The following is a 141892-nucleotide window of genomic DNA, read 5'->3' on the forward strand; positions in this document are numbered from 1 at the left end:
TATCACTGAGATATTTTTGTTCAGTTTTAAATACTATTCAATTTCACATCAAGAGTCTACAGGATCAATCTTCTAGTTGCAATTTTTTCCAGAACAAAGCTGCATCCAAGTTTCCAAATACTTGTCCCATATCTTCACAGGTAAAGAACTTTCAGAACAAATAAACATGAAGGTTTTCTGGCACACGTTTGCAAAAATGTTTCAGAATGCCAAACTTGACCTCTGTGTGGCTGTACACTGAGATTTTGCTTCAACCCAAGAATTTATTAAGACTTGCATGAAAATATTCCATCTTAACATAGTACACATCAGTAGCATTTGAATACATATTTACAGATTTATTTGAACTTTTCTGAACTGCAATTCTACAACCAAGCAACATATCCTTAAGTGTTTCATAAACTTTCAAACACTTACATATTTATACATATAGTTTTTGCATATATATATATAAAAAAATATTTTTGAGACTCAAGGACTGAGAATAGTCAAAAGGACATTATTGCTACATTTCCATATTTACAAAAACAATGCATAAACCCATTCAAAACATCAAGCCATTGCAAAATAAGTTTCAAAAATCCCCCAAATTATAAAAATATAAAATTTCAAGAAAGAAAAACCCCAACCTCTTTCAGCTAAGTGTCCATAAAGTACCGAGACATCTATAATTATAACAACCAGTTTGTCTACAGTTGCTCTGAAAGCCAACAAGTTACAAAAGAGCTTTTATAGCATTAAACTGAAAATGCTCAACAACAACTATGCATTACGAGTGCCTCCAAACAACTGGCTAACTTTGGAAAGGTGCAACAGCCTAAGTAAGTTCAGTGCAAATGGCTAATTTTTGACTTAACTCTGAAAGACAGATTCCTGCAACAATAAACCAAATGCACAGTCATAGAAGGAGCATGGTACTCAACATAACCCAAAATATACCACTAGTGTGTGTATTTACAATTGCCTTGCATTTGGGCAGTTAGTTACACATTTAAATTGCATGTAAACTCAACCAAAATCCTGGTAAAGTATAACTTACAGAGTGCTTAAGTGCATTTTAAATAAATAGGTACTCAGCTAGTACTCTGCTTCTGACAAATGCTTCTCCAATGCCTTTACTAATTTCTAGGGGACAGAAACAAAGGAAGAAAAGAACCAGCAGTGTTTCCAATGGGAAGAAACGGGGTTAGAAGATACTTGAGCACAACCCTGGGCTCAATAGATACTGACACCCCCCCCCCCCCCGCCCAAAGCCTCACGTCTGTCAAACAAGACTGAAGGGATTCTTTCTTTTATCCCATTTACAAATTCAGCGCTTCCCAGTTAAGATTATCTTCGTTATGATCTCTGGACTACTATAGAAAAACAAAACAACTTGAGGTGGGGGAAAACAGCTCTTTCCAGTTAGCACTAACCAAGCCTGCCTATGGAAGAGATTCACCTGAGCAGGACAAGATAAAGAAGGGGCCCCCCAAGAGAGAAATTTTTGCCTCTGCTCTTGCTTAGATAAGATGACTCGTTAAACAGCCTTTCCTCCAGACACACAGTTTGCTGGAAGCAGCCCTCCTCCCCTGTTTTGACCAACTTGGCAGGGCCCACCTATCTTTGGTGAACACTTTTGGACACAACTATTAGCAAAACAAGCATCAAAGCCCTTGGCCTCCCAAGGCAGGAGGGCACAGGAGCAGTTCAGGCTCCATGGTAGGGTGAGACCCAACGATGGGAAGCTCCATCCCTGGTAGGGAACAGGCCAGTGGGCAGTAGTACATATATCCATGGAAACCTCATGACTGGTCTGCAAGGCTGACAGCACAGCTGGGAAATAAAGATGAAGATCCACGCTCTTCTCCCCTCCTCTGCTTCAAACCCCAGAGCTCCCCAGAGGGTTTGCTGCTGTGCAGACCAACTTTGAAAGGGTCTCAGTCCCTTCACCTCTCTAGCCCACGTACATACAGCACCCTTGCTGGCCTCCAACCTACAGTATCTGCCTGGGAAAGCTTTTCTCAGGCTTGGCTGGATGTGGAAAGGTGTTTGCAAAGCCGTTAGCTTCATACATGTTTATTTCTTAAATTCAGCAAAACAAGATTAAGTAGGAAATGACTGTATGCCTTCCAGGCACAGATCCAGAGAAGGATCACTGAAGATTTGGTTTCATCCGCAGTCATCTCATTCCACACCCCAGCTCAGGATTTCTTTTGTTGTTGTTTGTTTGTTTTTTTTTCCTTCAGATCTGGCTCTCTACTGCAAATACACACAATATAGCAAAATATATACAGCTTCAGTTAACATTGCAATGATGCCTGTAACCGTGCTCAGCAGATTAAGTTTATGTGTAACAGTGTGTGGTAAAGGACAGTATTACGACAATGTTTTAACTACACAGTGGTAGTAGTAAGTAAAAGTAAGAGAAATTATTGAAGTTGTCCCTCTCACCCCCTGCACAATACAAACAGCTAATACATCTGGGCTCCTCTTCTTCCAGATGCCACTCAAACATCTTCGCGTACCAGGAGAGGCTGAGTAGATGAAGTACTGCTACCCACCGAGTTAATCCTCACAGAGTGATCTGGAGCATTCCCTTGACTGGAAGGTGGAGTTGAGAAGTTCGCATAAACCTGCAGAAGCCGAAGACCAGTGTCAGTACTCTGCAGACTGCTCCCTTCATGCATACTTGGAGAGCTCTCCTTTCCTAGCCTTTTCCCACTGTGAACTACCTACTGACATGGAAGGGTTCCAGCCCAGGTGTTTCTTTGCAAATCTGAAGAGAGTTTCCAAAGGTCTTGGGCTTAAGCTGCCCATTTAAAGAATCAAGAACCTCAATCTCAGTTATTAACAACAGCACAGCTTCCAACTGCACGCCAAATTTCAACTGAGCTTGAAAAAAATGCAGCTCAGGTTACTACTGAACTCCCCCAGAAATCTCACTAATACTTCCTTCGCATTCTTGCTTTTGTTTTAGTAATGCCTGCACCTGCCAAAAATATGCTACAGGATGCAATCGAACACCAGCAGCTTTCAGTTTCCTCTTTTCTCAAATTGTCAGGAAGCCATGTACTCTGTGCCCAAACAAGGCATCCAGAAGGTAAAAAGGAAGCTTTATTTTTAAACTAGGTTTTAAACTTACTTTTTTAAACCCCAGTAACACAATGTTATTGCAAGAGAAAATCCAAGTTTCAGATGTGTCTCCAAATTTTTCTTTGGACTGTTTTGTTCAGTGACCCTCTCAGAAAAAGCATTTACTAAGGAATAGTTGAAAAAGCAGTGAATACAGTTTGTCACAACATATCTCCAAGGTTATATAAATAGAGCTAGGGCAAGCAAGTGAGAAGAGGTAGAAGAGCATCAAAAGCTCAAGCCCTTCACCCAGAAAGCTTTTCTAATAAAAGTGAAATACACTTCACTTCTGAGGTGTTTTCCAGATTAACAATTTTTTCATAGTTTAAGATAAGATGTATTTATGCAGTACCATTGCATTTTTTAACATCAAAACTGTTGTGCCAGGTCTATCTTGCATGAGAAGCATCAACCATACAAAGTCTTCTCCAGGTGGTATGTTTTGGGTATGGGCTTAGATGGCTACTATCTAATAGCACAACTAAGCAGAAGCAAGTAGCCCAGACATCATTCCTACCACCCAACCTGACAGTGCAAAGCTACATAAGTAATACTGGGAAAATAATGAAGTGCCCAGGGTTTTTGCTCCTCACAGCTCTAGTCTAATGTTTTGCTTCAAACTGCTTCTGACTCCAAAAAACTGATGATCCGTAACTTACCCGGGGGGGCACTATCCGAAAGCTGCTGCTCTATCAGCTGTACAATTTGTTTAAATGTGGGCCTCTGTAAAGGATCAGCATCCCAGCAACTCTTCATTATGTCATACCTGCAAACATACTGAAATTAAGTACTGCTCGGGAAGAAACCCTTAGAGCTCCTCCATCATCATCTGAAAGAAAAGTGACCCAGCCCCACAGTTTACTTCTTTAAGCGATCTTTAAGAATAGAAACAGTGCTGCTAACACTTGTGCTTGTGAAAACAAAGGACTCAATACTAATGAAAGTCTCTGGACAGTTTTCTTCGATAGCTTGCTAAGTGCTAATCCATTTACAAAACAGTGAATCGGGGATGGCTCATAAAGAAGATCAGTAGTGAGTCCTCTTGCTGCGGGGAAGTACAGTACAAATGCAGATGCTGAACAATCTGGTGATACATCTCATTGACTGCTTTATCTAAATTAAAAATGTTTAATTATGTCCTGTGACCTGTCAATAATTTATTGACACAGAGCAGATACCATGATAAAGTGATCAGATGGTACAAGGCATGAGTGTATTTCATTGCTTGCAACAACACATGCATGTATTCTGCTCGTTAGAGTACATGAATTATTTAAAATGTGAAAAGAACTTAAAAATAAAACAATGGGGCAGTGCAATGAGCCTTAATGCAAGAATAGAAGCTTCCCTTCCTTTGCATCATTGCTGACGTTTGGTAATTAATGCTGGTTGCTTGCTTACATTTCAGGGGGTGCACATGCAGGGCTGAACATCCTGTATCCCTCCTTGATCATTTTGTAGAACTTGGAGTCCACCGGCATCCCTGGATATGGGCTGCTTCCTGTTGAGAGAGCACATGAACATGATTTCTACATCTGCGGTAAAACCAAGATGAAACAGAAATCCCCTGAAGTACTGATTTTGAAGGAGTTTACCTAAAGAAAAGAGCTCCCAAAGCAATATCCCGTAAGACCAGACATCACTCTCAAAGGTGTAGACACAATTGAAAATACTTTCAGGTGCCATCCACTTCACAGGAAGACGAGCCTTTCCAGGGAAAAAATTAAAGACAGTGGTCATAAAGCATACAAAATTTACAAGATAAAATTCACTTTTTCTACTTATGTGCTTTAAAAACTCATTAAATCAAGAAAGAGAAGTATGCAACTAAAACAGAAATTTCAGCATTTTAGGGTCTCCAAGTGCTGCATGGTTACTGATCCATCTTTGTGTGGCTCTACCAAACTCGTGTGGTTTCTTGCACTGATTTTCTGTATACTGGTGAGATTCCTTCTGTCTTGTTTATAAGGGACGACAGGAAGTCAGAGCAAAGTAATATATACAACCATGGCATGGTTCCTTACGCAAGGATACAAATCTACTCCCATGGACTGGCTACCATAGGCAGACAAATGAGATTCACACAGTCAAGATGTTTCAAGTCTTCAATCAGCAGTTAAGACACCTGCTTTCACTCCTCAGTGTATCAGAAAAGAAATGAAAGTTCACAAGAAGTAAATATATATCAACATATATTTGGGGGGCGGGGGGGGGGGGTGGGGGGTAGGGAATGTTGATCTGCTGGAGGGCAGGAGGGCTCTGCAGAGGGATCAGGACAGGCTGGACCGATGGGCCAAGGCCAGTGTATGAGGTTCAACAAGGCTCAGTGCTGGGTCCTGCACTTGGGTCACAACAACCCCACGCAATGCTACAGGTTTGGGGAAAAGTGGCTGGAAAGCTGCCTGGAGGGAAAGGACCTGGGGGTGCTGGCTGACAGCCAGCTGAACATGAGCCAGCAGTGTGCCCAGAGGGCCAAGAAAGCCAAGAGCACCCTGGCTCAGCATTGGTGAGGCCGCACCTTGAGCACTGTGTTTGGTTTTGGGCCCCTCACTTCAAGAGGGATGTTAAAGGTGCTGGAGCGTGTCCAGAGATGGGCAACAAAGCTGGGGAATGGTCTGGAGCACAAGTCTTACGAGGAGCAGCTGAGGGAAGTGGGGGTGTTTAGCCTGGAGAAGAGGAGGCTGAGGGGAGACGTTATTGGTCTCCTCAGCTCCCTGAAAGGAGGTTGTACCGAGGTGGGGGTCAGTCCCTTCTCCCAGGTACCAACAGAACAAGAAGAAACAGCCTCAAGTTGCACCAGGGGTGATTTAGATTGGATAGTAGGGGAAAATTTCTTCATGAAAGGGTTGTCAAGCACTGGGACAGGCTGCTCAAGGAAGTGGTTGAGTCACCATCCCTGAAGGTGTGTAAAAGACATGTAGACGTGGTGCTTTGGGACATGGTTTAGTGATAGACTTGGCAGTGTTAGGTTATTGGTTGGACTAGATCTTAAAGGTCTTTTCAAACAAACAATCCTATGATTCTATGATTTTTCATAAGTTTGTGTGGGGACAGACATCCCTTGGGAATGCTGACTGGAGCAGAGGAAAGGACACCAAAAGCATTTGGATTTGCTTTCACCTTCCCCTCCCTGCTTTGCTCTTTCCTTGTCTTGCTGTAGGAGCCAGCCAGGCTTCTCTCCTAAGCGGCATTTGTCCCGCTGTGGGAGCAACCAGACCTCTTCCTTTTAAATGGTCTTGTGACGATGTGTCCAAAGATATATTTCAACCATACTACAGAGAAGAGCCTTGATGTCTTATAAGGAAAGGAGACCCTAACAGAAAAGGAGGTAAATGGAAAAGAGGTGGAGGAAAGGCAGTGTTTGCCACTGGTGGGCTCACCAGAGAGGCAACCCAAGTTGTTTATTTCCTGAACAACACAGCGAACACCCTTCCTGGCCAAGCCCCATCTGCTGTCAGCAGCACTGCCTCCCAGCAGTGTCCACGGCTAGAAATGCCCCAGCGCTCCTGATCTGCTTTAAGATCAGGCCAGATGCAACTAGATGCCTCCTGCAGCTACTGCTGCTTCTCTCCCCAGGCAGATGCAGCCTATCGTCCTCTAACCCCTTCAGGCTACGTGAAATCCTATTCTCGGGCAACTCAGGAAACCTGAAGGGCAACCTCGACAAGAAAACTTGATTACTTACTGCCCACTTCCCTCTCAAGCTGGTGGTCTACACTTCCCACTCCCAGGAGCCTTGATTGATCAAACAGCTCCTGACCTGACCCTGAGCCCAAGAGCAGCCGCCTACTACTAAATTCCACTTAATATTTTGCCACAACAGCCATTCCCGAATCACTTCAGTGCTCTGACTGTTCCCTATCTTCAACTTCTAGGCACCCAGTGGCTGGTACCAACATTGTTTTTGAGGACAATCAATAAGCCTGTCTCTCCCATAGCCTAAAACAGGTATGTTGTAGGTACCTGGGACATCAGGGACTGCAGCGTGACAGCAGAGAGCTAAGATACGTGAGGTGCCATGACCTGACTGAGGTTAACTGAGCATGGCAAGCCACTTCAGTGAGAGATGCCCAGCTGTGGGATTTTCTCTCTTCATCAGCTTGCCCAATGCTAGGATAGGCAAGCTTCAGTTTGCGTGTTGCCAAGTCCCTAACTAATGACCAGCCCCCAGCTGTGAAGCACTCAGCTGGGCTGGGCAAGAGGGCTGTCTTATTGAACATAGATCTTCTCTCCTTTGAAAAATGGTGCAAGTGAAAGCACGTGTACTCTGAAGGCAGTGGCTGGCTGCAATTATCTGCTACAGACTTAAAACACTAATCCATGCAGTGCAAATCAGTTTGAGATGCAAAATACCTATATGTCGTAGCACTCTTCTCCAGCTTAAACACAGACAAGTTTGATTTGTAGTAGGGCTCCTTTTTACTGCAGTAGCACTTTAAAGGGGACTTTGAGTGCTGCCAAGGGAATCTGCATCACTTCAAAGTGTCGTTGTACCCCTCCAGAGGTCTAGTAGGTACTAGTGTGATTGGTACTCTTCTACATGGGAGGTTTTAAACTTTTCTCATCAAAATACACTGTCTTGTTCCAACCCTGTTACAGGCTTTGAATTATAGCTGCAAATTAAAGCTGTATTTGTTACACTTATGAGGTTAAAATCTGTATATGGAATCAGAGAAACCCAAGGCTATTTTGCCTTGCACTATGCCTTAATCAGTAAATTCACACTTTGGAATCCAGTTTCCACTGAGTGATGCTTTACAATAAAGAACAGGATGCAACCCCCTGATTATTGAGATATTTTAAAAATAAACTATTTCAGTAATGCACAAATAGCAATGCCCAGAGGAAAAGTTTCAAAATAATTATATTTAGGATTGGGCTTACCAGAATATTCCAATGGCAAAACTTGCAATTACCCACAGAGCTGTAACTCTTGGTATGTTCAGATATAATGGGAAGACTGAGCATCACATTGATGTAGCAAAAACATCTCCTCCCCTACAACATACATTCAGATACCAGCAAGTTTTTTCCAATATAACACCATGTACATACCAAGCGTTTTGTCAGTAGACACATCTACATAAGGAATTGCCCCTCCTAACTAGCACAGATATATACTAGAATTGAGAAATCTAGATTTCTGTCTAATTAAGACTTTTCTTCACACATCAACAGGAATTCCCCTAACTTAACACAGTATGAAGTATCATATATACTTACGTTTCCTTTGACCACATAATTTGAATCGTTCCTTATATCTCTTGCCAGGCCAAAGTCACAGATTTTTGTTATTCGACCATGAGTTAGAAGAATATTTCTTGCAGCCAGATCCCTATGAATGCACTAAATAACAAACAGACAAATAAACAAAGCTATTTCATGACATCCTTAACAGGTTGTTGCTTGGTTACATGTTTACTTAGCTGTATAACTTACTGCATTATGCATTTTAGGGCAAGTGGGAAGTCATAATGAAGCCATGGGCTAATAAGCTTACTCTGATAATTAAACATTCTGGTGTAGCTTCTTTACTATCATGACATTGATCCACATGGTTAAGGTTGTTTATGCATTTATTCTTTAAAAGACCACTTGCAGTCGCTTTGATTTTTCTAGTGTTTCACATTTGCAGCTAAAGTTTAATGTGCTTTTTCTCTGACTTCTTACCAAAAAAATCACTGGCTTGTTTCCTAACACAGGACAAATAAGGGGAAAATGTGGTTTGTTTCTAAAATAATTCCAGTCTTCTATTAAATAACTGTTGTAATTGAGGGAAAAGTACTGAAAAACTGAAAATAGGGAAAATTATGATAACCACTTCAAAGCACACAAGTATGGAAACTGAATCCCATTTCAGAAATACTCCTCTGGAAGACCTGAATCATTAAGAACCTAGAGAGCTCTGTAAGCAGACCTAAGTATTTGAAAATACTGGAAATTTGTACATGCCTGTATCTTTCAATGAACAGTCATGAGTTCAGTGACCTAGGCAGCTTATATTCCAGTTTTTACTTTAGAAGTCTGCACATATTTGTAACTGCAGCTCCGAAAGTGTGCCCAAGTTTCCCAGCAGTTGTTTCTTTGTATGTAACTGTGGAGGCCATGAAAGTTTGTTAGAGAACAGAGGTGATTCTCTAACAAAATGATCTCTTTTTCCATCTGGAAAGTGTTAAGCTCCTGCTTTACTGGTGGTATATAGTACACACAGGCCACAGCTGTCTAAAGTAGCTGAAGATGGTTCAATTTTTTTTTTCCTCGAAATACAAACTTTAGGAATTCCCTACAAAAAAATAATGTAAAATATCAAGAGTTATGCAAATCAAATTCAGAAAATAACTGTGGGCTACATAAGCAACTTAACCTCTGTCCTTTTTGCATGTTTAGACAAGGAATTATTTTAATGACAATTACTGTCCCAGGGGACTCTCCTTTGCCTCCCAGTTCAACATATTCTGCACTTTGCGTATGTAAAGCTGAGAGCATAATTGCTCTAAAGCAGTAAAGGAATGGCCAAGCATCCAGCATGTCTTTGCCTTCTTCCTCCAAAATCAGTGCAGTTTGCATTGAATAAAGACTTGCCCATGGAAGGAAGCCCTGTCTTGTGATTAAGGCACCATGTGCTTAATAAGGGAATTATCCCCCCAGGACGGGCTCCTATCCTGACTCCAGCACAGAGGCACTTTTATGCCTCTGAGCCTTGACATACCAGCAAGTTGCAGAAGAGCAGCTGGGTACTCTGTGCTGCTGGTCTGTGTGGACCCTCATTCCCAAGGGTGTGAGGCAATCTGATCAGCCCACACTACTCTGCATTTCCTAGCTGGAGCTAAGAGCATGTATGTACACAACAACCAAAGAGGACCAAGCACAGTAAGGTGTTAGAGCAGTGCAATTTTTTTCTGTAATAAAGCCGTTAATTCTGCACTGCCGAAGTGATACTACGTATTACTTCCTAACCTCACTATGAGGTGGTATTGCATTCATCATTGCCTTTGCTACTCAATGCCACAGTGTCTGTCTGTATCAATGGAAAGACTATAAAGAAAACTGTTACCAGGAATGATGTATAGTGAATCCTGGGACTATTCTATAGGATAAGAAGAAGAAATAAAGAATATGTGTGCTAAGGACTGGATGTCCTGAATAGTGAAAGATGCAGGAGCCTGGTGAAAACCACTAAAATCTGTAATACAAGGCTGTCAGGCCTGCTTTGGAGCTGTTGATAGATGAAAAATAAACTAGACTGTTTGGAAGGAGGAACAGCAAGGGAAGAACAAGTATAAAAGCAAGTTTTAATGTGGACATCCTTTGGAGCAGAATTAGAGCTGCATTTCCCACTAAAACAGGATCCCAGGATTACCTTATTTTTCTTAAACTGTTTAATTTTAGTTTTGCACTTTATCCAAGGTGCACCGGTACTATCCTGTGTCTATAATAGTTACATTTGCATTTTAAATGGCATTTTTCCAATAAAATGTAAGAATAACCATAGGAAGGAAGATCATAACTATGCTGTACTTAAGACTTGTGTTCTTTATAATCCCTTTCTGTTATGTAATACCTCTCCTATGAAACCCAAAGAAATGTCTATTATGCTCAGAGTAGCCAGTGAAGATTCTTTGTGGGTCTCTAGGCTGACTCTATCTTTCCAGAAAATCAAAAACCAAGACATACCCTGTGCATTAAGCCACACTACAAAAAAAAAAAAGGCACACAATGTGATAGCTCCCGTTTAAAGGCAGTATTCTGCATGAGAGAAGTAGCAAGTGCAGCATGGTTTAAAACATGCAAAGAGATAACTTTGCAGCTGTCTTCATACTGTTCTTTAGTTTGTAAACTCTTCATCAGTGTCACAGAGAATAAACCTTAAACTCTTGAGATTTAACTGTTTTTGAAGGTATCCACACATTGGGTTTCCAGTTCTTTCCTGAATACCATTTAATTTCCATATACCAAAGAGTCAAGAAGTAGTTTCTCAGGTTTCCTGTGGGTTTCACTGCCTCCAAAGCCATCAGGAGTTCTCATGAAAAATTACCTGTGTGCTCCAGGAAACACAGGTCAGGCTGAAGATCAAACCCATAAGAGGCACCACCCAAGCTAGGCAGGGTTCAGCAGCACCAGCTGTCTCCCAACACATGACACTATTAATCAGTGGAGCTTCAGGGTGCAGCAAACCTACTTCGCTGGAATTCCTCTCCTCTGTCTCTTCTCTTGACATTTATGAGACTAGTTTCTGTTCTTTTGGAAGGCCACTGACTCTACTAGCCTGAATTGCGGATATGCAATAGCGCCGCTTCACATTGACTACTGTGCACCCTATATTCTGTTCTATGGGATATAAACCACCACTTTTGGCCAATGAGCACAGTACAGAACTCCAACATTAACAAAAGCTTCAGGTACAAGAAAGAGCACATCAGTTTGCAGCGCTTGTTGAAAAGAACAGAGAAATAGCCAGCATTTAAACAGTAAAATACTGAAAATGATGCTAAAGGAAAACTGAAATCTACTTGATTCTGTCCAGCTCTGAAAAATTCTTAACTTACATTTTTGGAGGCAAGGAAGCTCATGCCCTTTGCCACCTGGTAAGAAAAGCTTAGTAGATCTTCAACATCTAGAGCAAGTTCATCATCTTCTGACATGGAAAGGGCAACATCCTGATCAGTATAAGATCCTACGCAATGTAAACAACAACAGCTTTTGAGTGGAGCAAGAGTAATCATTTAGAAACAGAGTTGTCTTAATGTTAAACCGAAACAGTGATCTGAGTAAGTACCAGACTAGAGTCATCTAAATAGCCCATCACAAAAAAGCAAAAAATAATCCTGACACTCCATTTAAGTGTGGAGAAATCCAAGACACTGTAATTTAGCATGTTGTTCTTTCTCAAGCCTTCTCATATCAATTAATGACTTTTAACTGTCCACGTCCATGAGAGAAAAGTATGATAAAACTGAAAAAATCCACGAAGTTGCTCTCTCTGCACTCCCACCAGCAAACAGAATTCCTTGTCACTGTACTCACCAGGCTTCACTGGTCGTTTTTTATCAGCTTTTGGTGGGACTGCATATGACACTCCCGGTTTCATGTCCATATACTCATTGGCAACATCACTGCAGAGGCAGCAGATGAAATGAAACATAGTTTAGTGAAAAAGGTCTCAAAAAAAGCCAAGGTTACACCCACCTTCTGAACATGCTTTACAAATTATCAGCAGATTGGAAACTCAAAAGTGTGTAAAAAAATATGAGGAAAGGCCTGTACAGAAAGAGAAAGATTGTCAGTACAGCTAACGATACACCTCAAAGTCTGGAGTCTGGCTCATGTGGCAAACAAAACCTTTCACATGTATATTGTTTATACAGACTTCACTCTCTATAATTTAACATCCAGATGTTTCACAGGATCTGCTAGTGCTTCCTTCTTCTGTTTAGGGCAACTTCAACCAGAATATTTCAGCAACTCAAGTAGCAATTGAAATGCAGAAGACAAATGGTAAGAAACGTTACATTCAGAGAATCCCAAGTTCCATAGGGGATTTGTTTGTATTTGGAAGAATCAGCTGAGGTTTGGGACAGCCATCTGGTACATTTTTTAAGTTTTCTTACTGCTATATAGAATTCAAACGTACAGATTTTCATACTATATGGTTTATAAATACACAGTTAGGCACCTTTAGAAATGATGGATGTACTTTGGCATTTTTCACTTCATTGCCATTAGAATTCATATACACAGCTCTTCCTTAGCCTGAACTATGTTTAGTTTATGAACAATAAATGCTGCCACAGAGCTAACATGGCAAGGAGTAATGAGATCACCAATAGCTTTAGTCATCACCAAACCCACATCTGACGCATTTAGCAGCTGCAGCTTTACAGTATATACTAACACAAGAATATGGTAAATACTCTGCTGTGAATACCTCTATTTACTAAATGTGCTCAGACAGTGAGATTCCTTCACTGAGAAGAGGGCACACCTCCAACGTCAAATCACAGCCTTGTGTTCATCACCTCAGTGCTCCCAGCCTCCCTGGGGCATCACCAGTTATCCATATATTACCACAGCACAAACAGCTTCACCAGTGCTATGTCCCAGAGAGACAAAGGACATTACCACCTCCTAAGGGTCTGTCTGGTCCTTTTGTGCCTGCCAACATAGAGTAATGGGCCCACCGGGGCAATAAACAGACTAAAAATAAAAATGGACAGGTATTGTAACAGCCCCTAGGTTTTGGTAAGTTATACTTTGCAGAGAGAAGGAGTGAGCAGGAAATCTGCTTGGAAATGTACTCGGAAAGTACACTGGTGGGCTGGTACCTAAAGGAGAGTGGTTAAAAATATACAGATGAAAAAAGTTAAAGTACAAGAGCAATCTCAGAATCGTGACACGGGGTCATATCACAAAATCCAGCGAGCTAACGGTGGGAGTTTGCCTCATACTGTAAGGCTCTGGTTTGATTTTCTAAGAACTCATTTCTGAAAGCAGGAACTTAGGAAAGCTCAACAGTACTAACCCCCTGACATTGGGGGAATTGTCATTCAAGCTGCTAAATCAGCACTGCCAATGTTTAACAGGAACGATAAACACAAATACTCAGGAAGACTGAAGCCAAGGAGTTGCATGAACTAACTAAAGGAAATTTGATAAAAAGAGTAAAACAGAGACCATATACAATAAATTGTGCTCTGTTCAATAAACCACCCACTGTACAAATCATCTCTTTAATTAAATTGTTTCCTTGCACAGCAAAGAATTTTCAAAACCTGCTGCCTGAAAGGTTTCTCCACATCTCTTACCCCTAATAAACTTCGATATCTCCTCCTTCCCAATCTTCTAAAAACGTAAGTACATTACAGCAGGTCATACTTACGCTGCAGGCTCTGCCTGATGCAAAAGGTTCTCATAAACTGCTGTTTCTGCATGTTCTTCATGTTTTGGACAAATAAAGGAATCACGTTTCCGTCTTAGAAAATTTAAAAGATCACCATAGCAGCAATATTCTGTAATGACCAGAGTGGGACCTGTAGATGTACGTGAAGTTTAGAAAGCAGGTGAGTATTGTTTTTAAAGCAGAAAACTACACAGAGATAGCATTCAGCCAAGCACACAGGCTGGTCTATTAAAAAAATCACACTGCTTACCACTGTTTAGACTTGAAAAGTTATAGAAAAGTAACCCAGCATCTTCCCTTTCACAGAACAGCAACTATGGTCCAGCTAAAGCAGCGTTGCTCCCAATTAATTTCCCGGTCCCCTCAATAGCATTGCATTGTACAAAAATTAAACAAATAAGTCTTTTTCTCTTTTGCCATGTGATAATGTTTCTGGCCAGACACATCTGTTTGATTTTGCTCACTTCCTGAGGAAGTTAATTTGTTCCAAACGTTAGAGTAATTCAAGCTTCCAACATTAATCCTTTTGATTCACTTCTGTTTACAGTAGAGCTTCACACTCCTTCAGTAATGTTTTGGAAATGATGTAGTGTGTTATATTCTGCAGTATAATAGGAAAAATCATTCAAACAGAACAGCCCGCTCCGACAGAAAACTACATTGCACAAGGTCTTAGAATATTAAAATGAAATCGGAAAGGAGAATCAAGTCATCTCCAGCACGGAGGTTTATATATCAAATATATGTTTTCTGAGTGAATGACTCCAGCTATGGCCCTTGAATATGTAATTGCACTGTGTGTTATTTCATCTGTAAGGTTATTCATTACCACCATTTCTAACCTCACTAGTTTATTTCCATTTTTCTGCAGTTAAAAATTACAGCTTTTGTAATAGCAAAAGTTGTGTTTGTGGTGGGATTTTCTTACAGATGCCACATTTTTTCAGCTGAGACAGACATGCACTCAGGCCAGTAAGTCTGCTTTGTTGACTGCTTAAACAAAACTGTTTCATTTTATTTTTAAATCATTTAATGTGAAAGTAAGAAATGGTTTGCCTCTGTCTAAAACTATGAGTTTTTACAGCTCCTTTTCTTTGACAAATGAGGCAAAAACTGGAAGAGCAAATATTTGTGTAAGAAGCAACACCATTTTTCACATTAAAATGAACATAAATTAAAAATACAGGACTGTATCACTCATAATTGACAATTCAGCTGTTTTGTAACTCTTAACTATGTACGAAATCAAACTTAGAAATACTAAAATGTGAAACATTTGGGTTGTGCAATAGTTTATTTGGAAAATTCTTTTTCTCAACTTTCTGCTGCTTAGAACGTGTAACTTCAGTGGTGCCTAAACAGACACATTTACAGTTTAAACAGAAGGTTGGAAGACTATACAAGACAGGCCTGTTGACTTCCACCTTGGATACCAACAAGGAACCAGTTCACTTATCTTTTCTCATTCATGAGAAACAGCGTGGTGGAGGAAAAAACTTATGGCATGTATTTTGTCATCTCTCATGAAGCAAGGGCACAATGGCTCACATGAAAGAGAACAACAGCAACCTTCCTGTTCAGCTGCAGATAGAGTGGTCTCATTACTTGCTTTTAGGGTGAGCCTAAAATCTAAATTCAGTAATTCCCAGGTGATAGTGACAATGATCTGCAACCTGCCTACACAAGTAACGTATTTAAGATTTCTACACTTAGCAGCACAGCACTCTTCTTAAGGTTCCTCCTTCTAGCAATAAAAAAGGAACAGAAATAATCAATAATCTGTTGATAACCCCACCTCCAATAGTGCAAGCTCCAAGCAGATTCACGATATTAATGTGGTTTCCAAGGTAACTCAGCACTTTAAGCTCTGACATCAAGGCTTCTCTTTCCGTTAAATGGGCACTCGCTGCAAGGCAAAGCACAAAGTTCAATATGTAACACACCAACCAGAAGTGAGAAAAAATTGTTCAGTATATTACAGCAACTTACTTTTCAACATCTTTACTGCTACTGTCATTGCAGCATCAGATTTAAATAGACCATAAGCAGTGGCTTCAACAACTTTTCCAAAAGCTCCAGCACCAAGGGTTTTACCTAATAAAGCAAACCAAAATACTCTGTAATGACTTGGAGCACTTCTTCCTGAAGGGTTCAACATTTTGTTTTATGATATCAAGGAAGCTATTGCAGATATGCCTGCTTGCTTTTTGTCCCAAGGTAAGTATGAACAATTATCACTGTTTGCATTATTAAAGTCTTTTTGACAAAACCCTCCTGTGTTTGACCAAAGTCTCATATGAGACCTAGAGGTTTCATCTTGTAGATGAAGTTAAATAAATCTAAAACTAACCAAAACTCAACCGGTTTCTAGGAAATTCCCATTTGTGATCATAAGGAAGTTGTGTTGGGTCTATGTAAACATAGTTGTTTCCATTTATTTCTTCAACAACTTTCCACTGAACTTCGTATTTGGGTTTCTGGAAAAAAAAAAAAAAAAGAAAAGAAAAGAGAACAGCTGTCACTACTGAAGGCTCCACAGGCAGTTCACACACTTTCCTAACTCAGGCAGAAGGGCTTCTGATTTTACCTGTAAGTATATGTACACCACGATCATGACTATGATGCACATCAGTCCTGCAGCAGCTCCAAACGCAATTAGTAAAGGGGTGAAAAGGGTATGGGTACGGATTTGTTCTGGAAAGAAGCAGAGAAAATTCTGCTTAAATACTGAACAAGAAAAACTATCTTAAAAAGATGCAGGTGAAAACTTTTCCTTGGTCCTTCCTTGTGAAAAACAGTTTGGGGTTTTGACTTTCCCAGATGTGCTCCAAGTATTAGAATGGTTTTCCTGAACAAGCTGTGGGGGACAGAGCTGGCACAGAAGCCATCCACTTTGTTGCCTTGGGAGTCTCAGCTTCAGCAGTTCAGGAGGCATGACACCGAGATCAATTAATGCAAGGGGTTTGCATGATCTCAGTTAGGTTAAAGAACCTTTGTTCTGAAGTCCTAATTTCTTCTATTTTTCCCCCCCAAGGTTGATCTCTACAGCACAGTCTTTACAAGTAGAGGTTGTGCCGAGTAGCAAAGGAATACCACTCCAATAAAACCCATCTGCCCCAAATCTGGCTTATTTGTTTATATCTGGGTGTAACAGAAAAAAGGAAGCAGCAGAACATTTGATTTTGCAGAGAAGAGCACAGATTTACAAACACATTTCAAGCCATCTATGTTCTAGTGTTCCCCGCCCCCCCCCCCCCCCCAACCCACAAATACTTCTACAAAACTCATAAGCACTTTTGCAGTATGTTGTCGTTACTTTGTTTACAACAGGAGGGACTTTAGGCTCCAGGCAAGTTCAGGACCGCATTTTTCCTCAGACATTGTAAAAAAAAAAAAAAAAAAAAAAAAAAAAAAAAAAAAAAACCCACAAAACAAAAAAAATGCAGTATTTCCTTAAAAAAAAAAAGTGATGGCCTAAATAGTTAAAAAGGACAATGACAGGAAAAGAAAAGTGAGAGAGAGGGAAAGCCAGTGTAATACTGCAGGTGGTTTGTCCCTGTGCTGCACAGACAGAAGAAAACCAGCTACTTACTACGCTGCAGATCTGTAGCCGTAAAAAGACAACACCACAATATTCATTGAAAAATTAAAGCAATGCTTTGACAGGCAGAACACACAGCATAATACGTTATCATACACTCAACCCAACCACAGTACCATAAACTTTCTTATGGCAATGGTAAACCATTTAAAATCCTCTTAGAGAGAGCTGAACGGCACCCACGTTTTATGGTCTCACTCGCTCCAGCCATTACCTTTAATAGCAAAGTTGAAGAAAGCAGAGGTCCTGTCCCCATTGCTGGAGGCCTCGCAGCACACTGTGCCAGTGCTCCTGAACATACTGGCGTTAATGGTGCTTTCAACCAGGATTCGCTCAAATGACGGCACTGATGAATTTGTGTAACTGATTTTGACATCCATGGGGGATATTGTCGGTGAATCAAAACACCTGGGAGAAACAATACTGACAGTTACCTGCCAATGACTGCTACCTCTGCCAATGAATGCTCCTGGAATGGATGACAGGTCCTGCTGTTGAGGCAGATAGGCACTGCCAGACCACCAGATAACTGAACGACACTGCTCTACAACGGGGTTCAGCTGAAGATCTTATCCTCAAAACTTAGCCTACTCACAATGTCTCCTTGTCTTCTACATAGTGGGTGGAATGGATACGTACATTTACACCAAGCCTGACCCAGCTGGACACATGAGGTCTTTGTGTTTGCTTTTGGCTAGATACACCTACAGGTCTGTAAGTCCACTGCAGTTTTTGTACCATTCCACCTGCATCTCCAGCTTCAGATTTGAGCAACTGTGGTCTATTACCTCTCTGGAAAACTTTCCCAAGCATCATTTTATTACAGCACAAAAAAAAATAAAAATCCATGATGTACATACACCACCATCAAGATTACATGCAGCCAAAAACCAGGCCGTTCTGTTATCTCAGGATGCTGCCTCTCCTTCATATGTCAAATATTTACTACATGAGCACACAGTTAAGATTAAAAAAGGTACTATTTTAAAAAAATGAGGCAATAACAATTATTTTAGGCATAAAACAAATTATATAGACTCATGACTTGCTAGTATGAGATTTACAACCATGGTGGAAGTCAAACAAAACCTTAAAACATGCTTCACAAATGCTCACTTCACAGTGAAACACGCAGTCTTTTTAGAAATGTGGTAACTAAACATCAGGTTTTATTCATAATAACTCCAGCCTTGTTTACTTATCATATGCTTCATGTGAATAGAAATCTAATTACTTTATGTCTTGAAAAATTATATCACTAGGCAATAAAACAAAAGGTAACAGCCATATTCACAAGTGACTTTGCAATTGTCATTCTGTGAAACTGCATGCAGAATGTGTATCATTTGGGGCCAAACTAACAGGAACCTCAGCTAGCTTGCAGCAGAGAGAAAGTTTGCCTTTTACTTTTCCACAGCAGAAAATATTGCTTATTCCCCACTCAAAGACAGAATGCAAAGCAAAATAATGAATCATATCCCTGCCTTCTCTCAAACCACTGCAAATAATGCAATGCCAAAAATGATTAAAACAGTGATGCAACGTTTGAACATTTTTTAAAAATGTTCAAATTTTTTTTAACCATTAAAAAAAAAAAAACTGAGACTGTTACTGAGTCATTTTATGTTCTTAATTTAATTGGGTGTGTTGCATCTAGACTAACCTTTGGAGACCCTGGTTTACTTAACTCACCTCTGCTCAGTTCCTGGGCAAAAATACCAGTATATGGTAGGGGCTGGGAATCCAGCTGCTACACACTGGAGAACACCATTGCTAAGTATATCCAGAGTTAGAATCTCCGGTTTTGCTGCAATAAACAAAAATGAGTCACGTTAGGGGAACACAGAATTTGCATTGCTATTTGCTGCTCACCCCAGCAACCTGTGTGCATCATCGTCTGTGGAATTACTCAGCTGAACAGAGCTTTGCATGTTCAGGGGTGTCTGGGTCTGAATTGGTGCCCTGCAAGCACTGACCATCTTGTGAAAATACCAGTTCTTACACTGAATGCTTGGGCAGAATTTCAGAAGAATACCCTACCTCCACTGAGTATTCGGTTCCATGAAATATCCTAAACCAGCAAAGCCCAGAGCTTAAACAACCCAAAATGTGCACTTGAAACAACAGTGCAGTTCCTGTTCCTGCACAAGCACGACTTTACCTGCCTTCAAGGACGGTTCCTTCACAGTTATAAGCATACCGAATCTGTCAAACCACATCTCTCTTACATCTGTCATGTATTAAATACTACCACCGCAGCCAGAAAAGGAACTACAGTGCAAGGCAGCCAGTGCAGACCTCCTCCTTCCCACAGAGGACGTAGGTCCCTCCAAGATACTGCTACCGAAATGCCCAACTGCCTGACTCTCAGAAACACTGCACGTACAGGAAGCTAATATTCAGCTGAACGTACAAGCTTTCCAAACGATAATTCATGATGGCTCGGGTAGTTCAGAAAGCAATCCAGTCAGCCAACACCTTCTGCCACATCCTGCACCAGAGCTAGTCCTGCAGGCAGTTCAGGAGCTGCTGCTTCAAGTATGGCTGGTAACCGGCATGATGAGACTGACTTTACCGTTACTAGTCCAATGTCACAGGCTTCAACCAAGGATGCCACCAACACAGCAAGATGTTTTTCTTGGTGAAACTTGAATTAGAGGCCTTATTTCCCATAACTGCCTTAGCTTCCTTGCAAAACCATCCAAGAAGAAATTTATGGAAAAAACAGACTTATTGCAATGAGGCTGCTCACCTGACAGGTACAAGTTAAGACTTTATTATCAGTTAATACAACTTTACAGAATTGTAAGACGAACTTCTAATATTCTAGAAAGTAGTGAAGCTGTATAGACTACAGTGGGAAAAGGCAGATTTATTCAAATAAAATCCACATACAAAGACTGCACAGCATTAGCTTTTAATGAATAATCTACTTGCTGATTAAATTAGAGGCAATAAAGCACATGTATATTCTCAATCACATAGCATCTCCTCCTGACTCATGTTACAGGAACCGAATGTTCTTTCATTTCTAAATCAGCATGTTGTGTTTTATACAAGCCACCAAGAACCAAACATTGTAAGATGCTGAGATGGATTTTCAGCATTACCCATTCGGTGAGGAACTTTTTGAGAGAACACAGCACCTCACCCAGCCTCAGTGCTCATGGAATACACAGAACTCTATCAAAATGGTCGGACTGTGAAATTGTAATTAGCTAATCTACCACCTATATGCAATTTGTTTAGGTATATGCTATGTTTCAAGCAATGTTACAAAGCAACGCAACTCAAGAAATTAGATAAATGAAAAGTCAAATATAAGAGGAATGTGAACATTAAGCCCCAGAAAAAAATATTGTGTCAGTGTTGGGCAGTATCTACCATCTTCTGACTTTGAGTGAGGGAAACAAAAATGCCCACATCAGTCAGGCTTTTTCACTGTAAAAACTTAGTGCAATAAAAGCCTCTCTACACCAGTTCACATGGACTCATCCTGCAGCAGCAGAGGGAGACAAGAGGCGGTGCAGGGCTCGTGCCGCCAGCAGGGTGGTCCAGCCCCGGTGCCACGGGGAGCAGCTTACCTGAGAGCATCACTACCTGTGACTCGCCTGGTGAAGTGCTTTGCTGGTGAAGTGCTTTGATGTGGCCATCCGTGTGATCAGCCTCTCCCCACCATCACAGAGTGCTCCCAAGCCTCCCCGGCTCTGAGACTTGCGGCAGTGAGGAGCCCCCCACAGCCAGTACTGCAAGGGGACTGAGGCTACTGCTGCACCCTGGGCTGTGCCCTTTGCCAGCTTAGGTGCTCCAGGGGACACTGGGGCAAAGATGGACTGGCTTTCACAAAACAATGCCAAGCTATCACCAAACATCTTTTCAAAAGAGATTTTACTGTGTTAGACTTTATGACTTGCACTGCCTAATTACCCCTGGTATCAGACAGGCTCTTAATGACTAGACTTTGCTTACTGTTTTGGCTTTAACCCTTTACATATTACATTGCTCAGCATATATGCATATTGCCTTCCATAATCAGTCATTAGATGTCTTAAACTTCTGATTTCACTAAGACTATTAACTGTTTTTCACCTCTTATTAATGTTGATTCTGAATCTAAGATGACTGAAAAGAGGTCACTCCTATTTTAATTCGATGCTCTGTATAATATTGTTATACATTTAATTTCTTTCTATCATCGATTTCTTTTTCTTCATTGTTAATGAAGTAAGTGTCTAAGAAGTAACACTTAATAGGTATTGTCTGTCATCACACTCAAAGAGAGGGCTTTCCTCCTGGAGCTACATCTTCTGAACTTGAACAAATCTTTATATAATACCATGGTGACCCTTCATTTGTTCACCGTGTAGTCCAACGACAGGAAAACTGCTGAGCTTGGCTTCACGTGATCTATAATACTGTGACCAGTTTTCTCTCTGCAGAATGGGCCCCAACTGCACAGATAATATTTTGTTGACTATAATTAAGCCCAGTTATTATCTTGCACTAAATTCAGATACTAGTTGGAAGATTCTTCTACTAATTACTAGATGCACTGTACCTTGCCACTCTGGAGAGCTCTATGATTTCTTAACTGTAACTCAGCTCAGCACACTGCTTGTCAAGTTGTAATTTTCTTTTTGGCTCCTAATTTCAGAGCTCCTTCCTTACTTGCTTTATGCCACATTCACTATGAATTACTACATTTATTTTTTTTTAAGTAATTTAGTATTGTTTTAGATTAGCATATACAATTGCTAAATGTGTATTTCTGCACTGGATTTTTCAAGTCTTTCAGCAAATGCCTCAGCATCAATTTTTGTTTATGTGAAGACATCCTCCTGATGATGAATCCTGTTCTACCTGTTTGATTACTTTCTGCTGATTACTTGCCCAAGCCAGACATGTAAACATCACAGCTACATCCCAGCAATTTATGTGAATCCCTGCTGACAACAGTGCCAGGTCAAGACACACCATTAGATCAGGATCTGACCCACCCACACATGACTCACCTTTGGCAGTTTCTCTGCGATGTCAAATAACATGGCGTGTTGTCATGCAGTTTGTTTCATAACTAAATGATAAGCATTTTACCAGCTACTGAAAACAGCTTATTATTCTTAAAAACAAACCCCTAGAAGGATCAACCTATTTTACCTCCTCTTTTTGAAATCAATAAGTATTTGCAGGAGCTTTGTCAAAATGCCAAAAGAAACTTTACGAGTGTGTCAAATCCATCTGCTCCAACAACAGCTGCAGCCTGCCCAGGGCCACAGTGCATGGTAACGTGAGCTCTATGAGACTGGTTAAATGTCCTCATTGTATCCCAAGACTGACCTTACCACTTGCAAGACCAGTAGCTGAAGCAAGAGGGAATAACACTTGAATACTGCTGGTTGCATGGGCGAGCCTTTCAGAACTAAACTCTCTATGCTCATCTTGCCTTGGCCATCCTGCTTCACCATGCTCTTCCTAGTCTGGTTTCCTAGCCATCATCTACAGCAGTTTTCAGCTTTTATCAAGTAGCACATTCTTCAAAAGCGGCAACGTGGAGCTCTGCACCGAGACTGACGCTTGATGATGACAAAACTGTGTGTTTATTTTTTTTTTTAGTTCTTATGCCCAGACTGTTCCCAAGCGGCCTGCAGAGCCTGGGAGAACCATGAACAGCCCCTTGCTCCATCTGACATGATGCTGCAAGTCAAAAAATACCATCCAACCTCATATGAACTGACAGTTCCACAGGCAACCTGCAATTTCTCCCATTCCTTCCCAGAAATTAAATTCTGGCTTAACAATTTGCTCCACTAATCTGTAAAACAGTAGAATTGTCCCTCATGACTCTAAGCCGCACTCATCCATGGAGGCAAAGGACATCCGAGATTGCCGGTGCCCTCATCTCAGAAATCACAACCAGGAAACAGAAAAAGCACAGGAATACAAATGACAGCATTCACAGACGAAGGAAGAAATGCCATGTTCTGAAAGGAGCCCAAGTAGTATTTCCAGACCCAAACTATGGCATTGCTAATAGCAACACCACAAATGTTGACTTTCAGTGATAAATGAGAAAAATTCAGAAATTAGTATCTAGGATTTTGTGCATCTGTGGAAGTCTCAACTCTCCTCTGCATAAACCTACAACTGGAGGACACACTGCTGCTAAATCACAGCAGCAACACAGAACTGTACTTGCAGCATATTCACTCACTGTCTATACGGTTCCTCCTGCTAGGCTTGAAGGCATCGGTCAACCTCGCCTTAGTTTCTCCAGTTTGCCTGCAGTCCCCTCCTGGTTTAATTTTCCTTAAGCCTGGCCTTTAGCAGCTGCCAATATTTGTCTGCTGAGTGCATGAAATGCTCTAACAGGATGGCTCTGCTAAGAAAGACAGGGCTTCCTGAAGGTTTCATTGAATTCATTTTGAATTTTAGTTTTTGTCTTGCCTAAGAACACTGTTTGGAACTGAGACTGATGGTGGTCTTTAACAAGCATGTCCTGAAGATGACAGCACATACGTTTGTAAAGTTATGCAGATTTCTCTATAACAATGGTGATCTATATCATTATAAAGGAGTATTTAGATGCCAAAAGGCACAAGTGTATAATTCTCCTGACAAGATTTCAAACTCTGCATCCAACCCAAATGAATTAAAGACAATTAATAGCTTAACTTGGCTGCCAAAAATGCAAATTATAATCCCAGCATATCCTGCTCCACCTGAAATTATCAAAGCTTTATGGTACATGTTTGGTTTTGAGATTGTGTTTCCAGGTGATACAGTTTTTTTCCTATATAAACTATCTAGCTGCTTTCTGGTAACATCTAGCATAGTTTCACTAGAATGGAAGGTCATGCTGGATAGTAGGTGGATTTGTGTAAGTACTCTGCACTTTTATATCTTGACATTTAAATAGTTTTCCAGCATGTGCTTCGCTTCAGAAAGCCTCTCATATACTGAGCCACACTGTGACATCTTGTGCATACATTATTTTGTATAAAATACAATGACTGTGATAATGAAATATTTCAGACTGTTCACTTTACTTACTTTTCACATAGACATTAAATGTTACAGAAGAGCTGGCATCAGAATTGGACACAAAAAATGTGTAAATGCCTCCTTCTGTTCCTTTTAATCGGGTAAGGTGAAGATCACTTGTATAACTGTAAAGAAAAAAAATCAAGCATTACTGATGCTCGCAACTTGCGGTGAACAGGCAATTGCTACGTGGAAGCTAAACAGTGATTATTAACACACCGTCTTCTTCTGCAGACACTGACCACGCAAACATTCTTATCTTGCATTATGACTGCACTTGCACTACAGTGCCCAAAGGTTTTACCACTTCTAACACCCGGATGTGTGCCCGGGTGACAGTTCAGCACCAGGCTCAGACCCTACACACACACACACCACCACCTGCTCCTTTACTCCCCGAGGAGGGAACTCACACACAACCCAGGCTACATCTGCTAGGTGCTTTTGGATTTTTGGAGGACCAGGATTCAGGAGGGAACAGTGCACAGCAGAAATAAAAGCATAAGCTTTTATCCAGAGCATTGGGCTCTGCCGTGGTGGTAGAGGGAGTCACCACACACACAAACAACTTTAAATTCTTATTTTTGCTTATTGGGCAGGAATTGCATCTTGTAGGCGAGTCATGAGTATATGGCACACTGGTCCTCTCTGATGGTGTGGTTAGCTCAATGCTATTCCAAATCAAGGTCAGCAGACTGCACCAGTTACCGTGGTAAGCCATGCGTACTACAAGATCTTTTATAATCATAATTTTCTCACCATCTCCGTTTTCTTCTTTCCAGAGCAGACCCTATCTACTTCACTGTTCCAAAGTGAAACCGATAGCACTTACAGTCATTCGTATTACCTGTTATTGCCCACAGTCTTGAACTTGACATAATGGTCTGATGAATTCTGTAATGTTTCGTTCATGTACATCCAGACTTCTTCCTTTGGTTTTGGATATGCCTCATATTCAACTGTTAAATTTCCATTTTGTCCTGCATTTATATCTATTGTGGTATTCATTGTTGCAAACAAACGGACAAATCCTTTAGCTGATGGCCATAAGAGGAGAACAAAAACAATTTCAGGGCCGTTTAGAAGACTGCCAGTGCTCTAACCACACTTAGACTTCTTCAAGATCAGTGATCAAACATTCAGCTGTGAAACAGGAAACCTTACCTACAAAGAACTTGAACCCTCACCTGCCAAAACCAAGGCCACTAGCTACACACAGCAAAGTGGCACAGGACTTAAAGCAGCCTCGAGTGCCTTGAAAGAAATTCCATCTTCTGGTGATAAATACCCTCTATTTGTGTTTGGAAAAATGCAAGCACATGTTTCATTCTACTCAAGTATTTATATTTTTCCAAAAATCAGAGTTGCTAACTGTCTGGTATGAAAGAAACACTAAGAAAAAAGCAAAATAAATTCATCATTTATGACAATATACTAGAGTACTTAAGGTTTCTTTGTAAAGTGTAATTAAAACTGACATTACACATGAAGCTATTAAAAACTGTAATTAGACAAAAATGTGCTAAGTCCACAGCCCTGGATACCAATTGTTTTAAACTAAGGCATTTCTCTTCATCTGCTGCTGGGTCTTAATCTCTTATTTGGCAGATACCATTTATCATTGTGCAGTTCCGTTCCAAAATATCATGTGGAGCAGCATCCTTACTGCAGTGGTTTTAATTTCATTAATAAACTCATCAGCTTCAGGATTATTCATTTTGAAAAGATGAATTTTTCAGTCCTATTACACAAATTCATACGGGAATTATCAGTTTGACAGGCAGATTGCAATTACAAGGAAACACATTTACTGAGAGTGCCTGAATTTAGACAAAAAGTCAACCTCAGATCACTGCTTCTTCCCACTTCGTAGTAATCAAACTGCTGTGGCCAGCTGGGCACCTGAGCTCAGGAAAACCAGAGCCAGCGGGGCTTGTTGAAAGCATATGGAGCTGCCATAGCACTTGACAGATGCTTTGGAGAAGAAAGGATGAAGTAAACTCACAGCAGGCAGGTATGCTCTAAAATGCTCTCCATCATTAGAAAAGGTAAAAAGGTTTTAAATCTGGAAACTGAAGATTTTTAATTCCTTCACAGAGTTTTTCTATTTTCTACATAAACAGAGGATCCTCTATACAACCTAGATTCAAACTCGGACCCAAGAGCCTGCAAATAAAATCTTATGATTGTGCTATCAGTCCCCAAAATGATGTTCTAGAAACCGTTTAAAGTTAGGTAAATTAACTGTCAAAAAAAGTAATTAGGAAAATTTACCAAAAATAAGTCATTATTTCTTGTAAACCTTTTGGCTAACATTAAAGTCACAGCAATTTAGGTTCTGATACAATCCCAGGATCTCTCCAGTACACACCATACACCACTTCCCAGGACTCTGGGACCTGGCACAGTTCAGGTAAATATAGTCAGTTTGACAATGAATGATGAAAGGCATCCATGAGATAGAGTTTATTTTATTTTAAGTCAAATTTGAGAGGGTGGGGAGAGAAAAGTATCTTGAAAAGGAAAGATTCCTGCTTTTCTCTCACTTTTTAAATTAAATACACACTGCATTTTACTAAATACAAACTTGTTACTTTATTTTCGGCTTTTTATAATGTCATGCTTTCTTTTAGTCCCAAGACCTTCTAAAGTGAATCCTTTCTAAAGCCACATTTGCATACGTAGTAGTCCTAAGAATTTCTGTAGTGAAGAACTTCCCTCTTCTTATAATAAAAGCTTTCATATTGCTCCCCTTTGGGAAAAGATTTTCTTTGGTACTTCACAGTGGTTCACTCTTTAACACATGAATTTAGTCTCTCCTGTAAAAAAATGAGGAAGACATCACTGCTGTTATGAGCCGACCCCCTCAAATGGTGGAGCAAGGTTAAGGGCACTCAAACCTCTGCTGCTCTGCTGAAGATTTGACCCGCATAGGTCAAACACTTCTGTTTTCTTTAAGTTACCAGGGAAAGGAAAACAAGTCATGTTGCAGGAATACTGTGCAACAGAAAAACAGATTTGAAAAGCAAAGAGGATCCAAGGCTATGCTTCCCTCAGTTACTACATCCTTGAATGGCAAGGAACTGAAACAGTTGTAGCCAACTACACAGGCTTCTTCAGAATGATCTTATTAACTATATCAATATGTCCTTAATTGTCCTTAATTTATCAAATTAGCAGGTTTCAGCAGCTTTAAAATTCAAAAGGCACTGTGTGTCACAAAGCTAATATATAGCAGACTAAGCAAGTCGAACAAGAGGAGGGAGGGAGTTTGCTCACTGCTAAGGGACACAATCCGAAACCTGTGGAAGTGATGGATAGTGTGTTTACCACGGGGGCGAGCTCTGGAACAATTTAATGCTGTCTATGCATACTGCCACATACCTCACAGCATTATTTTAAATAGAGGTACATATATAGCTTTATGTAAAAAACACTGACATGCCAATGTCAGCAACATTTCCCATGCTTAGAAGGTAGATATTAAAGATATGCTTTGAGCTTGTACTGTGAAATTACTTAAGCATAGGGATAGTACCAGGCAAAGGTAAACTACTTGCTGAGACTGATCTAAATTTAAAATTAAACTGGGAAGAATGAGATAAACCAGAGAGATGGAAACACTGTTGGATGGTTGTTCTAATATCACATTCCAATACCATGCAAAGGGTTACAGAAATTAAAGTGGTCATACACACCACAATACTTCCTCAGCCATCCCCTATGGTACCAGTCAACAATAATCTTTTAATAAAGCAACTTTACTCACTGAGGTTTATGGGAAAGGAGAGAGATGGAAGGGAAGGCTTCCTAGTGTTCTCACTTTCTACCTCCCACTCTTAAAAAAATTAAGATTTCTACAAGAACCATTTACCTAGTGCTTTCAAGGTTACTGTGGCACTGTTTTTTCCAAAAGGGTTTTCTGCTTGGCATGTGAATTCTCCAGAATCATTAACTCCCACTGAACGGATGTTCAATGTTAATTTCCTTTCGTATCCATAATCACCCAAATTTCTGCTTTTGCTTGTAACAATCTGTCGGTAAAAAACAATTAACATCTAAAACACTGTGTATGCAGCATCTTTCCCAGATAAATTAAAAATAGAAGTAATTATAACTTTGCTATATTAATATTCATAACTTTAAACCGGAATAATAAGCCAGCACGACAAACCTGTCACTAGAATCTCTCCATGCAAAACAAGTGTGTGATCAGCTGTCTTTGGGAGATAATGTCCTCTCCTAAGCCCTATCCCCTCCCCTTATTCCTTTTTTTTTTCCCCTCCTCAAGCTCCACTGTAAGGCAGGAATGTGTGTATGTGTGTGCATGTATGTGTGTTCACCTGCCCTGACAGTGCCAATGGGAGAGACCAGCCCAAGCCACAAAGATTAAACATTTAATTTCTTCAAACGTTTCAGTCATGTGAAGAAAAGGGTGCCTGTGCCAAGGTCAACTGCCTTGTGTCAAGGTCAGACCCAGCTCACTCCGGCTGAATTTCTAATGCTGATGAAGGTAAGGAACCAACCAAAGGTTTTATTTGCACTAACAACACTTCTAGCTGTAGGGCTTGATGCAAAATGACCACCGGGTTTTGACCTTCCTAATGCTCAGAAGCTGCAGCTATTGTACAAAGCCATTGCAACTCTGAAGTGTGGTTCGCCACTCAAGTGGTGCCTAAAAATCACTGCTCTTTAATGGTTGCAATGCTTCTCAGTGAATGACAAGAGAGAATTTAAGGTGCTGGACCTTCATTTTAAACTGGGTTGCTCTGTGCCTTGAGGCCCCAGCATCTCCTGATTGCAGACATACTGCAGAGTGACCTGCTGGCAGCAGGCGTACACTGGAAGCCACTCTGATTCTTGGTCCATAGCAATCTAGATTTATTAACCTTAAGGCAACTAGAAACTTCATTCTCTTTTGAAAGCATTAAGTATATCATGATTCTATGCCTACGTATGCATAGAAAAAATAAATGCTTTGAGATGTTGACTTTAGTTTCTGTGAGAATGCTCTATGTGGTTGAAAAGACTGATAAATTTACATTGATTAATCCAAATGTAGACCTGGACTTGTTATGATTTTCTAGTAGAATGATTTCATTCTTGGAGGTTTCAAGAGCTTCTAGATAAATTTAATCTTCTCAATGTAATTTTGATTCCTCCTGAGCTATAATAATCACAAATAGAAGTCTGGTTTTTTGGATATGCTTGCTTGTAACAAGTCTCCTAATTTTTCAAAAGTGGCGATAACTTCAGTCATACAAGGAAAAAGTATTTTGGGTTTTTTTCCTCTCACCTATTCAGGACAAAATGTAATTCCACACCTATTTAAACATGACTTTTTATGTATTCTATTTCAGTACAACATTTAATTTGATAGTCAATATTTAAAAGATAGCATCCCCTGCTATTTACCAGAAAGGACAGAAAGGTCAAACTTATTTGATCAAAAATATTTTCCTTGTGGCTTTTACTCATCAAATGAAAAGTGATAAAGCACAAAAACTTCAGGGAAAGCCCTGATTTCATCACACTGTAACAAAGAAAAGGGAGAGGAATGAGAAAAGAAATTAAGTTCTCAGATGAAAGACTTGCAGTTGACCTTGGCACAGGACCAGAAGCCCCATATGCATCTCCCATGCTGCCTTCATGTCATTTAGATCTCCACACCTTTGGAGCTGCGAGGTGGGATTTCTGGAGAGCGAGCACTTAGCGAAAGCAGCTCTGCCAGAGCCAGCCGATTAGGTAAGCATGGCATGCCCAGCTCCAGGGAACGGGCCTCCCGTTCGCTATCTGTCTGAGGAGACGTGATTTATCCAAACATCACAGCATCACAGAAGCCCTTTTTTCCATGCAAACGTGGACTGCGAATTTCGTATTCTGGTCACTAACATTAGCAGTAAAAGACCAGCCAATTAGCATGGGAGCGTATACAGCAGGAGTTACTAACAGGTCTTCAGAGGGCTTTTAATTAATTTCCGAGTATACCCGGAAGACCAAGAAGCGTCCTTAAAAACAACCCAGTGCCTGCTGCTTCTTTCAAAGGCAGAGCTGGCAGCACGCTGGCTGACCAGGGGAGGGGATCTCTCTGCCTCTCGTTTGCAGAATAGCTGTGCTGCTGATAATGAACTCTCCTGGAGCACTTAGCCTGCCAATAATTTAATTTGGTGATGCCAGGCAGTAACTTCATCTATCACTAAAGACAGAAGCCAGTTCTCTGGTTCATTTTTCAGAACTTTCCCAGTTAGTGAGGCACACCATGTAATTTAAATGAATTAATCATTCCTGTGAATGCTTACTACTATTCCTGTCACACACAATCCCATGCTAATTAGCAGGTATTTTACTGTTAATGATAACGACTAGAATATGTAATTTGCAGTCCATGTGTTGATATTTGCAGCTCCCATTGATTGCAATGTGATGTGTAGGCACTCCGTGCTTCCGTATTTAGGCAGCCCAACAGAGGTCACCTAAACTTCACATTGAAGAGCCTAACTTTAATTTCTGTTTGGGAAGAGAAGCTCATGCAGATGCTTTTCCTCTCAGCCCTCCACATGGGCACAGGACAGTTGCTGCTGGTTGCTCACTAGTCTGTGGAATGTGGGACCTCTGGAAATGCAACACATCCAAACTGATGTAGCATCAGGTATCCAAGACAAGCATGTGAATGTCTACAGAGAGTTTGTGTACTGTGCCGAGGAATACACGATACAATTAAAAAGGAACTCACCCCACTTTTGTGAGAAATCCAACTAGCTTTTACACTACTATCCACATCCATGATTGTGCATGTAACTTCAAATTCTTCTCCTTCTTTGAGAAGCTCATAGCTCTTGGATAAGGTGATGACAGGAAGAGTTTTGTGAACTGGAAAACAATTTAGAAGTATGTTACTTTTCATTAGCTTCAGAGCTTCCAAGGGGGGATAAAAATCACCAGTCATTAACTTTCCAATAAAGTTTCAGGCCTCCAAGAGCTATTCAAATTTCTTTAACACATTACACAGTTGTTCCTTTGCAATAAGCCCATTTCTGCATCAATCTCCCTTCAAGTTACACAAATAACACAAAGTTAGATAATACTTGTCTGAGTGTAGCAACTTGTGTGAAGAAACCTCAGGGATTAAAAAGTTGACTCTGGAACCAAAAACAGGGTGAGGATCAGCCACTGGGGAAGACCAGCGCAGCATTAACTGCAACTTCTAAATAGAAAATAATACAGCGGACACCAAGTGCTGTCTGACAGGTCCCTGAAAAGCCCCTGATGGACAGCCTAGGAAGTACAGGTACAGCTCAAGGACTTCAGCACATCTGCCCCTAAAAGCGCCACAACCTCTGCTCACAGTAATGGCTTGCAGAGTTGGCTGGAGCCAAGACCATGGACAAGTTTGTCACCCAAGACGTAGTTGGTTACAAGCAGCCATGGGCTATCTGCATCCCTGTTCTGCTTTGAGATGCCTTTTGTCAACAACTGGGTATATTTGAGGAAGGTGTGTCTCTTAGTGCTGCAAAGCTCTTCAGCTCTTTCTCTGTTCCCTCCACAGTTTGTTTTACTGTTTTCTTCATCCTTTCTTCAAATTTTCCTCATTTATGAGACTCCAGTGAACTTCCCACTAGGGCCTTTATGCAGGCTCACTTTCTAACTATGAATGTAACATATATCAGACAAGGTCTCCCAGACTCTCTTCCTGCCTCTGACACAAGCTTTGTAGTTGTCTTTTAGGTAAATTACATGAAACTTAGGAAAACACCACACTTTTCAGCCATTCATACTTTAACAATAACGTTTTCCTCATGTTGCAGTAAGTGGCTACCGGAGGGAACAAAGAAACATGTTTGCTCTTCAGATATAAAGGCTCACATAAAAACCCGCCCCCGGCATTCAGCAGTACCCGGGAGACAGGAGGAAGCCAGTGCAGAAGGCATGCTGTGTTCTCACCCGCCAGAAACATCTATAATAAAAACCCGTAAGGCCATAAAGGCTCTCATTGTTTTGAGAAGGGCTGGACATAAACACTGGCTGTGCTATCGGAGCAGGGCTGGTGTACATCCGAGTATGCCTGCACAGCTCTCTGCTTCATGGGTGCCTCTTCTGTCTTTCTGCACCAGAAGCTCAGGCCTGAGGGTCTGGGTGCCACAGTCGTGATGAAAAAAAAACCACTGCCTACCAAAGGGTCTCCTGTGCACTTAAATCTTCAGCAAAGAAGCAACTGGGAGTTTTACCCAGTGAATTCACTAAGGGCTGAGCACTGCAGCACTGAGGAAGACAACACTGCTTCGCTGCTGATGGCCTTTGGCACATGATCCCGCTTGCCACACACCCACCCCAGGCGGAGAACACAGGCAGAGCACCCGGTCCCACGTCCCACTGACCACCGACAGCTGCCCACCGTCAGTGAGCCGCTGGCGATGGATGCGGGTCAGCACCTTCCCATCTGAAGTCAGTGCTGTATTGCCAAGTACAGAATTTTATCCTGTAAATAATGAAATATTCCAATTCCACAGCATGCACTCTCTTATGTCGGAGAAATGTCAGTTATGTCAATCAACTGCTTGCTTACCTCGGCCACCACCGAAAACACAGTTGAAAAAACCAAGACAGCAAGAACGTCTTGATTTTTGTCATCAAAGAAGAATGCTAGAGATGCCTGTACTGATTAAACTTTTGTTCTCTTCTCATTAACTGAAATTCAGTATCCATTAATACTCACTATATAGAACCATAGAATCAGAGTTTCCAAATAATCAGAAAAAAAAAAAGACTTCTTGAATTTGCCACAACAAACTCCACACCTGAGATGGCCTCTGCTGCCCACCCCCTGCCCACCCACCAACAAGCATGGCACTGGGCAGGTCACAGAGCCCCAGCCATGGACCAAACACTAATGTGTCCCCCTCATCACACCACGGGGTAGCCCTCCTTCACCAACACTCAGGGAGATGCTGGTGGTGGCCTGGCCTCAGCTCCTGGTGCCTGGCACAATACGGGCAGCCAGGGGAAGCACAGCACCCCGACAGCCTGAGCCGTGCACCCCCTGCTCCAGCAGCAGCCTCGGCACCACCACTGCGACGCCATCGCTGCCGGCTGGAGGCCTCGCAAAGCACAAAGCCAACCAAGGCAGCCCCTGCCTGCCGCTCTCCTTCCAACAACAGGAACCCAACGGGACACCTCGGCTGCGCGAACAGCGAACAGCAGCGAGGGGTTGCTTCAAAGAGCCCCACAGCTACAGGCACAACAAACTCACTTACTTGCCCCTGAGGAAACACCCAGGCAGCCTGGCTTGTTCAGCTGCTCCCTCTGCTTCTCTCCTGGGATGTAGACAGCAGACTAACGACACGGGGGGTAACTGCAGGCTCCAAACTGCTCAGACAAAACCAGCCTGCAAAGCACTGCGCAGCCAGGCATCGCATTTCTCCTTCCTCCCAAAGCCACGTAACCACCCAACCATAGGGCACAAGGGCACGTGAAGGTCAGATATAGGGCATTATCATTAAGGGCCTTTTCCAATCTAAATGATTCTATGATTAATCAAGAGGTTTGCAGAGCCAAGTGTTGCATCTGGCAGCTCAGCCACAGTGTACTTCTCATCATGATCTGGGCACATGCCTACTGTTGTGATCATCCTCAATCACGAAGAAAGAGACAAACAAGGGCCCTTTGCTCCCCCAAGCTCTGCCTCTCCAATGAATCCCTCTTCAATGCCATCAATCAGTTCCTTCTGCTGTCACTTGTGGGCAACAGACATATAAGTCAGGCACCTAAATTTCCACCTTGCCTGCACAAACCTGTCCAAACCTCAGTGCACTGGTCTGTCCACAGTTTAATAGCACACCCACATTTCTTAGAATGGTGAAGAAAACACCTGGAAATCACCAGGAACAGAAAATAAAAGTGATCGTGGCCAACTGCTCAGCACAGCCACAAGCCAAGTGTCACGAGATCAAACCGTGCCCCAACACAACTTGCCCAGGACAAGCTTTATAAGCCCCCACCCTCCTTTGAACAGGCTGCAGCAGCCACAGGTGCCACAGAGCAATCTCCAGGTGCACAAGCACCTCTGGCTTTGAGTAGAAGCCTCCAGGAATCCACCACCTCCAGCCTCCCCATGACAAGGTCAGGATGCAAGCTGAGGCTTCACAGCACTTCCCATCAGCTCCTGGGAGGTGAAGGGTAAAATCAGGTGCTCTACAAGAAAACAAAAATCCTGTGTTACCTGGCCTCACATTCAGGAAAATGTGCTCTGATATTTTCTCAACTCCATTGTGCTTGGCCAAGCACTGGTAGCAGCCCTTAAATGACCTCTGTACATTCTTTATAATGATGCCTTTCTGGGGATTGGGAATGAACGTCATATTTCTGGGGAGACGTTTGCCATCACATTTTCTCAGTGTGAAATTTGAAACATCTGGATCTGTTAGCGGGCACACTAGCAGGATGTCACTGTCTTCTTTTCCATAGATCAGAGAATCAACAAGGAAGAGCACATTTGGATCTGTGAAGAAATACAAAGATCTGTCAGAGAAGTTTGCATTGCACAGGGAACTTCTGATGACCCTAACTCTGCAACTGGGCACTTAGATCAAAGAAAATTTTACATTCAGCCAGTAAAACCAAGTATCACCCAATTCATGTTTACCAAGAGACATTAAATTTTGTATTAAAAGAGCAGCACAACAGGAGATGTGCAGTAGGATTCAATACCAGACACGCTAAAGAATCATGTGCACTAAAAATAATCTTACTGCTTTTTTATTTGGAGATGGAGATGATTTATTTTTTTTTCTCCAAAACCTCCACCCTCCAACCCCAAAACAGTAAACAGATTTTCACAGACCATTAAAAGTAATTTGCTTCTAGCCAATGGCAGGACTGTAAGGTTTCATGCCCACAGAAGGATTTTGAAGAAATTTATGAGCAAATGGAAGTTGAAAAGCACCTAAATTACGGTTTTCACTTCTGTAAAATAACTTCTCTCTCTCTCTCCCCTGCTGAAAGCAGGGGGTTTTTTTCAGCCTCCTCAGAAAAAAAAAAAAAAAAAGGGGGGGGGGGGAGGGGATACAAACAGCATATCTGACTGAAAAATCATCATGTAATCTTTCACAAGATAGCTTTTATTGAGCGCTTAATCTCAGCCAACAACAGCACACAAACATACAGTACTTTAAACATTTCTACAGCCAAGGTTGAAGCCCATCATAGGTGACAAACTTGAAATGCTAAGAACCTGGCCATTAGTAGGCAAACACAAAAATAAAGGATAGTAGGCTTTTACAGAGTGCTTGTCACCATATTTCAGCTCCTACCTGCCCTCCCTACAGAGTAGCATGAATCAGAAATGTAGAAACAGAGGGGAAAAGTTTTCTTGGGGTTTTTTTTTTTGGTTGTTGTTTTTTGGGGTTTTTTTATTGCAAACTGGCTTTGTACAACTTGAATGATAAAAGATCAACAAACCACAACTTAACAAGGAAGAGTGAGAGAATTAGGTTAAGATGATGCGCAACGCGCATTTGGTTTAAGATGAGAAGTACCAGGCTGAAAATACAGCAAGGCCATTTACATAAAGAGTTAGGAAATGCCAAGTCAAAGGGTGCTCATCACTGGACAGAGAAGTTACTGGCTGATTTCTAGCTTAGACTGAGAGTATAGTTTTAACCTCAGTTGATACCGCCACCCAAGTAGCCTCCACAAACTAAAAGCTTTGAAGCATCAGTCTAGGACTAGAGGATGGAGACCATTAACAAATGAAAAAATAAAGCGTGTCTGAACAGAACCAAAGTGTCATGCTTTGCACACAGATAGAAAAATGCTATGAATATCTGTCACTCCTGAGCAGGACTAGAAGCACTCATCTAAATGTCCCTCCTGACAAAGACTTAACTGATTGGAGAAAAAGTGGACTGAGAGGAAACCAATATGGACAGAGCCAAGACATCTTCACTATGCAGAAAGTATGGCTTCCCAGGGGAAAAAAAAACAAAAAACCCACACCACACAAAAACAAACCACACACACACACATTTGTGAAAACAGAAGAAAGGAACAAAGACCTGCTTCACTAACAGCTGAAATTGCAGGGGAGGCCTTGGCTGGGGTAAGCAGAATGGCTGAGGTGCTCCCTCTCATCTTTTATCCCTCTCTGGAAGGGAGACATCATGGTGAGAAGACATGAGAGGACTTGCTGTACGGAATCCAGGCACAAACAAGGCTGCTCATGGTCAAGTTCTTCCACCACGGCTTTCCACCCCAGGTAATCTTGGGTAGTACTTGTTTTCTGAGAATACCTCAGGTTTCGAACACAAGTTGTGGTGCTTATCATTGCTTGCGTCTGAAAAGACTTGAGATCAAAATCAAGAGATTTTTTCTCTCCTATGTAAGTGTCTGAACTAGCCTGATCTTCACTAACCTTGCTTGGATAGGGACACAAACTGCTTCTACAGATACAACACAGGCACCCTCTGCCAAAGCAGAAAGGTGAAAGAGGTAAGCACCTATAGTCTGCCAGCACTGTGTCATCCTTGGTCACAGAAGCATAGAAAATTTGCTTTTCATAGATCCAGACAGATGTAAAAGATAAACAGCTGCCACCATTTTATGTGCCACTTGGGACTGCACAGGATCAAGGTTCTTGGTCCTGTTATCTCTGCATTCCCAGCTTCACAAGCAGGAAGTGTATGGGGTGCTTATGGCAACCCCATAAGCAGCTGAGCTCGTGGTAGCATCTTCAAGGTGATGTAAGGTGTCATTAAGCCACAGCCTATTGCAAAATGGTGGCCAACCTCACTTATTTTACTGCCAGGAACTTGTCCAAGTGAAGCTTGCACATTTTTCACACAATTAATACAAAGAAATTAACAACATGTTGCACGAAGGCCACACATCTTCTCTGACACTTTGGTAATCACGCTCAGTTGCAGCGTCACTTGCTATCCTGAGGTGAAGGAGTCACTCGTGATGGAAGGCACAAACATCTCTATGATTGCAGCTCTCTAGGATAATTACCATTACCTTCAGTCTACCAGTCATGGTAGATAAAGTAAACAATGTTTGTCACATATAGGTAAAATACATGCCAGATTTCCTTTAGTCTCAGAGAAAAGCAGGTCAAGAAAAACTTATGCATGGTAGCTGCATGGCTCTTTGAACAATTCAGGAGCAGTTAAAGGAGCACTCTCTAAATTGCGTGACCACTACATCAGGTATCTTCCTTTAGGAAAATACTCTTCACTGTGCTATGCTGCTGTCTCCCTGTCTTGCAGAACAACCTTGCAGTAATTGTCAAAGGATTGGTAGGATTCAGAGGAGGCTCTTTGAGACAACCCCTGCTGAACAACAAACGCTGTCTCTAAGAAAGCGGATGCTGTAGGACTTTTCTCCCTTGACAGGGAAGAAAGGCCACCAGAGCTATGTGAAGGAGAAGCAAAATGCTCTTTTCCATGGAAAGGAAAAGGGAATGCCAGGCATGGTAAACTGTCAGCTTGAGGGCAGCTGATGCAGCCACAGACCAGGAGCCAACAAATGAAGAGATCTGAAAACACTGCAGAAAGAACGGTAATAAAGGATTGTGAAAATGTGTCAGAGCAGAGGCATTTTTTTCCCCCATCTGAGACATTTCTGATCGGTCACAAGGTGGATCAGGAGCTGGAGGCAGAGGAATCATTGTTGCCTGCTGGTGAAGCCTGAGAGCACAGCCTCAAAAAGCCAAATCCTTTAGCTAACTGCCTCAATAAATCAAGAGCTTGGGGCCAAACTTACATGACTCTGTACTGATGGATGGTATGGAATTAAAAAGACATTTCTACATACTGCTTCCTTCCTTACAGTACAACTGACTCATAGAACTGATTCAGGTCACTTGGCTAGCTTCTAGGGAGCTCAGGTATATTTCACCACAAAACAACAGGGATGTAAAGAGAAACTCATCCAGAACTGTGCTGCAGTGACAAAGGCCATTGCAAACAAAGCTGGGAGCAAGTTTTCTTTCTACTGGACAAGGAAGAAGCTATCAGACTGTGTTCTTCCTCTGTACCTCACATTCATTCCCTCCTCCAGCATTTACTGTCCTATTATTTTGCCAAAAAAAAAAAAAAAAAAGGGGGGGGGGGGGAATAATGCCTTCATTGGTATTTACCTTTAACAAAAACGTAAAAAGATGAGACAATACTCCCTTTGCTTTTGCATATGTATCTGCCTATGTCTCTGACTGTTGCATTTTTGGTGTACCACTCTTTCTCATTGGAACTCCTTGCTTTTGCCGATGGGTCTGAGTTCTGGAAATTCCAAGTCACGGGTCCATCCTCATTGCATCTCAGCCTTAATTCCTCGCCTTTATTCACAACCAGTGAAGATTCTTCATGGGGCAGTAAACCACCTGGGGGAAAAAAAAAGTGCAAAATACAATGTCTTTCAATACAACATCATATATTTATCTGCAGTAAAATCATTATTTATAGTTGTATATGTGCAGTTAATATTTCGGGAGTTATTTCTTAAAAATACTAAGCTGCAATGGCACCGTGAAATTCTACAGACACCTTTTGACTTGTAAGACCTTTGGCACACAGAGCAAGTAACAACCGCAGATAGAAACTGGCCTTTAAAAAAACATTTTAAACTAGTTTCACATGTACCAGTTTCTGCGATGGGCTGGCTTTTGAATGGGAACAGACCCAAGCTATTTAAAAATTAAATTCAAGAACATATGAGCCTGATTCTATATGGCAGCACTTTTAATCATTCTTTGTCATTTACTCAGTATGTTGCCAAGAACTAAAGTTTCCTTGCTCAACAGTCATCTTTTTTTAACTGCTCTCTCATGCATTCAAAAGCTAGACTCACACTCCTAGAAGCGTCCAGTTTAATGAAGGCATCAGTACACGCTTTCCATACTTGCTTATTTCTCTAGTTGAAGTGCTAATTCATCATTTCTTACCTCCAAAAAATTTTTAAATTTCATGCAAAATATTCTTCAAGCTTCCATCCCAATGCTAGTTACCAAATTAGTTTCACTGAGGCACTCATCTCCCAGTCACCAAAGCTGCTCTAAACGACCTCTTAGCTTCTTTTTCACTGAACATGCCATAATGCAACTTTTAAAAAGTTCTCAAAAAATAAAGCTGTGTAAAATTAGCAGCTTCAATTCACAATTCCCAACTACTTCCCAACTTAAACTGCATACTTGGCGAAAGAAGCACAAAGAGGCTTCTCTAGATCCACTGTTAAAATAACTCAAGCAGGGGACCGCTAAGTTAGCATATCCCTGATGTGAAAGTCTTAGCGAACCTACAAAATTGAGTTCATAGCCAAAAATGCAGATAAATTCTTACTACTACGGACCTACTTGAACATCAGAAGAATCAATATGCAAATATTGAGGTGGTCTTGCAGGAACAAACCCTTCCCCTTTAGTCCTGCAGGTAACCCTTGGCTTACAATAACTGTGCTGTTAGCTAATGTCCCTCTCGTGTGAAGCACAGTTGTAGAAGATTGTACAACATCCATCTATAGTAGCAGTCATACCACTGAAAATACTATTTGCATTCAAAAACACATTCTGCGGGGCTGGATTTCCCTACCCACACAGATAACAACAGACATCCAAGCAAAACAATCGGATAATTAGTTGGGATTAAGTTATATGCGCCAGACTTAATTCACTCATCTCGCAGCTTTAGTTCTTCTTAAGGTACATACTGGATTAAGACCAGGTCAAGTAACGGCTCCTCTTCCTGACAAATCCACCACAGAGCAGGAAGAAAGGATGGCCAGAACACCTGCAGAGCCTAATCACTTGATTTGTGCTCTGGGTTTTGAAGGGAGCCCTTGTTCTCTACCTATCGCCTTCAAATTAAAATGTATTTTTCAGTGCTAAATCCAACAGGCAGTCATTTTTCCAGTGCTACCAGACATTTTTGATGTGAGGCCCACTAACCCTGCGTACATGGTTCTGTGACTGAAGGCATAAACAACCATCCTAGAAATAGTAATTGCCAGAAAAAGGCAGAAAAAAACCCAGTTCTCATTTCAAATCTGCTACCTCAAAGTGCAGGTGTGAGCCTGAGCCGTGTTACAGCAGCTCAAACAAGAAGAGTGAAAGTCCAAGGTCTCAGGAGAGCAGCTCCCAGCCAACAGTGGCTCAGCAGGCAGGAGACCTGGAAAAACCCTTTGTCCTGGCCATAGAGGTGCCTGACAGCAGGGTACAGGCAAGGAGACCTCCAATTTGCAAACCCCTCAGACCAGAGCCAGCAACTTTTGGCACCTGAGAAGGCTGAGGGCAAAGACCCCTGAGAAGGTCTCATGAAAGACCATGCAGGTCCTTCACGGGGACATCTTTGGAAGACGTCTCTGTTGTTTCCCACAGACCATAGGACAATTCCAGTGACAAACGACATGAGCTGCATAAAATAGCAAAAGTGCAATGTGGTATACCCACTCTGGCACTAGGTCTTCAGACAAGTCAGGGAAGGCTGGGAAAGGAGAGGATCAGGACATCCTTCACTGGCATCAGTCCCTGCCTGCAACCAGCAAGGTCTCAGCTTGGGCCCTGCCAGGGGAGGTTTGTGTGTGGCTGGGCTGGGACGGTCCCCACTGCCCACCTGCGGCCTCATCACCAAGGAGAACAGCGCTGGGCAAGTCACACAGCCTCAGCCACAAAACAAACACCAACAGAATCACAGAATGGTCAGGGTTGGAAGGCACCTCTGGAGATCACCTAGTCCAACCCCCTACTAAAGCAGGTTCACCTACAGCAGGTTGGGCAGAATCCCATCCAGGCAGGTGTTGAACGTCTCCAGAGAAGGAGATTCCACACCCTCTCTGGGCAGCCTCTGCCAGTGCTCTGTAACCCCCAAGGTAAAGAAGTTCTTCCCCATATTCAGATGAAACTTCTTGTGTTGCAATTTGTGACCACTGCCCCTTGTCCTGTCACTGAAAAGAGCCTGGCCCCATCTTCTTGACACTTGCCCTCAAGATATTTGTAGACATTGGTAAGATCCCGTCAGTCTTCTCCAGGCTGAACAAGCCCAGCTCTCTCAGCCTTAAGGGATATCCTCCAGTCCCCTCATCACCTTTTTAGTCCCAGTTCCCTGTCTCTCTTGAGCTGGGAAGCCCAGAGCTGGACACAGCACTCCATGTGCAGCCTCATCAGGGCAGAGCAGAGGGGCAGGATCACCTCCCCTGACCTGCTGGCCACACTCCCCATAACACACCCCAGGGTCCCATTGGCCTTCTTGGCCACTGCTGGCCCATGGGCAACCTTCTGCCCACCAGAACTCCCAGGTCCTTCTCCACAGAGCTGCCTTCCAGCAGGTCAGCCCCAGCCTGTCCTGGTGCATGGGGTTGTTCCTCCTCTGGTGCAGCCTCACACTTGCCTTTGCTGAACCTCATTGGGTTCCTCCCCACCCAGCTCTCCGGCCTGTCCAGGTCTCACTGAATGGCAGCGCAGCCTCCTGGGGTGTCAGCCACTCCTCCCAGTTTTATATCACCTGCAAACTCACTGAGGGTACACTCAGCCCCTTCATCCAGGTCATTAATAAGTGCTGACCCCTGCGGAGCACCGCCAGCTACAGGCCTCCAGCTGGACTCTTTGCCACTGATCACAGCCCTCTGGGCTCTGCCATTCAGCCGGTTCTCAATCCACCTCCCTGTCCGTTCATCTAACACACGCTTCCCGAGCTTACCTACGAGGATGTTATGGGAGACAGTGTCAAAAGCCTGGCTGAGGTCAAAGCGGACAACATCCACTGCCCTCCCCTCATCTACCCAGCCAGTCATTCCATCATAGAAGACTACCAGGTTGGTCAGGCATGACTTTCCCTTGGTGAATCCATAGTGACTATTCCTGATAACCTTCTTTTCCTCCACATGCTTAGAGATGACCTCCAAGATGAGCTGTTCCATCACCTTTCCAGGGATGGAGGTAAGGCTGACCAGCCTGTAGTTTACTAGGTCCTCACTCTTGCCCTTTTTGAAGACTGGAGCGACATTGGCTATCCTCCAGTCCTCAGGCACTTCTCCTGTTCTCCATGACCTTTCAGAGATGATGGGATAGCAGCTTAGTGATAACATCTGCCAGCTCCCTCAGCACTTGGGGGTGCATCAGGGCCCATGGATTTGTGGGTGTCAAGTTTTCTTAAGTGATGTCTGACATGATCCTCCTCAACCAAGGGAAAGTCCTCCTTTCTCCAGACTTCCTCACTTGCCTTCAGGGTCTAGGAACCTAATGGCTGGGCTTGGCAGTGAAGACTGAAGCAAAGGAGGCATTCAGTAACTCTGCCTTCTCTGTGTCCTTGATCACCAAGGCACCTAACTCACACAGCAACAGGCCCACATTTTCCTCAGTCATCCTTTTCCTACTGATGTACTTGAAGAAGCCCTTCTTGTTGTCCTTGACCTCCCCCACCAGTTTTAATTCCCAATGGACCTTAGCCTTCCTTATCACCTCCCTGCATGTTCTGACAGCATATCTATATTCCTCCCAAGTGGCTTGTCCCTTTTTCTACATCCCAAAAACTCTCTTCCCATAAACCTTCCCTCTGTTTGAGGTTTGCCAGAAGCTCCTTACTCATCCATACAGGTCTCCTGTTCCCTTGCTTAATTGCTTACTCATAGGGATGCACCTATCTTGAGCTTAGAAGAGTGATGCTTGAATAGCAGCCAGGTCTCTTGGACCCTCCTACCTTCTAGAGCCCTAACCCATGGGATTTCTTTAAGTAGGTCCTTGAAGACCCCAAAGTTAACTCTCCTGAAGTCCAGGGTTGCCATCCTACTTACTGCCCTGCTTCCTCCACACAGGATCCTGAACACCATCTCATGGTCACTGCAACCAAGACTGCCCGCAAACTTCACATCCCCAACCAGTCCTTCTTTGTTTGAGAGTACAAGGTCCAGGAGCACACCTCGCCTGGTTGGTTCCTCCACCACCTTTGTCAAAAAGTTATCATCAATGTTCTGCAAGAACTGCCTGGCCTGTGTGAGCAGAGCTGTGTTGTTTTACCTGCAGATATCAGGGTGGTTAAAGTCCCCCATGAGGACCAGGGTCTCTGATCATGAGGCTACCTCCAATTGTCCGTAAAAGGCCTCATCGACTTCCTCTTCCTGATCAGGTGGCCTGTAGCAAACACCTACAACAGTATCACCCATGCTGGCCTGTCCCTTAATCTTTACCTGTAAGCTCTCAACTTATTCTGCATCTGCCTCAAGCAGAGCTCGATACATTCCAGTTGTTTCCTCACATAAAGAGCAAGTCCACCAACTCTCCTTGCTGGCCTGTCTTTCCTAAAAACTACATAGCCATACATGACAGCATTCTAGTCACACGAACTATTCTACCCTGTCTCTGTAACTGCAACGAGATCATGGCCCTGAGATCACACACAGAGCTCTAATTCTTCCTGTTTATTCCCCATGCTGCATGTGTTGGTGTACAGGCATTTCAGAGAGGTAATCGAGCATGCAGGTTTCCCAGGAAGGGTGCAAGACGATCCACCATAGCCACCTGTGCCCTTGAGGTGGGCTGGCCTTCTGGTACTCACCTTGGGAGGCAGCTAAGGAACATACATCCCTACTCGGATTGACCTGGGCTTATTCCCAGTTGAATGCAATAGCATTGAGCATTGCCACTTTGGTCCCCTCTCACTGAGTCCATCCTCCCCCTCATCACACCACGGGGTAGCCCTCCTTCACCAGCACTCAGGGAGATGCTGGTGGTGGCCTGGCCTCAGCTCCTGGTGCCTGGCACAATACGGGCAGCCAGGGGAAGCACAGCACCCCGACAGCCTGAGCCGTGCACCCCCTGCTCCAGCAGCAGCCTCAGCACCACCACTGCGACGCCACTGCTGCCGGCTGGAGGCCTCGCAAAGCACAAAGCCAACCAAGGCAGCCCCTGCCTGCCGCTCTCCTTCCAACAACAGGAACCCAACGGGACACCTCGGCTGCGCGAACAGAAACGCACCTGCAGCCAACAGAGGCTCCCGCACCGTAACCCACACGTGTGCGCAGGCAGGGGGCTCCCCCCAGACCCTGCTGCAGCCCCTGCACCGCGTGCACGCCGCAGCGGAGGCGCCTCTCAGCTGCAGCGAGGGGTTGCTTCAAAGAGCCCCACAGCTACAGGCACAACAAACTCACTTACTTGCCCCTGAGGAAACACCCAGGCAGCCTGGCTTGTTCAGCTGCTCCCTCTGCTTCTCTCCTGGGATGTAGACAGCAGACTAACGACACGGGGGGTAACTGCAGGCTCCAAACTGCTCAGACAAAACCAGCCTGCAAAGCACTGCGCAGCCAGGCATCGCATTTCTCCTTCCTCCCAAAGCCACGTAACCACCCAACCATAGGGCACAAGGGCACGTGAAGGTCAAATGCAAGACATTATCAACAGATGTGCCGAGGAAAGGGACACACTGGAGGTAGCAGTGCATTGATTAATGTCATAACTGACCTTCTAAATGAGTGCGGATCTGTCAAACCATACAACATCGCTGTGATGTATGCAAATGCTGACAGGTGCTGCAGCAACGTACCCTTCCCCTTCCAAAGGCCAACTTTTTAGTCCTGCAAACAATCATCACCCCATGCCCCCCTAATGCACAGCACAGTATGTCACAGTTGGGCTGGATATATAATAGCCAGGCCTGAGCTGAGAAGGAACATTTCTCAAAAACCAGCACCACTTGCATTCAAAAACACATTCTGCAGCTCCTCTCAAGGGCTGGATTTCCCTACCCACACAGATAACAGACATTCAAGCAAAACAATCGGATAATTAGTTGGGATGAAGTTATATGCTCCAGACTTAATTCACTCATCTCACAGCTTTAGTTCTTCTTAAGGTATATACTGGATTAAGACCAGGTCAGATAACTGCTCCTCTTCCTGACAAATCCACCACAGAGTAGGAAGTGAAGGACAGTCAGACCACCTGCAGAGCCTAATTATGGTTTGTGCTCTGGGTTTTCATGAGAGCCTTCTTTCTCTCCCCGTCTCCCTGGGATGAAGATTTATTTATCAGTACTAAACCCAACAGGCAGTCCACCAGCGCCTGTTTTTCCAGCGCCACCAGAAATTTTCTACGTGAGGTCAACTAATCCCCTACACAAACTCACATGACTGAACAAATAAACAAGCATCCCACAAATAATAATTGTCAGAAAGATTAAGAAAAGCATAATTCCATATTTTTATGCAACATTTATGACTTTTACCTGCTCTCTCTCCTAGCGCTCATCCTACTTATTCAGGTTAGGGGTTCAAAATTTTGCAACACTTATTATCAGGACTATCTAGCAAGTTGTCAGAGAGTTTTTAAAGGTGGTAAACAACACAGCAGAGCATGACTGTCCAGAGACACAAATACTTCATATACTAGAGCTGGGGAAAGAAAAACAAAGAGGGAACAAGCATACTGTGGCACTCCACAACAAAAGCCATGATATTCCAGTTGATACCATCACTTGTATTTTGAGATAATCTTGCTATGGTTCCTTCTATGTAGCCTACAAATTCTCAGCAAAACAATTTAAGAACTGAATTATGCCTCATGCAAAGGATTCCCACAATGTAAAGGGTTTCTTTGTTGCCTTCCGAAAGTAATGTATCTCCAAGAAAAGTAGAGCAGTCGAAGGACAACAGGTTGTAAATGCAACGACTATCAGATCTGCTCAGTATTATGCACCTAAACAATGCCTGTCTTTAAAAAAGAATAATTAAAACAGTGCTTAGAAAGATGGGAAGACTTTATATCTTCTTTTTGGAGGAATAATTAAGTAACAGAAATCTGAGAGTTTAACCAACAATTTGTAATCCAGTGTACTAATCCCCACAGCGTGTGTCCATCTGCCATCTCTTGATCTTTCCTCAGACTGCTAATGCCTCACATCTTGAGACTGCTCCATTTGTACCACACCTGACACGTGACAGGGCTCTTCCAGGCCCACTGTTGCTCCTGTGCACTCCAGTAACACCAATCATACAGGTAACTACAGCCATGACACCAGTAATTTGGGAATTGCTTGTGTTGGCAGGATATAAATCAGGGATGGTAAGAGATCTCCAAGTGCCAAACCTGAAGGGATACAGCATCCCCTCCCAGGGCTCCATGTTCACCCCAGGCACAACCATGACTTTACAGGATGGAGGAACCCATTGTTACATCTCCAATGAAGGTTTCCAGGTGTAGGTGTGCATCCCTACTCTGTTATCTGACCCAGATGTGGGCATGTCCCCACCCTCTCTCTACCTCCTTATACCTTGGAAAAGGACACGGACTGCTACTTCAATATTCAGCTGAGTGTCCCCACCTCAGTGAAGCCCACCTGACCACAGGGACCCCACAGGACAAGGGGAAGAGAGGAAACCCATCCTCTGCCCCCATGGCTCCTGCGGGGTAGTGGGGGCAGATCATCCCACTCACCGACTGTGGGTCCCACTGCAAACATCAAACACTCCCCATACACTGCACAGCCAGAGTACCACACTGGGGTTCTGGATGACCCTCTAGAGTTGTCCTCAAGGGAAACTAGCAGGTAGTTATTATATGCTAACAAATACGTTGATAATGGCTTATAATTAATAATCAACAATGCAAAAAAAAAATATTGCAAAGTTCAGAGATGGAAAACCCAAGATCCATTTTGGATGTTCTAAATTTGTTTCCCACAGCTGAAAAGAGTCACTTCCACTACCCTAGCTTCTTCTTGTAACATAACAATGTTTAAAACTACAGTGCTAGGATCCCTTGTGAACAGGGCTGTGTACCCGAAAAAAGAAGCAGAATATATTACAAGCAGCTTCCTAAACCCTAAAAATGAACGGAGAGGGAGGAAAGAGGGGGAGTGCAGCAGTTGTGACTTCTGCATGCAGAAGGAACATCTGGAAAACAGGGCTGGAGGAGTTAGAAAAAGAAACAGTTCAGATAATACTGATAGGAAATGCAGGTCAAATTGCAGGGATATGATTAAGGACAGCAGAATGTTCCTGTAACAATTAAGGGATGTGCAAACAAAAAAAAAAGCTTTGGCTAAGGAGTGCACCATCCTGGGGAAAAAAATATGGTTTATGCTGGAGCTTTTCAGCCTCAGCCACAACACTTCTGTAGGACGGAAAAATCACATCAGGTGCAAGTCCACATCACACTCACAAGCAACTGGAAACCATCTCCAGCTGCCAAGCAAACAAAGGATGTGGGAGTGCGATGGAATAAGATGAAGAGTCAAGTGCTGTGGATTTTATTCCCAGCTCTGCCACAGATTTCCTGCACAACCAACCTTAGGCCAACAGGTTAGTCCCTCTGTGGCCGTTTCCTCTTTCAACTCTTATCTAAACATTTAAAAGAACAAGAAGTTTGTGGCAGCTCTATAACACAACAGACTGCTTTCAGAGAAACCAAACAAAAAAATCCCACCCCCTTCCACATTAAATTTATCTCAAACGTCTCCCACGACAGGGTCGCGGCACAGCTTCACAGTGCAGCCACAACCTGCTCACATCTAGTACCAGCCCTTCTGCAGAGCCCAGGGGACTCTGGCAGCAAACTGGGTTCATTGCTACCCAGTAAGAGCAATTCCATCTCCTTGCCTCTCCCAGGGCTGGGATGCACTGTAAGGGCATGGCAGGCTCCTCGGAGCTTCTGCCTCTTCCCCTTGTAGCTGTCCATAACCTTCATAGCCATCAGCAGTCCTCATGTAAGCTGTACAAATGCTGCACAATGAAAACAATGACCTGACCACGACCCGATCCCGACCACAATTTCTAAACCAGTTAACATTTTTTGATGACAAATGCACTGAGAAGCTAAACTTCAAGGGACAAAACGTCCGTGACTTTCATGTAAGATTGTGGTGATTGGATACAATTAGAGAGACTGCTCTCTTTACAGTGTCCCTTCATTCTGGGCACTGGGTTCATTTCAAGGGCTGTCACACAGACCTCACTCACCGCATTTTTCAGTTTCTCATCTACAACAACATAAGAGAGCAGAAACAAGAGATATGTTTTATCAGTTAAAAGTAGCGGCACTGTTGTAGATGCAATGGTCTGAGGATATCAGCAAGACATGGCTTGCAGGGAGGTAATATCCTCCTGCAGCATACCCAGCAAAGCTGGAAAAATGAACATGTTTTCAGATACACAAGTCTCCTGCAGGTCTCAAAGAAAGAGAGAAGCAAAACTGCCTCTTTTACACAAGCGTAGAAGTCCTAGCCAAAAGCCTGCCTGGTCTTCTTTACAGTATTAGTTGGTCTTACTGAAGAGTATCACCTCTCCAACTCCGTCTCTTATTTGTTAAAGCCACTATGAAACCCGACATATGCTATGATGGAGATGAATTTAAGACCTTTCAATTTTATTTTCTTTGTCCTGCCATTTTGTGCCCCAAGGAAACAAATAAAGTGTCAAACTTGCATGTTAATCACACTGAAACAACTTTAATTTACTCCGATATATAAAATCTCCCAGATTTTTCAAAGGAGACATGCTATCATATGCTTACTTGTTTTGTTCTACTTCACTAAACAGACACTCTCCCTTATGCTAGATGAAAAGTTTAGCAATGGCAAATGTCAATTTTAAATGATTTCATCTGAAAGCTACATCAGATTGCATTTCAGCTTGGCTGTGGGGGAAAAGAAGGCTAGCAGTACGGGCTCTTACTTTGCAAAAGAAACCATCCATGACAACACCCAGGCTAGCGTCTTCCTCAAAGATACAGACCAAAAAAAGACCAAAGATGTGATTGTCCCCTGCAAGTGTCATGGGCTCTTGGCATATATGAATGCCACAAATCCTTACTGATAGAAATGCTGACCAGCTTCTCTGCCCCAGCTTCATCTTGGAGACTGAAAAATAAGTTAACTGCCACCGGGCATGTATTACAGGGTCTAGACTGATTAGGCTTCCCTGCAGAAATAAGTGGTTTGCTTCTAACCCATCTAACAGAGTCAGTGCTATCTGCTGACCAACAGACTCTTCCACACTGTGTGTTTCCCAAGCAGCAATGCAGAGCTCCCGTGCTTGCGCTTGCTCTGAAGTTTTGGATCCTCAGAGCTTGTATGTTACTAAGCAGAAAACCACAGGAGAGGATTAGCAGGGGCTTTGATGTTTACCCAGCTGCATGAGGGCAATCAGCATCCTCACCCAGCCTTCCCCTCCCCATAGACCCTTCACCCTGAATGGGAAGGGGGCAGAGGAAGGGCACTGCGAAGGGCAGAAGGCAGAGGCTCACCAGCCCAGCCCTCAAAGGCACAGCCAAACCCACACCATCTGCAAGCAAAATAAAGGAGAAATGGGCATCCCCCAACACAAAGAGCAAGTGTGGAGCCAGCCAGCCAATTCTCACCCGTGGCAAACCCAAGAGAGGAAGTGGAAGGAGGCTGGAACAAAGCTTTTCTTTATCATCTGTGAAGGCATGAGTGTGGGGAACCACAGAGGCAGCTGAACCTTGGCTGTGGCTGCGAGACACCCCCCTTTGCAGTGATGCCCCACAGGAAGCTTTCAGCTCCATGGTTTGGGATCGACCCTACACAGACCTGCTTCCCTAAACACCTTATGCCCCGGGAGGGCACTCACAGGTCAAGTAAAAGCCACTTGGTGCTTACCCCTTGCAGGGAAAACCGCTCAGGTGACTGAAGAGACAGCCAGCTACACCTGAAGAGAGGTTATGCACCCCTCCAAATGAGATGTAGTTAATCAGAAACAGCCAGCATGAGAGGCAGGTGGCAAGATGACAAACCCAGCCAGCTCTCTAGCCCCCCGCACATCCCACTCGCTAAGAGAGACACTCACAGGATCTTCAGGCAGGACAGTGTGAGCACTGGGCTGATCCCCTGCTTGCAGGTGGAAGCCCGCCGATCCTCCTGCAGGAGGTCTTGTCGCAGCAATCTGCAATGTAGCTAGCCATGCTTGGCTTCCTTATTGGAAGCAGGCTTAGCAGGGCAGATTCTCTGCACATGTCCTGCAAAACAAACGGGCGAGAGCTGCCCTATACACGCAAGTGCAACACTCCCTCAAGGCAGGGGCTGTGGCAAGTACCTGCACCTTCCAGAGACAGGGAAGCACCTTCCTCCTCCCCCAGCCGCTTTGCTTACACTTGCTGGGGCGAGGAAACTCCAGCCATGCAAACAGGCTGCTTTTCCTGCCTACCAGGCAGCTTCCCCCTCGGATTGCCATGCCTCACCCTGCTAATACAGCTAATAGAGGCATTTGTCTTTGTCACCGGCAGGCAGGTAGCTGAATGTAACTAGTTTAGCACACAAACTAGATGGCCACAGCAGGATCAAACGCCATGTGTCTTTCCATGGCTGGGTATGGCAACTTTCTGAATTCTCTTCTTCTGGGAAGTCATGGCTTTGGGGCTCTTTCTGTTGTTTTGAGGTTTGTTTTTTGAAGGAGCACCATATGCACTACAGCAGCCCCGTCACCCATCTTGAAGCACTAGGAGCAACAACCTGTTCTAGGGGATTGATTCATTTTATTACAGCACATTGACGCGCTATGGTCTCATACCTCAACTTCCCACCACAGAAGGAATCCACAGGCAATGTACTAATGAACAAAACCAAACGCAAAGCATGACCGACCTACCAGGTTTTTTTAAACTAGAACAGTCTAAGCTTAAAACAATTACCTGCTAATTCTCATTCAAAGAAAAAATACAGAGGACAGATAAATATGTAAATATGTACACACGGAAGTAGGATTTGCATAAAAAGAACAAGTGTTTGCTACAAGACTTGTCAGCATTGAGATTTATATACTTAGACTGATCCTTACTCCTACTGAATTATTGCTGCCTTCTCTCTAATTTCCAAAATTACTTATTAACCAGCTGTTCCCACAGTTAAGTTTTACCAACTGTTAGACACATATATAAACAGATTATATATAAAGTATGGAGAATGAGTAGAAGGAATGAAAAAGCACACTAATGCATAGTGTATTCAAATTCAGCTGTTATGCATCCAGCCTATTCCTTTAATGGCTTTTTCTCTTCACTTCTCTTTGCTGACATTTACATTAAAAGGTGCTGTATCTTTCAACTTCCATTTTGAACACATGTTCCTTGTAAGGAGCAACATGGGCTTGAAAAGCCCACTGCTGAAATGCAGTGAAAGGGTAGTTTTAATGAAGAGAAATGAGAAAACTGGAGAACGGCAAATCATTTTGCAATCTGAATTAATGCCTGTTTGGAAAAGGCTCAACTGAGGAAGGAGATGCTTTTGGCAGTGAGAATTCTAATTATTTCGAGTCTTGGCAGTAATTTCATCAAATAGTAGCAATTTCATTAAAAGGTGCACTGGTAATAATCTACATAAGGCCTCCAGAGGGGAAAATATACCAATAATTGCATAATTATGTTATCATTGCTCTTATGATGGACCACATTAAATACCACAAGAGGAGCACTGCTTTTTACTTTCTCTAGATATTTACTTCAGTACTTTCTCCTAGAAGATTACAGCAATAAGCAAGACTTTCAGATTAATAAACATGTTCACCAAATTTCGCAGAAAAGACACAGCTATCTTTTATGTATATATTACTTTGTATTCTCTTCTCTTTCACTGAAAGAACTGACAGATTCATGAGAAAAATGCTGGGTTTAGTAAGAAGATAGCTAAAGTATTTATATAGCTTTGTTACTGAAATGCAAGTAATAGCATCACATGTCATGTATCCACATGGCATGCAAATCCATTTAAGGAGCAGGTTTTAGAGTATTTCTGTATTTGTCCATATAAATTAACTTCATCTATTCAGTGATTTTCAATAAGCCTGCAATAAGTTAACTTCCCTTGTCTAACTAGCACACAAGCTTTGCTACTAACTAACATGTTGGTAAAAAATTCTTGCAAAAGCATTGTTTTACAGACAATACCAAATTGAATAAACTTATCTTTAATGGGGGGCCCAGTATTAGAGAAGTTATCTTTGCACTTCTGAAACTGTGACTAGGACAACTTCTAGAGGATTCATCAGCATGTTCTTCAGAACCTCCTAGGGTAAACAAATCTCACCTCAGGTAATACCCAGCAAGATCTGTCACTGATGTTGTCCTGGAAGGGCCCTGAATGCTTAGACTTTGATATATTTCCGACAATCCAGCTTCACTTCCCCAGTCTTCTGGCAAGGAAATATGTAACTCCACTGTTGAACTTAATCTCCGATGTCAGTAGAAGTCCCACTTGTATTTTCTGCTTGCAAATTGTACATGATTTCCTAGTTTAGTAATAAGCCCTATCACAAATTGCATATATATATGGCTAGGTAGTTGCTTAATGAAAAAGTGGTCCTCCTTCCCACCCCAGGAGAGATACACAAGAGAGCATCACACCGTGAGCACGGCCCAAGTACCTGCCTAAGCAGGGAATCCCACTTCAGCATCGCTTCTAGTGATATCCAGTTTATGGGACAAGACCAGAAATACAGGGTTTACTTCTGCTCCTTCCATTTGACCTCTTTTATTGTGCTGTGTACCTCAAATCCTAGGTATGATAATATTAGCATTACTGCAAAGTCAGCAATTTTATATATAATACCTGGAAGTCAGACGTGCTATGGAATAGGAAACTTCAACAGCTTGTGTTACAATGAACACTACTGGGAGGAAGCTTTTATTTTGTTGAAGATAACATAATTTCTTTTCAAAGTTAACAAGTTATGCTCATCCAGGCATAGAAAGCACTTCCATGCCATATAAAATAGCAAACAAAGAGGCTGCAAAAGTAAAGAATTGGGTGGCCATGGAGCAGCAGAAAATGAATGCCTCAGAACCAGGTGTTAGTGCAGAAGAGCATCTCAGGCATACAAACAGAACCACTTCAGGTAAAAATACCCTATTAAAATGCTTATTTAATTTAATATTACACAAAGTAAAAATGTAGCGTTTTTATAATGAACATTTTCCTTTTAGTAAGTAAAAATATTCAACAGTTATGTTGAAAATACAACAACATACATTTAAACTTACAACTCCTCTAATCATTAGAAACAATTAAAGGCAAAAAAAATTATTCAGGCTGTACATTTGCTGCCAACATTTAAAAGATAATCTAGATACTGAATGCATAGAAGTCAGTCACTGAGCAACTCTAGGCAGGTTGTGCCACAGCAATAAACGAGCCTTTGGCATCTGGTAGTTTCCTACTAGGTACAGAGAAAATATTTTCTTTATTTCAGTTCATTCACTACAACTCAATTAAGCAACTTGCCCATTCAAAGAGATGCTGCTGATCAAGAGTTGAAAAAAAACAAACATGAATGTTTCTTTCCATTGCCATTCTAAGAATAAAAAGAGGATGAGATGGAAGAGTTTAAATTTTTACAGCATAGTGATTAGAAACCACCAGTTTTGACTACAGATACGTCTTTCAGACATTAATTCTTTATTTCAAAACATTTCTCAATGAGTTTTTTCTTCCGAATTGGCTGGCTTCTATGTAGTGCTATTTATCTAACGGAAGAGCATTTCAGAGTTCTCATTTCCTTCATTGTGATCAATGCAAATCATCAGTAAAAAATCAATTATCTAATACAAGAAATGTCAACACTGTCTATTTTCATACTAAAACATACACATGAAGAATCAGAATAAGTGTATATATAACAAGCTACATAATTGCTTAAATACAGGCACAGTGATTAATCAAAGTAAGTATAACGTTAAGTGCAAAGGCTATATTTAATTAAAATTCTATCTCAATTGTAATAAAGGAGGTTAAACCTTTCTTTACAAAATGATTAAGTACAAATGCAAAACAGTTAAAATGAGGCTTACTGTTGGCTGATTTAAATCATGATTAAAATCAGATTTACAATGCTTTGAATCAAAATTAAACACATAGTACACAGGGAAATAACTATTTTGTTAAACCTGGGAGAGCACTACATTTCTTATCTGAAGTCAAATGGCAATTTTACACATCATATCTGGAGAAAATGCAAAGAAGTTGGAGAGGGCCAAGAAGAACAAGAGGAGGAGGAGTTACAAACAATGAGCCAAAAGAAAAGGCTGAAAAAGGTTTATCATAGAAAAAATAAGTCAAAGATGTCATGTTAATTTTCAATGTGGAAAATGTTACTATAAAAAGGATGGTGACCAGCACTTCACTATACCACCAGAGCAGGGAAAAAAGAAAGGATGAAATTAAGCAACCGGCAAGGGAGATTAGGTTAAGTATCAGGAGAAGCTTTTGATGTTTAAGAACTAGTTATGTACTAGAAAAAATGGGTGGTAGACTCTCAGTCTGCCTTACAGCGGGTTACTCAAAAGTCTGCTTGGGAAGATCTGCTCTGTCTGACCCTGGGGGAGAGCAGAAGACAGTCCAGATGACCTCTGCAGGTCTCCTCCAGCCTTACTCTTACAGTTCTATGAGAGCTTCTCAAGGCTTGCTGTGTCTCTTAGAAACCCAGCTGCAGGAGGCAGGTGAATGGGCAAGAAAGTCAGATTTCACTCAGCAAAGAATGAAGTTTCCAGTCCTGAGGGCTGCAGACAAAGCTTTCAATACATGACATCAGCGCAGCCATTAATTCCCAAACAAAAAACAGACTAAGAAAGCCAAGTGCAAGTTTTTAACCTCATGATACCCTTCAGCAGGAACTCAGGTAGTTCTAAACAGCCTAGGTACGTGAATACCCAAACCGCCTCTATTACACAGCTCATTGGGTCCTTTTCTCCCCTCCTGAAACATACAGGCTCTGAACGTCAGGTTATAACCAACAAGTTTGATTTCTTTTTCTTGTGCAGCTTTTGCACAAAGCCTTTCCTTAAAAGAAGTCCACTCCCACGTCACAAGGAACATGTATACCCACCATAAGCCAAGTAGTGTTCTTCTGCTTAAGACAATCACTGATGGGAAAAGAAAGGAGATATAGGACTAACATGGCATTTGCCAGGCTTCCAAAGAACCTGTAAGATATATATCTCCCTGACTTTCAAATTTCCCTGCCACGGTTTCCATCTCTTAACTTAAATCAGCCCATGCGTCCGCTTTATCACTTAGATTTACAACTGCCAGTGCCTAGTTGACCAGCGACCTCTTCTCTGTATCAGATACTTAATGATTATGTTACATGATTACGGACTCAGCTGCCAAGATGACATTTAAAATCATAGACATTTAATGCTGTCAGCTCCCCAGTGACAAAACCCCTGTAGCTGATAATGTTACTAAATGACGCTTCATTTTAGTTACAATTTCCAGGAATGATCCCTGTGGAGCAGCCCAGGAGCTGCATAGCATGGTAGCAGTGTTAGAAACTTTTCTGTTATTTACATGTCTCTTTGCTATCAAAGATAATATAACCAAGAGCCTTACGTGCTGTACAAGAAAAAAAAAATAATCTGTTGCAACAAGGAAAAGATCATTAAAAATCCATTTAAAGGTATATCTGAAAACTTATGTTTTCAGAATAAATCAATTTAATCCCCAAGAGTAAATCCACTGGCAGATTAACATTTACTGTGCTTACTAATTGGTATACACTAGAAAATAAGAGTCGCGTTCTCCCTTCAAACACAGATGTTTACACTCCCCCTTATGCTTTTATCACTAACGGCAGCAATCTTGGCCAGTGGACAAACAATACACTTCAGTTGTGATTAGGTTTGGCAACCAGCCAACGAGACCGCTCACACGTGTAAAATTACATCCATTTATGACTGTTTGCAGGACTCATTGTCAAAGAGAGTCCTTTCAGAAAAAAGCCCTTCTAGTTTCCTAAAAGTCACTGAAAAAGCCAAGCACAATACTTCTGCAGTAAAATAATATGGAAGAGTAATAATAATTTTAAATTCCTTTTATGCCAAATCCTAGTAATTTGTATGTGCATTCTCTTCAGATTTTTTTTTAAATAAATGTCCGAAAGATGTAACACACTGAAATCCAGATCACAACTTTTATTAGATGCCTTTAGCATCAGCGCTCTCCTTTCACCTAAGGTTACAATGAACACCTTAAGCTCTATCAAGACTGAAGAACCTCAACCAAGGGAGCTGAGTTTCTGAAGGACAGAAAAAACTGCATGTTGTTTCTTGTGCAGGGGAATATTCAGAAGGACATTCAGAAATTAAAAAAAAGGCAAAGTTTTATACTTAAAATGAGAGGGTACTTACAGTAAATGCAATGCATTAGGATATTAGACCTCATTTCCTCTAGCCATTCTCTGAACAGCTGAAAGAGACTTAAGGAAATGAGTCAAAATCCTGGAAGATGTTTGTACTAGATGAAAAAGAAAACAACATCTGTAAAATCATGTGTCACATACATAGAGCAAGACAATGTGCAGCGCTTGCTCTCTGCAACAGCATTCATCTTCAGGGACAGAGAGAAAAAGCTGAAAAGTGGCTTAACCTTGAGCAATTGCTGTCTCTCTTCTGCAAGATTGATATGAGATTAGATCGGTTGTCATGTATTGTAGATAAACATATATGTTGTTAAAACCCTTTGATGTTGCGTGGTTCGTGTTTCATCCAGAATTTGTTATTCCTTACCTTCAGATTACATCAGAGTGTTTACTGAAAGTTCAGGCTAGAAAGCAGCTTTCCTTCAAACTACTAATGCGTAGTATTTGGTATTTAGTTTGACAGCTCCAGATAGGCCTTAAAAATCTTTTGAATAGCTTACACTAACAATGCATTATAGTTCAGACAGAAATACAAAGAATATCATTAGAGTCTCTCACAACAGACCACAGAGAGAGAAAAGGACAAGTTTCACTACAAGAAACTCCTACTGACCGGGAGCATGACTCAGATGTTCCTCCTAAGACCTGTCCTGGCTTGTGTTTACAAGTGCTAACGACATATCCTTCCCAATTCCACCTGTGTCCTGGTGCAACATGTCCCTTCTGGAGGTGACTCAGGATCAAGCCAGGCACCTGCAAAGAAGCGTTACTGTTTGGACAACCGACGATAGGTTTCCGAGAGGGCTGAAGCAAGGTGGGAAGCCCACGGAGAGCCAGCATAGCCCAACAGTACTACAGCTACAGTCATCTGTCGACGAGAGGCTTTCTTGCAAAATGAGCACATGGAAATGCCTCCAGTCTCTATGAATGGTACTTAAAACAGGATGCAAATGGGAGTCTCACTTCTTGCCAAATTTATCACATTCTTTTATAATAAAGCCTGAAGAAAAATCACTTGTGCTTTTGCTGGGAAAGGCTTCCCAGTTGTAATGGAAGGAAAAAGAGTTGAGCATTGAGCAATCTCTGACATTTCCATTCTGCTCCTGGCAGTGGCCTTGGGCCGTGTTTCTGTGCAGCAGTGTGCAGCAGAATCTATACTGCCGCAGGGGAGGGAGGAAAAGGGGAGAGAGCAGAGATGGAAAACGGGAGTAAGGAGGGCACGATACTCAGATGGTTTGAGGGGGTCAAGACAGTGACTGAGTGACAGCAATCAAAACCCTCATCAAGTTCAATCTTCCTCTTTCCAAGCCTCCTCCCTCATGGCTGACAGGTAGCAGGAAAGCATCATGAAAACAGACACTCTTCCCTCTGGGCACAGGGAGAGCCTCCTATTAACTCTGCAGCCTACTGAAAGAAAAAAAAAAAAGGCTGTATTGATGGATGCTGAAAGGAACCATGTCCAGTCTTCCATGACCACAGGATGGAAATGCCACAGAGACTCTGGCAAGAGTACTGGGGAGTGAGGGACAGGGTGAGCCTTGGGGGAGGACAGGAGAGGCACAGATTAAAAATTGTCCCAGACTATTGCATAAAATGGGGACTAGGCAATCCCCAAGTGGAACGAAAAGTAGAAGCATGTTAGGGTGCAAAAAAAAAGTAAGAAGGAGCTGTGGACTGAAGAGATGAATGGTTTGCCCTCTGAGAAGCTACATTAAGCTCTGTTTTCTATATCCTCCTTCCCTATTTGCAACCAAAGGAAGAAGCTGTCGACTAAAGGCCAGAGAAAGATACTTCTTATAAATCTGTACACCAATAAACAACAGGATAGGTCTCAATAGGGACAGTGGGAGATCATCCAGTCCAGGCATCTGCACCGAGGCAAACCCAAAAGTAACTCACAGGGTCACGCTACCTCCAGAAAAAACTACCACTGCAGATCAGCTCTGCCCCATCTGTCACTCCTGATGTCCCCTGTGTTCTTGCCAGGACACGAGCCATCACCCTGACACCTTCTCCAGCACAAAACTAGCCCTGAACACTATACCTGTGTGATACACAGATGATGTGCATACATACCCAAAGACAGTTGTCCTTTGCAACAGCAAGTCGTTTACACCTACTAAATAGTGTGGTTTTGTCAATACAAGCTTGCCCAATGTGCCCCCGAGATGAAGACTCCCACAAGTAACTGTCTGAACCCATAAACAGAGGAAGAATCACAAGAAAGGGTCCTTCCTTGTCTCTCTAGTACTCTGGCATCTACATCTCATGTCTTCCAGGAGACGCTGCCAGTCTGACCAGTTTCTCAAGGTTTCTTTAAGGACAGTCTAACCATATGACAAAGGATAACCTTTCAAGTGCAAGCAAGAAATACGTTAAGTAAAGAAAGTTGGTGGGTATTCATAATTTCAACTGTGGGGGTTTTTTAATATATTTCAAGGAATAACCCATTGGTAGGAGACTTTCCCATCCCTGTGGCCACAGCACTAGCATTTTGCAACATACGTGCGTATTTCTAAATAGGAAAGGCCAAATTGCCAGGTATCACACTCCATTTAGTTCAGATTACCAATAAACAAAAGGGAGCAAAGTCAAAAAGTTACTCCAAACTATGAACAAAAACGTTCATAAATCAACTAACGCCCACTCACATAAAGTAAAGTGCTTACAATGAAAAACCGTAAATCGTTACTCCTGTTAGTTGCTGGTGTTGGGCTTTGCTCGCTCCCAGCTGCGCGGGCAGGGACTGGCAGAGCCCAGCCCGGCCGCCCCCCCGGGCTGCTCCGCGGGGCTGCGCGCTGCTGGGGGCAGCACACGCTGCACACCTAGCGCCGTGCATCGCCTGCTCCATCCATCCCCGGCTCGCTCTTAGGCAAGCGGCAAAATAACCTTTCACGTTATCCGCTTGCAGACTTCGGTGCAGAGGGCCAAATTCCTCCCCGGGTGCAACTCCTCCAACACTAGCAGCTACCTCCTTACAGCACCTTCCTCTGTCGACCTCCAAATGCCCCTCAAGCCTGCAACACGGCGACTCCGAAAGCCATGTGCAAAGTTGGCCAGCGCTACAGCCTGATGCTGTATTCAAAATTACGAGCTCTCCGCGCTAGGACCGTGAGGTTAGGCAAGGAAGTCCCCTGTGATGGAGGGAGTGGAAGGGAACCTTGCAATTTATACCCGACACCCCAAAGGTTAGCACCGACCGACCTCCCAAAGGCCCGAGCGGCACCGCTCGCCCTCCGCTCCAACGCGGAGCGCCGGCAGTGCCCGAGCAGCCCGGGCGATGCCTCGTCCCGCCGGGAGCCGCCTGCGCCGACCCTCCGGGCTGCGGGCACCGACCGCCGGGGCGCGCTGGGGCACCGGGTCGATCGCCCCCCGCCCCGGGAGGCTTCACCTCTGCTGGGGAGCGCTGGACACCTGACGGCAGCGGCTCGCTCCCTGCCTATTGTTCACCCAGCACTGAACCGCGGGGACATTTTGTACTGATTACCGGAGAGTTTATTGCCAAAACACAGCCCGGCCCGCGGTGGTAGGGGTGGTGGTGGGGGGTGGGGGTGCTCCCCGCCGGCCCCGGATAACCGCGCACTGCAAACAAAGGACCTTCCCCCCACGCACCCCCACGGTGGGGCGTCCCGCAGAGGCAGCGCGGGGCGATACCAGGGCAAAGCGCGGGCTGCCGCCGCGACCCCCGGCAGGGCGCTGCCCCCGCGGAAGGGGCCGCCGGCGCCGAAGTTTTTCCCGCAGCCGCCCGCGCCTGCCCCGGCCCCGCCGACCCGCCGGGCTCCGCGCCCGCCCGCGGCTCCCACCTGCGGGGACGACGCTCAGCAGCAGCAGCACGGCGTGCGCCAGCTCCCAGGCGAGGTACGCGCCCTCCATGCCGCCGCCACCCCGAGCCCGGCGCGGCTGCCGCTCGCACCGCCCGGCGCGCGGAGATGCCCGAGCCCCGCGGGCGGGCTGCGGAGTACAGCCGGCCCCGCCCCCGCCGCCCGCCCCGCGGCGGCCCCCGCGCCCCCGCCCCGCCCCGCCGGCGCGGGCGCGGGCGCAGGTGAGAATCTCCCCCTCCCCCCCACCGGGGAAGGAGGGCGTCCCGATGTGCGCGGCGGGGTCACCACGAAGACCCAGACCCACCCCCAGCCCCCAAACGCGACGACTGGAACAAGGAACAGCGCGCTGCCGGCCCGGCCCGGCTGGCACCGGCCCGCGCTGCGGGGCCGCGTGGGGCCGGGGGGGGAGCGGCCAGGCTGCGCCCGGGGCCCCGACCCAGAGGGAGCATCCAGCATCCCTCCATGGGCAGGTTCCCAGCCCTTCGCCTCGCTCTAAAATCCTCCCGGCTGGCTCCGGGGGGTGGCACAGCGGGTTCTACGTGCACCAAAGGTAACGCTGCTGCTCTCGCACCGCCGAGGTCTCAGACTGTGCCCACGCTGGGCTCTCGCCTAGGGAGGGTCACTCGGAGCACCAGAAGTGAGACTTAAAAAGAGTGCTGTGACACAAAAGGAAGAATTGGCTGGTTTGGTATGGGGAAGAGAAAGCTGACAGGGAGCTTAAACATGGAAAAGGTTCTTACAAAGAGGATTGTGAGCAATTGTTTTTCATGTCCCTCAAGGGCAAGATAAAAAGTAATCCATTTGGTTCACGGGAAAAAAAAAATACAGCTTAAATGTTAGGAAAGAACTTGCAAAGAGTAAGGAGAATTTAGTCTACAAATGCATTGCGGAGGAGAGGTTGTGGAATCCCACAGAGGGAGTTTTTTAAGCACCGATGAGACAATTGATGAGGAGGATCTGGAAACACTTGCTTCTGTAGCTGCAGAGCTGGAGTGGGGCTGCTCTTCAGGCAGAAAGAACACAAACTACAGACATGTCTGGTTTAAACACTGCTTTGACAGTGTCACACGCTGCGGAGGTGAAAGAAAGGTATATAGGGGACCCGGGCAAAGGAGCCATGCGTGCATTCACCCGCTGCCCTCTTCCCCGGGTGTGCACGGGCAGCACCCTGGCAGGCAGGTGGGGTAGCACATGCAGACTGTCAGAAAACCCAGACCAGCACTGCCGGATGTGCAGAAAGATGTAGGGGGCACATGGCAAAACCTTCACCCATGCAAAAGCATAAATGCAGACTACTTGAAATGTGTCGGTATAGATCAGAAAAGTTATTGAAGGTAAATTACTCCTTTTTTTTCTTCATCTTCTTTTCTTTTTCACTCCTGTCAGATTTTTCCCAAGGTTAATAGCACTGTCCCATACGGTCCAGCATGAGATGAAAGTCTTGTCTTATATGTTTAAAATGGCTCTCTCTGTTTCTTTACTCTCTTTCATCTATGACAGCCAGTCTCTTTTGATGGGTGATTCTGCTGCAAAATGGAATACATTTTTATTAGCACACCAACAATTTCAAAATCAAACATCATTTTTAAACCGTATTTCTCAGTAGGTGCTAGCCTCATCAAATTAATTCTAGGCAGAGGAAAAAAAATAGCTGAAATACTTAAATTTTTAGTGCACTCCAGATTTTCCAGGTGTCCTTGGGTTTTGTTTTTGTAGGAGAAAAAAAAAAAGAGTTGGAAATTTCTTATATAGATACTTGGAGCATTTACAGTTTAATTTCTTAAAGATGCAAAGGCAGCTCACAATATGCTATGAGAGGCTAACACTGAAACATTATCAAGGAACTTGTGTTGTTATTGTGACAGGTTTCTCCCTGTTCTTCTTGATTAGTGCTCTTTCAGTTAGTGGCCTGCCTTTACGTCCTGCACATCCCTGATCACATGAAGCCAAAGTCCACATGGCCCTGCATCATGTGCCTCATTTTCACGAGCATTAGCTGAATGTTAGATATGTCAAAATCAGAGTGGCAACAATATTCTCCATGCACTTTGCCTTAGCTACAGTAAGTGGGAAGCAAAGCTGAATTGGTTTTAACCTTGCCACTTCATTTGTCTTTAATAATCATAATAACAAATGCAGTTGCCCTTTCCACCTCTGCCCAATGTATAGCTCTGAATGCTCTAAGTTTTCTCATCCATATTCTATTTCCATTATAGAAGCAAAAGAAAGTTTTTTAAGCAGTGGAGGATTTTCTTCGGTCTTTTTTCTACCTTTGTCCAAAATACGTGAGCTTAAGCCAGAACGGGTCTTCTCTGCTTTTGCAGCCAGTCTCACATGCTCCTCTCTTCGGTCGTCACTGTCGTACTGTGGTAGTGTGTTAGGACAGGTAATGCCATCTCTCTTCATCATCTGCTGGAAACAACCTGCCGCAGGCTGACTTTTGTGGGAAGGGGAACAAAAAGAGAAATCTACAGACTTAGGAGACACTGAATACAAATGTGTAGATAAGAATTATAAGCTTGGAGAAATATGTGAAATCCTGTATTCCAAAAGCGCACTTCAGCTTGAAATCCTTGAAATGATTTAACATTTACGGACCAGGTCCTTTGAACAGTCAATTCAAAAGGTTGCTCTTACACATCCATGGGACTACTTACTGGAGTAAACATTGAATAGATCAATAATATTGGTAAGATTAAGCTAAAGTCATTGAACAACTGGTGCCCTAATGAAGGAGTTATGTTATTTCTGTATCTGAATGGAAATGCATTTGGAAATTAGCTAGTTTGATAGTTTCGAGGACTTTATTTTTCAGGACTAAAACCCTTTTTATTCTAAATCTTTACAGATTTCATATATATAATATGATACAAATAATCAGTGGGATCTATTTTATCTATGGCATGACATATCTAATGAGAAGAGAGGAAAATACCCTTCTGATATAGCCAATCAATGCCAGCTAGAATCCCTCCTGATAACCCTGTGGTAACAACTTCTTCTATAAGGTTATACTTTCCTTTTTCTAAATTGCAGATTGATAGATCTTAGTCTGGGGCATCACTGTTCCATATAAACTGTCAGCCCCAGCAAGCCTGAATTAACTCCTCTGTGATTCCTGAAGGCTTTGAGAAATTATGAGGGTTTGAAACATGTATCGATTTACCAATCGTTGTTGTAAAAGCTATCTAATTATTGACATAAAAGTTTGTTAAGCTTTTTAAAAGTGAAAAGTGGTTTCTGTCTTTTGCATTCATCTAAAACAGCATTTCTGAAGAGTGGCTGCCAGGAACGTCATATGACCACCGTGCAAAAATATATACTTGGCACTCCGTTGTATCTTAATTTTAATCAACAAAACCATAGCTGTGAATTTTCTGAGCCTCTTGTTTCTTAATTAAAAAAATAATTTATGAAATGTCTTGGTCTAAACTGTTGGTACAACAAGGTATAATCCAGCTGGACCTATTTTCTAGAAGCCTTGAGATTTTGGGACATCCTGTTGCATTTATTTTTTATCAATTTCCAGTTTTCTACACCCTCATGCTGACACGTAAGGGTGGATAAGTGGAGAAAACTGGTAGTATTTGATAGGCACATGTCTTAAGACTTCATCTGTAGATGGTAGGATTATAATGTCTTGCATACAGTTTAACTGAAAAGCTTCATCTATTTTTATCAGGGATGATACTAAAATAAATGCAGATAAAGCGGGCACCTTTATGTCATTCCCCCTGGGATATGAGCCTTCAAACTGACTCCATTCAGTCTTACTAAAGTGGGAGGTATCTCTTATTCCCTTTTAATCCAATTTTGTAAAATACTCACTAAATCCCATTGTGCCCGTGATCTTAAATCACCATTGCTATCCTAGTTAATTAAAGAGTTTTCCAGCATCGAATGTCAAGAGCCTAGATATGTTCGCCATTGAAACTTGACATATATGCTGTTTTTAAAGACATCTTGTATTATCACATGCATAGCAGACTATTGTAAACTGTTTTATCAGTATACGCTTAAGTGGAAAATAAAGGCTGTAATCTTCTTGATAACATTTTTTGTTAGTTTATAGCCTGCAATCTTACTAAGAAAAGAGATTTGTCTATATGAACTGCCAAGTACAGTTCTTGACTTTATCGCTTGCTGCTTTATTTGTACAGGCCACTTCAAGAACTGACTTCATGCAGCAGCTTAGGTCTTTGCAAGTGTTGTTTTGTCTTATTTCATTCCATTAGTGGTTTCTTCTTTTATTATTATGTTTATGAGTTTAACCTATCAAAATAATTGTGCGTTCTCCTTTCCCAGCTTGCTACCCTTCCCATCCTTCCTTGGCCTTCCCATGCACTGCAGCCTTGGGCTACAGACGTGGAGAGCCTTGTCCTTGCCCTCTCTGCCTGCTCCCAACAGGATATTAATGCCTTGGTTGCTGAAAACATATCCAGGCTCTGCATCTTGTGACAAGAACTAACTTTGCTTTGCAGTTCATAAAGAGTCCTTCTGTGTTTTCTCACAGTGCTTTGGCATATCTGAAATCTGGATAAATGGCTAGAGAGGGGTTTGGTGAGGCATTTTTCTTCTGAGCTGACTAAAGCCACATGAGATCCAGTTGACTCCTTTGGCATTTTTGTTAAACTGCACTATTTTGCATATGAATTTGGGGGTCAAATAACAAGAAAACTGAAACAAAAGCAAAACCTTTCCCTTGATTGAGGTGATATATGTCAAAAGTGTGATATGGAGAACAGGGTGCTCATCTTGCCTGTGGTCTCTGAGTAGATAAACTGAAAAGCTTGTTTGTTTTATCACGTCTTGTTTGTCACTTCACCTCTCAAAGTATCTTTCTTTAACCTATTTTAATGTATCATTATTTAGGTGCGTCATAAATTGCTTGGATCCTTTTTAGCCTTGCAAGGCATCTTCAAAGTTCTTTAGGTCCCATTTTGTTTACATCTTTGTTTAGTTTGCAGAAATGTGCTGGTTCCCCTTTGTTCAGCTTCAGAACTTGTTACTAACCTGGGCTGTACTTTACAGGCCAGCAGCCTCTCTTGACTCCTCCTGCCAGCGCTTCTCTCACATGCCTGGCCTGGAGCACTCGGCCTTTGTCAGGGGAGCATCATATGAGCCTCCTGCTCCCTCCTGGTCCCATCCTCGGTGCCTGCTCTGCCCATCTGCTTCTACAGAGCAAGGCAGATTTGTTACAACCCTGCCACCTTGTCTGGAACAAGGACATCAGTGTCCAGCCTTAAAAGCAACTGTTATTAAAGTCGAAGCATTTCCGAGAAGACTGTTCTTAAAATAGTAAACAGGCTGCACATGTGACCCATTTAGTATTATTTTTCATAGAAGGACCAAGAAGCCTGGTCTCCCTGGCTGCTTCTTTGCAAAGCTTGCTTCAGTTTCTGCTCAGTTTTGTTCAATCCCCAGGATGGCCATGGGCAACCGAACTTCTTAGAGAGCTTTTAGTTAGCACCTCCACTTTCGAGTGGGTAACTTTCATCCTTGGTAAAACAAGGCTTGCAGTTTGCAGCAGATGGATGAAGTATCGGCATAGCTAATAGCTCCTCCATTACCTCTCACTTCTGCCGCTGCAACTTTTTGTAACAATTGATACCCTTTTGTATGGGGTAGGTAACCCTGACCAAGGCAACACTGCGGTTCTTAGGTGAACCACACAGCAGGTATGTATGTATTCACATTTTCATTACAATCTGTCTTCACAGTTCTTGGTAAACAAACATCTCTAAGAGATTATTTTATATCAGTCTTATTCTGTTTTCATACAACTGTCTTGTACTGCCAGAGGCCTTTGGGGCTTTTTTTTTCCAGCAATGTATATTTGTGAATGTGGTGTATATTATAAGCCCCAAGCCCACAGTACTGATAGGTGGCAGGAAAAACATACACACTACGGGAAGAGTAAAAGACAGTCAAAGATGCATCCCCATTAGCAAAGTCATGCCCATCACGTCATCTAATCCTCTATTTTTTTCACCTGTAGAAGTTTTTTCAGTCTTTTTGATAAGTTTTCAAACTGAGGTGGTGCAGTCACCTGTGAAAATTTCCGTTTGTAGCCTGTTACCCAGTGTAAATGATCTTTCGCAGACACTTTGAACTACTTCTCTAATGGATGTTGGCTGCCTGGCGTCCTGGGAAGGCCTGGGATTGCACCTTGATGAATTTGCATTGTGATGACTTAGTATGTCCAGGCTGGATAACCAGAAAGAAAAAATTGCTTAATGAAGGCGCCCAGGACTAAAAATGGTATTTGTCCATGTAAGACAGGTGTTGTAAAGACTGCTGTTATTAATTAAATCATCTAGCTTTAGAAGGCTTGTGAATTTGGACCTTAAGAGGCAGTATTCTATTAAGTAGGATTGGTACTTCTTTTTTCTCCTCCTGTTCTGAGTTTAAGCAGGTTTAGTAGGGCCACATCAGTTCAGTATGCTCAAATGCAGTTAAATGAGTTTCAGGATATGTTTTCTGGGACCCTTTTCCTATTTTATCTCAGTTCTTTTAGGGACTTGATATTGAAATGATGCATTACCCAGATGTGCAATGTTTATCTAGATGTTTCTGCATATTTTTCTGTACATATCTGTCTGATATGGAATATAAACAACTGCACTGGTGTCAAAAATATATTCTAAAGACCTTATCTGGTTTTGTCCTAGTGTGTTCAGATGGTTCCCTCTTGTGTGTTGTCTCTGCTTCTGAATTGAAGAGCACTGCTGGCAAAACCCTTAATCCCAGTTGCTGACCATGCATACGGCAAGGCTCCAACTTGTGTACAGGTTCTCATGGTCAGAGGACTGCTATTAGGAAGTGACATCCGGCGGCTGCACCGAGGTGCATTCTCAGGGCTCACAAGCTCTTTGCACCTGCAGTGGAAAAGCTTTGCCTTCACTTCTGCCTGTTTTAATTTTTACAGAGCAGCACACAGGACCGGTTTGGGACAGGAAAGTGTCCAACTGAAACTGAGGTTTGGGATTCTTTGGGGTTCACACAAGAAATTGTGGAGTGTCCCTTTGCCATCTGCTCCTTGTTGGAAATAATGCAAATGTAAATGTCAGTCTTGCAGCTTACTAGCCCATTATCCCTCTAGGCATAAGGCCTTTCTTGCTCAGGGGTCGTGCATCCACTGGGACTCAGTTTTCACAACCAATAGCATGGTTTCTGTGTCTGCCTCCTTCCTGCACTACTCCTGTGTCATTCAGGCCTGCGTTTGTCACATCAGTTTGCAAGACGCTGGCTGTGAAATAGGCTTAGGAAGGCCCTGACCCTTGTCTCCCTAATTCCATCCCCTGCTGTGGCATTTCAACTTACTAGCTCTTTGTTTTGCTGCCACAGCTATTTTGAGGAACTATAGAAAAGACTATTTTTTCACCCCTAATCTAGCCCATGATCTGGTTTACTGTATGGCTTTGCAAACAGGGCTACTGCCAAATTGTGAGAGGAAAAGCAATGAGAACAAGCAGTAAGAAGGAACTTGCCTGCTAAAGCCAGTACCTTGCAAAAGTAAACCCTTTTATCCTGCAGGACACGGCCTTTAAGTACCAAAGTAAATGCCATGATGCCTCTCTCTGAAGCCAGGTGTGAAAGTACTTACAGGTGATTTCACCATTGTAGATGGACCACTAAATAGCCAGGTGTGAAAGTACTTACAGGTGATTTCACTATTGTAGATGGACCACTAAATAGCCAGGGCAGTTTAAACAATGCGAGGCAGCAGCAGGCTCCTCCTAGGAGCGGATATCTTGGTTATCTCAGAGCCATTTCCCCTGCCTTGTGTCAGCTGGCCAATTGTTCTGTGCCCAGTCCGGGCTGCTGCCGCCGCCTTTATTTATGCTTATATTAAGTGTTATACAAGTTGTCCGTTATAGGTACAATCTGTTAAATGCATGTTCTCTGATGTGTTACCAGCCCTCTCTGTACAGCCCACATATGGCCCATTGTTAACACAGATGTCAGCCCAGGAGCAGCTTGCTTATCTCGATACACCTCAGAGAGCAGGCAGCTCTTCCCTCCCAGCTTTTGCTCTAGTTCACGTGTCAGAAGCGGATCATTTGTTTGGGGCTTTGGGGATGAAATTAGTATAGCAATTAGGATGTGGCTGTGGCAAACATCCACTCATTAATCCATGACAACGGGCACTGGGTTTATGACAGTGACAAGAAGTCAAAATAACATGATAGGGCACCTCTTTTCAAAGGCAAATTTAACAGGGGCTGTTTGCTGAATCTGAATCTGAGTCTCAAGCTGGGGTTAAATCTTGGGGCATTATTATCTGTAGAATCTCGATGCTATATTAATAATTCTCACTATGCCACCACTGTACAGCTGATAAGCAGAAATATGCAGAAAATGTTGTAAATAAAATTTAGAATTCTTCTTTCATCTCTTTCACAGATGATTTCTCAGTTTCTCTAACATGATCATATGATGAGGCATGTGTTATTTTGACCCTTGAAAGCCTGAAAGAACATTAGCATCTTAAGTTCCTTTTCAAACACTTCAGAAATCCTTCATGTAAACAAACACTGGAGATGCCCAGGACGAGCATCACATCACAGCCCTTGGGTTAATGTTTGGCTGGTACTTTCAGCCACTGATAAAATAGAAAACTGCAGCCTGTGTTCAAAGCATTAACAAGGTCCTGGATCAGCACGTCAAATATCCATTCATTTTGTGTTCATGCCATATTGCTGTCTGGCCAGCTACATTGGATCAAACAGTATTGACTGACAGCTAATTGAGTTTTGCTTCTCTTAGTTCTTTGATGAAGACAGGACCCCTACTGAATTGAGCCAGCTGAGGCTAAGATTCACCTGAATCTAAGCTAGATGGTAAGTGTTGTCTATAACGAGTGCAGAAATGCAGGCACTTCTGGAGTGTTACCCAACCTGATGCAGGTGGGATTAATCATCCTCTGGAGACATCTTTCTCCTCCTTGGAGGGAATGTAGACAGATGCCTCACTTTTAGGTGGCTGAAATTATGTGAAAGTTGTATATGCTGTTTAGTCTCAAAGGTTAACAGGCATTTCCTTTAGATGCCTAAAAAAACATTAAGATGAGCAAATACAATCGATGTGTTTCCTCTGTAAATAAATCCAAAGCAGAAAACCCAAAACATTTAGACATGGAGACTCCATCACAAGCGCAGATCTGTCTAGATCTTGCATCACTACCAGCTATGTTTCATGTGAATGGCACAGCCTTAAAGAGGTCTGCAGGTCTCCTTGCTCAGTGGGGAAAAAAGGACCCTGCAGCTGCAATATGGCACTGGGATTTGGAAGCCCCTTTGCACTCCCCCACTGGAGAACTTCAGTGAAGTTTCTCTGTGCCACAGCGTCTCCAGCTATAAAGTGCCCTGACCTCCTCTGCAAAATGCTTTGTGCTCTGTGGCTAATGAGGGCAACATAAGAGCTAGGTATTAGCCTCCCAGAGCAGTTACTGAGCATCTCCAGTATGCGCCACATGCATTTCCAGTGTGCCTCTGGGCCTCGTTAGCTGGCTGGTACATATGCCTCCCTGAAGCTCTTCTCCTTTCTTTGCATCAAAACCAACATAGCACAAAGGCTGCGGGTTGCAGACGCCCTCTTGCTCAGTTTCCCCCTAATATCTTGCCTGAACGGTCATCCTTCCATTAATGATGATGTGGAGCAAAGAATATTTCCTGACGGAGTCAAGAAGCCCAGCAACTGTGTTTCTGGGTGAATTCCTCTATTGGTGTGTGCTGCCACACTTAATTCTCTAAGAGTACTTGTGAGCCACTGAGATAGGGTATAGCTGTGTGTTGGTAAGCTGGACCAGCAGCAGCTGTAGGTACCAGAACCTTCTGCATCCCTGCATTACTGTGATGCCCCAACACCACGTGTTCTCAAAGTGGTTGTGCTGCCCCTGTCTGTCACTTACTCGTGCTTGGCTCTGTCCTCTCCCTCGTGCTAGGCAAAAATCTGTGTGGCCACATCCTGGATCCAGGCAGAGAACTAGCTTAGCTGAAGTATTGCTATAACACAAAAAAAGGAGGTGGAGAACAGGGTTGCTTAAATTAACACCATTGTCAACAAGGTGCATCATGGACTGCTACCCATGCAGTTGTTTTCTAGGTCTTATTTGTCTCCTAGAGCTGACAACTTCTGGCCATTGCCTCCGATAAAGTTTTCAGTCCCTTAGCTAGACTGTGGTTCCACATAGATTTTAAAATTTCCTCCTCCCAAAGACGTTTGAAGCAAATTACAGCTCCTTTTTCACAGACATACTAAAGGATATGCAGGAAATGCTCTTAGCTCGTCTACACTGAACCTACTGCTGGCAGGTGCAGAGCATTGCCAAGCAGGATGCACTTTGGGGCAGGAGAAGGGGAAGGGGTGGAGATGGCCCCCCAGGCAATCAAAAATACTATGGGATTACCTCTCCTACAGCTGCAGCAAGGGTCTGGCCTCAGGAAGCCCTGCACAACAGATGGGCAACGTTGCATGTTTCACAAAGGGACTTCCCCCTAGGACGAGCTCTTGAGTGCGCCCCAACATGCACCCGAAGCTCCCACGTCTGTATGAGCTCCCTGGCGGGGTGGGAGCAGAGCCTTAGTGCTGCTTGTGCCTTGGCCGCATGACCCCTCTGCAGGGGGTATTACCAGAGAGCTGGTACCCCGGGTTGTATGACCTATTGATGGTGATGTCACTACGTTAAATAACATCATCGGAAGGAAACCTGGAAGGATGAAGAAACGAACCATTTGTGCACAAATTGCTGGTAGACTTCAGTACATTCTTAGGTATGATGTTTCTGAAAAGGCTCAACTTACATGTTATGTTTTCCCCAGACAACTTTAATTCATATTCATTCATAGCCTTCTTGCACTATTTGATTGACTGCAGCTCGATTAAAAGGAAAATGATTGCTAACTCCTTTTTAGCCAAGTGTGCAACAGTATCTCAATTTTAACAGCAAGCATATCTTTAGAGGGCATCTTTTTGTTAAGCAAATTATTATAGATTTTGCCCAATCTATAAAAGAGCAGTTTCACTGTTCTTCTGATTCTCATTTACTTTTATGATAATCTGAACATTTATAAGACAAGACATTGTTTAGATGTTCAAAATAGGGTTGTATTTATGGACCGTGACATCAGTTTTTATGCCATTTCACTCTATTTTGAGCTGTAATTAAAAGTTCTTTTTTAAACAAACTGTATCTAATTTCTGTGCTAAATCAAACTAGTTAGTGGGGAATGTTTTTGCTTTTAACTAGAATGTCATTAGAGTAAAGACATGCAAGTACAATCCAGAATTGTAAGACATCTCTGCAAAAAAAAATAAAAATGAATTGACTGCAAAGTCTTTGTCTACACTAGAAGTGGAGGTTTTTTGGTAGGGAAATGATGGCAAACCCTCATGTAGAAACACTGCTTGCACCAAAATAAAGTCCTTTCCCGCTAGATCTTGTTTCAGTTTTCTGAACAGATGCAGCAATACCAAGAACAATTTTGCCAGCCCAGCAGCATTTGTGAACACAACTGTGTTGATGAGAGCTGCGTATTGTCAGCTCCTCCTTGACACCATTATTCCAGCAAAAAATTTTGGACCTAGCTAACATTGCGATTAGGAGCTTGAAGCAACAGAATTAGTGCAGAAGTGACATTCAGTTTTACAAATGGAAATAGTATGCAGAGAATTTTTTTAAAAATATTTTGTCCTTGTAGAATATTGAGTTTGTAAATAGACCAATGCTCCAGTTATTTTTACAAAACTACATGCTGGTCTTAAATTCCTTTACAGTATGCCTTTACAGGGCCACACATTGCATGCATATATATATATATATATATATGTAAAGTTATATATAACTTCACTATTTCTTCAAATATATCATTGTTCTCTGAGAATAAAGCCCATGGCAAAATATGAAGTTTTGAAAAGCAACTTGCTTTTTGGGTTTGCTAACAAAGAAACAGCATATGACCAGTGTCTCTTGCTGTAACTACTGCTGCAGTTTTCACACTCAGCTAGCACAGGAAGGTTCAACTGCATCTAACTAAAATCCTCCAAAAATTGTGTGGATTTCTCACCCATTGATGGATGACCCAGATCAAAATTCATCCCCTGTGGTAGTATTGTCTTCAACATGATGCTTAGACCTCATGGCCGCCCCCCAAAAAGGTTAAGTGTTAAATTCCTCCCCCAGACAGTATTAAAGAACTGGAGCGTTACCTGTGACCCAGGGGAAAGCTGTAGTATCTGAGACTTTGATGTCTCTGGCACTAGTCAGTGTTGATTAAAGACTGGAGACAAGCTAAATGAGAGGCACATGACTGTGCTTGGTTAGCTGTAGACAGAGTCAAATATTCAAAGCCTGAAATAAAGTCTTAGATCTCTACCTTTAATAGTACCCATGACTCACAGGGTAGCTCACAAGGTCATTCAGCTCTCTCTTGCATTACTCTGGGTCTTCACAGCTCCTGCTGTGGGAAGATGTCTCTTCCCAGGTCTGTCCTGGAGAGCCGTGCTCTGTGGTGGGGCAAGAACTGAGCTCAGTCTGTCAGTCATCATGATGGCTAGGACCTACCTATTCCTCTCCTTCACCTGCTGCCTCACTTTTTCTTGTTTTCAGCCTCTCCTTTCTCATGCCCAGCCTCCCACCCACCTCTCCAGCCCCTTCTTCTGCCACACTGCCTCACTGACAATAATAAATTTCAAAAGCTAAAAGTGGTGACAACTTTTCCCAGGTTATTTCAGCTCCTGATAAATATGAAGATCTCTGCAGGCATTCAGGGTGGGATGCTGCCATAAGCTGAATGCCAGAGAGTGCTTCCCATCCTGACTTGGAGTGTACATCCAAGTAGGAGAAAGTAAATCCCTCTATTCCCAGCATGCCTGGCAAATCTGCATCTCTGCTAACCCTAGGAAATCTCTCCCAGACACACATGAATTGCCTTCTTTGTTTGACCTGTTTCCTATGTATTAAGCAGTGGGGACTTCCCCCAGTTTCTTTTTGGTCTCTTTCATCTTTGCTTTTTTCTTTTTTTTTTTTTTTTTTTTTTTCCCTGCTTCTATACCCCATTATAAATAAGAATTTCCTAATTATTTCTGGTCTTTAAAAGTTTCACGTGATGATGGCATACTAAGGAAATGAAAGAGGGAAGATATATTTGTGAATTGATCTGGTCACCCTCAGGCTTTGAAGTGGGAAAATCTTGGGTCTGGGCAATTCATTTCTGATGTAAAAGTTTCAGTTGCATATCTGGGGCACCCATTAGTGCAGGGGCAATCTGTCATAGGGTCTCCCTATACGAAATGCTTGGTGCCCTTGTTCTGTGAAAAAAGAGTTATAAACGCAGGAGGTGACTAATAAATTGAGGGACTGAACACTCCACTAAAAATGTTCATTAACAACAAGATAATTAATTTTTATTTTTTTTTTATGTAAAAGGGAAACAGAGAGATTTGGTTTTATTGATATCTGCAAGATAAAAAAAAACCCCAAAACCAACCAGCTATTAAGTCTCCAGATAAATACATTTCCTTGCAACACAAGACATGTAATTCCATGGAAACAAACACACAGACATAAACTGGGAAATGCTTGGGGGTATTTTTAATTTATCAGCATAGGAAAAAGGGAAAGTAAGTATAAGTGTCACAGAAGCTATAACCAAAATGAAGAGAGCATGCATTGTGTTTAAATCTTACAGATAATGTGCTAAAGATTAAGTTGCCTACTAATAACACACAGCACACATTTTAAAGTGGTAACACACAAATCAGATGAAAAGAACCAAAAAACCCGATTTAGTAACAAAATATAAATTATGATCATATTAATATAAATCTGTATCTGGTGCAATTCCTGCTTGCATTTTTAGGAGGCTGTTAATTAAGAAACTATGACATTAGTCCCATTTTTCTAAATTGCAAGCAAAACCCAAGGCTGCAGTTGAATGTGAGAAGGATTTAACCTCTGCAACATCCCACTGGGCACATTAGACAGACAAAGTTTACTAAAACTGATGTCAGATTATAGAAATAATGATTCTAGCAGCTACTCTTCTTCGCTGATGCACTTTGGCAGCGTTGTTTCATTGTTAATATCACAGGACAGACTTGCAGGAGCTTCCCCATGGGAATCCCCCTCTAACCTCAGATATTAGCATAAACAGCTGACTTTCTGCCAGGTTTGGTGACCCTGCAAAGAGCTGCTGCAAGCTTACTCGAGCTTGGAAAGCAGCGCTGTCCTGTAAATGACTTGCTGATCATTTGTCCTGGCCTTTCGTACCTCTGGTGTGAGGTTAGAATAAAGGAAGCTAATAATTTCATCTCTTCCTCCAAATGTGATGGTGGAGCCTGTGGGCAGGTATACTGCTTGAATCTCATTTGCTCAAATTGATTTAAATTTTATGGGTTCTTTTTAATGAGTTGGACTGGTGGCTGCTGCCAGGAACATAGATGCGTACACGGAAAGGTGGCAGTAATTACTTTGTACGTGTGAACTATGCAGCGTCTTTTCTCATTTTCTCTTAACTCCTGCACCAGAAAGGCCGTGTTTTGAGAGACTTTTCATAATTCCTACATATAAACTAGTGAAGAGAGACTCTTTCCAAAAGCCCTTGTTGGAGCTTCAGCACAGGTGGGTCCATGAGATGCTACACAGGGCTGGACTCTGGCCCCCTGAGCCTTGACAATAAGGCAGCAAGCCCCGAGTTCAGCATTCATTCCAACGCAGGACCTGAGAAGAGCTTGGTTGGCTTCCAGATTCCTGCATTTTCCTGCCTATTAAGCTGTCGTACGTCTGGGGTGGCTTGATTCTGCAGCATCTATTTCCTGCAGTAATTTTTTTAAGAAACTTGAAGTTACCTTTTTCCTCCGCTTGTCTGCAAAAGGCACCGAACTTCTGATTCGAACATGTCCAGCATCATAACATGCTGGGGAAGATCCTCCAGGCATTCATAGCTTCTTCAGGCACTGTCTGTCATATTTGGATTCAGATGTGCTCTAATTTATTAACTTTCCCTCTGCATATCTTGTGTGTCTCCAGCAGACCTAGTTTTGAAGAAAAGCTTTATAATATGGTTTTGCAGAATGCTTTTTGCAAGCATCTCTAAAATAATAAGGGTTTCAGTCAAAGGGAGGTGATTACAAAGGAAAAGGTGGGAGAAAAGTGAAATTTCTGCAAAGTTCAAAATGTTTCCAGCAATTACTAGCAGTTTTCCAATGCATGAGTTACATTTTCAAGCAGTTCTTGAGCCTTCTCAATACAGATTTTCAGATATATCTGTTTATGACTGAGGCTTACTGCATAATACAAATAATGTAGCAATACAGCAAGCATGACATAAACAGTACGATTAATGTCAAGCTCACAGATCCAGTGTCTGCGTGATACGTCCTCAAAGTGCTCTTCACCTCTGAGTTACACATTTGAAATCAGGAAGACATAGCCTAATTTTCATTATCTTTGGATGCTCAGCAGTATTTAATAAGAATGAAACTTATGCATGCATTTTCTCATAAAGATCAAATCTCACTTGGGAAACTTGATAGCTTTTCTTCGTTGGCTTTTAATTCTTTTGGTAAATTAACAACTGAAGAAAACATGATAGTGGTAATTTGAATTAAAAACAGCAACAATGTTTAATACAAAGTCTTACTCTCAAAATTAATTCATGATAGCTTGGGCATAAAAATTGCTATGTAAATTGAAAATTGCAAGCCTTAAGCATAACCAAGCTGGACATCTATAATGTTTTCACAATCAAAAAGCCTTTCCTCCTCCATGGGAAAAACTTGTCAAAACACAGTCATTCTTTGTTTGCAGAGCTGTGTTCCAGACATGAGAACTCAAGACTTTTTAGAGAAGTTTGTAGACTCTGTAACTGTTTTAGACACGCAATCACAGTATGATTTCCTAGACCGATGAATTCAGGCAAATCAATATTGCCTGATCTCTTGGGAGTTCTAGATTTGCCCGGATTCTGTTATTTGGCACACCTTCAGGTCTCTGTCAGACACACATTTATTCATTTTTCTTGCTTTTTCAACATCCCCTATATCAGATTCCTCTACCTGATCCCGTGTGAATTGAATAGAATTCTTACTGGTACCATTTATTATTTTTATATATATATATATATATATATATATATTTTATGCACAGGTTGCCAAGTTTTTAAACATGTTTTTCTCTGTTCCTGTCTGCATGCCTGAAGAAGAGCCCTAATTTCCAAAGGAAGAACCTTTGCAACAACCCCTTTTGAAGTATATCAAAGATGCTTTAGAAATGCAGGTATTGTTAATCACTATTATGTCACTGGACCGCTGAGCATTTTCTGCATCTCCAGAGCCTGTGGAGCATATTTTCTTCCAGTAGCAAGTATACCTTTAGACATATAGATATATTTGTAGTTAAATGTACATTTAACTTTATTATGAACGTATATCAAATTAGAGAAGTATTTTCAGGTGTGTCAGTACAGTGATACATTACAGTGCAGTCATCATGACTTAAGCAAATAAAAGCAATATTCCTCATCTTTGAAATGTTTGCAGAATTACGTACTTCCTTCTGTAATGTAAATAAACAAGGCAAGAGGTTACATGGATAGTCAACACTCCTACCTGGTACAGGATACAATGGGACAGATCTCCCCCACGCCAGGTAAAGGGCAGGTACTTCTAACAAGAGTTGCAATGATTGATGTTAACTGCTTGCAGTTAAAGAGGCTTTACCTAGAGGAAAAGGCGGACTGCTTTGTCTTGAGAGGTGAGAAAACAAACATTATGTTCCTAAATACATATCATCCCAGGAAAAAGAGAGGAAGGGAAGCTGCCAAGAGGACAATACTTTTGCCCTTGTGTTGTAAGGCCGAGACCAAGGGGGTCAACTCTTCCTGAAGCTGGGGACTGACTTTCTGACCTACAGAGGCAGTTCAGTGTTTTAAGCTCATCTGAGGGCCCATCATTCAGATACAGGACAAGTCTGATAGGGCTGGACACGGAGATGCATTTGCCCCTCTGCTCACCTGGAGACCTCACTGTGAGCCAACTCGAACTGCTCAGATTAGAGAGAATGCTCAGGAATGTCTCAGGGATTTGAGATGTCTCAGGAAACGGGAGTTTGCTGTGGCTGAGGGGTTTTTGAATGTGGATGGACACTTCCTAGTACCCCTGTCTGAAGTGAGATCCCACGTGGATAAGAGCCAACTGTGAGAAAAGTTACCAATATGCTTTATCCCTGTTTTTATGGTGTTTGAGACTTGTTTGAATCAAGATCCCACAAACATACAGCCTTGAGTGCTTCCTGTTCCAATTATCTTTGATACAAGGCTTGCAGGAAAGCTCTGAAGATGGATTTTTTCTGTGGCTTTAGCATTCATCTGAAGGGACTCATTGCATTGATGCCCTTTGATGACAATCTGTGAACGTGCCAGCTTGGTGAGGGCAGTCCCGCATTTAGCTATGTCTGCACCCAGAGGACAGAACCAAGCTCAGCTACAGAGGTTGTTAAGCCATCTGCTAGACTCTCAAGTGGACTAATTTGCTCTGGTGCAGCCCTGGCTATGTCCCTAGGGCTCAGCTACTTCCAAGGCTACAAGTGAGAAGCTCATGGGCTGAACCAGCATGTGTGCCAGGAGCCTGGCTGGAGGAGAAGCTTGCTTCGATAAGCCATGGAAAGGCAAAATCGTAAGATGCTTCTTCCCATCCTGCTTCCCACAGCATCTTTGGTGACGTTACTTTTTGGGTCTCTGCAAACACCTTCAGTCACTCTCCACTGATTCCAGTTGATGGTCCTCAGTTCTGTAATATACAGCCTCTTTGATATGATGTGTGGTTGAATGATTTGCAAGCATGGACAGGAATGCAGTACTGCTTCAGAGGAAATGTTCCATAATACTCACTCTCACCAGAATCCAGTTGTCAGACCCACAAATTTACCCACTGCTTATCAGCAACTCCTAAAGCCGGTTCTGTGCTGAAAAACTTTCCATCTAATACTTCAAGTGCTGTTTTCAAACACTGAGTTAGCACTTGACTGTGCTGGCTCTGCCTGAGTGTATTTCCTTAGCTGAGATATACTTGAGGATACTACCTGAAAGACACTCATCCCTCCCATCCCAGCCAACACTCCACCATTGCAAGAGTGTCCCTCTGACCCAGAATTTCTACCCTGGCCCTAAACTACCCTCTTGCCCCATGTGTTTCCATGAAAATGTGTTTCCATGAAAATATGTTTCCACATTTATGAATCCATATTTTCTCATGAGAAACTGCTTCATCAAAATATTTCCTGTCAGCTGCAGAGAAGGTGGGAAGCACAATGCCATCCGAAAGGGTATATGACAGTGAGGTACCCTCTCCAGATCAAGACATTTGAAATTGTTCAGCTATGTCTTCCCAAAGACACAGCTTTGCTGGTAGGTGGCTGGAGACTGTGCCGGAGAAGACAGACCTTTGTGTCAGGTACATTGGGGACATAACTCTTACATGGCTTATCTTCATGGAAAATACTACCAGGATAGTTATATTAACACTCTGACAAAAGTCAGGTGGGACATCCTTTTCCAAAGCAAGTTCATTATCGATGCTGAGATAGGGATTAGTGTCTCTCACCACCACAGTTCACATCTTACTGTGACAGAACAAAATACTTCTGGCTACTCCAAGCAGTTTCCAAGGCTCCCTTCAGCTTCGGGCACACACCCATTGCATGTTCATGGGATTTCCTTTCAGCGCTCGCAGCAAAAGGCTTATTTATTTACAAAAATGAAAAGCAAGCAAGATTTTGAGATGCATGTAATACGCTGCAGATCAGTGTAGCAGCCCAGTCTAAGCTCTCGAAATAGTGCTAAGCCTTTTATCTCAAAACTGGGCTACCTCCGATAAAGCACTTTGGTCCAGTGTGTGTGCAAATTTGTGCTACTTTAAATCTGTGATGATATCACAGCTCCCTCTGTGGACTGTCATTCCAAGCCTGGAACTAGAAGATGTTAAACAGCAGATACAAAGATTTAAACATTTAAATTCAGCAGGTCTGGATAACCTGCACCTGTGATTTTTAAGACAGCTAACTGAAGAGAACCACGGAGCAGAAACGGTGATTTTCAGCACACTGGAAAACTTCCAGCAGTTCCCAGAAGACTGGAAGAAAGTCAATGGCATGTCAGTATTTTAAAAACCTGTAGCAGGAAGCTTGGCTATTACAGGCATATCAGAAGTATTTGGAAGCAAAGCAAAATGTTGAATTGTGAGTATAGAACTTGATTTTAAGGATAGAAATAAAACTTTCAGATCAAAATTGGTTTATGGAAAACAAATCTGATTAAACTAAATTAATAGCTCTTCGTAATGAGACTGGCCATGGCTAGAGACAAGTTATTACAGTAAAGGAAGAAGACACAGTACTACTATTTTTGCAGAAACTCTAAAGCATCAGAAATTCCATGTTTAGACTGAGACTGAAAAAAATAAATATTTAAATTGCTTAGCCAAAACTTACAGAAATAGCTCTTGGGTTCCAAAGTGACTAAACACTTCTAACAAAACCTTCTCTCCTTTGCTATCAATTTTGAAACATAGGAAAAGGTAAGATCAGTATTGCCTACCCATGTAAATGGATTTTTGCATAAATGAGGCAAAAACTAATGACAGCAAAATAGTGATGGCTTTGATTGCTGCTGAGCAGCTCAAGTTATGCAAATATACAAATACTGTTTCAACAAATGAGTAAATGGCAGTGGCAGGTACATTCACCAATAAGCCTTTGTTTGGGATGTTCTTTCTTATATATTCTCTCTTAAATAGTCAGGCTGTGGCATTATGCTCCAAAATAAATACAAGTTAGTCATCTGCTGCACATCAGCAGTATGCACCAGATGTTTGAAAGCTGTGAATGCATTTAAAATGCCATTTTTACAATGTCTGATTATTAAATAGGATGAAAATTTTGGGCTCCATGCAAGAAGCTACAATGACTGTCTTGTCTACGAAGGATTAATTCGATTTGTGGCAGAATGGCTGCATTTCCCCACTGCCTGAGAAAGTGGAGGAAATTAGTATAGTCACACTCTTACTGAAGAGCACAGGAGCAAGCCTGCATGTGTACATTCATGGAGAAATTTGGTTTATGTTGGTCTGAACTCACCAGACCTGTAAATTAAGAAAAGTTAATGAATCCTTGTTAAAATCCTGTGTAGACATTCCCACGTGGAATGAAATACGTCTTATTGCATTTTGATTTAACTCACAGGTAGGTGTAGCAATCACCCCTCAGACTCAGCTGAGAGTTGCTGCTCCTTAGCTGAGAGTTGCCACCATGAAGGTGGGAGATGGGGAATTTATTTCAATTTTCACTGGTCTGAAAAGCCCAGGCTTAGGATGATCACATCTCCAGTTCTCTAACCACTGCCTGCCACCACTTAACACCAGCCAAAGGGTGTGTGTCTGAGATCTACAAAGGTACTTTGACACCTACCTCATATCAGCTTCCCATGGGTGTCGCTGGAGACTGGAGATGGAGCCAAACCACCGTTTGCTGAGAATCGCTCCTTACCTGCGTAGGGAAGGGGTCCCTGACAGAGATGTACAGCCAGCACAGGTGTATTAGTGAACACTAGTAAGAGAGTCACAGCTTATTTTGGAAGAAAAAGAACATTTTCCAGGATAACTTAAATAAATAAAATGGCCTACGCTTGCCACCAGACTCTACTGGTGGTCCCATTAGCCCTGTGTAGAGGTGTCCCCCAAGGCAGCTCAGGGTGCAGCTGCACTAATGTTTCTATTCAGATCAGGAGGGTCCTGTTGAACTGCACGTCCCAGTTTAGTGTGCTTTGTGAAGCTGTGTTGGAAACCACAAGCTGGGTTCTTCTGGGATCAACGTAAACCAGATGGTACAGATCAGGAGCACGCCCATGGGGTTCCACTTACAAAAGGGGGAATGGACCTGCCTAGACCCGATCTGAACTGAACTAAAATCTCCATAAATTTGTAAATCACAAACATCAGATCCTCTGCACCAAAACTGATTTGCTTTGCAGTTCACCCTTAATACACTGCCCTGATGCTACTGCAGATATTGTCCATGGCCCCACACCAGTTTGGTGTATTCATCATGTCTAAATGTCTCTGTGTAAAACAAAATAGCATTTTCTGTCTTTGAGCTGTAACTGAAAGAGCTGCATACCCACACAAACTATTCTGCACCAAAAAAAAAAAAAATCTTCTATTTGGGACCAAAAAACCCTCTTCAAATAAATCTTGAAATAAAATGGGAGAGAGAAAGTAGAGATACGGAAGACAGCAACAGAACAACACAAAGCATTCCTCAGAGAGAAGTCTTGAGTCCCAGCCCATGGAGCATTTTCTGCAATGGGCTTGCTTATTCCTCTCCAAAACCCTCAGTATCTCTGACTAAAGGGAGTAATTTTCTAATGTGCCTGGGTAAGCAGATGACAAACATAACATCCAAATCTTTTTCATCAGGAAAATGGAGTTTTGCATAGAATTCTTTTTGCAAAAGTGGCCGCTTTAAAAAATGCCTACATTTTTTGGAAGACTGTAAGTTGGATAAAACTCATGAGATTTTGATTTTTCAGAAGTTCTCAGGCTATGATCACTTTAGTGCTTAAAATATGGGGGAAATTTTAACCAAGAAGCCTAGCGTGATTTTCTTTTTTGCTTATGCATAAATCTTACTGGGAACAGGATCTGTGTTAAAAGAAAACACAGAAGGTCTTCTCTAAAGTGCTACAGTTTACTACAACTGCCACAAAGTAAAGTTATGGAATTTTTTTTAAGAGAAATGTGTGAATTTAGATCCAGAGGTAAGAGTGAAATGGAGGAAGATGTTGGCAATTTTTATTTCACTTGCAAACTAAAATGGAGTGATTTTTAATTCACATTTTTAACATACCTAGTTTTTAAAAAACATATCCATTGAAAAGCAGAGAGAAAATATGGTGTTCTTCCAGTGTGATAGAGGTAACTAAAACCTAGATACATAAATGCAGAGGTAGATGTAAGAATACTACACTATTTAGAAAAAGCTAGTTGGTGGAAACCTGTGAAAATCTTCAAGTGATGTTTGCTTTCACCTACATGTTATTAGTTAATAGATACATAATGAAAATTCAAATAAGAAGACGGCACTAAAATTACAAACCTGTCGTTTCTGACACTGCTGTCTACCTTTCTAGCAGCCAGGATTTTGCACATGGGCTGTTCCCTTGGCAGACAGGGAGATCCTTTTTGTTATATTTTCTCTCTCGCCTGCTTGCTGCTTCCTGTCTGCATGTGATGACGAGATGTCATTTCAACACACAGCATTGAGGCGGCTGACAACAGCCACCACGGCATCCCAGTATGAGTTGCTTTCAGTGCCAGAACCGGGGCACCTTGAATATGAAAACTCCCAACCCATGGTCTAACACAGAAAAATATTAGCACAGATGCCACAGGTGGGAAAGCAGTGTGCTCGGTCAGGAAAGGACCAGGCACCCAGCTGCCAGCTGGCATTGTCCAAGGAGCTGCACCGATGCCACCAAGCACATAGGTGCTGAGGTCACCCAGCTGTAACATGGAATGAAAAATTCAGAGAGGGTTCTGGTGCCACGTGTACTGCCTCAGAGGGAGGGGATGGCCTGGCACAGAAAGCAAGGTTTCTCTTACTTTTCAGGCCACAAAGGTAACGGCTTCCCCTAGATTCCTTGTCCTGTGTCCATGCACGTTGATGGCAAAGTGCCAGGGTCCTCACCGCAATGGGAAGCAGGGCTGTGGCATTGCAGCTCTGGAGGGGTGAGACTGGGTTGGCTGTGTGAGAGGTGAAACATTCTGTGGAAGGAGCAGGTTGTCACCAGGAAGGGAAAAGGAAAAGTAAAAATTCTTGCAGCCACCCCCTTGCCTGTGTGCCATGCTGCCTGACTGCCACCCATGGCTGCTGCTTGCTGTACCCACCAGTGGTGACACCTCAGCAAAACAAATCTGGCCTCAGGTGACGTACGTGAGTCACATCCATTTTGACATCAACTTGTAGTGGAACCTCAGGAGAGTCCAAGGATGGAGCTTGTCTCCCACTGGACACCAGGGCTGTTCTAACCTGAGAGGCCATTTACACGATCCCAATGTCCTGAGACACTTTTAGCTTTCCCTAAACGATTTGTCAGAGAAGTTTGTCCAGAGCCATTCCTACGGGTCCCCTGCCTCCTTTAGCAATGCCTTGCAACATTTCATCTACTGAGAACCGCTTTCCTGTTGCCTAACATAAATCACTCTTGCTGCTGCCCAAGTCCCTAAACCTCTTGCCCTGTCCATCCAGGATGAGAGGAAGGGTTTGCTCTGTCCTCCTTCCAGCTACTGCTTACATGTCTGAAGACTGTTATTACGTCTCCCTTTCATCTTTGCTTATTGAGGCAACCATGACAATAGCAATGTTCTTCAAGGTTTGTAATCAATAGACATGGAAAGAAAAATCAATCAGATTGACTTCTTGAGGGAAGTGAATTCTTTGGCCTACTTTGTAGCAATGAGATTTCCTGACCAACCAGGATATTGCTCTGTGTGCAGGGGACAGGGGCGGCAGTAGCTCTGGGCTGTGCAAATTGGGAGGGCAAGTGAACTCTGGTGTGAAAATATCCATTTACCTGTGGGGGATTTTTTATGGTACTTTCCTCTGGCAACTGAAGAAACAATTTTCAGAGGTACTTAGCCACTAAGTCTAAAATGAAAGACAAACCCAACATCAGAAAGGAATTAAAAGCTCCTCATCATCTTCAAAAGTCTTTCCCCACATGCTTTTATCAGGGATCCTAGTGTGAAACCACCAGTCCTGCTCATGCAGGACAGTGTGTGAAGGAAAGATGTGGCAATGGCCTGTTTCAAAAGTTCAAATTCCCCTGAGCAAAACCAGCAAAGCAGACTCTGTGTCACCTGGGCCAAGCTTCTGGTGGAGTGGAGGTCCTCTGCATTTCATACACCACATCCGTTCAGCACAGGCTCTGACACAGTCACCCCAAACTCTCAGAGGCAATTTTTCAACAGGAAAAAAGAAAAAGCATCACAGGGTAATTATTAGGTAGTTTTAGTACACACACTCATCATTTGGTGCTCAAATGGAAGAGGGTCAGACTGCAACAAAAGTTAGTGATAGGTGCTACAGCATACTGAGTGTTAGGCTGTATTTGGTTGGATGGTTTTATTGTAAGATCATTGATCAATAACATGTTCAGAGATTTTACACAAATTAAAGCTTCAAAATCTCACTTCAGTACTGGTTTTAGTTTTAAGTCAATCATTGATGAAGATGGCATATGCTGCCATGCTAATCAATTCATTATTCCATGCAAATACAAGCAAATAAATTTAAATGTAATTAATTGAATTATGTTAATATTAACACAGATGCATACACTTCCATTAACTTGAAATGGGATATAATCAAGTCATTAAAAAATAGCCTCTGGGTATTGGGAGATTTTTGAAGAACACAAAGACAGTAAAATTCTGGGGACTGAGTGCTGACTGTACAGCTCACAAGTGCAACAGATCCATTAACAAAACAACCAGCTTTTCAACTTACTGTTGGCTACAACCAGTGTGTTCCTCAACTGTAACGCAAGATAAGAACATGGCAGTTATTAATTTCAATGACTCATTAAATAATAGAGAACAAGTACATATAGCTTTATCTCATCTCTATAACCACCACAATCAATGTTCCCGCAACTTGAAGGAACACTCTGTTGTCATTGACTGTCAAAATAAGCTACAGCTGAGAACTGGCTGGGTTTCTCATTAAAATAATCTGGCAAACTGAAGCAAATTAACCCCATAGTGAAAACGATGCAGTCACTTCAATGGATAAAAGTAGCTTGTCACGTGCAATGCTCTGGTCAGTGCTTAAATAGCATTCTGCAGAGTGATGCAAGGAGGGTCATGGTGTGTCACCTTCCAGATGCTCTGAGGGACTGCAGGGCATGTGCTTCTGTTTGCTTTTTCACACATGCATACACTCACACAAATAATCCAAGAAATACTCACTGAATCTATTTCAAAATAACTTTCATTGCATGCTATAACACTGTTTTCATTGGTTCCACTGAAAAACGTGAATATGCCATAACACAACAAATTCTGTTTGTGTAGCTTATGGCCCGCTAAAGCAATATGTTAGTATGATTTGTCACAACAATAGCCTAATTTGCCTGTTTTAGGAAGGAAAACATAATCCTCTGGCAGCATGCAAAATATTTTATTTTCCCTATGACAATTAAGGCTGTATAATGAAGAAGAAATGTATCCCTACAACCAGGGCTCTAAACAGCTGCAGCAGATTTGTGCTCAGTTTCACCTTTGACGAGTTTTTCCTGTCTTCCCGTATCTGTAAACCCATGGTAATGCTACTTTCTACCACTCTTTTTGCCTCGTGTTTGGACTGTAGCTTTTCAAGGCAAGAGCTGTCTCTTTTTATGTGCAGTACTGCCAACTTAAGATGTTTTTCACATGTCTCATGATATTTGATGTTTACCGCAGCTCTTGTCATTATGTGAGAATCTCAGAATTCGTTTAAAAAAGAAAAGTTCCAGTCTAATAGCTGTAGATAAAAGCTCAAATATGGGCCATGCATATACTGTAAGCCTCAAAGAGCAGAAAAAAGGAGGATAACAAACAACAGGAACCCTCTATTTTTATAGCTGCTGGTAGATCAGTGTTTGTTTGTCCTTTTTAGTTGATTATTTGTGAACCCTCAGTTTTGGTGTTGCATCCTTAGTACATACAGCACAGAAAACAAGGCCATTCCCACCTACTGAGGCTGATGAAGCAGCTGGAGAAATCCCCATGGTGAGACCTCAGTCCTGCCTTTGGACATGTGAATATGGACCCCTCCTCCTGGGACTAAGGCTGCTGGAGTCAGTTCGGCTCCTCATATCTCCACAGCACTTGGGAAAAGCCAATGTTCGTCCTGTGTAACCTAACTCAGTTAGTAAAAAACATATGTTGCTGCTTTGCTGGTACAGGGAACTAAGAAAGAGCATCCTCTCAACACCTCTTCTTTTTCCTTATAGTATTTATTTTTCTCACTGTGTGTGGATTATTTTTTTATTTATTTATTTTGTGTGTGAGTGTGGTAAGGTTTGGCAGCATATACACTGCCTGCAAGCACCTACTTCTGCTGCTGGTCCACCCCTGACAGCTAAGCGGTGTTCAGCTGATAGGAGAGCTGTTTGCCCACGGCTTCTCCTCTGAAGTGAAGCTGATATGTCGAGACTCCCTTGCAATTTTGTTCTTGCAAGGCCAGCATCTCCCTGCTAATCTGTGGCCTTGTTTTCAGGTTGTGCCATCCTACCTGTAGGAAAAAGATGTTTCCCTTTCTACACTTAGAGATTCAAGAGGCATTTCTCCAGTAGCACTGTTTTGAAGAAAAATACCCTGAAATGTGGTGGAAATCCAGGGGGAAAGGAAAACAAGGGAGGAAGGAAAGGAAACAACATTCTTGCTCAAAGAAAAATATTTTTCATAACCTGCCCCATCTGTATGAAATGAGAGGAAAAAATACTATTTTGTTTTCTCTTAAGCTTTACTTTATTCACAGTAGCAGCTTTCTTTTCCCTGTGACAAGAGCATGTATGTGTATGCAACATTTAGACCTTTGTTCAGCTATAGCCAGTATTTTTCAGTATGGATTTCTCTTGTGGTAAGTTACCTTTCTCATTATGCCTCAGTGATGGTGGTTTTGGCAGGAGGTGTGTATTCTTTTCCCTTATGTCCTTCCTGTACAGAGGGGGAAATCCCAAGCAGTTGTAATACCTGTGATACCAGTGATTTTGGACTGCTGTCTGGCAGTTGACTGTGGTCTGCTGAAAAGCGTAGCTATTTCTGCGGTTTCTGCTGTGGGAAAGTAACTTATGTTTTCCTGCAAGTTTCATGGTAGATTTGCACTGACACAACTGAGGAATATGCGTCTGTGACTCCGGAGAAATACTTCTCCAATGCAGTACTCAAGCTGATCCGCTACAGAAATCACATCTTTCACCTCAGTTTCCCTATCTGAAGTTATGCTTAATTTGCTGTTTTAAAGAAGCATAAGATTCTTTGAAAGAATGCACATTATGTCCTAAAAGAAAAATATGGTTGATCTATTTTGATTTAAGCAGCATAAACTCCTTTTTGCCTTTCCTATATTGTCTGTTTCTTTGCTCCAATGTAAAATTTACATTACTACCTGGATGAAGGATAGGAAACTGCGTTGGGTACAATGCACTAACAAATAATGTCATGGTACCTGATGACTTGTATCACATCAATCCTTTTGCAGGAGAAGCAGAAACAGTAGAAAGATCCTGCACAAGTCCTACAGTCTTATTGTTCACAAGGTAGGTAGTGCTGGAGATTATCTGTTGAACAACAATAACTATTCTAGGTTTCCTGAATTTTCAATGAGCTGCAGGCACCAGGATAAGCTAATCTCATGTATCATTACGTCTGCAATACAGATGTGTTCCTTCTGGCTACCAGTTTAGGAACCCCTGAGAGTTGATACAGAAAACCAGGATTTTTTAGGAAGTAATTAATCAGAAACATTGTATACATGTGCTTGAGGATTAAAAGAATCTACCAGAAGTGCTTCTTTTCTTCCAATAAATATGCTTAACAACCAGCTCAGATACAGATGTTTTCATGGTAAACATCTACATCTGATCACATGAAGTCCACACCAGTGGACTCATTTCAGACTGGAAGGTATTTTAAGACCCCATAGATGGGTCTTTCCATCCATAAGCTTCTTTCAAAACAGCCTTCCCATCAAGCTGATTATCTTCCCTAAAATTCACGCTTGGCAGTGCTTCAGGTGGAAGGCATTATCATTCCCATTATATCATTACTGTCTTTATAATGGCTGGGTAAATAAGACATTATAAAAAACAGATAGCAGCTATTCCTTTGAGATTTGAGCTTTGGACTGTGGCTGTGGCCTGCTTAGGTTATCATTTACTGTGATTTATGCTGAAGAAACTTAAGCTTATCTTTTTGCATCAACTTTTGCAACCCCCACCATGTGTGCTTTTAACTACAAGTTACCGACTTGGTTTTGCATCGGTATGTCAGCCAGATCTGACTTTCTCTTGACTGACATAAGGATTGGACTAGACTTCTGAGCCTCACTCTAAGTAACATTCCTAGAAGCAATGCTGGACATTTTCCAAAGTATAATAACGGTTTCCTTATTTTTTAAGAACCCAAACCTCTCGTGCTGTAAGAACATGTTAGCAAAACAGCAGGAGCAAGGAAGGATGATAACAGGAAATCTTCTCAAACATATTTGAACTACCAAGTATCTATCATTTACAGTTCCAGGGGCACTGCCTTGGGATTTTAACAGGGATAGCATACAGCCTCTGCACACACGGTTTTTTTAAACAATGTGAACACTGGCAAAGTAAATGAGGCACTTGGCCAGTCTTTGTGAACATAGTATCAGGCAGCAGGATATAGAGATAGCTGTACAAACAACCTCTTTGCTAGTGTCTTACAGTCAAGAACCTCTTCCTATTCCTTAGTCTAGTGGAAACTTTCATCCCCAAAGTCCCAGACTTGCACAATGGCAGACTGAGCACCAGCACAACTTCTAAAGTGACCAGAAGAGCCTGATACTACAATGTATTGAGTTCTGCATGGTCTTTCATTGGTTCCTGTATAGATACACGTGGCTTGGTAGTAGCATTTTGAGTAAAGGGGTTGTGGTTCTTCCCCCAAGTTTGCAATTTTGCCCTTTAAGTTAAATGAAACCTGGGTGAACTCCTTGTTTTCCCATAATGGACCTTTTTCATTCATAATAACAAATCTCCTTTTTGAGTTACATTAAGACCCAAAAAACCACAAGCACAGGCCAGGGACAAGACTACTCAGAGCTAGATGGCTAGGAGGTTTCCACTGGGGCAGGATGCATGCAGGTGTAGAGGGTGGATATTATTCTGGTGGAGCCAAATGTCTAGCACAGCAGGAGCCAAAATAATCAAGGAAGACTTGCAAAGAAGCCCCACAGACAGCACTTGCTGTGCAACCCTACCAAGAACATTGGGAGAGACCTCTGCACCGGCTGGAGGGAGGACCAGAGCAGCGAGTGCAGAAACTTTCTTCTGCTGTGTGATTCCTCCACATAGGCTCCAGGAAACAGGAACCGTGTGTGATCTTCATGAGTCATACAGCCACAGCAAGGAAATGCCATAGTCCATGGTAAGCTTCTCCATAGGCTAGATTCAACCCTCAAGACTCAGATTACTGTCAAGTAACATGTATGAGAGGAGCTAACTGAATGCTTGCATGCTGTATGCTTGTACCTCATGTCATCCCTGATGAAATGGCTGGACACACAAACCCAAAGCTTTCAAAGTAGAGAGACTGAGGAAAATAACGTCCTGGGTATTTAGGCAGTCACAGGATGAATGCAATTGGTGTGATACAGGCATAAAAATATAGATGTAATTGTGAAGTGTATCAGCTCAGTATTTCTTGTAGCTGGAGAAGTGCTCATGCTGTTGTACAAGTGACCATTAGGATCCAATCGACAGTGCTCTGTACAAGCCCAAACTCAAAAATGTGAATTCCAGGTGGCAGTATGTAGAGGAATGAAGCTGGGCTAATTAGCATTGATAACATACAACTGTGGGTTGGCTTCAGGGGCGGTGGGTTGGCTTCAGGGGCGGTGGGTTGGCTGATGTAGATAAGGTGCAGGTGTGGCTGGTTAAGTGGTTGAGAGCCAACGAAAAAAGAGCACCCGAGGAAGAAGTGGAGAGAGGGAGAAGTGAGAGGAGAGAGAACACGTGCCCTGGATGGGGCAAGGGAAGGAGGCGAGATGAGATGAGGAGAAGGCAGCAGAGGGACTGTATGAAGAGTATGCTGGTATGAGATTGTAAAATATCTTGTTGCAGCCTGATAGTTTGAAAAGTGCTGCGACAGGAGTAGGGCAAAGAGGGGTCATTAAGAAGAGTGAGATGGTGCATTCATTCCCCAAGAGCAGAATAAAAGAGTGTGGATGTCTTAGAGTAGAGCACAGAGTTATGGTTACTCTGTATGCAGCTGTTAAATGGTTAATCACCAGGTGGTCATTAAAGAATTACATATTGGTTAAGTAAGATGGCAGCGCTGGCACAAGGATGAATGAGAGGAAAGTGAAAACAAATAATTTGGAGTGGGAATTAAAAAGCAAGTTCTCATCTTCAGATGCCCTAGAACATATTTGTAGTAAGGAAGGAAGTTGTCTAAGGTTTTTAAGATGGGCTTATTGTGACTGACTGTAGACAGGTGCCTAGTGTATCCTACATTTGCCTTTTTAAAAGAATACAGGAAAAAAATGAAAGCTCAACATTTTGTTGGTAAGGTCTTTGTCAATGGTGGAAAAACTAACCCAAAAGACCAGCCATGCATATTTAGAGCCTCAAGACAAGGACACCTTTCTTCACCTAGACCCCAAAAACTTTTTCTTTTTTCTCAAAGACTATCAAAGAACAGTTTGAAGCCAGACATTTTCTTTCTGGCTTCTCACAGATACTCTTTACCATTTGTAAAATTTGCAGGAACAAATCTAAAGAAATTACTTGATGGCAGGAATACCCAGGGTACAGGAAGGGCTGTGCTGTGTTCAGTAATCTTACTCTATGGATGAAATTCTGACTTCAGTGAAGTCAAGGTGAGTACTGTCCTTGATTTTAAGCTTTTTTTTTTTTTTAGTATTCTGACACGCATGCATTCATGTTTACTGTTAGTCACCATATCTCAGAGAGAGAGGCAGAACCTGGTAGAATGGTCAAGGGGTATTTATGCCCTAAAGAACATAAAACATGCTAAAACCAAAATGATGACATTGGAATGGAGCTCAAGGATTATTTTTTTTCCTCAAAAAAAATTTCCTCCATCTATCCGTGACACTGTAAATGTAATTTCCCTGTGACATACTAAAATGCTCAGTGAACAATGCTTGTTCTCAGAGGTTAGTGTTTTGTGGTTTTTTTTTATTTTTTAGTTCTTCAATCTTCATTTATGCCACTTCTTCAAATGTTCTGCTTGGGTTTTGTTGATGTTTTTTACTTTCTCCCCTCCTCCATTCCTTTCACTCAGCTGGAGTAAGATGCCCTGGAAAGATGAAATACAAAGAAAAACACCTGGCAATTCAGATGAGTCTGAATAGTTCTTTCTAGTTTTAAATTCTTTAGGGTTTAGCTTCCTTCTTAAAAGACATTTCTCAGTCACTTACCTGAGATTATGCAAATCACTGCTGAACTCAAAGCAGCAAGGGTTATTTCCCTGAATAAAATTAGCAGACACCTAATAATATGACACACTTACATTTGTACAGCATATTTTATCTCACTGGATCTCCAAAGCACTGCTGAAATGAAGCAGGATGTTGAAACTGAGAAACATTCCTGAGGCGTTAATTCTGCTCCCATTCCCACTAATTCAGCCTACTGACATTCGTGCAGTTATTCCTACTTCATACCGGTGGAAATAAGAGGCAAACCAATCTGTAATTTCTTCTCTTCATTTACCAGAGTTAATTAATTCATCCTGGACCATGTATTACCTGATCATGGAAGCTTTATGCATGTTTTCTCCAGTTGCCTTCCCCCATATATTCACAAAAAGCTATGATTAAAAAAGTATCCAAAATAGGCGTTTTTCAAAGCCATAGCCATTTTGCATAGAGCTGGCCGGACATAACTGCCCATCCTGGACTTGGTTTGCAGACCTCCTAAAGTGTGTTCTTCTAAAGGCTGTATTTCCTACTATCTCTTCAGATTTTGAATTTGTCTGTCTATATGCGCATTCCTAAGAAGGAAGTAGTTTTTCTCTTCTCTCATTATTTATCCTTTAAAAATTACTGGGACTCTTACAATCTCCCTCCTTGTTTGGTGGATAGGCTTTTAGTGGTCTTTGTATGTTTAAAATTACTGACAAGAACTGCTTTTCTGTCCTTTGCACTCAGCCTGTTGTGTCCCTCTCTGTTTACTCCCTACTTTCATGAGCACAGGCTCATCTGAACCTGTCCTTACCCTAGCCTGATAGTTGATATCCCTGTGGTGGGTTTTTTTCACATTTCAAGTTGAGCCATAGAGAGGCTTATGATGAACACACACACCTACACCTACTAGTTATATATTTGATCCCATCTCATATGTACTTTATGTACATATGCACAAGATTATGATACAGTAAACTTTTAATGTAATTGAAATCCACACCTAAAAAAAAAAGACAACAGAAATATCAGAAGCTGTTGGGCACTTCCCAATGGAGATTGATACTTCCAGCAGACTCTGAGAAGAAAACACTACATCTTGAATAACTATCACCATTTCTTAGTAAGATCTTGCTTTTGGTTTCTAACACCTCATTTCAGATTGAGTGACAACACAGAAGTTTTTTGAGTATTTGACTTTTCTTAAATGCAACAACATTATCCTCTAGCCTGGAAAGAAATAGTAATGCTGTCATGATGTCTAGAACATTAGCCAGATTTTAAACCTGTTTATCAGAGATTTCAGAGAGAAGGCTAAAATCTGGAGTGTCAAATACTCAGCTAAAAAGACTGAAGCTGATTATCGATATACCTGCCTGGTTTCGTTAGCCTGCTTCTCGCAGTTGTCCCTGCATTTGCCTGAATTTGTGCATTGGGCTCAAAAAAACTGGCAGACAGCAAAACCTTTCTGAAAAAAAAAAAGCAGGTCTTGAGCCCCAGCCAAATGTCAGCAGGGGCCTTTTTATGGACTCCAGTAGGAATTGGATCATGCCTCACTGGCATGAAAACCTAATGTATTACCCAGCAAACACAAAGCTCGGCTATTAGAAGCCCTGAATGGAAAAATCACCAAATGGGCTATGTTCTGTGCATCAGATAGTAGTTCTAGATGTGTGGCCTTTGTTGTTAGTGTGTTCATGAGATACCTAATTAGATCAGGAGGGCTTTAAATAAGGCAGTGGCAGTTGGCTGGGAGAGCCCAAGCAGACCGGCCGGCGTGGGGAAACGCACCGTCCCCTACAGTTACCGAGACTACAAGGAGCTTTAGCTGCTGGAATGGAAGAAGCAAAAATCAATGTGCAGAGTTTAGTACCGAGGGGGGAGTCAGTGCCCTGGAGTAATCAACTTGGTTAAAGGAGGCTGTATTCAGGCATTTGGGGAAGGTCTTCAGCACACACAGTGAGGCCATCCGGGTGGCACTGGGGCCATGCGGGACAAATGGTGGACATGGAGCAGAAGAAGCCTACAAGCCTGGTGCCTCTGGATGGGGAGGGAGAAGAAAGGAGAGCATGTCTGAATAGTTTAAATCACTATTTGTCGTAAACACTCTTCATGTTCGGTCATGAAATGAGGCAGCAGATATGAAACAAGAAACTAGAAATGCTAATGCCATTTGCAAAGCATGAGAAAAATAAATATGCTGATATTTGACTGCAGCGAAACATCAGCTCACACACGTCTAATTAATTAACATGGCAGTTAATTAACAGGACAGTTTTGATCTGCCATAGCAAAGCTTTGAAACAGAGTAGCTCACAAAGTCATTTATTTCAGACAAAATTAAAAGCAAATATTTTTTTATTGGCCCATTTGCAGAGCTCTGTATTACCCTAATGGCGTCAGCATGGCATCCCAGTCATCTGAATCCAGTCAGAATTAATCTGAGATTACAAAAGGTAAATAAAGGTTGATCTAGGTCAGGGAGCAGAAAAACAGCCATGAGACGCCCCCTGATAAACTGAGTGCCTGGTAAAGTGCAGTTGGCCTCTCACAGCCTCTTGTTTGCTGGGTTTGGTTATTTCCCTCTCAGAAACCAGAGCAAGACTGAACAAAATAACAACTAGGTCAAGAAGACCTTGAATTAGGGTTTTTTCTCCCTCAGCAATGCATCATCTAACTTGGGATCCTTTATTTTAAAGGAAACACCACTAGTGTAGCCAAAATCCTTCACTAGCCCAAGTTCCCATGACCCTGTTCAATAACACTAGGGTGGCCAGAAAAGTACGGGAAGGACCCTTGCTGCTGATTGCAGCCCCAGGACAAGTGTCAACAGCAGCCATTGAAGTCCCCCTTCAGTGGTGAAGGTACTTCCCTCTTTAGGCATGATCTCAGGCAGACCTGGTCTCCTACAAACCTGGGGACTGGCATCCAGAGGGGAGGAGGAGATACACATCACCACAGGATCTGTAAGGCATTGTAATTTAGAGGCATTTCCAGGGCAGGCCACAAAAAAGTGGTTTAAAAATACCTCTGCCCTTTCAAGGGTTTTGTGTTGCACACACCAGAAGCAGAGAACGGAAGCTCACCTTACATTTTAATCAGTCTTTCCCTCACTTAATTTTAATCTGACCCTGAGTAATGCCCCCTAAGAAGATTCATTTAGAAGCAGATTACAGCATCTAATTTGCTAATGATGAGACATCATCCTCAGAATCACAATCTTCCATCGGGACTTAGCAGACACATCAGGAAATAAGATAAAAATGTCCTGCCCGCCTTGGCATTGTTTTACAGCTGGAGCGCTCATCCCCGGTGCTTGCTGGCTCCAGTCCTGCCTCAGGTGGAAAGGGCCATGCCTTGCCAGAGTGGGCTGCAGGGAATAAGCAGGAAAAGCCTGGATAAGAGTATGTTTGGGTCGAAAACCTGTGGGGAGGAGCAAGGCAGTTCCTGTAGCTCAGTGCTCCAAGACCAACGGGCTCAGGTCAGCATGCAAGTATGGGTTGCAGCTGGCCTGTGCGACTGGGAAATGTGCTGCAGAGAAACGTGATTTCCTACATACAGATGAGAGATCAAGCGCTCCCAATTTACAGCCAGAGGGAAGGATGGAAGGTTTTTCATCAGGTTTCTTGGCCAGGTGTATGGGCAGGATTTTCTGGGAAAAGCAAAGAGGAACCACAGGGCAACCCTGGGGAGTGAAACATGGGGGAGCCTGGACCACTCGTAATGAGGCAAGGAATGGAGGGAAGGGGGTCCAGGGAGATCATCATATTTTTCTCAGGAAATGTGCTTAGATAATAGAGAAGATGTCAGAAAATGAATCGTCCTCATGGTTCATGATTACAACCTGATTCAGCTTAAATTCAGGGAAAGGCTTAAAAGTTTTTCAATTTCTAAAGGGTACTTTTGTGTAATGAAGAAATAGAAGACATGAATGGAAAGAAATGCATTAAAGCCAAAGGTGTCATAGTATCTTCAACTTTTATCCCAAGCAAAAGAAAATCTTTCAGGTCAGCAATGACTTCAGTGTAAGCAAACTGAGTCAGCATCTCAGAAGTCATATTAAAAGTAGCAGAGATCTCTGAACTATTGCAAAAGCATTTGATCAGCAAAGAAATCTGAGTTCAATAAAAGGAGTACTGCCAAAAGTCAAGCTGAGTAAGACCTGTGAAGGATATTAAAAGGCACAGCAAAAGGTTCTCCAGCTACAGGAAAGAAAGAGGAACAGGTGAGGAAGAAAAATAACAGTAAAGCAAAGATCAAGGACTAGCTTCCCAAAATTGCCTGGACCACACTCCGTGCACCCATCCCACATGCAAAGACAGAAGGCAGTTGAGGAGTGAGAGTGGCCTTCCCACCTCATGGCAGAGCCAGCCCATGGACCACGTCACCTGCCCCGGCTCCCTGCCACCCCCAGGCCCCCGCAAGCAGGGAGAGCACATAGCTTTAAGCACAGGCTGAAAGTCTGAACTGGGGGACTCCTACAGTCAAATATAAATGCTCAAACAGAAAAAACTCGGTTTCCTGGGCGCCACTGTAGTCCATAGCTCCTAAAGTCAGGGAGGAGATTTGGAAGGGCAGTGTAGGTTATAAGCTGAGAAACAGGGGGAGAGCTGCCCCTCACACATCCTTGCCAGGCTTTTGCTGGTCTGTCACCATGCGAGCAGGAGCTGCAGGAACAGGCTCCTTTTCTACCTCAGTTTCCCTAGCCTCTCTCCTCCCTCTTTCCTCCTCTGAATCATCATCTCCAGCTCCAGCAATGCTCCCTCCAGGATGGATTCCCAGATGTACCTGCCTCATGCCTGCTCCAGCAGGGGGACTGGACACAGGGAGGTGGAAGAAGGGTTTTTCCAGCCTCCTCTTCATCATAGAGGAGAGAGACACAAACCCAGCAGTCTAGCAAGGATATTTGACATGGTGCCTTTGCCGGCAGCTACCCCCAGTGCAGCCCCAGGTGGTTTTCTGGGTTTTCTGTAAGTTTTTTTGTGAGTTTCACAGTTTTCTGTGAGACAGTTTTCCGTGGGATTACTGGGATACACCTCTTCCTTGTGAGCAGTGGGGGAAAGCCCAACTCTGAAGAAGGCAATGCTCCAGGAACTGGTATGTTTTTTCTATGTCATGGGTGACAAAACTGTCTTCTGCAACCTCTTCTGCACAACAGAGAAGTCAGTGTGAGGCTTGGAATGAAGGGTTGTTTGAGGTTGTCCAGGGAAGGAGAGGAAGCGGAGATCTGGGTCTACATAAGGAGGCCAGAGAGATGCCTCCACAGAAACATTGATCCCTTTTTTTTGGAGTTTGCACTGATGAAGAAGTCAAGAACTTCCTATTGCTTCCAGTGCTGCAAGACAGTTGATGGAGCATCTGAACACAGCAGGGGCACTCTACTAGTGTGCTGTGCACCTCATCCATGCTGTGTTGCTGGTCACCTAGCCTGAGAGCTGGGAATTGTAATACAAAACCACAACAGGCTGCATCTCCAGGCTGCCCCATCACTGGACATCCAGCAAGAATCTTGACTTAAAATGTGCCTATGTGCCTTTTACCCCACACAGAAATATGGCATGACACGGACTAAGTGTTCTTTTAAGTGCAGTGTCTGGTTGGAAAATGTGACAGAGAGTTTTTTTGCTAATTGCAATAAAGAGTCGGTGTCTGGAGGTCAGCAGCAAGTAAACTGCATGTGGCTCTTCGTACTTGGGCTGTAGCACATGCTATAGCTGTCACAGGCATTCTCAGGGACTTATCTCCTAGGGGATCTCATGATGCTGTAGTTCATACATGTACCTTGGACCAATGATGCCCAAGTGTTAGAATGCATACATCTTTCCCATGCATCATTTCCTTCTCATGTTTTTGGTTCCCTTTAGGAACCAAAGCCACACAAATTAAATGGGAACAGTTGGGGTATTCACATTACACTGTTCCTTCAGACCAACTCACTAAAGGCAACCAGTGAAGATGCTAAAAGAGGTGAAGAAAGTTGATTCTCAGCAGAGAGAGGTTCTCCAGCAGCCTCCATCAGCAACTGAGTTGATGGGAAAGAGGAAACTAGTTTTAAGATGGAACTTTGTACATTTCTGAATGTGATTGCATGATTGTAAGAAAACTAAATGGTTCAAGCATTCCTTCCTGTTCTGTGTCCTGCACTGCAATGTATACCAACACTAAATAGTGAGAACTCCTATGATCAACTGATTAAGCCATTACTACCTGCTGGAGATTGTCAGTTTTTCAGTAAGTCATGATGACCATTTATTAAGCCAAAGATTTGGACTAGATGGACAGTGGGTTTAATCTAGTGCCTAAAGTGTGCTTTAACATGGGCTACAATTTGGTTTTTAACCATTTGGGTCAAGTAAATAGCATTCCTATGGAGAAAAGGTGTTGCATAGGTCTCTATGGAAATTATCACGTGGCCGGGAACTGTACTCCATGTAGATAAGAAAATTTGGCTGACTGATGTGAAAATAGGTAGGACAGTTTCTAATGTGAGGGAAGGTGTTGTCTGGGGAATTTAACAGGAGATTAGCAAACACGGTTCAGCTATCCATAAGTGCCATGAATAAACTCTCACAAAGGCCTCAGTTTTCACTTTAACTCTACAGGTGGAACAACAGATATTATAATTATACAGTATAATTTTGCTAAGTAACATAGATTGTGCATGTGCAATAACCTGTTTCTGAAATCGAAGGAGAGAGAGAAAAGGAAAATAAAACTTATTTTAGCGATCCACTTGCAAATAAAAATGGTATTTCATATAATGAACTTCAGGACTGCATTACTGAAAAAAGGTATCCAAAAATATCACGCTTATATTTCACCAAAATAATACATGTGGGTTGATATGGTATCTCTCATACTCAGGAAATTCCTCGTGGGTTCACATGATAACACATGGATGCCTGATCAGTCAGTTTGTAGCAAATCTAGCTATAACACATTCAATTCTACTCACAGAGATATTTCAGTTTTATAGTCTAAAGGAAGAAATACAAAGTTGGGGAGCATATTGGATTTAGAAATCTGCACTTTTTCTTTTGCCTAAAGAAAGTCATGAGCTCTTCAATAATATTTTTTGTGACTTCCTTTTGGAGGAAGAAGGATGTTATGGAACAAGGATTGAGTGAAATGGAAATGGGCTTGAGGAAAGAAGCCAGATGAGTTAGGGCAAGAGGAGAATTTCTCATCTATTGACGTTAATTGAGATGGGCTTCGACTACTAAGAGCTGAATGGAATTTATTTGTAATTTGTGGTAGCTGATAGTCATCTGTCTTAAGGGAAGGACATTCAAAAGGAAGTGCTGAAGAATTTCCAGGAAGATACAAGCACAACATTACATACCTGTATTCAAATCACTCTCTGAGTTCACACAACAACAAGTAAGGTGCAGAGAAGAACTAGTCTAACCCACCAGAGAGATCACAGAATCCAGTGCCTTTTTCTCAAATAATCATAGTGTAACAAGGATCAGTTGTGACCATCTGGCCTGGTGTCCTGTGGAACCTGCCAGACCAAATCGCCAGACATTTTCAAGTCAGTTCTTGTTGGAGCTAGAGCATCCCTTTCAGAAAACAGGTACTCCTCACCAAAAATAAAAATTAAAATCTTATGATTGGTTTCACCGATCCTCTGCCACCGCTTTTTAGTGGTTTTTCACTTTCACTTTTAAAAATCTGAAGATTTCAAGACTTACCAAAGTTGACCATGAATTTCCTGCCACTGGATCTTATTACATGTTTATCTCCTAGTTTGAAGCCTGCTGATGAATGTCAAAAGCCACATTCAGCTTTTGCCAGTGCCACGTTTCCCAGCGGCCATGTACAAATTGCCCAGAGTTGCCCAGAACCAGCTCTAGCTCACAGCAAAGTCTCAAGAAGAGTTTCTGCAAAGCCTCTCCTACCTTGTCTTGGGAGGTTGAAGTGACCCATAAATGACAGCAAGGAATGAACGCAACTTTATCCACACCACCGGGGCGGTGAGGCACTAGCTTCAGAACTCCAGTTTTGGGTGAGAGATGTGTCCACACCTCCCACACTAACCACAAGCAAAGGGTGGCTGGAGCAGGCGTTGCTCAGCCTCTTCCATCGAGAGGACTGTAATTTAACACAGGGGGACGTGTAGCCCTGTGGTGAGGGTGCAGCCCCTGGTGAGGTAGCTGGCTCAGGTCCTAACCTCAAGGATGCAGTAAGTGCAGTTCCCACAACTGCTGAGGGGTGTGCATGCCAAACCTTGCAGCTGCAACTATCATTTCACGTACACTGTGACACTGAGGCAAGCACTGGGAGGTGGTTTGGCTCCTAGATCCTCTTGGCAGTAGCCCTGGGGGGCCCCAGCAATCACTGAAATACATCACCAAGTGAAAAAATGCTAAAACAGGAGAGCAAAAGGAAGGTACTAAACACTATATACAGTAGCTTTACAGAGCTTAGTTGCTCTTTAAGCTTCTAAAGGGGAGTCTGATAAAAGCCACAAGGAAATACATCTTCAGCACTGTAATTTTTTAAAAGCAAGAAGCAGCATGAACTTTCCCAGGATCAGTCTGTGGTGTGTCTGTCTGCCTTCCGCTAATACACTCTTACAGATGGTGTAAATGGTCCTGACACCCTGCAAAGCCTCCAGCCCTCCCACGTCCCCGTGTGCTAATGTCAGGGAGAAGAGGCGGCCCTTCCTTGCAAAGGTCTGGAGGACCACTCCAGGGCTGCCATCACAGTCTAAGAGCAAGATGGGTTGTGGAAACCGTTTACACCCTTGTTCTGGGTCTTGGGAAAAACCTGGCATTTGGTCAGTCATTGCAACACTGAGCATTGGGAAGCTTCAGTCTCTGCATGGATTTAGCCACCTGTTAATTCAATATTAAATTTGCTACAGGAAATGTGCTGCAGGAGAAAAACACTGTGTGCCTTTCGCAGACACTGGCAGGGACCGGGCAGTACATGTGCAGGGATGGTAAAGGAGTTGGGGGAGAAGGGGATCTACGGAGATCCTCTGGCCATTAGACCATATTGCCCTCCTGGACATGGAATTGAATTTTTTCCTGCCTTCGAGATGTGCAGATGGTGGACAAAATCCTTCACCTTAATGTGAAAAAAGAGAGGATAGAGGATTTGCTGTGGATCTAAAAAGGTCCCAGCCCCACTGGTAAGAGTCAAGACTGAGTCACATAATGGAATTAATTTTTTTCTGTGGTTTGTCTGGAATTTTTTTCAGTGAAAATAGGGAATGGCTTTTTTTCTTTCAAATACCACATTACAAAATATTAAGTGAAGAAATTAGGAAATGGGAAAATTAAGAGTTCCTGTACATCCTTCACTTGACTCCCTTTATGCATATACTTTATAGCCTGGTCTCCACAACACCTTCTTTTCACCCGTGGGAGCCATTTCATTCATTTGAAGATACTGGGAAGACACATCGTGAAGGACACAGTGGTTTACAGGCAAAAAGGACAAGCTTATAGCTGAGGCAGTTGAATGTTGCCCTAGAGGACTGGGGACTGAATCTGCAAAGGATTTAAGCCTTGTGCATACTAACCTTGTCCGTCCCCCCCGCACCTGATGTTTGTGGCATCTCAGGGTTCTGCCAGAGCCTTGCAGAACATCTCAGTGCCCAGTGCCAGCAGCAGCAGGGATAACGCAGGGCCACCCATCCCAGGCAGGATCTCCTGTTTTGCCAGGCACAGGCACTTTGGCTTCCTCCTCTCTGCTGATTCATTGCTGCCACTGAGACACTGCACCCCGCCATCTCCAGTTTCCCCGAGGCTCATCCTGCCTTTTAGTACAAGACACATTTTGGACCTAAGGCTAGGCTTTTAGGACTAATCACTTTAATATTAGAAACAGAGATTCCAGGATCAAATCAGCGGCAAAACACAGTTCTGTTCTGCACTTAAAACCACTCTCTGTACCATTTGTACATTGTGTGTCACCGCAAAGTCCTCCAGTGTGTCCGGGCTGCAGAGATGGGAAGCGAGTGTTCCCACAGCCATCCACCTCCTGTCCTCCCCTCTCCCTGCCCACCTCCTCTTGCCTGAATCATTTATCTCCATCCTAGCTCTTACACTGCACTATTTTGTCTTCCCACTCCTAATTTGCTTATGCTGCAAATGTAAACTTAATGACTTGAACTTTATAATCCTCTTTTAATTAGTACCCCTCTCCAGGATAAGGTGATATAACACACCCTTTGAAACTTTTATTGAGTTGCGATAGTACGCGGCATACAACTGAGAAACATATTAATTGGACAAACCTTCTGTTAATCTATGAACTCCAGAGTATTCTCAGCAAGACCCATATGGACACAGCACAGGTGTTTTGTCCACACTGCCTGTCCCTCTTTTCACTTTAAAGATTTTGACATCACAGCTACCACAATAAACTGGGAACTGAGGTAATTTTTTTTTAGGGAGAGGCACTGTAATGTTGTATTCATTAGTATTCATTAATAATTTTCTATGAGGAAATTAATAATTTCATATTCACTTCAGAGTCTGAAAGGTGCACAGTAATGAAAAGATGGAAAGTTTTGCATGAGCATCTACCTTTCGAAGACCGAATCTGACATGGGTTTTGTAGCAGAAATTATCTGATATCCTAAGAACCGTGTCAAGACGCATACTTGCAAGAAGACATGTTAAGACCGCCTGAGGTGCCTTCTTTCAGTAATTTTCTGTTCTGTATTTGATTACACAACTGTACCGTTCCTGTAACTTAGAAGTAGCGTTGAATGGATTCTGAAACGCTTATTTCCAAGAAAGGCACATTTAGAGAGATTCAGGTGCCTAAATATAAGAAGAGCTGTCTAATGTCATTCTAAAAGCTCTGAGAAGCCCGTCTGGCTTGCAGCTGCTGCTCCAGCAGGGCACAAATCCTGCCATAAATCCTGTGTCAAAGCTGCCAACACATTTAGATGACTCCAGCAACTGCCGCCATCTCCAAAGGCATTATGTTTAGGTACCTGAATTCCCCCATTTAAATTACATTTGAACACTGAAAACAGAGAGTCATCAGATAAACTCAGATATAACTTCAGCCAGGATTTCCTAACCACAGTGTACCATTACTCTTATTTCACTCATTCCTGCTTAGTTTTGAGTTTCTTGCCTCTTGGGGTCTCTGGGCAATTTTGGAGAAAAGGCTGACAAATCAGAAGTGGCTGCAGGAGCACAGTCTGAGGAAACGCTTGTCTGCACTCAGAAACCGGCAGACACGGCATTTCCACTCAGCCCACTAATCCCCATGTAGCTGGGGTTAAAGCTGCAAGCATGCAGGTGCTGCCTCTTCTCACTCTGTTTGCTGGTTTATGCTGGGTTGGGGATTGGGTTTTTGCCAGAACTTCATCCCTGAAGGAGGCATGACTTGCAGTGACAGAGAAGGGTAAATGCTTCTGCAGTGTTAGGGCAGGAATGTGAACAGGCAGAAGGGATGCCAGGACTGTGCCAAGGTTATGCAAGTACCTGTGATATTATTCCCACTGGGCTAATCCAGTCTGTGATGCTGTCTTTAACAGGGTGCAAAGAAACCTATGTGGATATGCAAGAATACTGCAAGCTCAAAAGAATATATGTTGTCATAAGAATTAAGGTCTCCTGATGAATTTCCTTTACCTTGTATGTGTTCTGCAATCTCTATTTTAACAGTATTTTCTGGTTGGAGAAATAACCTTTGGCATGCCTCCTTTAATGTCTTTGCAGATAGAAACTACGCTAAACAATTTTCCCATCTAATTTCAATGGAGTTAAGCACCTAGACATCTTTCTGCATTTAGCCTCCAAAGCCTGTTTATATTAGAAAATGTTTAATATTGTTTTATGAGAGCAGTACATCTTCCTTGCTGTGGATCAGCTTATGTTCAGAAAAGAGGTTTTGTGTCAATCCAGGTCATATTATTTTGCCAGCCACAATAAACTGTACTAGCAAAAGGACTGTTTTAATGTGGGCTTATATCTACAGTAGAGTTTTCAGCACCATTCCTAAGTTAGGATACAATTTGTTTTCACATTACTGCCATTCATGCAGGCAACAGCTTTTAAGTGCAGCTTAGACCAAACAAGGTGAACTTTGCTCAGCTCAGTAAAGTCTTAATATCATCAGCAGCAATGGTCATGAGAGAAATATATTCCTTGCTGGTAAACATCAGAAAGCTGGTGAGACAGGCTAAGCTATTGCAGGTACTTACCTGGAGATACATTCAAGCTACTCTAACCATCACTACCTTGTCACAGTCAGTTTTACTTAAGGTGTCTCTGTGTGGATGTTCCAATGCAGAGACAGCACACATTTCCAATCACTTTGGGAAATATGGGTCAAATATATCTTAGAGCGAGAAATACCATGTTCTGACATTACACTGATTTGAAAATTTATTCTCCGTAAATTCACATATATGATGTGAGTAACAATGATGCTTTCTTCCTCCCATGTCCTGGTTGCCTTGTGCATTCAGACAATGGGGTTGTCAGAGTAGAGCTGATCTTTTTAGTTGCATTTCTTTTGTGCAGAGTGACCTTTAAGTTTAGCTGTTGCTATTACACCTCAATGTAAAGCAAACTGCAGACAAGAATATCAGTGTAAACATGACAGACAATCCTTCTGTGTAGGAACTGTGATCTCCCCTTTCCTGTCTCAAGAGCACAATGCATACCTCAGCACATGTAGGCACCAAAGCTGAAAAAGAAAAAAATGCTGAGTTCTAAACTAGTTCTGTTAAAAATTTGTAATTTTGGTTGCCATGGCAATTATACACTTAACAAGGTAAGTTATAGTCTAGAAACTTATGCTGGGGATGAAAACAGCAGCATCCCAAGGTCACAGAATATGGTGCCCAAAGAGACAGGTGCAAAGATTTAATTCCTTTTAATTCCTTTGCTCTGTGATATGTTTTACACTAGCTGCATAAGCTCTCCATTAAGAATATCAAAACATGTTATCTCTCTTTCCTTTGCCTGTCATTGTAGGGTTACCGCTGGAGTTCACAAATTAGGGGAAGGACTTGGGAGCCCCATTGGCCTCATTCCTACTCCAGATGGCGAGACGACAGCAGGAGAAGCAGCTCTGCTCCTCTGGCCACCCTCACAGGACCTCCTGTGACCTCAGAAACTTTGCTCTGCTGCATGAAGCTTAGGTTATTCTCAGAAATGATATAAAAAGATAATTATTTATGTCTGTGCATCAGATAGTGTTATTTGTATATCTGTTATCTGGTATGTTTTCCCCTGTTGCTCTGCGTGGCTCTTTCACACAACAAAAAAGGGAGCTGAAAAGAGACTTTAAAGAAGGAAAATACAGAGCATCGTAATTTAACAGAGGGTTTCAAAAGGAGGTGAGAAGCCAACAAGCTTAAAATCTGTTTGTTTTAATCTCCTTACTGCTTTCATGACACAGGTCTTTAAATAACTGTAGGCTTGGTGACGTTTTTGTTCCAAGATAAGAGCCCAAATTTGGTGATTCCCTGTAAATGGAGCAGAAAGCATTGCACCTAATTCAAGTGGAGCCATCTTTCTCCTCATGTGATCATGAACTAAGTATGTCCTGACCTCAATATTTACAGTACTTCACCATATTTTTTCTTATCACACCTATATCTCCTATCTTTCAGGTCCCAAATTTCAAAGATCACAGCTATGTTTTCATAACAAAAGCTTCAAACCTGAAGCTTCCAGGAGGTGCCTGACCACATGGCAAAATACAGCCCAGTTAACAGTAAGTGACCTCTCTTCTGAGCCTTCAGAAGAGAGCCAGCAAAAAATGACAGATGTATATCAGGGGCCAAATCTGTCACATGCTGTCCTTTTTACTTTATTCATCCCCCACTGAAGGAGAACTTGAATTTTGCTTTTTTATAACTGCTCTCCAAGTGCATTTCTTGTATCATAATTCTGCTTTACCTATACTGTAAGCTTTTGGGAACAAGGATCATGTTAGATCATGTGAAGAAAGTGTTAGGAAGTTAGAGGAAAAGCTCACTGAAAAAATATGGAAGGGGAGGAGAGCAGAAGACCCTCTTTATACTAAGGACATAGGGAAGAAAAGCTTACAGTATCTATATTTGACCTTTAAGAACAAAAAGAAAAAAAAGCAAAAAAATCTGAGATTGTTTGCATGAAGAATCAATGCTGATCTAGAGCAAACCATCTGTTGGAAACCAAGGATTTGACCTCGGTCTGAGATGCCATGGAGAAATTTGCAACACTAACAGTCATTTGACTCTTTTAACCCACTACACTGTGCTCACAGAATAAACCCAGACAGGGGGAAAATCTCCCCCATCTTATTTCTTCTCTTTAATATATTCCTTTCATCTTATCCTTTGCAAATCTCTCTAGCATTCTTGCATATTCCACACTAAATGTGCTTCTACCTTTAATGAAATGGGAAAGGGAGCTGCAAGAAACTGGGACTGGCCTGAAGATGCTGTTTCTGTTACACTCATTTAGCCTTTCTAGGACTGAATGGAATATTCCTATGGCAATGTACTCTAATCTGCATTAATTTCGTCAGTTACATGGTAACGGCTGATGCATTGTAGTAATCACTGACAAATAGACTTGGTTGGAGTAGGCAAATTGGATCTGTAGCAGAAGGAGAAAAGAAATCTCGAATCCAAGGAAAATAAAAGCCTAAATCCTGTCTATGCATTGACAGGATGAACCTGAGCTCAGATCAAAAGCATTTCTCTGAATAAGCCACTTTTGCAAGAACACAGAGCCTCAGATAGAAAAGAGGGAACCAGCTGAGAAATACTTCCAGAATGAAAAAATCCATAACTCCAAGTATTTCTTAAATGGAAAATAAAACTCTGCCCAACTGGTCCTGTGTCACCTGGCCCAAGTACAGAACTGTGCTTCTTGAACTTCTGCTTTCTGACCATCTCAGGTCCTTCCCTTCCAATAGCTTAACATATTAAAGAGGAGGAAAATTGAGAGTTAACTGAAATAAACTGTATGAAAATGTAAAACAAACAACATCTCCGTTGTCATTGCAAATGTTTCTCTTCATTTGCCTATCACAACTGGTTTTGAAGAAGTACCTGTATAACTGATGTATTGTTTTTCATTTGAATAAAGCATAGAATGTCCTTAAAGCTTCAGGAATCAGGCCTCCCAGATCCCCTCAGACTAACCCAAAATCATGAAGCATGCTTAAAATAACACATTTTGGATTCTTTTTATTTGCCTTTTAAATCTGATCCGATCTTCTAGGTGAAATTGCTTCCTATTTTACATTTTTTAAAAAAGCTGGAAATGTTATAGAATCTTTATTCCAAGAATGTAAGTTTTAAGAAATGCATTGAAAATCATGAAACTTGAAATTAAAACATGAGACTTGGCAGCAGTGGTGAGCAGTAATTCACTCTTCCAAGCACTTCCTCACCCTTTCAAATAGAAATTGCTAATCATGAGAGAAAAATTCATAAACGCAACTTTTTAAAGCACAGATCAAGCCAGCAATGTATAATTATTTCTTCTCTTGCCCCATCCCCTCACCCCTCACCCACCCCACCCCCCAACACTGAAGCCAAATGTAACATTAATTTCACTCATCTATCTCCAGTTTCCCAACACTGGTCTGAAAATACACGTAGAGAACAAGCTCAGATTAACACCACGATGCCATAGTCTTGACCAAATCTGTGTAAGTTCAGCAACAACAGATCACTTAGCTGTTTCCATACAAATTGATCCAAGTCTATTGGCTTCCTTTCCGGTAGTTCTCTCCCATATATTATGCAAAATTCAGCAGGCAGATATTATAATTAGCACATTAGTCACCGCGCAGACACCTCCAATTTCCTTGTAGCCTCCCAAAGTCACACTCTGCTGCTGTTCTGAACCTTGAGTATTTCATGGAGTCGACGTCTCAGTGTGGGTACAATGAACCAGGGCAAAATGAACATGCTACGATACCACAGTGGACAACTTCTGCTGATCCGTAGGTGCACAGGTGTTTATTTTTACCCTTTGCCACCTGCATCAGAGGAGAAATTGCAGGAGTCCTGCAAAGACTGGAAGGATTGTTAATAGAAAAACACCCTCTCAAGGCCAGTGCAGTTCAGCCTTTCTAATGAAATCCAGTCTTGCATTAGAAAATCTGGACTATGCCCAGTAGTATCTCTTTCTTGCCTATGTACTCCTAGACTTGCCAGCAATGTGAAAACTCAGAGTCTACCCACATTTTTCACTGAAGAGTTTCATTCTGACAAAGCTTAGGAGTGGCGGTAGCTGAAGCTCCAGTGCTTTTGCTACTGTACGATGCCAGCACAGCACTCACCAGTGACTTCCCAACCACACGCTGCTCCAATAATTTCCTAGAGTAGCCAGGAGAACAGCAGGCTGGTACACTGCAAAGTCAGGGGCTGAGCACTCCTGATATCTGGTAAAGTCTCTTCTTGCCTTCTGGCATCAGCCACTGATGCTTCTCACTGGCACAGCAGACAACTTCACCACATCAGCTGGTTCTGGTACCCACCCAGGGGAAGCCAGTCATCAGACCTACAGCCAGAATTTTTGGCTGTCAGAAGTAAAATATCATCCAGTGGTTGCCACTACTTCTTGCATGAACTTAACTGTTCTTTCCTTTCAGGAGGTACTCTCCAGATGTTGCTGGAATGCTGCTTCCTATGCCCTGGAGATGCTTTTCCTCGTCTCCAGCTATGAGCCTTCCTGCCAAGGAGAGAAGAGCAGAACACTCCCCTCCTTTCTGCTTAGAGAAACATCCTGGGAAATGATGCCATATGCCAGATGAAGGATTTGCCTGGAGGATACTGGGAATATGACTAAGCCCCTCAGGGTGTCTAGGAACACCTCAATTTTCTTTTAAATGTTGCAAAAGCTGCTGTACTTTGAGATCTGTGCTCGGGGTGCATAGATAGCCCGGGGGTGGCTGGCTGCCTCTGCTCCCTCAGCAGTGCTGTGCCTCTGGCTTGGGGTCCGGCAGGGACAGGCAGGAGAGCCAGCAGCCCCCCAGGCAGACCTGCCCATTGTGCTGACACAGGGGCAGCCACCATAACATCTCACCTTTCTCATTAACAGGATAATATTATGTTCTGTTTAAGAATCTCAGTTGATGCGTTATCTCAGCACTCTGTTATGCAAAAGCAGGGAACTTAGGCAATGTTATTAAAATAGCAATAAAGGTACCCTTCATGCTGATTAAGACACTGAGCAGTTTTTTCCAGTGGTTATTCTCCAGTCTAGAGCCCAACCCAAAACAGACCAAAACACTCCATTCAATTTTAATGGATACAGGTTTGACACCTTATCTTTTAAGACAAGCTGAAATACTTATCTTAAGGTTAGCCACACTGGTCTGAAACTTCAAGCTTGACAAATCTGTCTAGAAATCTCTTACATTCAGACTTTATTTTTTATCTAGATTTCTGATACTTCCTGGTCTGTTCTGAGCAAAATACTAGCAAACTCACTTCTCTTCCCACTCAGTAGGCCTTTGCCATTGCTACCCAAAACCTGGAAGTGTAGAAATGAAAAAGGTACAGTGCAGGGACAGTGAAAGGTGAAATTTTTGTGTGTATGTTCTTGTCAAACGTTCAGATTCATTCCTTCATTTCACTTTACTATCATTTAGAAACTTGCAGAAATTTGTTATCAAGAAAACTGGCCCTCAAGAAAACTTGTCCTTGAGAACGATCATATGCCATGTTAAAATGATGCTCTGACATCTTTTATGTAAGCAAGTTAGCTCCCAACAACCTAAGGATGTGTGAACCGCTTTCAATCTGGTTTTCACAGAACTGCAATTACTGCAAATTATATTGGATTATAATAAAGATTTACATACTTTCTTTTGACTTCTGCTATATTTTGATAGCATAGATGGCAAAATGTTTTACTGTAGATAAATGTGACTGTGGGTTTGTGACTTTACTAATGATGAGTCAATAGGTCTCATGATACCTACAGTAGCTTGCTAGATAAAGGAATATACTGATGTTTATCTCTGCAGAAAGACGTAATAGAAAAGCTTAGTAATGCTGACTGTCCATCAGCTGTGCATTTCTTAAACTCATGGCAGGTCAGTTTAAAGCTAAATGCAAGTCCAGCTGCCAGTATCTGCAATTCATTCCGTATCCTCTGCCAAAAAAAGATCATTTCTGAAATGTCCCATGCTACTGTCTCACCAGACTAAATATTGTCTGCTAGCTTAATCCTAGGAAGAAGCAGAAGAGGAGTGCAAAATTACGTTTTCAAAGTGTGTTCCCTTTCAATTTTCAATTTTTAGAGGCAAAATGCTAACTCTGGAAATTTGCAAAAAAGGTACTGCTAAAGAACTACAAGTGTGCTTTGTTTGACGGATTACTGTGAAGAGAATTATCTTCTGGCTGAGAGAGTTTGGAGGAAGCGAGGAGGAGGAGGAGGCATGGGCCATTAAGTAAACCTAAGCAGCTTATGCTACCTTACATTTATTTAGGCATGGGTGGGATTAGCTGCGGGCTGATTAAAGGAGACTATAGAGAAGGAGGCAATGGAGGACAGTGTGGGGTAAAGGAGGAGGTGCTGCAGATCCGGCCATGCTGCAGGAGACTTGAGCAACATGTTGCTGTGGCAAAAGGCTTGTACATTAATAGTCCTGCAGTATTGTGTGGAAGTCCTGGAGGTGGGGTTGTGGTGATTTACGCTTCCTAGGGCTTGGGAATTAGAGCTGAGAGGCTCCTCCATGAGGCAAGGAGACACCCAAGCTTACCTAGTGCATGAGCCAGCTGTGCCCTGGGGAGCAGCCTGGGCTTCCTTGGATTCTCGTAAACAAGGTGAGGGCTAGGACCAGGAAGAGAGCCTGGGAAGGCAGCAGAAAGCTGGAACGTTGGTGGTCCGTAGCTGTGCCACCTTAAAATAACTCACAGGCAACTTACCCCTAAAAAACTACATGAGCAGCAGTTACTCATACCCCTCCTCTGTAATTGGTTCCCAAGGCTGGCGGCCTCCCACAGTATGGGGATTTGCATACAGCCCATTTTTTTCCACAATAACCATCTCTGTAGTTATTATGCAAATCAGATACCCTGAAGCAAAGAGTACACAACTGCTGTTGTGGAATTACAGCTATTGCTATGACTGGGGAAAAGAGCCATTTCTGCATCCAGTGAGGTAACCCCACTGCAGTATGAAGGCAAGGTTTGATGGCAACATCCACAGCCGATCCAGAAGGTGGTCAGCTCGATGTGTAACAGATCTGCAGAGCCAGAGCAGGGATAGTCCCACTTCTGCTGGACCAAACTGTGAATCTCCCAGGAAATTTGGCAGGAATGTGTTGCCAATCAAAAAAAATATTAAGAAGAGAAAAAAGCAAGAAACTTCATTTGAACTGAAAGAAAAGTAGCTGACATTATATGGAGATTTTAAGTGAAATTTTACAAGTATTTGCTGGAAACTCCTTACAGCTGGTTCATTCTTGAAAGCGGTGTCATGATGTTTATTTAAACTGCTCTACCTCAGCACTATTCAAAAGGCTCAGACTGGAGAGCTGAAAGGGATGTGCCATGGTTTTCTTCTTCCTAAGCTGTTTCTTCTTAAAGAAATACAGTTGAAACATGTCAAACGAGAGAAATGTGATTGGCAGCTGAGCTGTTGCACATTTTCTGGGAGCTCTGTTAGTGGCTGTCAAAGAGAAATCAGCTGTGAGACAGAGAAAGTGGGCAGGGGGGAACTACCAGCAGTTTCAGAAAGGAGATCTTTGGGCTTAGCAGGGCCTGAAGACAACCTTTTCTCTTGTCATTTCTTCGGGTTCTGCTTTCTACAGACTGGCCTTGGTTCGGAAAATCAAAGGGATGTAAGAACTGGGTTGGACCTTTTTGTCTGTTTAGAAATCCAGAGGCATTTTCCTCTTGGAGACCACACATCAGTGCATTTCTGAGGAGCTTCAAAACCATCTCAGGAACACCTCTTTGGATGTGGAATGGTGGTTTTCTGCCGCTGACCCTGGTAAATTTTCCAGTGGGAATCCCTTAACAAGATGAGCATGCCCAGATCAATATGTTCCTTGTATGAGCTGGCTTTGCCTGATCACCTTGGAACTATTTTACCAATATCCAAGGTTTCACAGAGCAAAACCCCACTGCCACAGAGTAAGCTCCTCAGCGCAGAAACACAGTCGGTTTGAGTTTGCCAGACAGGAGAGACGGTGATTTTGGCCATGTACCCATATGCAGGCACCCACACCCACCCCAGCACCACCAGCTGCTGCCCGCTCCCCAGAGCTTTCTCCTCGTGAAAACAGAACCCCTGTGATGTTTAATAGGCAGGGTGGGTTTTGAGGAGTGGTTTATTTCCAAAACACTAGATGGAGCTGGGTAATTGAGGTTCGTTTCCAGCCTCCCTGCAGGCTGTGGGTCCTGCGGTGGGGCTAGCAGTCACTCACCCTCGCCACCGCCTAGAATCTGGTGCCAGGGCTCTGTAATAGGGTTTGCTTTTTTTATGAGCAACAATAGCCTTATACAGCAAGGCCAGCCTCATCCTGACATTACATGAAATAGGTCAGTATTTGGATAGACAGATTTACTGTGCAGTTTGCATTTAGACTTAACGGTTAAAATAAATAGTTCTTTTCTTCCCTTGGGAGCTGATGAGCCAGACTCACTTCCAAACAACTGAAGACTTCTGTACTTTTTGACAAACACAGTTCTCCAATTAAGAACAGTAAATAGGATTATACAGTCTGAAAAGGCTCTTTATTGCTAGAAAGTTTGTATGTGGGAAGTGGGGGTCTCTCTTTAGCATTCATTGTAATTCTTTTAAAATACAAACTAATGATTTTGTCACATCCAGCGTTCAGGGTTTTCAAAGGGAAAAGCTGCTTAAAGGCAGCAAGCCTTCTGAGGGAAGAGATCTTCATCCGTATGATTAATTCTGTATAATATATGCAGAATTAATATATATATTTTAATCAAAGTCTTTAAGATGCAATCTTTGCTTTAAACCACATGAAGAAATAAATCGTATTTATTTTTCTTTCAGGAGAGATTTTTATTATGTGAGATACATTTTATATATAGATATATATATACACATACACACACACATATTTGTCTTTAAATCAAAGTGAAATAAATGACATGGGTCAGAAAAGGCCAAATAGTTTAGCACATCGTGAACTTGGTGTGACAGCTGTCTGCCACCTGCTTTAAAGATATTGCAAAAACAGTGCAGAGGAGATAGAAAATAACCTGTTAGTAAGAGAATTTTGATCCAAAACTCCAGCAGTGAATACCTGGGTGATACCACACAACATGAGGGTTTTCATCCTGTATCACATGGCTGCAGATGTTCATATTATGTATACAATCGTCTAATCTCTCTTGACTCTAGAACATCTGTGACATAGATTAATTATGCATTGTGTAAAGACAAAGCATGGTGATTTAATTAGTTTTCTGATTACTGATTTTCAGTTCCATTGGCTCCCTCTCTTGTCCTTGTAAAATGAAACAGGATTTATCAGTTTATTTTCCATATTTTTTTCTTTCTCTACAGCCCAGCTTTCTTACCAGGGTTTTCCCTGTACTTTTCTCATTTTTGTCACTTCCCTACGCCCCTTCCATTTCTGCTATGTTTCTTTGAGATTAGGTGGCTAAAAATGTAAATATTAATCTAGGCGAAGGGCATATCATCTGTTTCCAGTTTGGTATCCTTGGCTTTTTTGCATTCTAGATGCAGAATGATGACATGAACTGCAATATGCAGAGATACAGTGATGATGATATTGTAAGACAGACAAATGATGCCCCGGTCTTGCTGCAGTATAATTTACACTGACACAGATTACATTTATGCTCTTTCTATTGACATCAGATATATCGCTTTTTGTTTTCTTAAGAATTCCTTAAAAGTTCAAGTAGTATTTGCAATTTTGTTGTTTAGCTCCAATTTTGTAAGTTTTCTTTTATCCCCCAGTTCCGTTTTTCTCCAGGGACAGGTACACCTCTTAGAGCCTGTTATTAGCTGATTTTGCAGCCTCCCACACTTCTAATTTACAGCCAGATTTGAACTGCTTTCTTCCACTTCTGAGGTGCCTCAGGTCTGCTGGGCATTGAGATGGCACAGTAATTTCTATCTTTTCCTTACAGCTTGATGCTGAGCTGGCTCATCTGCTCTCCTGGTCCCAATTTCTCCTCTCAAATTGTTTTGGGGACAATCATTCTAGTCAAATGATGAGAAATAAAAAGTGAAAAATAGGGTTTAAAATTTTTTGAAATCCAGTCCCTGTTTAATTTTGGTATTTATGTACTGCTCTTTGCCTTATCTGCTCTTCTGCACAAACAGGGAGGGATCTGATGAAAGATTCTCAGGTCTAAGCGCTATCATGGTTCATCTCACGTGTGGGAATACATAGATTTTCAGCACTGAGTGAAGAACCTGCATATGCTTTAAAGGAGATTGCATTTTGCATTTTTACTATAATTCCCCAACTTGCTTGTACTTGAAACATGCCCACTTTCTTACATAAAGGAGAACTGAGCCAGCCCGGGTAGGAAAGTGGAGCTCAGTGTGGAGCAAAGCACGTTGCAGCTGCAGTTGTTGGAAACAGTCTTTTAACGTCCTGGCTCGATGCCCCTGCTTTCTTGGTGCCCAAGGCAGTTTCACACATTTCCTAGCAATCCATCTGTTAAAGATAGAAATGCAGCAACAATGCTCAATGCACAAGCATCAGCAAAGACAGGGGAAGAGCCTTTCCTCTCAATGGCTGAGCCCAATAAGACACAGAAATTCATTCAGTTCGGTTGACACATGCTGCAAAGCAAAAGGATGTTTAGGAAAATAATCTTTACAACACACTATAAAACACACATCTGCAAGTGACTGTAATCACTAAGGTACCTCTGCACCAACAGTTGTGTAGAAAATTAAGGTTTTAAAAGGAAGGCTGAGGAAAAAAGTGGAGGCTGACTGCAGGACAGTTTTTTGGTTTTAGGGATCAGTTGGGATTAGAAAATTACAAAATTGTGTCTCTTGGAAGGTGAATTTTCAACAAATACATCCTCAGTGACTTTCAATTATAGTATTTCAGTTTTACCTGAAGTCTATGCAGTAAAATATTTATTATCACCCCCAGGAACATAGGATCTTGCTATTTAAAATAAATAAAAAATGTGACCTGTTTGCTTAGCCTCCAATACTTACTTTTATAGATGATATATATCCTTTTCATTTATAATTAATTCCTCCAGTGCCTTTCAGTTTTGAGAAGCATCATCTGTACAAGAGCTGGATGTTTAGTTCAGCTGGGAGATTTCCATGCAAGCAGAGATTAGATTAACCAGCACAAGAATGATCTGAAACTACATGTGTAGGCTATGTATATTTGAAGGCCAGGCTTTTGCTTGTTTTCTACAGGATTTTGGTCTTGTCAAGCTCTACCTCAAAAGCCATTCAAGATACATCTATCTAAAAGAGAATTTACCACCTTTGGAAGAAGGGGCAGGTGACTCAGGGAGACTATAAGAATGTCATGAGGTTATGCCGGGGGAAGATTAGAAAGGTGAAAGCCCAGCTAGAACTTCAAATGGCTGCTGCCACAACAGATAATAAAGACTGTTTTTACAAATACATTAGAAACAAAAGGAGGGCCAAGGATAATCTCCATCCTTTATTGGATGGGGGGGAACATTGCCACAAAGGATGAGGGAAAAGCTGAGGTACTTAACGACTTTTTGCCTCAGTCTTTAATATCCAGAGCAGTTATCCTTGGGGTATCAGTCAGCCCCCTGAGCTGAAAGATAGGGAGGAGGAGGAGCAGCATGAAGTCCCCACAATCCAGGAGGAAACTGTCAGTGACCACTTGGACACGTACAGGTCTATGGGGCCAGATGGGATCCACCCAAGGGTACTGTGTGAGCTGGCAGAGGAGCTCACCAAGCCACTCTCCATCATTTATCAGCAGTCTTGGCTAACCAGGGAGGTCCCAGGGGACTGGAGGTTAGCCACTGTGATGCCCTTCTACAAGAAGGGCAGGAAGGAGGATCTGGGGAACTACAGGCCTGTCAGCCTGACCTCGATGCAGGGAAGGTTATGGAGCAGAACATCCTTAGTGCAACCACACAGCGTGTGCAGCACAACCGGGGTATCAGGCCCAGCCAGCATGGGTCTATGAAAGGCAGGTCCTGCTTGACTAACCTGATCTTCTTCTGTGACCAACTAGTAGATGAGGGAAAGGCTGTAGATGTTGTCTACCTGGACTTTAGTAAAGCCTTTGACACCATTTCCCACAGCATTCTCCTGGAGAAACTGGCTGCTCAGGGCCTGGGTGGGTGTATGCTTTGCTGCGTGGAAAACTGGCTGGGTGGCCAGGCCCAGAGAGCGGCGGTGGATGGAGCTACATCCAGCTGGTGGCCGGTCACAAGTGGTGTTCCCCAGGGCTCAGTACTGGGGCCAGCTCTGTTTATCAGTATTCTGGATGAGGGAATCATGTGCACCCTCAGTAAGTTTGCCGATGACACCAAGTTGGGTGGGACTGCTGATCTGCTGGAGGGCAGGAGGGCTCTGCAGGGGGATCTGGACAGGCTGGACCGATGGGCCAAGGCCAGTGTGTGAGGTTCAACAAGGCTCAGTGCTGGGTCCTGCACCTGGGTCACAACAACCCCATGCAACACTATGGGCTTGGGGAAAATGGCTGGAAAGCTGCCTGGAGGGAAAGGACCTCGGGGTGTTGGTTGACAGCCAGCTGAACATGAGCCAGCAGTGTGCCCAGGTGGCCAAGAAGGCAAGCAGCATCCTGGCTTGTACCAGAAATGGTGTGGCCAGCAGGACAAGGGAAGCGATTGTCCCCCCGTGCTTGGCACTGGTGAGGCCACACCTTGAGCACTGTGTTTGGTTTTGGGCCCCTCACTTCAAGAGGGATGTTAAGGTGCTGGAGAGTGTCCAGAGAAGGGCAACAAAGCTGGGGAAGGGTCTGCAGCACAAGTCTTATGAGGAGCAGCTGAGGGAACTGGGGGTGTTTAGCCTGGAGAAGAAGAAACTTGGGGAGGACCTTATTGGTCTCTACAACTCCCTGAAAAGAGGTTGTAGCAAGGTGGGGATCAGTCTCTCTCCCCAAGTAACAAGCAATAGGACAAGAGGAAACAGCCTCAAATTGCACCAGGGGAAGTCTAGACTGGATGTTAGGAAACATTTCTTCAAGAAAGGGTTGCCAAGCACTGGGACAGGCTGCTCAGGGAGGTGGTAGAATCACCATCCCTGGAAGTGTTCAAAAAATGTGTAGATGTGGTGCTTAGAGGTATAGTTTAATGGTGGACTTTGCAGTCCTGGATTAACAGTTGACTTGATGATCTTAAAGATCTTCTCCAAACTAAACAATTCTATGATTCTATGTTCTCAATGGTACTGACTATTAATTGGGTATTTGGTGTATTCCAGTAGATGCCTACTGAGGCTAAGATCCTGTGTAACAGGGTCAATGGTTACATTGAGCCTTTTTGCCATGTGCAACATGACACAACAACCAAAATCCATTGTCCTCTCTTCCAAAGGGAAAGCTTTGCCAGGAGGGGGGTTCTGCATGAATCACCAGGGCTGTTACTGTAATCAGCTTTATGGTAGATCATGCCCTGGGGTGTAACCCAGCAAAGAGATGCCTCCTGGTACAGCTCGGAAAGGAGATGATACACAGCTGCTGAATCATTTCTCCTGGTGCTTCCCCAGCCCTGCTAACCAGCGCAAAGCCCTGACCTCCCACCCTCACTGCCCTTCTTTGCAGGGTCTGGCTCCCCAGGCTCTGCAAGGACCTGGTGGTTTTTTTCATAGCCAAGAACACTGGAGGGAGGTTTGTGACTGAACAAAGGGACACCCCACTGCAGAGCCATGGGCACCACCAGCCTTCCTTGGCTTGCACTGCTATCTACCTCAAGTTAAGCAGGACTCTTAGTGGAAAGAGCTCACACAGTCAGATGAAAGGCACCTAGACAACCCAAAAGCACGAGCATTTGCCATAAGCCATGTGGCTGGTTTCTGGAAAAAAAAAAAACAACCCCAAAAAACCCACCAAACACCAAAACACAAAACCCCAGACCCTTTTGGCTGAAACAGGCCTGCTGCAATGCACTTCTAACTTCTGAGCTGAGTGGAAAGGAATGCAAAGTGCCTCCCCCCAAAGAGATCCAGATACTGCCTCAAGCTCAAAGTCAGGGTGGTGTCTGAGGGATGCTACTTGCTGTGAGCTAGATGTGCTTCCAGGTAGGATTCAAGAAGTATCTCCATTTCATGCAGAAAAGACACAGTTACATAAATGAAGCAGATTTTGTAGACAGAGTGCCAGACTCTCATCAGGGCTGCAGGTGGCCAAGATGGACCTTGGTTATTTTTAGAGCGGTTTGGTGAAAAGTCTTACTGGGAACAGAGCTAAGCTATACAACTCACATATATTATTTGGGAAAGGCTGCCCTTGTTGATACAAGGATTGTGCTCCATAAACACTGTGTTTCTATAATGCAGAAAAGTTTAAGGCTGGGAGCACATGGAGATGGAGATGTACTCAAGGGTGTACCTCATCCTTGCTACTTTTTCAAATCTGAACAATGTTGATACAGAGGCATATCAGGAGGTTGAAATTGTCAGGACAAACACTCAGAATTCACAAATATTTCATCTGTTTTAATTAAACCAGAAGCTGCTATGTAAGGAGCACCTTCCAAAACAGCTAGCAGCTTTGTGCTGAAAGAATGCAGCAGTTCAGTCAGTGTGGACAAAAGCTCTTATACAGCGTCCAGTGTGAAAACATGACTGAGACTTTGGAGCCATGAGAGGTGGTATTAACATAGGTGCGCAGAATGCGTTTTAATGTTGCTTCACATCAAAGGGCCTTGGTTAGATATTTGCTACTTGACCATGAAGATCCTGGAATTAGCAGAACATTCAAGATTATTAACTCCAGTGAACCCTGAAATGAGGAGATATTACCTAGTTTACAATCTCTTGCTGAGGTGGTAGCTTTCCCTTATAACTCTTTCTCTCTCCTTTTGAATTTCCTTTTTTTCCCTTTTTCACCCCTTCAGGTTTTCCTCATTTAAGCAATCCCACTGTGCTGGTAATTAAAACCGTTCTTGACAAAGGTATTTCCTTATCAAAGTGGTATTATTGATTGTAAATTGTCTGCATTCATATTTTTATACTCACTACAATAGGATGCTTTCAAGCAGAAGTGATAAAGTTATTAACATTGCCACATGGAGTTCCTGAAATATCCATTTGTCTCCCAGTTCAAAAACTCTTTGCCCTCTCGGGAGGGTGGAGAAGGGAGGAACTTCTTTTTTCTCATTTGTGTTTTTAATGGGCTAGAAAACCCAATGGATTTATTATAATTACAGTACATTTAGGGTTTCACAGAATTATGGCTAATGCTACAAAGGACAAAGTTGATTTAAATTAGAGCTGTATGACTCGGCTTTTCATGCATCTCAGACCAGGAATGCATGCAGGTACAGAGCCCCCATCAGAACTGCTAATATTAAACCACTTTAAATTCAAAGTCAATTTGACTGCGAGGGGGAATATCGGACTACAGTGTATCGCATGGATTCCCTGAGCCTGTCTATGCGTTCTGAGTATGTGTGCTGCTGGCTATCATTACAGACAGATCTGCCAATGAAGTCAAAGCAGGATGCCAAACTAACAGCTAACACTGTCATTAACTTGAGCATTTGCTGTGATTTCTTCGTTGACAAACATGTTTGTTAGAACACATAGCAGGCAGCAACATCCTAGGAGGGAAGCAAGAGCAAGGAAAGCAAGACAGTTTGCTTGACATGCAAATTATCATCTCACTTCTAACCAGCTTCTGAAAAAGATACACTATAAAAATGACACACACAAGAGAATACACAGCAGCCTCGTTCTATTTTCAGGCAACTGCTCTTCCATTTTTTCCACAGTATTTAAGGTAAAACCTCTCCTTTCCTAAGTATATTAATCTGGATTCTCTTTAAGCACAGAAGCTTTTCTCTCCGGGACTGCAAGTTTCCGTCTTATTCACCTTTCTTCTCTCGGGCTTTAATTGAATCTGTAAGGCATACTTCTTACGGTACCATAATCTGGTGTCATGGAAACTTTGGAGGCAGCTGAAAGGAAAGCAATTCAGAGGCTGCAGTCGTTAAATAGCAAAGAGGATATTTTCTGAAAACAAAGGTTTTGAAATTTGGGTCTTTCATGAATATATAGAAACAAGTCTCTTTTAAGCAATGCCCAGCACATACACAAGCTCATACACTGGCGTATTACCTTAGAGCTTCGCAATAATGGAGATCTGGACCAAATGTTACCAGCACTGGTAAAAGTGCTCCCATGAACTGAAATTTCATATTATCTAACACTTAAGCAGCCAGGACTATTCAGGGTTAACAAAACTTAGTCTGAAAAATATTTATTTGGGGCTAAACTCTTTGTTACTTAAAAAAAAAAAGTGTGAAAGTTGAATTTCTAAAGTAAATCTATACCTTTTATGAAATGGAGCTGTAATAAAAATTCCATACATGTGTATAAAAGCTATTGTTTCACAAAGAAACTGATTTGATTTGCGTTAATACAATGGATGAGACTACAGCAGAATAAAAGTCACAAATCAATGGCTATGCTTTTCAGCAAATTGACTCTTCCACAGCAGCGATTTTCGTACATACATATTAAGTGTTGAGACTTTCACACCGAGAAGCAAAACTAAACAGAGAAGGAAAAATGCTATACTTTTGCACCATAATCGTAGCATTACATTGCTGCAATTGAATTGCACAAATAAAGCAACAAATATGTGCCTTTAAGAGTAAGAATAACAAATACCAAATACAGGTATGAAATTCATAGGAAATTAATCCATTTTGTGGTGAAAAAAGCCACTGAAAGTTAGTGTGTCAAAGCTAGTTTTTCTGCAAGACTGATTTACACTGAATAAAATTTCAATTGAAGGCCTTTTCTAGCTGAAAAAAACATTCTTAGTTCTTTGTGTTCTGGAAACAGCTGGATCCAACACCACAACTCAGGAATACATCTTAATGTAGATTTCAGCTGCTGAACCCAAGACAGCTTAGCAAAAAGCCTTTTACCAGTCTCACAACCAGGTAGCAGGGGGTGCGGGGGACTCAGACTTGCTCTGGAAATGGCCTCATTTCCACCACACTGGACCTCTGAAGTGGTACCTTAGCCTAATAGCTGAGGACCATCAAATCAAAGTGGGGTTGTGGTGATTTTCCTAGCTTTTACTGTAGCCTTCAAACAGCAACAGCACCAGAGTCATCCCTGACTGCTGCCTGACCAGCCCATGAGATACGGCATGATTCACTGCAGCCCACTGCTGCTCCCATGACATGGAGAGGTCCTGGGAAAGGCAGAGGGACAGCAGCAGCAGCTCCAAGCTTGCCTAACACTCCTGCATCTCCCAAACTCTCCACAGACATCACTCAGCCAAAGCGGAGAGACCAAAATAAAACACATTTCTGTATTCATATGTTTAAAGAAGAAGAAGAAGAGGAAGAAGAAGAAGAAGAAAAACAAAAAAAATACCTGTGGGATTCTCAATCATTTCTGTTCAAAAGGGTTAGTGAAGGGCAAAACCAAATTTTTGTTCTCTCATTTTGCCTTAAAAAAAGGCTTTGCATTTGACAACCAGGAAGACATTGCAAATGGATAGAAAGCAAATCTGAACAGTTTGCTGGTTTTGTATTTGCTAAATATAAATACAGGCTACTGGAAAGCATGTATCTACCCTTGTGGTTTCCATTTTAAAAAAGCCTCATTTTGTTTGTGAGTAAAATGAAAAGCCCAGTTATTCAAATCCATATTGCACAGGCACTCTTATGAAAATGTGGCTAGTGCAGCAGATGAGCAGCAGCTTACCCGATGATCATTTAGTAAGATCAGAGCCACCCCTGTCCAAACAAGGGTAGCACTCAGCTGGGAATAAGGAGCACTTTAGGGATCTGGAAAGCATCCCTAGATATAAGAGCTCACTCTTACAACTTTCAAATTATTATCATTACCTGTGGCCATCATTTTTTGATCCCATCCTTCCCTTAGTGATCTTGGTGTGAGTCTTAACCATAACTCAGTGGAAGCAGCAGGCTTTACGTGATGCTTCGGGCAGCAGATATCACTCCAAAACTCCAGCTCACATTTGGGGGCTTCCGTTTACAGTGTCCTCTTCCTGGTGATGATTTGACCCAAGTCCACTCCAAGCAAGAAACTGGCACTGAACTGATGAGGCGTTTTTCACTTGTAACTCTTTGAAGTATCTGTGGCATGCTATTGGTGCCACCCTGATGTCAGCATCTCCTTCGGTTTTGGCATTTTAAACACCGAGGTGTAATTTTCACAGACAGTGCTTATGACCAGGTGTGATGGATATAAACTAACCATCAATCATCTGGTGGTAGCAACATACCAAGCACTGAAGTGGCTAAATGGAATTAACTCTCCAGTGCTTAATTGTGGACATAATATTTACGCCTGCACTTCGTTTATGTGCAGATTCTGTGAAGGAGGTAGATTCTGGGACTTAAAGATCTGACATTCAGGTTTTTCTCTTTCCTAGTGTTTTCTCCTCAGCTTGCATTTTTGCCTTTCCCTGTTCAGGCTCAGGAGTGTTTTCATAAAGGCAAAACCGGCTTTGCAATCTTTACTCAAGTTAGCCGTTTCTGTGCAGTGTCCCATTTATGTATTACTCACAGGTGCATGGCTTTGCTGGTTTGGGCTCCTTTTCAACAGAAGAAAGGGTACTAGCCAGCCATAATCTTTTTCCAGTGCACATCAAGAAGGAAGAATGTATTTTCTTTGGAATATGAAAAACAAAAAAATGAAATGAATAGGCATAAGGCATCCATGAGAAAACAGCAGGCAAATTTGGGTTTTTTCCCCTCTTTCGAAACATAAAGATGGTGTCCAGGAGAAGCAAAACCATGACGCCAAATGCTCTCTCAGGAAGAGAGCTTGTCTTGCTTGTCTGATGCTGTCATCAACATGAAGGGTGATTTGTTGTAGTAATGGCCTGTGGTTTTGCCACTGATGTTCTATTATAAGCAGTCATATAAAAGAAGAAAAACATCTGTAGAGGAATTGTTAATAAAATAAGGGATTACCTCTCCTACCTACACTATTTAAATTATTCTCTTTTTCTAATAATGACACAGTAGCGTGCTTTGTATTTTTGACATGGATTGAATGTAAATATTTTACCAAAATTGACACAGCTGAATTGCAGGTACGTGCTCAGTATAGTTACTTTGCTTGCCAGTGGATCCACAGCTTCTTTTTAATTCTTTTCCTGCTGTGGCACCATGCACATCCTCTCTCATTTCCCTAGCAAGCAAACCAGGCCCTTAGGGCTCTTAGGGATGGTCCCAGTACTGTGGAACCTGGTTGGCTTTCTTGTCCCCATGTGCTGGCCTAAAGTCACTCTCGTAAGTTACTGTGGAGAGTTTCTGCCAGAACAATGTCACTCTGTCACTGCATTTGAAAGTAATTGTGTCTGCCAAGGGAAGACCATGCAACATGCAAGCTAAAGCTTAGTTTATTTAATATATTTTCTCTAATTATTCTGCACGGCCAAAACTCAGTTACAGATGCTGAAAAGTATTGATTTGTTCCTGCAGTCTGTACACAAACAAAACTAACCGTTCGCTGGTGAGAATGGAATTATTCGGTGCAAATAAATCTGCTGTGAACAACTAATTCCATCTTAAATTAAAGAATAGCTTGTAAATTGATTCCCTGACTTTTGCGAAGACGTTCTGGCATGTAAAGATTTGCCAGGCGCAGCTGCCGTGCTGGCAGGCGGCTCAGCACAGACCCCTTCCACCATCCACCAGCTCTGCCAAGTCACCAGCACCGCTTCTCCTGGGGCCTGGTGGGATGAAGAAGGTGAATTGCTGTGAGAGCTGCAAACGGCAAACTGCTCTCGTCGTTACGAACCTTTAGCACCTGCAAGCACAAAGCATTCAGGGACGATACCCATACCACAAACAGAAGGGACTGCCCTCTGTATATCATAGCGCAGCAACTTTCACCTCTGTCCATGGAAAATATTCACAAATTGGCTCATCTTCTATTTGATTAGCTGAGCTGCTTCTCCTATGCTTGCATGGGGAGACAGGGAGGGAAGGGACAGCAGGCAGATCGCTGAGGAGTTGAAATTAATGAGATCAAATTAGCCCCTGCAAAGCTCTGTGCTGCCATGGGTACCCCACGGCCAGGTACCGTGGACCAGTGCCTACCCCAGCAATAACCTGCCTTCTAGGCAATTAGAAACACCCTGTATCACCTTCTCTATCAAGTTCTCAGTCCTCAGTATAATACTAAAAGAAGTAGCTTCCTACCATTTGAAGAAGAAAGATCTCTCACCAGTGAATAAAGAATGTCTGATACATTCAGATTTGCTTTTTGACCACCTGCAACCTGTCCCAAAGGACAAGTAGCTGCCTAAATTCTTTGGACTTCATGCTGTTCATGGCAATCCTATATTATATAGGATGATAGCTTCAGATTGACTGTGTTGGAGGCAGAGGAATTGCTGGGGACACCGGTGCGGAATGAATTTGTTTGTATTTTGTGTATGCTTGGAGCAATGGCTGAGAAATAAGTGATGAGTAACAAACTGCCTACTCAAGTCAGCCTCTCTGGATCTATCTACCTAACTTTAAATAATGCGGGGGGTGTGGGGGGGTGTGGGGGTGTGGGTGGGGGAAAGAGTTATTCACCAAATACTGTTTCCAAGTAAGTCTCTCTGGTGTATCTACTATTTTACATACACTAAATCATTTGAGGTTTGTTAGGCAATATTATTTTTACTAAAATGATATTTTGCATTCCACAGCTTCCCGTTTCCTGTAAAGAAAAACAGTCTTAAAATATATAGCTAAACCACAGGCAGACAGGAACAAGCTAATGCATAGACCGGCTCCACCTGTATAAGCCAGAGTTTTTAAAAAACAACAGCAAACAAATAAAAAGTTGCAAAGATGAAATTAAAGCGGACAGCCTCCCTTCTTAAGCTTTGAAATTATGTTCACTTCCAAGTGTCAGGAAGCACAAGCCCAAACTCTGTGCAGGCTTGCAAGCTCACTCTTCACTAGAGGTAGTGTTTTATTCCTTCCACAGGCTTCCTGACTTTGAAATAATTTCTCCTGGAGAAGTGGTGTCTGGCACGAGGGTGTAGGGCCAAGGGAAGCTGCAAATTGCACAGTACCAGACAGCTGTTCCGGGGCAGCCATGTGCAGGGACATAGGACTGACCTGCTCTGGCCAGCCCTGAATAAACACAAGTGCCCTTGCTTTGCCTCAGCTGTCGCAGCGAGGTGGCTTTGTCTTTTCCACTGCTGCCACGTTTGTTACCTCCTCTGTGCATCACTGGCTTTGTGTGGGCATGGGCAGGTAAGAAAGACAGAGAAAGCATTTTTACCTGGGTCTGTAGCAACAGGACAAGGGGCAAGAGTTTTTAACTCTTTAAAATTTACCCTCTGGTAAGTTTAGATTGGTTATAAGGCAGAAAATTTTTACAATAAGGCTGGTGAGACACTGGAACAGGTTGCCCAGAGAAGCTGTGGATGCCCCATCCCTGGAAGTGTTCAGGGTCTGGTTGGATGGGGCTTTGAGCAGCCTGGTCTGGTGGAAGGTGTCCCTGCCCATGGCAGGGGGATGGACTAGATGATCTTTGAAGGTCCCTTCCAACCCAAACTCTTTTGCCATTCTGTGATTCTATGTAGGAAAAAGGATAAAGGCCACTCTGACAGTGAAACCAGTTGAGATGGCTCTCACCATCTTGGCTGTACTGGGAGGATCCTACTTTCCACTTGGGTAGATACTCAGTGAAAAAAAAGTTAACAATGCTGCCTAAAATAAAAATTGTACAAAAATTACTGCCACTGCAAGGCAGTCTCTAATTCCCTGAAAAAGCTATGGACAAAGCTATATCAACCCATGCAGGAGCTAGGCTGGTAAAGTGGCAAAGCCCTTGAAGCTCCCTCCTCACTGGGAGCCAGACTGTGACTCCCAACACACTCAGCAGAAGCCGGAGGACATGCATCAGGTGGTGGTGGCATCTCCAAGCCTTTCCCTACCACACTAGGAGTGGTGTTGCAGTGGTGAGTCACACTCGTCACTGGCTCCTGCAGACATTCAGCTACTGGTGTCACATGAGCTGTGCCTGAAAAATCGCTTCTGACTTCTGCTGGTGCTTGGGCTTATTAATCTTGAACTGAAGGTCCTTCAAAGGCTGAGACTAGAGTACCTCAGACATCTCCTCCCCACCTGCGATAACTGAGCTCATCGTCACTGTGGTAGGTGCTGCCGGTAACCAGGAGGGTGGTATTTTCAGTACTAGAGTGTAGGCAAGGAGAAATCCTATTAGAGAACCTGAGAGGCTAGAAGAAAAAATAAAAACCCAGGCACAGGCATATCCCAGAGCACAGGAGTTTGTTTTTGTCTCGTGCCTTCAACTTGCTGTGTCTTCTGCCTTCACTGATTACGGAATCAGCCTCTTGATTTTTCTGACATTTAGATGTTGTTGTCTTTGTTTGCAGCTCCTTGCACATGGTTTCCAGTTCTGCATTTGTCAAGCCAAGCATCTCAGAAATCTTTTTTAATATCAGTTGCAATTCCTACTATGCTGGCAATTCTTCTCTGGGTTTCTTTACTCAATGCTTTTGCCCGTGCCCCAGGATGGCAAGAAACTGCAGTGTCTGCATTTTGCTTCTCTCAGATATTCATTTATGAGGGGTTCTCTCTAGCTGGTAACAACATTTTTCTCATAACAACAAGGTAAAAATATAACATTGTGTTTTCAGAAAGCAGTGAATGCAACAAAAAAGCTTCCATATGAATTGACAATACGGGCTGGTAGACCCCATGAGGTCTCCGAGGCTTTCAGTGTGGTGGCAGTTACCTCTATAACTGCTGCGCTGGGACTGCACATTGCATGAGGTGTGAGGAAAATGACTGAATTCCCTAGAAACACATGAAACCCAGAAAGCGAGTGGTCCTACACCTCTGTTTTTCCAGTGTTCCCCAAAGCCAGTGGGGGCTATGCAAAGTCAGCTGGCTGTGGACCAGGGCCCTGCTACCTTCCTGCTGGTTGGTAAGGAGCAGGAAGGGCCAAGTGGCTACATGAAACCCATCACTCATGGCAGGGCTCTAGATAGGAGAAGCAGGGCTGCACACAGAAATCTGTGTGTGTGTGTGTGAAAGAACTGTTCTGCTGTGGGAAGTTAGCTCAAACTGGCTTTTTTTTTAACAGAATTGAAACCAGAAGGTTTTTCCGACTTCAAATATTTATATGAACGGGAGTACTGTGCTATATCAATCAAACACTCATGGACTGAAGACACTTTGAAATCTATGTACCTGATCTCTCAGAAAGCTCTGTGAGGGGCTTGGAGCTAGTTTATGTTAAAAAAAAGCCCTAGCCCAAATGACAATACCAGAACTTGTTAGTTCTCTGTTTACACTGTGTGAACTTAAGTTACCAGCATGACAGGAGAGGATGTATATTTTAGATAACACAATCTGGTTTCTATCTTTTGTATTTTTAGATTTTAATCCTATCAGTCTCTTAGCCAAGCAACTGCATATCAGGTTTAACTATTGTTGTATAGAGGGAAAAATCCTGGCTTATCTTAAAAAAACAATAGGTTTGAGTATAAAAAAAAGTTAAACCTAATAATTCCACTTGGAAACTGAGTCAAATTGCTCAAACTCCTCTTCCAGTTCATGAACCTTGCAGTGATAAAATAAAAGGAAATGGATTTGCAGGATTTTTGGTTCTGTTGCACGCCTTTCAGTCCCTCGTGAACAGAAATAGACTCTGAGAACTGCCTTCTACAGGCATTATTTCTCAGTGATTTCCATAACATTTCAAGTAAAACATCCACTTTTCCTCTGCCTGCCCTGTAAACACCCATCTGAGAGTGAAGCCAGATCCTCTGCTCTTTCCACGCAGTTGCAGAGCCCGGCCCCATGCCCAGAGGAGCTCCAGGGACTGCTAGACCTTCTGGAAGCATCTGTGCTGCATGAACGGGCCCTCTTCATTTTCTACCTCACTCGCTGCTGCCTTACCTTGCTTTCCTGCTCTCTGAAATAACACTTCAAGCTAAGAAGTCTAATTCTGGTCTAATGAGAAAAAATTGGGGGCCTTGGAAGGTTTATTAGCTGCATACAAGGTAGCTGGGCAATGGTGCTGGAGTTGCAAACTCAAATTTGGGGGAGCCATTTTTTGCAAAGATCTGATTGCTCTTCGCAAGCAGTAGACAGAGGTCGTGGAGCTAATTACCTGTGGAAACCCACTGGTACCGTATGGCAGTAATTATGCCCTGAAACCCGTTGGCATCAAACATGAGGGTAATAAGGAATCAGTGTTGTCTTCAACTGGGGCAATCTGACATATTCACAAGGAAAGATGCATCAGTTACACAAAGCTAAGGCCACCTCTCCACTCTTGAAAGCCATGCTGCCATCCCAGGGCGACAGGCAGGAGCCCAAGACAACCTTACCCAGTTGTGCCCAGATTCAGGAGCTGGCTGTGGCCAGGTGGTTTGCCCAAGCCTTCCCTCACCAATATTTCCATATCTGTTGTGATAACCACTGCCTGCACGGAGCAAGCAAAGATAACTTGGCTAAAGAAGGTTAGTGTCACACTGCATGTGCAGGTCAGGATATCATGCAAGTTGATTTCCACCAAGCAAGCAAAACCAGGATGCAACAGGAGCTAAGTGTCTGGTTAAAATAAATGGGACTTTTGCCTGAGTAAGTTTTGTAGCTCAAGCTCTTACTACAAACCAAGTCAAGAAAAATACACGTGACTCAGCACCAGGCTAGCTACTTTAAAAGCTTTAAAAAACACCTCTGATGAGACTGACCTTGAAGAAATTTTGTATTTATGGTGCCATCAGCCAAAAAGGTTTGAATTCCTATGAAGGCTTTGTAGGCTGGTTTCCTAGGAAATTTATAGCAGTGGTAGCAAAAGCAGCAAAAGCAATTCAGATAAGCAGATAACTAGATCCAGACCTGCAATTTTCAGTGGATATAAAACACAGAGCCAGTGAAAAGGCAGAAAAATTCTGTTTTACCTAAACAAGAGTACTTATTAATAGGTAATATATCATTAACACATGCTTAATTTCCGAAGGATGATAGATAGCTCATAACTATAGTGTGTAACAACAATAGCAGCTTTTACTGATGGGCTTCAACTTGCTAGGAGCACAGACTAGGTATCTGGGTGCTGTGTCGTCTCTCCCTCTGCCAGCACATTCCTCCAGTAGGCCTTCTCCGCTTCCTACAGTGATGCACACTACTGCTCTCCCTCCTGGCCACCACAGCCACCCATGCTCCCCTTCAGCTGCACCACCCATCCCACTGCAAGGTTCGAGCTTCTTTGCTCTGGCTTCTCGCCCTTCTCATCTCACATCACTGTTAATAAAGACCCTGATATAGCATCTTTCAGCCACTTAATGACCTTTTCAAAATGGTGCATTGAACATACCTCTGTGTAAAGAAGAGCAAAGAAATATTTGGGGCTGGGTCCACCTGCAAAGCAATTTTGGAAAAGGTATGCGCAAACACTGACAGGGTCTCCCTCACACTTTCTTTACCCATACTCATTACCATCAGTGTATTTATTCCTGTCACTCCTGCACAAGCATGTCAAGCTTTGGTAATGCCCTAGAAACCACAGGAAGATTTCTGAAGGTTTGCTTTGGCCCCTGTCTTCCTCCTCTTCCTCCTGCAACCACCCCATGAGCCCTGGCACCCGCGGCACCACCTCCAGCCCTGCCTGATGGACTGATAGGCAGCGCAGGAAGCCCTGAGGGAGGCTGAACTCGTACTGATTCTGGGGCTTCTGGGCGCTTCAGATAACCTCACCACAAGTGCAAGATGACTTTTGCTTCAGCGGTGGCAATGCTCTGCCAACCCCATCGCCTGGCTGTTTTCAGTCCTGTTACTTAATCTGTCGGGTGATTTACGATCTTTGCTGTATTCAGCATAAGGAGCACTACTGATAAAAGGACAGAGGGAAGGGTCTTTTAAAGAGACAGATGATTACAGCCCTGTGACAAAAGTCTGAAGACTTTTGAAGACTTCTCTTGAGAACAGATGAAGTATCAGATGTCATCCTAGAAACACACTGACCTACTCATTTTAAGGTAATGCTGTCAAAGAAAATAACCACCTGATGCTTTTCCTTGTGCAGCACTGTAATGCTTCATAGTCACGCTCCCATAGTTTCATATTTTCCCATAACAACATATAGTTCCTTAGCAATAATAAATACAGTACTTGTCCCATCCACAGCTACAGGGCCTCAAGGCATTATCCAAGACCGACGTTTTGGTTGATCTTCAAAATCCACCAGGTACAGGGTCTGCTTGTGGCATCCTTTAGTTGAACATGTCAAATGTGAGGTAAGAGACAGAGAAACTGACTGGAAGCTGGAAACACAACTACCTGGGTGCCCCATTCCCCTTTCAGCATTTTAACAATTCCTGGTTTTCGCAGAAGCTTAGGCACTGCTACCTCACCTCTCCCTGCAAAACCTGCACGCAGCAGCATGCCTGCAGTGGGGGTGCTGTGCAGAGCGTGGAGAGGGCCGTCTCCTCAGGAGGCTCAGCTCATGCCCTATAACCAGGGAGCAAAAGGCTTCCTCTTCAGTAGCCTTCATTTTTTAATACCAACTTTTGTGTGCATTGCTCCCAACGTGTGCCACAGCCTCCCCCTCAATTGCAGCAGGGCCCAAGGGCCAGCACATCCCCGACGCTGTGCTCAGGGAGGTGCCCAAAGCCAGCCCAGACATATCCAAGTGCAGGTATGCCCAAGGCACAGGGTGAAGGAAGCCAGGAGAAATGCCTGAGACACAGGCAGGTTGAAATCCAGAAACAGAAGGGGGTTAGAAGAGGAGGAAAGCAAGACGGAAGAATTATTAAATGAACAGCAGCACGCTGTCTCTCTTTTCATACCCCACTTACAAAAGGATGTGATTTTTGGGTGAGAGATCATGGGACAGATCAGAGGCCAGCCAACAAGTGACTTACATAATAAGCTTACAGTAAAGGATATGATGCCAAAACACCCTGCAACAATGATACTAGAGAACAGTTTTAATAACGTATTCCAAACTTCCTGAGGTTGTTTATACCTTACTTCAAACTGATTAAAAGCTTTTTCTTACGTGTGGACCGGTGTGAAATACCTTTTAGCTAGTGCTAAAAGATCTGGGGGTAGAACACTGCTCATACTTTTTCGGCTAAGGACAGAAAAACTGCTTACCCACCTCAAGAAACAAACAACAGTCACATAATTACAAGATTTGGGGTTTATTCCAAAGCCTTTCCTTCTATAAACCAACATCTCAAACAGGAGATTAGCTGTTATTTTTAGAGTAATTTTATGGTGTAGATGTTATTCTGCAGCTTTTTCTTTCTCAGACATCAGAAGGGCTCTGGGGATTGATGAAGAGCTGTGAAACATCACATGAAAATCATTAGGCTGACCAGAAAGAGGGCCAGATTCACTTCTGCACCCCAGATGTATGCTCATGCAAACCCCATTGACAGTGACTCAAAGCGAGTTACAACCATGAACCAGACCCAAAGTTCATTACAGATTGAAACTAGTTACTAATGAATGGCTTGTTTGGTGAGCCGTATTGAAAAAGATGGTGTTTTCAGTACAGAACCTAGAAGACAGATGTCCACATTTCAGAAATTACTTCCAAACTGGCACTACTTGGCACTCTCAGAAGAGAGAAAAAAAAAAGATTTAAAAGAACACTCTTCATCTAAAAGTATATTTGTGTCTGAACTATATTTACCCACTATGGCCTGTGAGGTTTTGAAGGAAAGACTGAGTTCTGCAGTTGTGTTGTTGATTGTGACAGTCTCTAGACCTTCAGAAATACTTAAATGCATCTCACCTGAATTGGTAAAAGCCAAAAAAGCATGCAGACATTTCTAGTTTTGATTCTGTGGGGTGTTGCACCCCTTTACCCAAGCATCTCTTCCACTTGTTTCCAGCTTTTCTGATTTACTGAAATCCCCCAAAGCTGCCAGGTGAGGACCGCAGCACAAAGGATTTAAAATCTCCCCTGCAAGCTCAGGCTTCTGAAACACTTTTCATGGTCCTTTGCATAGCTCAGAGACTAGGGAAGTCTGCGCACCTGAAGGGGAACCCCACAGAGCCACAGATTCAGGGTGAAGGAAACCTCAATTCTGCCCTGCTTTCCTCTGCCCAAGGTGATGCATACCTGCATCACTTCCCCCAGAGAATGCCTTAGCCTTGCAAACTGGTTGCAGCACCGAAAGGCTTCTGCAGTCTCTCCCCTTGCTGCTTTCTCACTTTGCACATCACATTTGAACATGAATTGCTCCAGAGGGAGCATTATAGCGCAGCGATTAGGGCACCCAGGTGGGAGCTGGAATACACGGGACCACCAGCACTAACAAATATTTGATCTTTGTATGCAAAGTGTAATAGCCTCATCCAGAGAGACTCTGCACCTGCCAGCCCCACTCAACCCAGAGCTTGCTCAACCAGGACTGAAGGAAAACAAGGCTTCAAGCAGATGGCGGAGTTGAACTTGGATCTCCCAAACCATAAGCATGTGCTTTAGTCAATCTGCACATTCAGCCCAATTAGTGAATAGTGCCAGATCCGCCAAAGCCTCATTTTTTCTCACACTAAACGATTGATCAAAACAAAAGCAAACATCTCACCCAGGCTCACCAGTTAGTCTTGCTGCTGATCGCAGCCCCACAGGCAGTGCCAGTGTTTCACAACAGTCGCTTTCTTCAGCTGTCAGCGTGCATCCTTTAAACACCAGCAGGAAATAAGGCATGAAACTGGGGACAGGAAATTGTTTAATGACAGAAATCAGCAAGGACAGGTGTAATCCTCAAGCTACTTTTAACTCATTTTAGGAAATAAGCAGGTATCATTTTGACAGCATGCCTTTAGCAAACAAAGGTAGAGATTCCCACGGTAAGATGTCTTCCTAGAGGACCAAGCCCTCATTCTGTTGATAAATAGAGAGCACCAGCTTTATCACAGCTGGGGTGAGAGTTTTTGTGAAATCAGTCTAGAAAAGTACATTTTAAATTCAGCTTTAGGTGCCATTTAATGTTATCATTAAGTGACAGCTATGGTCTGACAGAAGTTGAAGGAAGTCTATTAGTATCTGCCCTTTATTTCAGGGCTGCTGTGTAAACACCAGCTTTGCCTCTGATACTGCCCTTCCCTTACCTACAGCTGCTCCTTTGCTGCAAACTTTGGGCCCAGTTTAACCTTGGTTCATTTAATCTCTAGCACCTTCCCTACCTGCAGACTTGTCTCTGCTCTTATCCTGCCTTTTCTCATTAGCCTAAAACACACAGTTTTGCTCCTCAGTTCTCCATTCCTCATTATTTTATTTTCCAAGAAACAAAAAGTGAAAATAATATACACATCCAAAACCCCAGGAAGTCCCAAATTTAAACCAGGGAGATGATCTGATTTCCTGGGAAGAGTTTGAGGTCACACTCCTCTACGACTCTCACTGCGACCAAGAGCCCTGTGGCCTCCCTGACAGCTTCCATGCACATAGACAGGGCAGCTGCAGGAGAAAAAGGACACACACCACCTCTATCCAGCTGTGCCCTCACATACACAGACAAATCCTGCTAGGAAATGACAAGGAGCAGCTAAAGGAAGCGGACCTCAGAGATACGAAACGCTCGTTGCTGCCTCCCTGGGAATGGACGAGATGAAAGAGTAAGTGTCGAAACCAAACCAGACCCTGCACGTACACCTGCGACTGTGTACACACAGACAGCTGAACCTGCAGAAAACAAAAAGCAGACGAACAACTCAACATGATAAGGGAATATGGGTATTTATGTTATTACATGCTAATGACTGCGCATAAGCCAGAGTGTAAACTTGGGCTTTGTGAAAATGGGAGAGATAGAAGTTAATTATGGCTTTCTTGCAGTTCTGCTTTATGGATGTGAATATTCAAGACTAAAGGCAGCGCCTGGATCTCCTGTTGAGTATAGCCCTTGAACTTTCTTTCAGTTTTATTCAAATTACTGCTAATTGTTAAAGCTTTTACAGGCTAACACTAGTACTAAATGCTAGTTTAGCAACAGCTTCTAGGATTCTCATTTTTTTAAAGTTACTAGCAAATTGAAAAAAACAAGAGGAAGGAAATGTTTTTCCTGCCAAAACAGGTAACTAACTACACATAATACTACTTAATCAACTGAATGCTGGTGGTTTTCCCAGAGAACGAAGTTCTGGAGAAGGAGCTCTAAAATTTTCTATGAGTTCCTGTGGACTTCTGTGCCGGCAGAAGGAAAGTTAGACTGGCTATGTGCTGTATCAGATTACTTTGCAATGTCTTTACAATGGATGGTGAAGTCCCAGCTGCTGGAATCACAGCTTCTTCACTTTCATTTGCACACAGTGCATCACTGGCTCTCATCATTGCAGATAAACATCACCATGTGAAGCAATCACAACTTGAAAGCCCACCAAGTGGAACTGAAAGAACTCAGTGTGTTTTGCCTTGGTTTTAAATCACGCTTTGAAGGATCAGCCTATAATTTTTTGTTATTGGATACAGCAATGCTTCAGTTTTTTTCCGGGGCACCACCATCATTTTGCTGCCTAGATATCTAGCAGGGCTACTAAGGTCACCCAGTGAGGAGCATATTGTACACTGTGTAATCAAGGCAGACTTTTGAGTCAAAATTTTTCTAAGTCTGTAGGAGTCTTTCCAAACTTGTACCAGCAGATTTTTGAAGCAACATATGAGGACATTTTGGATAACTCCTTGATAATATATCAGAAGCAGAGGTGGGAATGGACCTTCATTTACAAAGGACTGAAGAATCATGATTTCAGGATCTGGAGATGGTACTGGGGGGCTGGTGCATTTTGTCCATTTATTGTTTTGATAATACTGTTTCTCTGCTTTTTATTTCTCCAGTGGGTAGTTCTTGCATCAAAATAGTTATTTTTTTAGAAACAATCTAGCTATGTTCCTGGACAGTCACTCACATGTATGCCTCTTCAGAATCTGTAGGTTTTAAACCCAAGACTGAGCTGTGATTTGCAGTATTGCATGGAGCAAGGCATCTGTCTGTGTCCTCCAGAGCAATGTTCAGGCGAATGAGTCACAGCACCTGCAGGAAAGGAAGAAGGAGTCAGACTGATTTTCCAAAGTACTGACCACTGACATATCGTGGGGCGATGTGGCCTTAAGGGAGACAAAGGGCGAGAAAGGACATCGGTATTGCTAGTTTGTGACTTTCATATGTTTGCAGAATTAAGAGTGTGGGAAGCAGCAAAGGCAAGTATTTATCAGTTGCCACTTTCTGGCTGTTGCATGCTAAGGGGCCTTTCTGCCAATTTCTTTGAGAAAAGAGCTGAGCTTGCTGAAGCCTAAGCTGGGGGGTTTATACTGGGACAGAATACACTGTCAACAGGGCACAGACAAGCCCAGCCCTGCTCCTCTGCTCCCCTAGGACCCTCTTATTACTTAGCATCCTTTGCTTTCATTATTCCGTCCAAAATAATTCCACTTTCAGGCAAAGTTCTCTCTGCAAAGAGAAACTATGGCCCTTTTGAGCAGATGTATAGCTGTACATCTATGTATTTAGCAGAATTTATTCTACAGAATCACTGACAACTAAGGTTGCATGCAAAGGTTGACAAGCTGAAAACGCCTGTCTAGATTTGATAGAAAATTTCAACAGATCCTTTTGATGTAGTCATATTAACATAATGAAAAGTCTGAAAGATGTATAACTTCTGCAATAAACTAATATTCTCTTTTTCTTTGAACTCATACTTGTGTCCAGCCTTTGAGCACTTCCAATCGCAGAACTACTAAAGCCAGAAGAATTCAGATGGTGAGCAAAAACGGTATGTCTTCAAGATGTGCATGCTCTACTGAAAAGATTTAATCTCAGCCTAGGCTGTGGGTCACGTAACATAGATAATAACTGATTTTCCATAGCTATTGTTGAAATGTTTTATATAAATGAGGAGTGTTTACTAAATTAAACCTCTTCTCATCTAGTTTTTTCCAGATTCATAAAAAAAATGAAAAACTTCCAAACATTCCCAAAGCTTTCTGGTAGTATTTTAATGAAATAAAAAAAAAATAATTAGCAAAATGTTTCTTTTCTTTTCATGAAAGATGCAGAGGATATATTTCAATGCACTGGATGACCAATATTCGGAGTGTTTGACCATTCAGAGAGAAGAAGGTATGGTTATGTACATATAAATATAAACAATCCAATCTCATGATACCACATCAGGTTCAACAATATAAGAATACTGTAAAATCATAATTTGTCAGTATCTTAGCTACTGCATGGCTACTTCATGTAAAACTGTAGCCAAAAAGAAGAATGCGTGGTTTAGGGAGCTGGCAGAAGGATCAGATGTCAGCAGTTCAAACCCAGCCCAGGTTGCCAGCCACAGTAATGAAAATAATGCAACTACCACTGATATTACCTTCTGGCAGCTGTTGGACTTAGGTAAAATGAGTCAGTGGGCTGCTCCAATATTTTTAGGTTACCCATCCCTCCGGTATCTAGACAGTGCTAGAAAAGCTCTCAGACCACTCCCTAGAAGAGAGATGTCAATGCACAAAATTCAGCGAGGGTGTCTTCAGTAATAGTAAGCACACCTAGAAGTAAGAAACTTCAAACTGGAACCACAAAAACCTCTGAGCCCCAAAAGTGCCTCCCTCAGTGAAGGGCTGGAACAAAGTTGCTGCTTTTATGGCTTTCTGAAGTTCTCCTAGTGACTTCCTTAAGGCTAAAAAATCGATTGTCCCTCTAGGTGGTCCAGGAGTGTCACACTTTTGGACTTAGGTCTTGGCCAGATCCTTGCTCAATGCTCCTGTGTGAATGAGAACAGAGGTGCTTTGTCCTGGGCAATGGTGAGAGGGTTTGATCCTTGCTAGGACTGTAGAGTGTGTTATATGATGGCATTTACCCTGTCCTAGTGCGTACATGGTCCCATTTCATCTCCCACCACATACAGGGGTCCTTCTACCTCCTTCACCAGCTGCCAATCCAGTGCCACCTCCTGTTGTTGAAGGGTTCTCCTGCTCCAGAGTTACTGTTCCCCCCATGGCAGGAGTCACACAGGTCTCAGCAGTACGGCCAGCAGTATGTGTGTGGCTGGGGCAGACAAGTTGCTGGGGTGAGACACATGGTGTTGGAGGGTGGCTTGGCCCTCTCACAAGCTCCCTGCTCACTCTTCGGTGCAGAAGGAGATGACCTGAGCAATGCTGTGACAAAATTCAGCACTGGAGCTCCCCTAGCTGAGATGATCTCAAGATTAACATGTGCCAGGTTCACAGGCAGGGGTGATGTCTTTTATGAGCCCTGCCCACGAAGCTGGCAAAACCCAGGCAGCACCAGCAAAGTCTCTGACCAGCGTGAAGTTGCACGGCCATGGTGGGGCTCAGACCCCTCCTTCGCATTGCTCCTGGGACATACAGGTGGGCACCTCGTGGGCAGGTGCCAGGTGGCAGGCAGGCACCCGTGTGCCCATACACAAGAGCCACTATGTTCTGGCATGTGAGCCCTTGCATCAGTGATGCTGCTGGGAAAGGAAGCTCTCATCAGCTCCCAGAGCTGACTGCCACAGGGCAGAGCAGGGGAACAAGATGCATCTTTCATGCCCTGGCAGGCATTGCTGGTCCCCTGCCTGCAGCCTGAGCACCACCCTGGCGGGGGCAGCTCTCACACCCCTGTCCTCTGCTGGCATTTTTTTTGGAAGCTGCCAGGATAAGAAATCCTGATAAATACTTCCCTGAACTTGCAAGACACCTTCTAACAGCTGCTCCTAGGAAAGGTCCTTGCAGCGGCACAGTCTTGGTCTCAGCACAAGATGTCATAACACGTGGGATGGGAAGGGATGTCCTTTTCTGGAGGGAGGAGGTAAAAGTGGATTTCAACGGGGGGGGGGGAGGGGAAATCCCAAAGCTTGCTTTCTACATTCTTCATAGCGAACATGGCATTTTAAGGAGAACATTTGAACACCAAAATATTCAAGCCAAAAAATAAAGTTTTTAATTTTTTGGCAGCTCAGGACAGGTTTGGGCTGCTCAGTTTTTGACAGTGAAGCAACATATATTCGCACCATTTTTTTTTCTTCCTCTTTTACAGAATGCTGACATTTTCAAATGCATTTTCTCTCAAAATGCAGTTTCTCTTGAACGTTTTCAACAACGTTCTTTCATGGTATTTAATTCTGAGGGTTTCTCACTGCCAGGGGAACAGCCAAGGATCCAGGGAGGAGTGTGGAAACGCGTTAGCTATGTCGACTCTCGGGAGCAGCTTGAAGTGACATTGGACCCCTTCGACCCTGGCCTTTGGCAGCGACTGGTGTCATCCAAGTCTGAAGCAGGGCAGCGGTGTGGCAGAGCTCCCAGCCCACTTCTCCAGGGGGGAAGCTGAAAAGGGTGGGTGGGAGGAAGAAGAGCCAAGTCGAATGCACCTTTGAATAAATCATGCAATCCTAGGAAGACAGCAGAAAAAAATCAGAATATGCCATACCCCAGCATAGTCTCACTACTCATGCCAAGCCTTGCAGCCAGGGAGAGCATCTCCTGACCAGCTCACAGCTGTAACAGAGCATGGACAGTCCCCTGTGCTTGCAGCCAAAGGCAGCTACAGGCATCTTTCCTCCTTCAGGCCAGTCCACCTCCACTAACTTCCAGCCAGAGGAATTCCTGTTTCATACATGAGCATCAGAGTATTGTACACACATAACCAAAACTGCCAAAGGCAGCCACCAGAAACTATGCTGAAAGTGATTGAAATATGTTGATGAAATCCCACTCCCCTGCTCATCCAGCTGATCAGACTAGAAATGATGGCTAATGGGTTTCTGAGCTCTTCTGAGCAAACAGTGTGGAAGTGTAAGTCTTGGTTTGGTGCATGCCCAGAGTGTTGAACTAATAGCACTTGTCTCACATGTAAGCAGCTGCAAGACCTGATATTTACACAAGGATTCACAGAGATGAGAAAAGACTGCTTTTTCTCTAGATGGCAGGCTCTGGTTCAAATGGGAATTAATTTGGGAAAACCCTCTGGTCTGTATCATACAGCACGCCAGGTTAAATGACGACAGTAGACTTTTTTTTTTCTCAATTAACATTGGCTTTAAAGCATTGACATAGTTCCCACATCAATATAGCAGCATTTTCACCTACCAAAGCACCCATCATTTGGCATGTCAAATAGATTGTGAACAAAACAAAACCCCACCTTTGGAAGCAATCAATCAACAAGCTCACAAATGCACTTGATATAAACCCAAATACACCCAAATACACTTGCTAGTGCAAGCCGCTTTCTCGCAGAGCTGTTGCTGGTAGTGCTTGCATGCTTGGCTCACCTCTGACAAGGTGACTCTAATTCAAAGCCTAGAGCTGCCTTTAAATAGGCATTTCTAAGACTCGGGAATCAGCTGGCACATGCTACTGCTGGCAAGGCAATGACTGTTGTTCTTAGACACCTAGAAGTAATATGCAGAAGATGTCTTTTACGAGGTCCAGTTAGTAGAGGTGGAAAACACAGCCAGTCTTTAGATACCCAAGCCCTACCTCAAGTCCTGACATGAGTTACTTCTCTTTTTTTTCAGCTATATCAGCTGGTCTAATAAATCACAACCCTCTTCTTACAAAGCTTGCATCATTTTTACAAAGAAACGATGAAGCAGGTGGTGCTCCTGATGGCAGAGCACATGGTGGATACCGCAATGTCTGATATGTCAGATCGCTGCAGGGTTTGGAATAGTTTGCAAGCTCGAACTACCTCTTGAGCCTGCATGCCTTCAGGGGGCTAGAGTTTGGAGGTCTGGCTACATTCATTAGATGGGTCCCAACTTTTTTTTTACTACCACGAAGGCACATGAATCTAGCCCTCAGCTCAGGAGTGCTTCCGGCTCCTCATCTAACATCAACCCAACACTAAAACAACAAAAGAATGAATGCAGAGGAAACGGATGCAGTCTCAGCTGAATTTGGGATATCTAAGGTCTCACTCCTCATTATATTTAAAATCATATTTTATTCTAAATCCCTCCCCCTCTCCACTAGAGGTAATTTTTTTGAGGCAAGAGGCAGTGTGTCCTTCAGCACCACCAGGGATTACATAGTGGTTGCCAGTGAAGTTTCCAGCCTTCAGAATCAGAGTTGTATGCTGTAAGACAACATGGATAACTGTGGCCCAGAAAAACCCCAGGCAACTTCCCTGACTTCCATGATGCTGTTTCAGTCTTTCCTTTGGTAAGAGTAGACTTGAGTACATATTTCGTTCTTCCAAAGGAGTGTCATCTTGTGGAAAACTGTGATTATCAGATTCAAAGTTCTTCCAAAAAAAAAACCATTCGGAGCTGACGGATACCGTATGCATTCCTTTACCTTCTATTACTCTAAGGGCTACAGCTGCTCTGCCTCTGCAGTGGCAGCATATCTGTGCTGCTGTGGAAACAAAAACAGAAAAAGCAAGAGGACAAGAACTATTTAACAGATTTTTGTCTGATGCTTCCACCTTGTGGCCAACTTGGAAAAGAAGAGTTTCGTTCTATTAACAAATGTGAGGCAACATTGGCATTTTTAAAGGTCTCCCAAATCCTTGCCTCCAGTTACATGGATGGGTATGAACTGGGCTTGGAAGTTTGAAAGGCATTGAACAGCAATGCTGGCGGAGGAAGGAGCTGGTGCCTCCTCTACCGCCACTGCACTTTGGTTTCATGCCAGCTGGCTGTGCCAAGGGGTGCAGGACAGAGACAGGGCCAGGTGGACAAGACCACAAGTGCTGAGCCCAACCCTTCGCTTTGCTGTAGGCATTGGTGGTGGGACTCCCACAGCTGATGGACCCTGCTTCAGCTGCCAGCTCCGTGGGCCAACCCAGGTCCATGAGGTGACTTTCCTTCTTCCTTGTTTTTGAGCGTACAAAAGACTTTCCTTTGCTTTCCTCTGATCTTTCCCAGGGGTTACGCCAGCACACAGCTCCTGTACCACATAACCTCTAATGATGGGGATAAGGTGATGAAACACAGCCATCTTGCTGAGACAACTGCAAAGCACCGTGCCTCAGGTTCCCAGAGCCACCAGGAGCATCTTGCAGTGGCTGGATGACTTGCTTCTGGCTGATGAACCGGCTGCTCCCCTTTTGCACCACTCATAGCAATCCAGAAGCTTAGCCAAAGGTCTGTTTACCTGCATAAAGTGAAGTCTCCTGCACAGGGCCCACATGGAAAGCCATTTCCTACTTTTCCCTTCCCATCCGGGCCGGGAGTCCACCCCTCTCTGATACCCTGGGCACACTGCCAGTCTCCCCCCAGCTCCTGTCTCCTGGGCAGACTGCCTCTGCCGTGTGCTAGTGCGCTCCCTCGGGTTTGGTTTCCAGCCAAACACTTGCAGAGGCCTTAGGACAGGGAGCAAGAGGATGAGCTGAACTTCTGCTGCACACACTGACTTTGGTTATCAGTGGATTGTTTTACCCCAAATGGATCTACTTCAGCAAGGGGGTGAAGACACTGACTGTCCATACTCCCCACCGTGGACACACGCTCAGCTGTACCCTACACATGGAAGATTGCATTCCCATCTGCGAAGGGGAAGAAGAGAATGGAGAGCTGAACCTGGGCTCTGTACCCAGCTGCCGCCTATTGCATAGAGAGGGATTTTGGCACCACCAGCCTTTACCTTGCACAGAAGGAATAACGAGTCCATCAGTCCTCATGTCTCACACAGCTGCTGAACTTCCAGAACAGCAGGTGCATGGTCGAGAATGACAGACCTAAGGATACAAGCGCTGGCTGCCACCACTCTTTCCCAAACCCCTGGGGTGGCAGGAAGCGTTGCATGTCCGTACAGCGTTACAGGACAAAGATTCTCTTTGACAAGGATGCAAAGGAGACAGAACCTGCTCTAATGCTTATCTAAGGCTAGAACCCAGGCTGCTGCACCCTGTTTGAAGCAAGGAGTTTTGCTTTGTGAGAAAGTGATGAAGGAGAGGGAGATATTAGATGGAGAGCTCATCTCCAAGCTTGTTTAACAACAGTGACTGCTCCATGGAGAGGAGGTTGCTCACCTGCCTGT

The 141892-nt window shown here is 43.0% G+C and overlaps 1 protein-coding gene across 2 annotated transcripts; it reads right to left on the reverse strand.

Moving 5' to 3' along the window:
* Positions 1 to 243: 243 nt before the first annotated feature.
* On the reverse strand, positions 244 to 60695 carry KIT (KIT proto-oncogene, receptor tyrosine kinase). Of its 2 annotated transcripts, none has more exons than XM_037382976.1 (21): positions 60569 to 60695; positions 38785 to 39024; positions 34870 to 35148; positions 31387 to 31523; positions 28528 to 28687; positions 25501 to 25690; positions 24663 to 24778; positions 19305 to 19419; positions 17827 to 18020; positions 16599 to 16705; positions 16362 to 16488; positions 16001 to 16105; positions 15807 to 15917; positions 13991 to 14141; positions 12139 to 12227; positions 11661 to 11788; positions 8338 to 8460; positions 4710 to 4821; positions 4516 to 4615; positions 3779 to 3880; positions 244 to 2619 (listed from the first exon to the last, which is right to left on the reverse strand). In XM_037382976.1, the coding sequence occupies exons 1-21, from the start codon at positions 60636 to 60638 to the stop codon at positions 2490 to 2492; spliced, it is 2886 nt and encodes a 961-aa protein (XP_037238873.1). In that variant the 5' UTR covers positions 60639 to 60695; the 3' UTR covers positions 244 to 2489. The 2 variants fall into 2 exon arrangements, with proteins under 2 accessions (XP_037238873.1, XP_037238863.1); XM_037382966.1 differs by having other exon boundaries at positions 244 to 2615; positions 3774 to 3880.
* Between the last annotated feature and the right edge of the window lie 81197 nt (positions 60696 to 141892).

The sequence above is a fragment of the Falco rusticolus genome, chromosome 1 (assembly GCF_015220075.1).
Source record: "Falco rusticolus isolate bFalRus1 chromosome 1, bFalRus1.pri, whole genome shotgun sequence".
NCBI classification, from domain to species: domain Eukaryota; kingdom Metazoa; phylum Chordata; class Aves; order Falconiformes; family Falconidae; genus Falco; species Falco rusticolus.

Excerpts from the sequence above, each read along its gene's own strand:
- KIT (XM_037382976.1), bottom strand. The coding sequence starts at position 60,638 with ATGGAGGGCGCGTACCTCGCCTGGGAGCTGGCGCACGCCGTGCTGCTG. Across the intron at positions 18,021-19,304 it reads TGCCCAGGAACTGAGCAGAG|GTGTTTTGATTCACCGACAA; the intron begins GTGAGTTAAGTA and ends TGTTTCTCCCAG. Across the intron at positions 16,106-16,361 it reads TAGAAACCGGTTGAGTTTTG|GTAAAACCCTTGGTGCTGGA; the intron begins GTTAGTTTTAGA and ends TTGCTTTATTAG.